General features: G+C 46.6%; 2 long non-coding RNA genes and 1 pseudogene across 2 annotated transcripts; 2 read left to right on the top strand and 1 right to left on the bottom strand.

Annotated features, from left to right (window-relative positions):
• The first annotated feature begins 1,590 nt into the window (after positions 1 to 1,590).
• On the top strand, positions 1,591 to 39,929 carry LOC105061900 (uncharacterized). The gene is made up of 5 exons (XR_834649.3): positions 1,591 to 6,239; positions 12,795 to 12,895; positions 15,376 to 15,554; positions 16,245 to 16,383; positions 24,851 to 39,929. It is a non-coding gene; the product is annotated as an uncharacterized LOC105061900 (long non-coding RNA).
• A 13,363-nt stretch (positions 39,930 to 53,292) lies between these two features.
• Positions 53,293 to 91,513, bottom strand: LOC105061920 (small ribosomal subunit protein eS24 pseudogene; annotated as a pseudogene).
• An 8,127-nt stretch (positions 91,514 to 99,640) lies between these two features.
• LOC141577368 (uncharacterized) lies at positions 99,641 to 102,023 on the top strand. The gene is made up of 3 exons (XR_012506245.1): positions 99,641 to 100,070; positions 100,226 to 100,355; positions 101,896 to 102,023. It is a non-coding gene; the product is annotated as an uncharacterized LOC141577368 (long non-coding RNA).
• Positions 102,024 to 122,774: the final 20,751 nt, after the last annotated feature.

The following is a 122,774-nucleotide window of genomic DNA, read 5'->3' as shown; positions in this document are numbered from 1 at the left end:
CTTGTGCCAATGGATTCTTTCTCAGGAATTCCCTTAGGAGCTGAATTCTGCTCCAGGGTTGGTGCAGGACAACAATACAGAGAGCCTGAGGAGAGGCAGGTGCTGGAGGATGCTTGGCTTCCAAGGTGACAACATTTACAATCATAAGGAAAGGAGTCAGGGTCAGGGAAGTTTCCTTAAAGGCTGTTCAGTTGTAAATTCAGTGTGCTCTGAGAACTACCTACCTTCCTGGCAATTGTGAAGAACTTTACGATGCCCATTCTCATGGAACAGATGATATGATGGAAAAAACAAAAAAGCAAACACCCAGCTTGAATCCATACACAGTGACCTCAAACCAGTAATGTCAGGGCCACCAACTTCTGACCAGGGAAATCAGAAAAGGCTTTGAGAGCTTTGAGAGATGACATAGGTGGAGAAGGGTAAGGTCGTGCATGATGGTATAGAAGAGCACATCGGTGTTTCAGGGAGTGGGGCTGAGTAAGATCACAAGACTCATGACAAGAATGGGGCTTCTACCGGGGGAGTCTTGAAAACACCACACGGAGATGGGATTTTGTTACCCAGGTAGACACTGAAGGGATTTGAGGACAGAGGTGACATAATCCAACCAAATGGGACAACCAGTGAAGGACAGATTGGAGGAGTAATACAAGAGGAGCTCAGAGAGCAGCTGAGAAGTCTCTGTAGTCGCCTAGGTGAGAGGATCAAGGCCTGAGTACAGGGCCTCCTTCTCAGCTAGACAGGCTGGGTTTAATTGTCCTCATGGATGTGCCTAGGGAAGAATTCTTGACACCTAGTAGTCAATCCTAAGAGCCCGGCTTGTGGATCCAAAGGCAAAATCTGACTTTGGTTGTTCCCCTTAACCCTGCTTTCTCCATTCCCAACACATCCATCAAAGAAATGAATCAAAGAAGCCTCAGTAAAGCAGGTGATTGGCAGGTTGAAAATGATGCTGAGAGAGGGCGTGGTTGGCCCGCCAGTGTGGGAGCTGGGTGCTGGGGGAGAAGGACTGATGCGAATCCACGTGTGAGATTCAGCTGCTTATTGATCCAGCCCATTTGCACGTGAACCTCATCATCAGCTCCTGCTTAAGCCCTCGCTTCCCCGGTAATTGACTCTCGCATATTGATTAAGATGTTGATGTGTCCCAGGATTTCTCGGTGGTGATGCCGGCTCGCCTCCCGGCAGGCAGGGCTGGCAAAGTTCTCACTGTACGGCTGTCACCGAGCGCTCTTTAATGGATAAAGCTGTCATCTGAGAGCTGGAATGTCTTGCAGGCACAAAGACGAAATTAACTGTTCAATAATGTATGGGACATGGAAAAACTTTACCCAACAACTTGAATTGATTGCTGTAAGTGTTTTGACTGCACTAGCCTGCTTTGCATAAAGTCAGCGAGTTTGGCTAGCCTGATTTTCACACACAGACATTTCTCGGCCTCTTTAGGAATAAAAATTGAGAGACCATGGTGGCTGCCAGGAATGGGCTGTATGGAGGGGAAAGGGGTGGGCGGGGTGGGGAGCAGGTGGGCACTGCTGACACTCACCCCTTGGGATTCTTAAGTGATCCCAGGTCTTTAAAGCAATGTGTTCCTGGCAGTTCTCGCTGTGGAATCGTGCTGGAAGTGATCATCTCGGGTGAGGTGGGTGAATCACTGGGTATGGAATTCCTGGAGTTCTGTGACCTCACACTGCTTGGGGCTCTCCTACTCAATTCCAGGGGAAGGCTGAGGCTTCCTGCAGAGAGAGGCTGTCTGAAGGACCCATGGGTGGGGAGACGGCAACTGGGTCACACATTTAACACCAGTCCGATAAACAATTTCTGTATCACTTAAATCAGACCTTGGTTACTATTTAGGATTCTTGGTTAAACACATGCTCTGGAACTATCCTGCGGCTACTAGAACCCCCTGTGCGTTTCTCCACTGGTCTGCTTCTGTTCTATCCTGGAAAAGGGGAAAAATATCGAGGTGGCAAACCTAGACCCTCCATCTTTTCTGCCAAGCTCAGCCTTTTAAAAACATAACAAGATCCTTTGAACATAGCTCTGTTTTATCACAGGATCTTTATTGAAGTTTTAATCAACACAGGCAGCTGACAAAATAGGAGATTGCAGATTCGTTTCTACATTATGTATCCTCCTTGTGAGTCTGGGGGAGAAAATGATAACATTAAAAGAAGAGAAAATAAACAGCCTCGTTTAAAAAACAAATGACTCCCACCAAACCAAGGAAATCCTCTTGCCCCCAGAGGAAGGCCGGCCGTGTGGCGTGCTGACTGCCGCCCCGGAGTTTGGAGCCTCTTGGAGATCATTACCATAAAACAAATAAGCATCTCGTTTTTGTCACCCACTATGAGTGAACTCAGAACCTTCGGCCCACGTCCAAAGATTCCTTCTCCACAGGCCCAGCCAGCGCTGAATCAGGCGAACAGCTCTGTGTCCAAATCCAGATCCTTTTCTAGGTCTGGCCACTGCTTCTTGGCCGTGGCCTCCTCTGGTCATCACTGCCTTCATCTCCCTCACTTGTTTCCTTTCTTTCCTTACCCAAGGATGGGACCAAGACCCAGTCTGAGCTTCTTCACTTGGTGTGTAAGGGAGGAATTACTGGATGAGGGATGAATGCTTCTCTCTTTCCAGCCCCATCTAGGTCCCTTTCAGAAGCCCAGTTACAGTCTTGTTTTCCAAGAAGGACAAATTCTGAGCCTGCCTAGCGATTTTATTTCAAAAGTGGTGCATGGGAACTATTGAAGAGAGGGACCCTGGCAACTGCAGCCCAACTGGCAAGACTCCTGCTTGTCTGGCCAGTGCCACCTCTTTTCACTGAGACAGGAGGTCAGTGCAAAAGCCAAGGGAATCAAGCCCTCATCTCAGGCAGGGCCAAGTGGTGTTACAGTGGAGAGTTGGGCTCTTCAGTTGTTTAGACTTGGATTTGCATCTCAATTCTCCTGTATACAATGCGTAGGCTCATTCAGTATGCGTTGACTGAATGAATGAGTGAGGAAGAGGCGGATGGTGAGGATGTGGTGCCGGTGGGGCTGCAGGGAAGGCAGGAATGCCCAGTAGCAGAAAGGTCAGCTGGATTATGGCCCCTTAGGAAGGTTTCTTGAAACAATACCTTAACTGGGTTACAAAATAATAGATGCATACCAACTGGTAGAGAAGACTCAAGGTAGAACTAAGCAAGATGTGATAAGAAGATTGGCCCAAGGGTCCTCAGGGATTCTGGAGAGTTGGATGGGGTGATGTCAAAGAGTCTTGAATGCCAGATGGGGCCTGGGAGTGAGCATTGGATTCTTGAATAGGAGAGTGGAAGAATCTGTCCTTTGGGAATGATTATTTGGCCACAATGGAACGATGATGAATGAGCCACAAGGGGCCAGGACACATGATCTGTCTAGTACCACCTGATGTGGACTAACAAGGGCCAGAGCTCAGGCTCCAGGTGTCAAGATAAAGAAATGATACAATATTGGCAGATCCTCAGGGAGGCATTCAAATCAGAGTTTCTAAGTCAAAATAAAGACTTTCCAGGAAGCTTTCCTGGAAGCTCTATTTCTGTGCATCTTATCACTTTGCGACCAGGTGCAGAGAACTGGATCGCTGAGCCAAGACCTCTTCCCATCATCCTTCCCTCTTTCTTGCTTCCTCAGATATCCATCTCATGTGCGCTCTGGCAGGTAGTGGGCATCCAAAGATGCAAGGCTCCAAGTCCCTCTTCCCAGATCTTCTCAGACCTCAGCAGACAGACAAATGGATACACAGACATGCCCAAGTGCTGAGGAGGCCAATGAGGGGACAATGGGACTAAAGCACAGTTCACAGAGGTTCATACCTTTGAGGTGGTCAATTGCACTGCACACAGGGACTTGGCCTCTGCAGAAAAGTAAAAGAGATGTTCCAAACCTTATTCATTGCAACAGGATGAAAGAAGGCTTGGGGGAAAGTGGGGTTAATACACAAGACATGACTGAGTCTGACCAGGCACTCTGTTTGGTAGAAAAGCCAGGCTGGTCCAGCCACAGTACCACGTGTGTGGGCTCAGGCTTTTGAGAGTCAACACCGCTGGATGGGGGTGGAGGATTCTTGGAAAGACTTCACAATTATTCTGGTCACCTTTAGCTTCTAGACTTCCTGAAGTACAGAGAGTACTTGCCCCTTAGCCGTGGGGAAGAGCAGTAAATTAGGTCAGAAATGCAATTTATCTCCATAGGTAACTAGGGGGAATTGTCCCAGAGCCTGGGTGACCACTAGCCAACTCCCCAAATCTGTCTCAAGGCAATCACAGTAAGTGATTTGTAATGGTGGGAATGGAAATGATTTATTCTGAGAACCCTGTCGGTATTGCTGTTAAATCATTTGTATTTTGTTATGGGACATGAGTGGGCTAGCCGTTCCCCAAACTACATTCCTTAGCTTGGGGCCCCCATGCCATTTCCACAACTGGTTATTTCAGGTGACAATTAACAGGAAATGATGGTAACAGCCTCAGGGTGGCCACTGTTCTGAAGGATGCTGCGTTTTAAGTTTCAATTACTTATAGTCTCTGATCTAGGTCAGAGGAAAAGGAAATGAGCTTCTTCTGTGGTTGTCAGAGAAAATCAGTTTCTTCTTCCCTCCTTCCCATTCTTGGTTTGGTCAATTTTGAGGAAGTTCAACTAAGAGTTAAACCAATGGTTCTCTGGGGTCTCATCTGTAAGAAACACATCTATTTCTCCCACAATCCAAACTCTAAAAGGCAAAGTAGGGGACTGAAAGAATAAAAAGCAAATAATAAAACCAAAAGAAATAACGTTCCTTTGGCCTTTTCCCTGGGAGGTGGGAACCCTGTGTTATTGAGGGTGCTCCAGGCAGAGTCCCCAGGTGGAAACGCAGCATCCCAGCATTTCCTGCCCCAGTGGACGACAGGCTCATTCATTCTCCTATGAGGAACTGTGCTTCAGGTCCACAGAACAGGATGTGCTGGTTTCCAGGGCTAGGTAGCAAACCAGGGTCCAGCCCAGACAGGCTGAATGTGCGGGGCTTCTGCTGTCTGCGGCCGCTGTAGCTGGCCTGGTGCTTTTCTGCTGCCTCTGCTAAGACGGCGAGCAGTGTCTGTTTGAAGTCTGGTCTTTGGGAAGGAGACCCAAGAGAACACGAGCTGGGCTTGTCTGGATATCAAAGTCCAAATTAAAAATTTATTCCAGTGTTTGAAAAATTCCCAGCCCAAACCTTCATATGGATTGAAAAAATACAGACTCCCTTGTTTCTGCAGTGTCTCCAATTGAGGACTAGAGGATTTATTCTGAAAAAAAAAAATAAAAGCAGGGTCAAATAGTTCCATAAGTGGACCCAGGTCAGCCAGTTTCTTAGCTAAATCTGTAAGGAAAGTTATCTGTTTAACCACTTAGGGCAACTGGGAAGCACTTGCTTTAGTTGTCATTTTTGGATCTTCTTCTTCTTCTTTTTTTTAACCCTTTTCCTATTGCATGTCAGATCACCTGGCTCCTCACTGCTGGAGCTGGAAGGTGAAGAATAAGTAAGAGCTTCTCCTACTCAAACCCCCCTCCCCACTTCACCTCATGGGACAGAAAAGTGGAGATGAAGGCTTTCTGAAAAAGCTGTGAGTTTGAGGACTAAAATGGTAGCCAAGCAAAGACTCTAATAGTAACTATGAAATTATAGAAAACAAGAACGTAAAAAATTGCTAGGAAAAACAGGAAAAAAAAAAGAATGAGTAAACATTTAAATAATATATTTAAAACAAGGACATCAACAAAATTTATAAAAGAAGTCAAACTAACCTAATAGGGGGCATTGTTAGTGAAATACTGAAACAGAAGTGGAGAATGAGAAATGAGCACCAAGGGCAAAACACCTAGAGGAAGCATCACGATCAGTCTATCAAGTTCAGGTTGAAAGCCAAGGGCAGAATAGAGGAAAACGCTAGAACCATGTCAACAGAAAGGAGTGGAGACAGCGCCGGAGCTACAAAACAACATAAAGCACCTGCAAAAGATGAATGCTAGGATGGGAATGAGTTTACACAGGTCCTCCAGTCCAGGGTTTTTGCTGTTGTTGTTTTGATGAGCTTTATACTGTGAATTGTAACTTACATGCCTCTCATTAGTACACAGTTTGATGATTTGCAGAGCAGACACACCCATTTGGTTCTGGTCCTGGAACACTGCCATTACCCGCAAAGCTGCTGTCTTACTCCTGCTCTCTGAGTGTGACCTGTCTTCAAACATCCATCATTGGTGAGCCATGCCTGCTTGTGAAAGTCACATAGAATCTTACAATATTTCTTTCTTTTTTATTTCTTCTTCTTTCATTTGATTTGAATAAGACCAATTTGTCAACCTTTTGTTTTAGGGCTAGAGTGAATTTTATGTCTTGTTCAACTTTACCTTCACCAAAATGATGAATCTATTCTCATGCAGTACATTCTATAAGCTTTATTGTTTAACTTTTTACATTTAAGCCTATGATCTATATTTTATGTAGATTTTCAGATTCATTAATATAAAATTATTTATAATATCCACTAATATTTTTAATGTCCATATGGTGTATAATTGGTAATTTATGCTAACTTTTTATTTTGTTTAGTCTTTCCTGAGATTTCTTTATTAACCTTTCTCTAAAGGATACAGACAAATACATAGAAACCCATTATACAATAAAGGATTAAGAGAATGCCAGCTGAAAAGTATATAATGAGTTTGTGGTTTAAAGCATGAGGAAAAATTATAATTGATTGGAAAACTCAAGAGAGATTTATGAAATGGAGGTCTTCAAGGTAATCCTTGAAGGAAAGGCAGAATTTGGGCAATGTAAAGAAGCATTTGGGCATTGCTGGCAATGGGAAACTTGGAAATAGTCATTTGGATAAAGTACAGCCAAGAATTGGGGAAGGTGGGAAGATCCAGACTATCACGAGACTTGAGTCATAGACAATGAGAAGGCAGTGAATGTTTTCAATATGCTGTTATCTTGAATATTGGGTAAATGTGATGAATGATGTTGAGAAAAGACGCCAAGTTTTCCAGCCTGGTGATTGGGAGGATGGTGACATTTCCAGAAAAAAAAAGAAGGCAGGAGAAAGAGCATCTCAGGGCTTAGACATGTGGATTCATGGGTACCAGCATAAAGCTGAAGGCTGAAGCCAAGACTGAATGAGTTATCAGAGAAGCAGCTCTAGGAGGTGATCAGGCTGAGTCTGGAGCCGTTGACTAGCTCCCTTTTAAAAGGAAGAGGACAGTGGAACCAGTGAGCGTGGGAGAGAGAAGGGAGTACAGAGCCGTGGAAGCCAAGAAAGCAGGGTTTCCAGCTGGAGAGAGGTCACTACGTTGGCCTCTACAGAGGGGCTGAGTGATGAGGACTGAGAAAGCTACTGGTCCTAGCATCCAGTGGGAAATCACTGCTGATCTTCGTGGTATTTCAGGAGATTGTGAATGTTTGGGGTCGATGGGAAGAGAAGAGGGAGCTTCATTAGAACCAACCCGCTTTGCCTACCTGTGAACTCCCTCTTTCTTCCGTTCAGCAATTATTTACTGGCTCCTTCCATTTGTCAGACACCATGATAGGTACTCATCGTATGGTGGTGAACAGAAGAGACAAGATTCCTCTCCTACTGACCTTACATCTAGAAGGGGTGCTGAACACCCAACAAATATAAAGACACAGTTTAAAAAAAAAAACCATGACTAGTGGTCGGGGCAAAAGAATAGAGATTATGAGAGAGAATAAGAGGAGCTTGGTTTAGAAAGCAGGGAGCATCAGGGAAGGCTTTCCCATGCATGGCATGGAGGGGCCTGCATGCATGTGACAGTACTGAAGTGACCTTGAGAGCCTCATTCAGGGGCATGTCAGTTACAGAACATCACAACACCCCCTCTTCATATAAGGCCCAGTCCTCACTCCCCAGCATATGCCTGTCTTCAAGAGACAGAGATCAAAGAGGAAAATTTGTAGTTTGACGCAGATTTTTCTTCAGAGACACGTGGGATATGAATCTACCAGTGTTAAGTGATCATGTTGGGAGACTACGAGGGCTAACACAATTCATTGTAATTATCATTTATAATGTATACTCATAATCATATTGCTTCTAGAATACCTTTATTGTCTTTCACTTTTGAAGTGCTTGCATTTCCCAGCAGACTTGGGAAGGGGCTTTTATTAGGCCCATCAATCCAAACCTTTTAAGGTGAGGGTGTTGCTACCTCAGAAGCCAAAGAGGCACTTGCTAGCCTGGAAAGAAAGCACTAAATAGTCATTAGCTCCTTCACTCTGTTTACCAGCCCGCCTGTCATTAACACTCTGCTCTGTTTGTCCATCGTTGTCTCTCAGAATGTGTTCTCAAGTGGTCGCACACGCACAGGGCTTGTTCCACGCCAGAGCTGAGTTCCTGGGGAAAAGATACCTAAATTAAATTTGGTTTATTCAGTTTCATTTGAAATTAAGTCTGGGTTTAAAAGGAAGCCCCACTCAAACCTTTTTAAAGCAAGTATCCATCATCAGCACTAACTGGTCTCAGAAATCCTGATTCGGGGGATTTTATCACCGCGGTTACTCCATACTCAGGATGCTTTCTCCTCACCTCCTGTGCTCCCTTCACAGGAGCGAGGATGCTGCAAGCAGCCTGCTCTCCCCACCCCTACATCGAGCCCTCTCTCTCTCCCATGTCTGGCCCTCCTCTTCCTGCCTCAGCCTCATCTCACTTGTCCCCTGGGCTCTTGGGTCTTGTCTCCCTTAGGAACCTCTCTGTAGAAGCCCTTGTCCCTGGTCGGGCGGCTGGCCCATGCATCTTGACCTGTCAGTGTTAAGACCCGTTGGAGCCCACAGGGACGGCTCACCAGTGACCAGGGGCAGAGCAGCTGTATCAACTCAGCTTGGGGAAGCTCAAGTATCCAGTGATCTTGGCTGTGTGGAGTTTGAAATTAAGCCCAACATATTACTCACGGCAAAGCCAGGGGCAGCCAAGTTAAATAGAGCGCTCCCCAAAACATTCACGACTGAGTGGAGAAGGAAGCTCCAACCTGAAGAGAGGCTGTTTTATGCCTGCTTTTATTTTTTTAAACCACACGCTTTCCACAAGTGAGATGGGAAAAGTAGGATATTTATTACTTGAAGAACAATATTTATTACTTTAAAAAGCAAAAATGCTTGGGCCTGTGACCATATGCCATGTCCCTGTAACTCCGTAAGCTTGGCCACAATTGTAATGAGATCTCCTTTTGTCTAGAAACTGTGCTAAGGCGTGTTCCAAACATGTTCTCATTCAGTCTTGATAACTCTATGACGTGGGTACTGTTGCTACCCCACTTTGGCCTTGTGGAAGTACGGGCAGACTGCTCTTAACTGACGGAGCTGGAATTGGAACCCTGGCAGTCTGCTGCCATTTTGGTAGCTGTCTGCAAAAAGATGCAGGTACCCGGAGCTTCCACGAAGAGAACACCTCTAGAGAAAGCCAGAATGCCACCCCGCGAGTCTGTGAGTGGTTTGTATTTGAGGGAAGTTGGAAGGCTCGAGTTCAATAAACCAAGCAGGGCTTGAACCTGCAGATTATTTTCCAACCAGAGGGAGTTCATTAAGTTGGAGGAAGAAAGAGGATCATTTAATGGACATAGAAAATGTTTTTATTTTGACCGATTTTTTTCCCCTAGCAGAACAGTCCAATCTTTCCAGGCCATAGTTCAGGCCTTCTGCCGGCCTTCCTACCTGGGATTGTTTCAAGAGGCCTGGGTCCCCTACTGGCCAGACCTTGCCCCTTTGCTGGATCAGGGCACATGCACAGCCCTTTGTAGGCAGTCGTCCACATAGACGTGTTTATTCGAGCACTGAGAATCTCGCTTCTCAAAAAGCCCCGGGAATTAGATTGTTTGTTTTCCACGCTGAAAGTTTTCATTTGAAAAATAACCCTCTTTGTTTAGCTAATGAAAAGGAGGGGCTGCTGCTCTCTTCTCAGGCTGGGTAAGAATTCCATGGGCAGTAATTCTGTTGCTCAGTGGAAAATGTTTCGGTGTCTTGATGTTGTTTTGCAGACTGGCCCCTGCCTGGCCCTCGCTGCAAGGACCACACATACACACATGTGCATGCTCGCCCCTACACAGTGCAACACTTCTCACCCTTCCCTGTTGGGGGCTGGGGAGGGCCGCATCCTCTTTCCTGCACCTGCAGAACAAAAACGAGGTGGGTCCGTGGCTGACACCCCGCCAGAGGCATCCCTGCCTGTTTGGGAACAGAACGCTCTCCCGGGCCGAGCTCTCAACCCCAGAGACTGGGTGGGCCACAGAGGAAGGAAATTGGACTCTAAACGTCTCTTGTTTCTGTGCATCTCCATGTCAAGCAATCCTCTCACACCACAGAGGGGGTGGTCTGTAACATTCCCTCCTCATTAGGTTAGTCTGAAATGGCGATAAACACAGTGCTGTCATCGTTGGCCTTACAGCATGGCCGGCATGGTGCTGAGTGGTCTGGATTGTGCAAACCCTAGCAAAACGTGGCCCTAGAGGCAACTTAGTGGAGGGAGAGAACACGTGGATGCTCAGACCAAACAGATCTTCTCTGTCACTGAGCATCTCAGTCCACGGGCAAGTGGGTGGCAGCTGAGCCACTCTGAGCCTGTGCCCTCAACTGTGGACGAGGGGAGTTATTTATCTCCCGGGAATGTGCAGTGCCATGGATGGTGTTCGTCACATTTTGAATGTCCAAGGAACTTTGATCTTCTTCCCTCTTTTGTTCTCTGAAAACGGCCCACATCCTGTCTAGCTGGGGAGACAAACCCCATTCCTGCAAAATAAGCTGCAAACAACTGAGCTCTGTCCCAGCAGAGGTGAGCACAGAGCAGGGTGCCCTTGCCAAGGTCCCTGGCAGAGTCAGCAGGAGCTGTTGAGGGGGTGCTGAATACACTCTGGACTTGAGGATCTGTCACCACCAGTGGGACTGTTCAGTCTGTTATCCAGGGAATCTGAAGAATACCTTCTGTCCAGATCCTGGTATAGGAAAGATACATCTGCCCTGAGAGACGTGGCTGAAACGCAGTTCTGCTTAAAGGCGAGCAAAAGAAATGGGCAAGATGACTGCTATGTAAAAATTGAAATTTAGAAGTCCCATATGCATAAAATATAAAGAGACAGCATGGGGTAAATGAATAGATTTGAAAGGAGATGTAGTATGAAACCAGTGTATTAGTCAGACCGCTTTGGGTTTTAAATGATGGAAACCCTCTTCTAACATTACCTTAAACAAATAAATAAAGAAGGAATTTATTGGTTCATATTACTAAGACGTTCTGGGTTAGACCTTCAGCTGGGGCTGAATACACAGTTGTGTCAGGGCAAGCTCATTTGTTCTCTCTCGCTCTCTCTCACCATCTCTTCATTTTGTCTGATAGTCTCATTCTCTCCTCTTTGTGATTAACTTCTTACTCTCACCTTAGCAGTGCTGCAGAGAAATTCTCTTTCTCAACATCTGTATATATCAAAGCCAGGGAAGACTCTAAGTGACCCAGCCCTGAACCTGTCATTGGCTAGAAAATAAGGTACTATATCTTGCAAAAGTCAACCAAAATGTTTGTGGAGTGCCTGCTCTGTGCTAGGCACTCATCTAGCCACTGGGGACCTAGCAGTGAGTGGGAGAGACAATGCTCTCCCCCCAGGGAGCTGACAGTCTTGGAAGAGGCCAGCATTTGAGCTGAATGCTGCTGCCTCCTGCTGCTCTGCATCCGGAACCAAACAGAAGGAGAGAGTCCTCTCTCTTCACAAAGAAGCTAATTCCTTTGCAAAATTAACAGAAAGTCACCAAGTACAATTATATGTGCTGAAGGCTCTCACATATCAGACAAGCATCCATGTCTCTCCACATTCCGACCAGCAGGGCAGCCTCAGTAGAAATGGTGCCTCCTGGAGGTGTGCAGCAGGCAGTACCGCCAGTCAGAATGGCTTAGCTTCTGAGGACACATCATGGCTTTGGGGTTTCCTGCAGAAAACTCTCACAGGGAGATACATATATATTTAAGAGGAAAAAATATATATTTCGGGGGGAGGGGAATATACATATATAATATATGGGGAAATAAATATAAATAAAAAATATCATTACTCTCTGATCAGAAGAAGGTGTGATGCTCTATAATCAACAGCAGGAAATGGAATCAACCCCATACCCTCTTGGAGTGCCTTGTAAAGGGTACTGTGGTTTTAGGTTGGGGAGAAAAAAAATGGCTTCTCAAAATGTCTGTGTGTGGAGAAACCAGTAGATTTGTGTTTCTTGATGACTTAGATGTGTGATGGGGTAGGAGGGGGGACTCACCAAATGTGATTTATTCAATATGTATTGAGTACCTACTATGTGCCGATCCCTGGATATATGACCACAAATAACCCAGCATCTCTGCTTCATGGATAAAATGACAAGCACAGGGACCTCCGTCTGAACTGACCACACTCTTGTGGGTACGTGTCTAAGGGAGAGATGCCACACACACACTATCATGTGTCTGAGACACACGGTGGGTGTTAGTGCTTATGGTGGAAATGGATAGTTTTCCCCTCACCTCAGAGTGGCTGTCTGGAGCCCCAGCAAGGAAGCTTGGCTGGAAGCCGGGAGGTTTGGGAGAAAGGTGAAGGCAGGCTTTCATGTCAGGCCTCGGAGCCATCTAAGGCCACCGCTTGTAAGCACGCTTAACCTCTGCAGGCCCTGAGCGCTGTGTGACAAGTCTCCCCAGGGCCTGTGGACAATCATTATTTTATTATGCTTCTTACTGTCAGGTCCTCCGGAATCCTCATGGACTGCTCTTATGATTTCAGGTTGTCCCAAAAGAGAACTCGAGAATCAGTGATGAGCACAGCGGGAGAGGGAGCCGGCTGCCTATCTCAAAAGGGCACATCACCATAATCACGGCTACACGGTGAGCATATGCAGAAGGAATGAACAGGGGGGTGTGAGTCAGGAGCAGCCAAGAGGACACAGAAACCAGGGGTCCCCTCCTTGCAAGCCTCCCCCTTCCACCACCAAACAGTGCCCCTGTCTTCCCCCTGACCCTGCAGGGCCCCCCTCCCCCAATAGCCACCTTTGCTGTGATTCCACTAAGTTCACCCTGGGTCTCCCCTGGGCTGGCCGTTGCCTTCATATTTCATGCGGAATGTGCAGCTTCCCAGGAGCCTGAGGCATGCCCTGCATTCTGATGCCTCGGCGGCTCTGACACCAGCCAGCTCCAGAGCATGTCTAATGAGGAGGCCGACACGGAGGCGGAGGAGTCAGCCGGGCTGCGGCGCAGGCCGCGCACTTGGAGTGGGGCGGCAGGAGGGCAGGGGGCGGGCGAGGAGGGCGGCCACTCTTCCATCACCAGATCCTGCAAACCCGAGCCCATTTAAATGACACCAGGAATTGGATCAGAGCCTCGTGAGGAGCAATTCAGAGCGGGGAACATGCTGGGGAAAAGCATAAAGTTAAAAGAGAAAGGAGAGACTGCAGAGACAGAGGAGGTGGACGCTCTGCCCTCGCACGTTTCAGTAGGCAGGGCGACTGCCCCTTTCCATGTTCCTTCCAATGTCGGGCTTCTTCAGGCTTCGTTAGAGACCACTTCATTATCTAAAAGATCCTGCTGAACAGAAGTTTTTTCTTTCTCTAAAGCCTCATCTACCTTAATTTCCCGCATTACTCCTCATTTTGACTGGCTCTATCAGGATAAATAGACCCTGGCTTCCCCTGGGATTTAGGGCGTTTACACTTGGGGGCAGAGCCAGTGCCTTCCCTGAGGCTTTTCTTCTTCTCTTTACAATCTCCAGCTTTTTGCCAGACTCTTCTGTCCTAGCAGTGTCTTTGTCAGTGCCTGGAAGGGTGGCACTCTGCCAGCTGGACTCTGAGGACCCGCTTTCTCAGCCCAAGACTCTCCTTCTCCGCCATGTCAGCTCACTTGAGGGCACACCAGGTGTGCAGAGCTTGGCTCATGTTGACCACAGAGTCTGCCAGTCCTCCTCGGTCTCCATCACACAGATTTGCTCTTATACCTGGACTCCTCCATCCAGTAAGATGCTATTCGATTCCCTTTCCAGAGCATCAGTGAAACAGCCCTGGCCAGAGAGATCCTTTTGGCACGTTGCTGAAAACTTCCTGTCCAAGTCAGAGGCAACGTCACCTATTTGTGGGTTGTTTCGTTACTTTCCAGTTACCATTACAACAAACCCCTTTCTAATCTTCGTATCAAATCCATCACAGAATGAAGGTAGAGTACTTTGAAGCCACCTCCTTTGCTAATCCTGAAGCTGAAATGTTAGAAGATATCCCGTTTGTTTGGCAAGCTCAGTTTTTCATAAACACACTGTGTTAACTTCTCATCATTCTGTTGTCTTGCTCACTGAGCCTTTCTCTCTTAAGATTTGTTCCATTTTCTTGCAAAATATTGAAATTCCCAGTTCTGTATTTTCCCTGGATTATTTCCAAGGAGATAATGCTTTCCTATTTTGGAAATTGGTCCCACATGTCTTCTTTGAATACTTCTGATAAATCCCCCTCATCATGATTCACAGTTCTCAGTCCTTTAATAAGTGGGCTTTTTAAGCAATTGTTTCGATCAGTTTTCTAATTTGGGCTTTGGGGAGGGCGATTCCTTCCAATCTACTGATCCGTACTCTTTCCAAGGGCAACCTTTCCTGGATAGGCTTCCTTGGTTGACATCAAAGAACTAAAGTAGGGCCAAAAGAAATCTGAAAGTGGAAATAGGGTAAAACAAGTGGCAGGCTTAGGAAGAGAAAAAATAGCTAACTCTGTTTTCCCAAATTCTTTGGGAATTCCCCAAATATGAGAAAGGGGAAGTAGGAGGGGGTTCAGAATGGAAAACACTGAGGAGCAGGGAGGAGAAAGAGACAACGTAGGATAAGGGGACATGAAATGCCTCGGTGTGTGAAACTGAGGGAACCTGCCAGCCCAAGCAACATCCGTGGGGTGAGTTCAGGCCCTAATCCTTCCAGGACAAGTTCTGGAATCTCTGGAAAGTGGTGGAATCCCTGGTGTATTTGACATGCAGCGTGGGGCACTGTTTCTCAGCCTCTCGTCTCTGTTACAATATTGATATTCAGGAATCAGCATGTAGTATTCAATAGTAATTGTTTCTATTTCTCATTTAGTTTTAAACTAACAATTAGCAATTTAAAAAGAGGAAATCTCAATTTTAAAGATACTAATCAGTCAGCAGAATATCTCACATGTGCACTAAAATGTACACGTAGTAAACAAAAAAATTATACCTCAGAGTGTGCACTCCATTTCACTGTCTTGAATTGTTAAAACAAAAACTCTGAGAGGTCACATAAAATAACAGAATTGTGTTGTTTCGTACTTACCATCTTGTACTGTTGCTGTTTTTTTTCATCTACTGTTTGAATGCAGGGATATGTTTCATCATAGGAGTTGAAGACATAAACTACACACAGTGTGAATTCAAAATAGTCCTAATTCCAAGAATTTACTCCCAAAAGGAACATGAATATGTGTCTGCCTGTATTGGAGACTGTATGGATGAAAATTTCTGAATTGGCTCCCATGTAAAATACAAAAATTATTAAATGGTAAGTAATAAAAATGTGTTTATACATTTTATATATATATGACTAAAACTCAACAGTAACTTAGACCAACAAAAAGATTTTTGGGGGGTGGGAGGAGGAATATTTTATATTGGCACTTTTTAGAATCACTGTGCATGGTGAAAATAAAAGGCTGGCCGACATCACACCTGTAGTCAGGGCGTTCTGCTCCCGCTACCCTCGGGCCACTGCTGGACCATCACGGGGGTGCTAAGTAGGAGCGCGTACTCAGGCATGCCCAGAAGTGCGCTTCCTGCAAGCAAGGAAGAATCAGGGTCTGAAATAAGGGTCTATGTTGTTTGAGGGGAGAAATTACGTATGGTTATTATTCCATTTCACACATTTAGGCTTTATCTCTTCAGTGCTGTGAATATCTTCAGGGTGCTGTCATCAAGAGTCACTGGAAGGCCCAGAGCCTGTACTGCCTCCCTCCTCTAAATGCTCCCTGGATGTAGCACACGGCCTGGTTCACTGTAAATGTTCTCTGTAAATGTCCACTGATAGAGAGATTTCTCTAATCAATATCTTCACCAGTTTAAAAGCAACTCATCCTCTCTGCTGTGTGAACTCATGAATCACACCCTTCTCCTCTTGCATTTATTACCTACACCAGTGGGCTTGTTTTCCCTACCACGGTTATGTAAGAGTCTTGACTCTCTGCAAACCTCTTAGCTCACCTTCACTGCCTTGGAAGACCAACACTGGGGAAGGAAGAAAGAAGACAGGAAGTGGGAAGAAAACCTCCAAAGACTTCAGTGCATTGGCTCCACCTGTGATCACGCAGATGCAGGTTCTTAGACCTGCAGGCCTGGTGAGGTTCTTGCTATCTTTACAAAACGGAAGAGACACATCCACAGAGGTGTCCCAGGGCCCAGGTGGGAGTGCGGAAGAGGTGGGGTCGGGGGAGGCTGGAAGACGCAGTCCTCTGGAAACTTTGCAGGCCCTTGTCTGCCTTCCTTGAGGGGAGATTCAGCTCTGTGAGTTGGAGCAGCTCCCCCTGCCCACCTCCAGACCCCGCAGTTTAGTTCTTCATTAAAAGAAGGTCCATAGAGGGGCTTAAACACAAAACTCCCCGTAATGGTGAATATTCGGAATTACTTTCCACCTGATACTGCTTCATTTAATTGGACTAAAGCAGCCTCCCCTGGCTCCAGACTCCCTTGAAATCCTGCCCAAATTTGCCTGGCTCCTGCGTGGGCCTGGGTAAATATGAGGCAGGTGCGCCGAGGGGCTGCGAGCTGGGATCCCATGAACTGTAATGGTTGCTGCATGACTGATTCCCCAACTCCTCCTCCCTCCCGCTAAATCCCATGACCCTCCCTGCTTATGCAAAGAACAGGCTCCCCGGTGCCGTCTTATGAAGAAGTGGTAGAGCAATTTCATTTAATATTGCTAGTGCTTCCATTAACCTGACTATATTGCTCTCCATCCTCAATTTAAGACTCCCTCTTTCTCTTGATTATCGCTGTATTTCAGAGCACCTGAATGTCCTCCCCAGACCCCTAAGCCAGCCTGGAATAAGTTGATGATCGAAGCTCTGGTTCCTTGAGGTTTCTGGCTGTAGAGTAGTGCAGCCTTGCCGGGCCCCACCCGCAGTCTTAGAAACCAGCCGGGGGTCTCCATTTTGCTCAGAATGGGGCTCCCTCTAGTGGCTCTGATGGTCCCTGTATTCACTCTCTGGCCTCTATTTCCCTCCCTTCCTTCCTTTTTTTTCATTCATCACTTTTTTCTTTTTATCATTAAGATTTGTGGGATAAGAAAATATTTTTGAGTTTTGTTGGAGGTGGGTAGGTAGAAGTGTTTTACGAACTATTTTGATTCTATATGCTTGATTGGTTGATTGATTGGATTGTTAATATAATAAGTATGTATGAAGTGCCTACCATGTGCCAGGCACATAAGTAGGTAGGTGCTGGGGATGAATTGTGAGCCAAACTGCTAAATGTTCTGTTTTCATGATGCTTAAATTGTAGCAGAAAGAGAGAGAGATAAAAAGTTAAAAAAAAAGTTATAGCAGATGATGATAAATAGTATGAAGAAAGATAAATCAGGGAAAGGGGCCAGAGAGTGATGGGGAGCCCCCCATAAGTGCTCTTGTGTATATACATGCTCCTTTGAATGACAGAGGCCTCTCTCCATCTAAATTCTGCAATAAGGGTGATGATGGGGGTGAGCTAAGAACACTCTTCCTGGGGAGAGTAGAGCTGGCAGCGCACTGGAGCAGACTGTCCCCTGCCCATGGCTTGCATCCCTGCCATGGCTTGCAGGAAGCTGCCCAGGAAGGAGCACAACCCCAGGCTTTCCCCGGAGTGCAGCCCTGGGAGCATGAAGCACTGATATGACTACAGGAAGCAAAAGGGTGGCGCACTCTGCTCCATCCTGTCCCTGCATCAGAACCCTCATTCCATCACCACTCACCTGCCAAGCTCCAGGTAAAGGCCGTTGCCCCCACCCCTTGCATCCTCTGGGCAGCCTAGGATTGAATGAAGGTTGGCTTCTTGAACCTGTGATAATTGGGATGAAGCCTGCTGCTGGATTCCTCCAGGCCCCTAGTGCCTTCAGGGAGTGGTCCATTGCCTGGCTGAAGGAGAGCATAGTTCTCTGGCCTCAGCAGAGAATAGGAACCATGGAGTCATATGCTCGGAGGAGAGGATGATCCTCTAAGAAAAAGAGGCTAAGACAAGGGGGAGAAGAATTATATTCCTTCCATGAAGATGGGGTTCTAGGCCTCAGTAGACAGCTAAGGGGGGATAGAGGGAAAGCTTTAGAGTTGGTCAGACTTGGGTTTGGATCCTGCACCCACAGGTCTCTAGCTGTCTGGTTTTGGATCATTTACTAACCTTCTCTGAGCCATAATGTCCTCGCTGGTAGATTGGGCCAATTACACCTATTCACAGGCATCTATATTAAAAGAAAAATATAAATGGACAATTCTGGGCATGGGAAAAGAGGCTGGCACTGAGTTGATGACCATAAGTGTCATTTTCTGGGATTTTTTTTTTTTTTTTGAGAATAGAAAAGGCTTTTGTTAGGGGTACGCTGCCATAGACAACAGCAGGCCGCCCAGACGAGAGGTGCCTGTTGAGCCTCATTTCCTGGGATTTTACTTAAGTATTAAGATGTCCTTATTTTTTGAAGACTGAGGAATTTTAGGGGTGAAATAGCATACCTATAATTTACTTTTAAATTTCAAAAAAAAATATTGTGAAGTAAATATGGTACCTTTTCCTCTTTGGAGAACCTCTAGCCAGCACAACACTTACCCATATGTATTCAAAACCTAGGTAATATCATTCATTGTCTTGGTTTAAAAAACCATCAACTTGCCAACAACACTCTATTTATATCTTCCAAGCCAGACCTCTCGTAGGAACTTCAGACTCGAATATTCAACTGCCAATTTGACATCTAAAAGCCAGCGTGTCCCAAATGGAATGCTTGATTCCCCATCCCAGTCCGACCCTAACATCCTGTTCCCTGCCCCAGCCCCACCCCACGTTTTCCATCTCTGTAAAGAGCACCACCTTTCACCCAGATGCTTGAGCCAGAAACCTTCAAGATAGTCCTGATCCCTCTCCTCCCTCACTCCTCACAGCCAATCCATCAGCATTCCCTGCTGATCTGACCCTAAAGATTTCCCTGATCCACCCCCTTCCCACCACCTCCACTGCCACTTTTATCTGGACCACAACAACAGCCTATGAAATTAATCTCCCTTGTCATCCATTCCCTGTGTAGCCAGCACCATCTTTTTAAAGCACAAACCACATCACGTCACTTGCCTGCTTAAAACTATCAGTAACTTCCCTGGCATGTCCAGTTAAATCCAAACACCTCCCCTCAGCCCATAAGACCAGGCATGGTTCTTGTCTCCTTTCCCGCCTTCCTCACCCTCCTCCCCTTCTCCATCCCTCTGTCTTCCTCACTGCACTGCAGACAATGCAGCCTCCTCTCCATTTCTCTGACAAGCCAGCCTCCTTCCCCTTCTGGGCTTTCCACTAGGCTGTTTCCTCCAGCTTGAATTCTCTACCCCCTCTTCTTCCCACATCCTTTCCTTCTTAGCCTTCAGGTCTCAACCTACATTTTACTTCTCTGAGTACCCTTCCGTGATACCCCGCATCTCAAATAGGCCCCTCAGTCATTCTCATAGTGCACTGATCTGTTAACCTTCAGAGAGGCAAGAATCATCTATTTACCTGTGGATAGCCAATGTTTCCCATAGAGCTCATGAAATATTTAGCCTATAAATGAATGAACCAATTAAAAAGTCCACTGCCCTTATTCCAAATCCCCATCTCTGGGCCCCATACCCTGATTCTCAGCCACAGGTACCAGGCCATTACTTTTGCCAGCCCCCTTGTGGCCACAGAGGCCCCTCTTGGTGAGACCCACAAGCTTCCATCTCTGCCCGTCACTGCACCAACCTTCCAGTTGCTCCACCAGCATCCCAGTGCCGTTGAAAGGCAGGTGGCTGATCTGGGGCATGAAGGATACCTTTGTTCCAACACAAGGTTCTGCCTACTTGTGCCTGTATGAATCGTACGTGTTTCATACGCCATCTCTTAACTCTCTTGCAACAACAGCTGCCTCTAGGTTGCCCATCCAACAATTCTTGTGAAATAGGACGGTGCCAATGTTGACAGCAGACCGCAGGCCATTCCTTACTTGTGTTGGGCCCCGTGAGAGGCCTTCTCCTTGCACTTTTGGAGGTAGTCTCCTGCTGTTGCTGAGGTCAGCATTCAGACCAGCTTTGAACGTGGAAGTCTCGCCCATCCCAGGGCGACTCTGGCTTTCTTATCAGACTCTGCCCTAATGGGAAGTGAATGCTGCAATCGTGGGGCACACTCAGAGGTCACAATTACGTAAGGATTATTAATGAAGCAACAATGTCAAAATTGTGTGAAATCAAACTCAGATTTAAGTACTTAAAATAAACAGATATAAAGTAACAGATGTCCCGTTTTGTTCTCAGATGATTTCATCCCTTGTTAAAAATAAATGTCTGGCTTGAAATGGAGAAAAAAAATAAAAGGGAACTTTACTTCCATGTTAAAAATTAATTGAATCCAGAGTTTGGTAAAGCAACTAAGTGGTGTGGGTTTTTTTCTTAAGGCAAAGACGTACTTGTGTTGATTTTTATTTCAGCGAGTAATAAATTCACTGCACAGCCCCAACTTTGATAGACCAAACTCACGTCCTTTGAAACCCAAAGGGAAAATTTCTCCATAGTTATTATGTAGATAAGAATGGGGCCCTGTGTATCCATCTGAGGAGAATTTAGTTCCATGCTGAACCCCGGTGGAGGCAATAGCAGAGTCTTCGAAATTCGCAGGTCCTGATTGTCATTCTTGCACCATCAGAATCCCATTGAGGTGATCTTGCCTTGGAATTTCAGTGTGGAATTCCCAGAGAAGACTCCTACTGAAATTAGTAATGGGAAAGGCAAATTAGGTCATCTTGTCCGTCCCCCTGCCAGCTTCCTACACTGTGGTTAATTTTCTCCTCCTTTGATCAGATACATTTTAAATGTTTCAAGAGATGGAAATTGCACCAGTTGGCTCCCTCTAGAGTTCCACAGTCTACTGAAGCTACGGGCCTCGATTTTCTGCCTATGAGACTCGGTGGGAATTTTTCCAGGAGTGGAAGGCTATTTGTGGGCTGGGGGCTGCCTTTACCTCCCCCAAATGTGTCCTCATTGTTCTGGTTAAGGCCCAATTCAGAGGGATTAGAAAGCCAGAGGAATGTTCATCTGTCCAAAATCACAAAATGGCCCCGGAAACATTCAAAGGAAATAATTTATTTGTAGATTCTGAGTATAAACACCAGGGGATTGATATTGATGCCCTTGAATAAAAGATGGAGCAGCTCATAGTCCTGATGCTGGCTCTCTGTGCGAGAGAGTTACATGTAGCAAACGTTTATTGGCAGGGATAAATAATCCAGATAAGAAACCACATGTTTTTCAAGCAGAAAATACATATGTTACCAAGCTGTTCTTCACTTTGAAAAGTCAAAATACTTTGTATTTTTGAATCAATTAAAATGTCATTGCCCTTATCTCAAATCCCCATCTCTGAACCCCACACCTGAAAAAAAAACCCAACATTAGATTAGCAGTGAAGAGTAAAGGATGAGATAGTGGTGATGGTTGCACAACATCGTCAGTCTGCTTAATGGCACTGAATTGTATGTTTGAAAATGGCTGAAATGGTTTAAAAGAAAAAAAGAGGAGGATAAAAAAAAAATGAAGCCATTCTAACCGTGTCAGAGGTAAGCAGGGGACACTATATGCAGTGGGTAGGGTGGATACCCATGGTGGAAAGGGTGGCGTCTGGTTTTGCTCACACTTGCTTCACTTCTTTGCGCTTTACTCTGAAGCTTCTCTATAGACAGAGGGTGGGACAGGACGTCCCCTAGTCTCCCCAGCCCCACACGTGCCCGTTTTGTGGCAGACCCTGGTGTTGCCAACTCCCCATTCATTCTCCTTTCCTTCTGACTAACAGAAAATGAATTCAGATTTTGAGTGTTGCTTTGCTCAACCGTTAAATAAAAACTGAAAGCTCCCTTCCCACCTTCCTTGCAGTTGGAGGCTGGCTGTGTGACTCGATTCTGACCAATGAGATGTAGGCAGCATCCTGGGGAGGTACCACCTTGCCTCTGTGCCCTTTTGTCTTTCTCCTTCTACCTTTTGCTCCTCTATGGTTGTGAAGCCTGAAGGAGCAGCAGCAAAGATGATATAGGGATGATGCAGAAAGAGCGAAGGCAGGTGGTGACATTACAGAGCTGGCATACCAGGCCTTATAGGGGCAGAAGATGCTCCCTTCTTTACAGGTTCTTTTGACTAGTCTTATAATTAAATTGATGTAAAGTAGATCAACAGGAGAAAAACAAATTTAATTTCATATGTACAGGTGTCCCAAAGATATAAGACTCAAGGACAAGTTGGGCAGTCGAGCTTTTGTGCTGTTGGAATGGGAGAGGGGCCGAGGCTTCAAAGGGGAGGAGGGCGAGTCGCAGGACAGTGAGAAGAGCTAATGTGGGGTAGTTAGAAGTTTGCTGTGCCATGCAGATAGGTCTTTCAGATAAAAACATTGTCTGTGGTAATCATCCTTTTTTTGGTTTCGGCCCCTATCTAAACTCTTTTAGGTAGTAAAGGGAGAGGTAAACATTTTTCCTGAGTCTGCTAGGTCTTGATTGCCTTCAGTTCAGAATAATCCACGTGCCAAAGTGGCGTATTTTGGTGTGGCATGTTCTCCTCCCTTTCACCCTGAACAGGAAAATCAGCACTCTCTCTCTCTCTCTCTCTCTCTCTGTGTGTGTGTGTGTGTGTGTGTGTGTGTGTGTGTGTGTGTGTGTGTGTTACCATCAAATGCCTTCTTAACTGACATAAGCTCTATGTTATGTCATTTGAAATTCCGCATTACTCATTCTGTTGAATGAAGTGCTGAAGCCCAGTGTTAAAATACAAATACTCTCTGAGAGGGGAACATTTTCGGTTATAACAAGCCATTGACATCTTGCTCCAAGTGAGTTCATCAAAATAGCTATCTGGTCCAATAGCAGGGACCTAACGGAATAGGCGAGGGTTTTGCTGGGAGAGAGGGGACTTTGTCCCCACTGAGTCACTACAGTGACGGAGTCCTGGGGTCTGTGGGTTGCGGGTCTTGGGGAAGATGGACAGTGCTTGAGGAAAGATGGAGAATAATTGGAAAGGATGTGGAAAAGATGAAGTTTGTCCTGGAATTCATTTCTTGTGGAGGGTGCTTCAACCCTGAGCAACAACAGAAGTCGTTGGGGGTCCACAGAAACTGGTCTCAGACATTTAGAAGGGAGAAGGGAAAGCTGCGTAAAAATTACCCTGAGAGTTTAGGCTTTAACAAGAGATGCCACTGATCACAGTTTCTTTGCCTGGGGAATGTGCTTCCCACCTCTGTTGCCACTTCGTCACATCTCCCCCCTCTTTAAGAGCCTACTCAACGCCCAGAGCCTGTGTGGACCGCTTCCCTTCCCCAGGCCCTGGCAGCACTCCCATGGGTCCCAGCTCTTCCCTCCCAGGTGGATATGGCCAGGGTCTCCGCCTCTCCTGGTTGAATGTCCCCTGTGGCCAGCCTGGCTCTTACTTGTCTTAGTATCTCTTGCAGCGCTTCATGCCTCCTGGCTTCTTTTTAAGCTAACATTTGTTGAGCGCTCACAGTAAGCCAGGCACCATTCTAAGCCGTTTACAGGAACCCACTCCACAAGTCCTCGGTCCTCTGGTTCATCTCCACCTGCAGCCAGGGGTCAGGCCCTCAGTGTTGGGCCTGGCAGAGAAGGGGCCCCTTCTGCTGTGTAGTAACCCTGGGCCTGTTAATCCTACCCTCTCCTCTTCCCTCAAACCCTCACTCAAATTAACCTCCTTGCTCTCCTGCCAACAGCGCCGTGCCCTTAGCTACTCTGCTGCTAAAAGATAGACCATCCCTATAAAGCTTTTAATGGAGGAAACTACTTCATCACGAGGCTTAGGGCAAGGGGTAAGAAAACAAGAGTCCTGGAGAAAGGGCATTCTAAAGAAGAGTGCCCACCGAAATCAGTCCCACAGCACGGGGGAGGAAGAAACCCTCGCTGAGCCCCTAGATCACCTCAGGATGACAACCTGATGGGGGAAGCAGGGCTGCTCTTGAGGTGCAGAGTTAGACACGTGGATTTAGGCATCAGATAGCCCTGGTTTATGTCCCTGCTTTGCCACCACTTAGCCATGTGAGCGTGGCACTTAGTGTCTCTTAGCCTCAGTTTCCTCATCAGTAAAGCAGGAGTATAATTCTAAAAGCTCACATCTCGTATGTTTCTATGAGAATTCCATGAGGCAATCCATATATGAAGCACTTTGGGTGGTTCATCAGGGGAGATTTAATACCAGAGATTACTAAGGTTTTGGACTGGCTATTGGAGCAAAACTGGGGAGGCAGTGTTACTCAGAGAGAGATTAGTAACCACAGGAAGACCCTACCCACTGGGACAGGACAAGCAAAAAGGAAGGTGGGGTGACTCATGCTGACAAACACTGTCTCATGAGGCCACCAACGTGCCACTGCTGTCCCTGCTGCTGGAGCCAGCACTGCTGCCACGATGAGGAAGCCAGGAGTTTGTGCCCTCGCGGAGGCTGCTGGAGCCCAACAGACCAGTTATAGTGGCCTCTGGCCACCTTCCATCACCTGCTGCTGCTGCCCCCTGGACCAGAGATTTAAGTAATTTAGTTAAAATATTGATATAATGACTTCTCTCTTGTCCCTGTTTCTCAGGATTCTGTGTTTCCCAATGACGGAACCTAACTCAAGCTGGCAAGGAAGTCTGGGAAATGTCATTTCCAGCCTTCCCAACCCCGGATACAGAGGAGAAAACAGAAGAGTGAGGATGGACCTAAGAACCAAGTCAGAAATCAACAACATGAGCAGTTGCATAATTTAAGCACTTTATTATGTTGATCATCATCATCATTCTTGTTGTTACTACTTCTGCAGCCAACAAGCAGTGGGACCTCAGTCAAGTTATTTCACCTCTCCAGGCTTTCATTTCTTTATCTTTAAAGTGAAAGGTTTGGACTGGCTAAGTCCTCAGTCCCTCCCAACAAATAATTTTCTTCTTCCCCTCATTAATCCCATCAACAAACACTTGCTGAGCCCCAAGTGTAAGCTGTCACGTACGGAAAATCAGCAAGATCAGGTTTGTACGAAAGGTCACTGTCTAGTGACAGAGACAAATGAGTAATTGTGCTCCTTAGTAAATGTGAGCTCATCCAGCGAGAGTGAAACGAACTGACTCCCAGTCCAGTGCTCTTTCCTGTTCCAGAAAATTCCATAGTCAGGGAGAATTTCTCCTTCTGGCTCTGGGTGTGCACATAACAGATGGTCCCTTTCTCCAATAAGCTCTGTCTCCCATTGTCCATCATCTACCTCCTCCCCTATCTGGGCCTCAATATCAACTTGTCAAGGATGTAGCAGGGAGGTGAGCTGCAGAGTGGGTCGTCAGCGTGGGGCCCTGGCCGACAGCTGCAGGGCACTCAGGATAATAAGGGATGTAAAAATATGAGTGCTCTGGGTCTCCATGATTTCCCTGTTTGCCCAATCTGTCATCATGCTACCCACGGATTTCCCACTATTGCTCATGACCCTAATGTGGAGTGGGAGACCCTGTGTATTCCATTTCTTACTGCTGCTCACTCTGATTGCATTTCAAATATTGCCGTGGAAACGTCAATTCCCCAAGCCAAGAAGACCTCCGTTTCCCAGAAGCTACTTCTACAAACTCTAGAATATAGATGAGCTTGGCCCAATCACATGCTGCATCTCGACCCAGCGGATTTGCAGCACACCTGCATTGGAGGTAAATCGATTGGTGCTTCTTAATCCCGGCAAGTACCAGGCAGGTTCTCCCCTACTCATTGAAGCTTAGTAGTAACATGCCTTTCACTGTAAAGAGAATTTTTTGTCCTCTCACTTGGGACTAAAGGTCAAAGTTTAAATCTATATTTAATGCCATTTTCTGAAAACTGGATTTGTGATTCCCTTTATGTTGGTATTACATATCTTAAGGGATTTCAAGGGGAGAAATCTGGGAAGCCCAGTTTCTGAGAATGACCTTTACTTTAAATGTGTAAATAGGATGGAGCTTGTGTTTTCTGCTTTTTAAACCTTCTAATTGTGTTTCCAAAGATGGTTCTGGAAACCATGGGCTGTGCTGAGTGGTTACACAGAAGCCACTTTGAAAAGAAGAGACTGATTTTTGTCTTATACAGATGAAAGGCTGAAGGTTAATGGCCCGTGCTCTGCTGGCCTGCCAGGGACAGTTTCTTGTGAAGCTTTGTACCTTGAGCTACGGTGATCCCACATTAGAATATGCAAATAGTACGGCCTTTAACTGCCTCGGAAAAAGGAAAGTTCAAATTTACTTAATTCCATTTTTCCTCTGAATTTTATAAAACATTATTGAAGTGGTATCAGAATATCATTCAGAATGTCAGTTTTAGAATATTTCAAATATTTACCTAAAGGTTTTTTAAGCGGCTGCTTTTACTGTCTGAATGTGGCACTAAAGACAGTTATAAAATTGACTTTCCTTGCACCTCATAGGCTCAAAGTTGCATGTTTAAAAGGTAGTGATAGGGATTTTTCAGTTTGCCAAGAGTCTCCAAGCATGATCGGATAGATTGATGATAGATAGGTAGATAGATAGGAAGAAATAATTGCAATATTTAATAAAGATCCCATGATAAGCTTCTTTTTAAAAAAGATTGATCCTCATGCTATTACCACATAATCTCCAACACTCAGACTCCAAAAATTTTGCGTTTGTTATTTTGAAACCAGATATGAATTGTCCTCCACGGTCGTCTGGGGTCAGGTCACCCAAGATGGCTGTTCTCTTGCTCTCTGTACATCCCCTGCTCTGTCAGTGCCCGCTTCACCTGGCTCACCTGACTGACCTCCCCCCCAGCTAGTGATTTGTTCTACCTCTGAGATCAGAACATCTCCACCTGTTAGCTTATCAGAGGGGCGGGGAGGGGCGTGCCCCTCTGTGGTCTCCCTGGTAACTGATGAGCCAAACCTGCGCTAACCCCCCCCCCCCCCCCCCAGCGAGGACTGCCGCCATGTTCTGCCCGCTGTCTGCCTGCGGGCACGGTGCGGTATCCTCCAGAGCCTTGCTTCAGACATGTAAGCTTCCCCGTCCATTAAAAACCATTCACGTCTGTCTCGGACACCGGGCCCTGTTTCCGGTCCAGGAGCTGGGCAAGCACGGGGCTCGCACGCCTGGGCTGTGCAGCCAAAACTTGGTGGAGCAGCCAGGAGACGAGGAAACTCCGGTGAGCACGAGAGGTGGGGAAGGAAGGACGCGGGATGGAAAGTTCGGGAGTGAGTGGGGGGCGTCCACCAACATGTGGGGCCCAAAAGTTTCAGGGGTGACCCCCAAAAGTAGCAGAGGTAGTCTTGGGGCGGCCTCCACTAGTATGTGGGGCCCTGTGGTGGCTGTCCTTGATGAACAGGGGCCGCCAAGGCAGCACAGAGGCCTCACGGACACCCCGCGGCTGTTGCGGACATGCTGGCCTCCATGCCTGGGAGGAAGAAGCGGCCGCGGCGGCCGGCTGGCCCGCGCTTTTTACGTTACGCCAGGCGTCGGCTGAGCTACCGCTGAGGCGGGGATTACTTAAATGCTGGTTCTTGTTCCTCTGTGAGTGAGGCATTGTGAATGTGACTGACTGGTACCTATTATTGTCTGTTGCTGCTATTCGTTTAAACTGAATTGGCTATTTAGGAACTGGGGGAAAAAAATCCTTGTCTTGACTGTCTTGACATTCTAAAACTGGTTTTTGCGTACGCGGTTAGAGGAAGTTAGCTTTCTAGAAGGAATTGATATTTCTCTTCGTGTGCGTTTGAGATGTAAATGATCTACATGGGCTCTCAGGAACTGTAATCCGCGAGAGTGAAAGGGGGGGGGAGGCCTTTTAAACTCTAGCAGGAAAACTGTGAGATCTGTGTCCATGTAGGTATATGTATGTCTGTGTGTGCCTTAGAAATATGATGTGTCTCTGCCTCCAAATGTCACAGCCAAGATTGGTTTGTGGATGAACTCTGTTTAATTGGCATAAAAGAAATTAAGTGCGTACGTAAATTCTCGGAATTCAGTCTTGAAGCTGGGCAAGCACAGGACTCGCAGGCCTGCAGGGTGCAGCCCAACAGTCGTATTGAAAGGGTGGCTTTGGAATTAGATTTTTCATTATTCAGCAGTGTAATAAAATCTGGCCCAAAGAGGTTCGCTCTCTGGGTCCTTCCAGACTGTTCTGCCCTCACACCCCACTGTCACTCCTACCACGGACTTGCCAGCCCATCTCTTGCCAGCTTACTCTGTACAACACCTACCCACGATGCCCTGTCAGGAGCTGCTTTTCCACACAGGAGGCCCAGGCAAGGGCATAACTTGCCCATGTTCAGTTGAAAAGTGGCAGGACCGGGTTTCAACCCCTGGCCTTTCTGACCCAGAACCCATAGTTTCCCCTTGATTCTATTCTGTTCCCAAATGAAGTTCACTGGGCTCTCTCTGAAAAAAAACAAAACAAAACAAACACTTTTATTTTAAGAGAGCCATTTCTTGTAGCATTTATTTTTTTACTTTGATCTATACCTATCCCTCGGGTGCCTCCTCCCAGCCCCCTGCTTCCTCCATCAGAAAGCAAACTCACAGACAGGTTATGGCAGAATTGGGCTGGTGTTATAGCCACTTTCACAACCAGATCAGATGTCTTTGTGGTCAGCGCTAAGCTAGCCAGATGAACCAAAGCTGACCATGTCTGGGGCAGACTGGTTCGCAGTTTACAGCCACAGGGAACTTACATTTTCTGAGACGCATCTGAATATTCACTTTATGATTGCCCCACACTTTCCCCTCCCTCCTGTGGTCATTGCTGCCTTAACTGTCCCCCTCCTGCCAGCAGCCAGCAACCCCTTAGGGATGCAGCCATCCATTCTCCCTCCTCCATCCCTGCATCATTTTCTCCACTGGTCTTTGTTTCTCCACTCCTGCAACCAGGCTCCTCCTATTGTCTCCCCACCTTCTGTCACTTTGGCCCCAGAAAGCTGTCACTGAAACCACTGTTGACCCTCTCCTTTCCAGAATGGCAGCTCCTCTCCGCCCTGCATCCTTTATTTAACTGCGGCTGCCTTAGGCGAAGCTGATTAAACTCGCTTCCGCAGTTCCTCTGCTTCTTCCCCGGGGCTTTGTGCTACCTTTGGCTTTCTTCTTACCTCTCCTGTGATCTTTTATCTTGTGTTCTCCCAGCTCCCTTCAATTCTCTCTCTGCACTTTGTTTCTATCTGACCCCCTCTATCCCTTCACTTTTAACTGTAGCAGACTCCAGGGAATGTCTTTAAAAAAAAAAAAAAAGACCTGAAACACTATGGTCCCTCTCTTCCCTGCCATATCTCTCCCAACTCCTCCTTTCTCTTTTAAGGCAAGTTGCCACCATGTCAAACTAAAATAGAGTTTTATTGTTTTTGCCTGAGGCCCTTTTCTCTCTCATTCCCAAGTGCTAATCTCCAAGCCTAAAGTACCCTTAAGGTTTCTCAGATTGAGACCCTGTTTTCCTCTTTCCCGAAGAATCTCCAGAAGTCATTCTTCCACTTCCTTCTCGGCAGAAGTGTGTTCGTTCAGGGTCTGTCTCATACACGCTGGCTAATGAAATTCTTGACTTGCATGATGTAGCCCAAGACAAAACCAGGATGGCCATCTTAGATGGCTTGTATAATTGTAGACACATGAGAAGTGCCTTGTTCAGTGGCAGGCATGTAATAAATATTGATGCCACATAGAACTAGGTAGGACTGTGGTCTCTGGAGTCAGGCAGATAAGGGTTCAAATCCTGCGAGATGCCTTAAAACCCCATTCCCTCTTCTGTGAAAGATAAGTAAGAGTACCCGTCTTACATGTTTGATGTAAGTGACATGATGTGCACAAAAGTTGAGCCAATAGTCTGGTACAAAATATTCAAAAACAATAGTTGTTACTAAACAGTATATAATAGACAAGGAACAAATTCCACGTGACAGGATTGTAGCTGCTTACAGCTTAATTTCTGACTCTAATTAAAAATAAATCTGATTATTTCTAGGTTTAATTGACCGGAAGTGGTTCCCATTATTTCGTAGGCCAATTGCTAATTCTTGCCTGTAATAACACATTTTGGGTCTGAACAGTTCACTGTGAATCAGGCAGTCTCCCAGCTGTGTCTAAAAATCCCTAAATTCACCTCTTCACTCTCTATTGGCATCCATTGTCTAAGAGCTTTGAGGTACCTAGGGATCTCTTTGGGGGACACATTTACGCCTTCAAAAAGAATTCTTTTTGACCTACTTGACCCCCAGCCCAGCTCTACAAATTAAATGTTGCTTAAGGGCAATCACAGAAAGGCAGGGACACAATTCTTCCACAGAGGTTGTACTTTTGCAACTCTTTTAATTAAATTGGCCAGTAAATTCAATAAGCATTTTAAAGAAGGATCAATTCAATCAAAGCAAAAACAAGGAGTTCAGTATAGCCACAGATTTTGGCCCCCCCCCCCTTTTTTTGGTTATTTGTGGATAAACCAGAATTGCAACTGAGACAAAATGGTTGAATATGGAGTCCGTCAGCTTACTTTCAAGCACTTTCAAATAAGTTGCCTTGACCAAAGGGCTAAGAAGTCGGCATTTCACTACCTTCTCAACAGATGATAATTTTTTTCGTCAGCCCTGTAAAGTCAAAGTCTGAAGCCACAGTGTTAGCCATTGTTCCCCTAAGAAGAAAAGGGAGCCTGGTGCTGCTGCCAGAGCCAAGAACCTCGGAGCTCTTGGTTCTGTTGTAAGATCAGTGCTCTGTGAAGATGTTTGGTTTCCTGTCCCTCAACTTCGGCATCTATGAAATAGCAGTGAGTGGTGTCTAGAATGGCCAGAGACTCACAGGCAGAAACAGGCATCAGTGAGGCTGTTACGTCAAGTAATTCGGTGAGACTCTTGGATAAAGAATGACCAGGGGTTACATACATGCCTTCCCACCTCCAGAGTTAACAAATCTGTTATGTTAATGCATACTAAAAATTAAAGAATAGCGGGAAGTCCAAAGTTTATTTGCAGAAAGGACTTGAAGTACAGCCAGTTTAGAAGTGTCCCTCTGAGCTTCTGGCCTCATCCTACTTGCTTGTCTAACTCAGGCACTAGCCTCAGTGTGTGATGGGGGCCCTGGGCCTGCAGTCTTGGGGTCACTCACTCCATGCTGCCCCCTCCTCCGATTTGTGCCATGGCCTCCAATCGTATTTCACAGTAAAAGATCACAAGGCTGACTTTTTGCTACTCAGTCTCAAACATGCCCTAATGTTAACACTTAGAAGTTACAAAAGGATGTCATTTCTATTCAGTGCTATTCCACTATGCATATAAGTGGGTCATTTATGTTGCAAGAATACATACACACACATCGTGCCTCCCCCCACACTCCCTGACTCCATAAAACCACTTTCTTTTGAATGAGGGAATAAGATGCCTCCAAAAGTATTTTGGGGTTTTTTTTTCCTTCATTGACATTTTTGTGAAGAAAGTTATGTCCTATGTGCCCTACCCCCAGATGATCTCATCCAGTGAGCTGTCCTGTAGAGACAGCCCTTCCCAGACACCCTCCCACACCTCACCCCATCCCATCTGAAAAAATGAAGGTACATGTTCTTGACTTAGGGGAATGAAAAAGGTTCAAGCAGCCCCCTTTCGCTCAGAGAAGGCACCTGGCCTTCCAGCTTCCCAAACCTCATCCATACTCTCCTGAATGTTTTTCTCTGTCCTATTTCTGAAAAGAGCCAATTTGGAACATGTGTGACACTGGTCTCCAGGGAGTAGCCTGCTCTCACTAGTGAACCCAACTAGGGGGGAAGCCAGACAAGGTCACGTCCCCCCGACCCCCTTAGTATAACCAAGCCAGCAGTCAGTTTGGAATGTCTGAGGAAGGAGGCTCTGGCAGCCGATCTAATTGCACAACCCCACAACTCCTCCGGGCCGTGAGTCACCCGCCCCCCCGTGAGCCCACAGCACTGTGATGCAGCCCTTGTCAGACCCCGGTCCCGCTGCTGACATGCCTGCCTAGCCCATTTCCCTCTGCGTCCAGGCAGGCAGCATTGCACTTTTCTCTGTGTCCCTCTGTGCCTAGCACCATGCCTGACACTTTGGAAGCCCTCACTAATTGTCAGATGAATGAACACAGATAAAATACCAACTGACAATTAACCCACTTCAAAGGATGGAGAACTCTATTTCTGGAAACTGTATTGAAGTAATTGGTTCACAGATTAAATCACTAAAGTGCTTACTGAACAAATGAGTTTAGTGACTTTCTTGGCATACTTCATAAACAAGTGACACATCTTTGACCAGTGACCAGAAATGTGAGTTTACCCATCAGTGTTGATTGAGACCCATCTACATGCCCAGGACTGATCAACAGATGGGAGAGGGGAAGAGGGAAAGGGAGACCCTGGCCCTGTCCTCAAGCATCTTAATCCTGACGAAGAGGGGCAGATTCAGAAAACACTTTGCAGAATCCTTCTGACATCCCAAGCTGGCCCCAGGGCCCTGGACGAGCTGGCTGGGATTTAGACATTGCTCAGCCAGCCAGATTGGTTCCAGTCACAATGTCTCAAGAGCACATCATGTCACAACGTGCTGTGGTCACATCGCTAAAACATCCAGACGGGCATTCAGCCATGATGAAGCCAAACCAGTGTCTGGGGAGATGAGTGGTTCTGGTGTCATCCCAAGTCTGAAAGCAGAAAAGGCAAGGGGAGAACTTCACTGGACACACCAACTGGAAAAGAGAGGGAGACTGGCCACACTCTTCCCTCTGAGCTGTGGCCATTTCCTCTTATCTGTCTAGATTTCCTAACCTTCTCTTTTTAAGGAAATGTGGCTAACTTTTTTTTGTTGTTGTTAACTCAATACCTATTTCTCACTCCCTTTTCTTTCACATCCTTCCACTCTAGCAGCTAGAAAAGCTAACTATGATTTCTCTCAGCCTGCCTAGTAAGGAAGGATGGCCGTTTGATCTCTGTGGGCAAGAGTTGAAATTCTGCTAGGGGCTTCTGAGAATGTTTTGCTTTCCTGGCACCACTCCTCTCCAACCCCCACTTTCTGTCTTGAATATAGACAGTGATGCCTCACGTTGGGCAGTCTTCTTGTGGACGTGAGAGAAAGATCAAGATAAAAACAGAGAAATGAGTCCTGACATCACTGAGCCACCAAAACAATCCTCTGACTTCTTGAGGAAAAAAATCCACTTTTGTGGATTAGGCCACTGTTTTGTTTAAGCCACTGTTAGGTTTTCTGTTACTTGCAGCTAAACATATTCCTAAATTTAAACATATTTAAATTTGTTTTTTCAACTTTCCATGAGGAATAATCAACAAAACACCAAAAGCAAACAACAAATAGGAGAGAGGAAAATGGTAGGAGAGAGGAAAGTGGTAGCAGAGAGGCTGGTATCTCTGGGACCCACAAAGGCATTTGTGGAAGAAGAGCCCATGGTGGCTGGCTGTGGACACACATGGGGACCCTTGTCTTGTTTCTCAAATAATACACCTTGGAAGCTTTGAAAATAATGTTTTTAATAATAAAATCTCAATCAGCCGACTAACTATCCTCAAGGATCTAGGTAAAACTCTCTAGTAATTGGCCAAGCTCACATCGTTGATGACTAGTTTGGACCAATGCTTTCAGGTATTAGAAAGCTCTTCCACATACATCGTCTGGTATGAGCACAACGACCTTCATCAGCTCCATGGATACAAATGGGCAGAGGTGTGCCTGCTCTGTTATTAGTCACTGCATGTGAAATATATGCTGGTTCTATGCTTGTAAACACAGTAGTCATTATTGTGTGCTGGTCCAAAGTACCATTACTCATAATAGCCGAAAAGCAGAAACAACCCAAGTGTCCATCAACTAATGAATGGATTTTAAAAATGTAATTTTCATACCATGGGATTTTTGGCCATAAAAAAGATTTAAGAATTGATACATACTACCTCATGGATAAACTTTGAAAAACCATGCCCATTGAAAGAAACCAGACACAAAAGATGTAATATATGTCTCCATTTATTCTATTTTTAGGTTCCATTTATGTGAAACTTCCAGAATCCATAGAGACAGGAGGTAGATTAAGGGTTACCAGGAACAGGACAAAGAGAAGATTGGGAAGTAATGCTCCTAGGTACAGGGTTTCTTTCCGAGGTAGTAAAATTAGATAGTGATGATTGTTGTACAAGTCTGGGACTACACTAAAAATCACTGAGTTGCACACTTTAAAGGGGTGATTTTATGGTATATAAATTATATCTCAATAAAACTGTCATCATCTATATCTATATCTTTATATATGAAAGCTCAGACCCTGGAGCCCAGCTTCTTGGGTTTAAATTCCAACTCTGCTAAATACTGGCTGTGTGATTTTGACTAAGTTCCTTAACTATTCTGTGCTTCACTTTCCTCATAATAAGACTCCTGTCTCTTAGGACCATTGTGGGGATTAAATCAGTTAAAGTATATAAATTGCTTAGAGTCATGCCTTACACATAGAAGGTACTATGTATTTTTATAATAATTGTTATTATATATTTTAATAAGTATTATTATTATATATTTTAATAAGTATTATTATTATAAGTATTATTATTAAAACCTGAGTTTCTTATTTGGTACAAGGACCATTAATTATACCAAGTTGTAGATAAATTTAAATAATAGATAATTTTTTTGTGTAGATTTGGTTGCCCTTTCTTTATCCATTTGCTGCTTAAATGGGCATCTGTTATGGACTTGGTTGCTTGTAGATACAAAGTTAGTAATTTGAAGCACAAATAAATATCCCTTAGGTCTTACCAGCTGATGATTTTACACACACACACACACACAAAAGCTATGATTTTGAACCCCACATATGTTCAAGTGAATTTCAAAGTGTTCCTCCTTTTTCTTCTGGAAGTCCCAACAAGGAGCTTGCATGAGCCCACAGGCTGTCAATCAATTTCCATGGGCACCAGGTGCCCACGTCTTTTTTCCCTCGCACTCTGGCTCTCGCAGATGCTGCCCTGAGACAGTGAGCACCCCCAGTGCCATTTCCCACCTAGGCTGCTGTCTCCAGTGTGCTTAGAGCAGGAAGGCAACCCACGCAGAAGAGAGAACAGAGACCTCCTCAGCCACGCTGTACCCCCAGAACACAGAGCAGCAGGTCCATGCCGAGAATTTCACAGACCTTCTCAGGAGGACAGTTCTGTACTTTGGCTTGCCTCCCTCTGGTCCTGAGTTCAAACCCGTCCACCATATCATACTCAAAATGGTTGTTTCTACCATTTTAGCCAGTATCTTCCTTTCTCTCCTGCCTCCTTCCCCTGTTAGTTGCCAAAAAAAGACGTTTCCCATGCAATTAAAAGAAGGATCACAGATACAAGTAGCTGGTGAAGAGTAGGGCTGTCTTCACTGGCAGCATCCAGGAGCTGGGACCCAGTTTGGCCAGCAAAGTGCTCCATCCCAGTGCTGGCAGAGAACCACCACCTGAACACGTCATGAGGGCGAGAGGCAATAAGGCAGTCTTTTAAAGGCTCAGGCCACACTGATTCATTCGCTTGATCACTTGATCACTTACCTGGTACCTGGCCTTGGGCTAGTGCCAGGGGTACCTCAGTACGTAAACACAGAATCTAGCCCCAGTCACAATTGCCGATGAAGTGAAACTTGGATGAATATGAACACGCTTTCTTTCCCAGTGAAACCTCATTGATGTGCTATCTCATTTGGATGAATAGGACACATTCCCAGCCTGGACCCTCCAACTGCCTCCATGGAGAATAGAAAGATAAACATTCTTTTATTTGCAGTTGACATGGTTTTATTTTCATGAACTAGGAGGGGCCTTAATAGACAACAGGCCCTGCTCTCCAATTACTGCCAAAAAGACGAGCTACAGAGCTTCGTTTCCGAAACCACATCTCTGAATATTTGACTCAGAGTTCACAGTCCCATACAGCAGTTACTTTTTGGTCTATAACATAACGACATATTTGATACCTTCTAACCTAAACCTCCAGGATAGCACACTAAGAACCTAGGCCCTCGGTGCTCATTTCATAGAATTCCCCTAGGATAAAGAAAAATCCTCCAAGGGCAGGCTGCATAACTCATCTGAAAAACAAATTTAAAAAAAATTGGGGGAAGAATTTCAGCAAGAGTGATTGGAACAAAAATGGAAAATTCTTATTAACCCTCCATTAGCCAGAAAATTCTTGGCCTCTAAGCATTCTGATTAATCAGAAGTTTTATTGTACTCTCAAGGACTCACAGTAACCCACTGGAAGTATTGTCCAGCAAGTCCTTAATGGGGGCAGCTTCAGCATTTGATGATGTGTACTTCCATCTCCAGGCACATACTTCAAAGAATTAAACATGGGGGCTCCAACAGATACTTGTATGTAAACACATGAAAAGATGCTCAACATCATTAATCATTAGGAAAATCAAAACTGCAATGAGGTACCACTTTATAAGTATTAAAAAAATTGAAAATAACAAGTGTTGTTGAAGACTGAAACCCTTGTGCACAATTGATAGGAATATAGACTAGTGCAACTGCTATGGGAAACAGTATTGTGGTTCCTCAAAAAAATGAGAACTAGAACTACATGCTATCCAGCAGTTCCAGTTCTGGATATGTATCCAAAATAATTGAAATTAGGGTCCAGAAGAGATACTTATATACCCATTTTCATAACATCATCATTCACAGTAGCCAAAAGGTAGAAGTAATTTAAATGTGCCTGGACGGATGAGTGGATAAAGACAATGTGGAATATACACATGGTGCAATATTATTCAGCCTTAAAAAAGAAATAGGGTTCTGGTACATTCCCCAAGATAAAGGAACCTTGAAGACATTTGTGCTAAGTGAAATAATCCAGACATGAAAGGACAAATACTGCATGATTCTGTCTGTATGAGGTACCTGAAGTAGTCAAAGTACAGAGAGAAAGTAAGCTGGAGGCTGGTGGGAAAGGGAAGTTATTGTGGAGTTATCGTTTAAGGAGTATAGAGTTTCACTTGAGGAAAATGAAAAATTCAGGAACTGGATAGTGGTGATGTTCCACAATGATGTGACTGTACCTAATGTCATTGAATTTTGCACCTAAAAAGAGATTTTATGTTATTTATAGTTTGCTACAGTTTAAAAAATTAAAAAAAAAAATGAATGAATGGGTGTTACTTAGCATGCCCCTGGCATGCATGCGTATGAGTGGTCACGGGCCATTTGTTCTCTTCAGAATCTTAAGACCTCCCCCCCCCCCCCCCGGCCTGTTCGTCCCGTAGCAGGATCCTCAGCCCTGGCCCCATGTGGTCTCTAGTCCCACCATTGCTGTATCCACAAAAATAATATTTCATCCTCACCATCAGTACTATTGAGGACTGCATATTGAACAGGAACAATTTCAGAAGGTTCCAGCTGGCCTTCCTCAAAAGGTAAAGAGAATCCAACATTTTTAAAGTCTCTCTAATCTTTTGTTGTTTCAAGTGAATGCTTCCTCTGAAGGACTATATCAGCATTTCTGGGATCTATTAAGAAGAGCAGAGTGAATGTTACAGAACCAGCCAACTTAAAAAGAGAAGAAAATATTGCTGACTTACAGAACCCCCTACCTCCTCTATACCTAAGGAACTATATCTTCAAGCCATAATAAATGCAAACTTGGAAAGGCTCACAAACCCGCCTGCCTCTTCAGCTAATGACAGCCTCAATTATGGGGCCTAATCCTGCATTCCTGACACTCCCCTTATCCCTGCATAACTTCCAGAGGAGTCAAAGGGCCCTCAGCCCGGGCCCTGGCAGGGAGACATTAGTTATGCAGGAGCAGTGCCTGGGGCGTGCTGGCAAATTTAAGGGTCTGTTCATATAATGACACACACTTGGAAGCCTTAAATCCTCGTGCTTTGACTCTTCACCTTATGCTGAAATAAAAAGCCACAGTAACTCCATTAAAAAATATAGAATTGCTCCACAGGAAATGAACACTAGTTTGCTTCCAATTTACATCGGATTTAGGTTTCTTCCTCCCCGCCCCCTTTTGACTTTTAATGTTAGTGTCCAGCTTTATGGAAAATATTTTCTTTAAGGAAGGGAATAAACACAAGCCTCGTGCTGGGTCTTTGCCTTTTATTTACTAAACTGGGCAAAACAGCTTTGATTTGCTGGCTCTCACCCTCCCCAGTAAATCAGCGGGAGTTCCTTGCACAAACACCCACCGGCTATTCCCTTATGTCCCCCTATGAGGACACCGAATGACCTCTGGCTTATTGAGAAGTGGCCTTGTTTCATATAAACTAATCATCCATCCAGCTATATCAATAACGAGACTATAACTCATTTTCATCCTAGGCACACGCTGCACATTATCAGTCTCCTAATTAATCCCAGGCAATTCAGGGGGCAGGGATTATTACTTCCAATTTTCCTCACTGCTCCTCGTTCCTGGAGACTCGGCAAACAGGGGGTCACGCTCTGTGTCCCGCAGGCACGGCCCTGAGTCCCAGCCCAGAGCCCACCCCACCCCAGACAGGCTCCCTCCCTGCGGCCTGGGGAAGCCCTGGGAACTAGCACACCCCTGCTGATCTCGGAGGCAGTGGGGCTGCCTTGGGGGAGAAAGAACCTGGGGTCAGCAAACATCTGGCGAGCCTGTTTAATGGACAGAGTCAACAGCTGCTCCCCTCCCCGCCCCACCCGACTGCCCCAGTCAGAAAATAAACTCAGAGCCTTGGTGCATTGAGCAGAGCTGGGCCTGTGCTCAGAGCAGCTGAGACCCTTCACTGTTTGCCCCAAGCCCTCCTCACAGCCATCTTCATGCCTCCTACACCCCACCACCCGCCACCCCCGGCCAGGCTGCTAGCTGTTCAAAGTGGTGACCTTGGGCTGAAGGTTCAAACCTCTCCATCTTCTCTCTCCACCTCCCAGAGGCAAAATCAGAATCCTTTTGATGACAGAGTCTCCAAAGGAGATTCTTAGGTTCGCTGAAAATGGAGTTTCCCTCCCTTCTCCTCCTCCTTGGTTTCTCAGAGTCTGAGTCACAAAGCAAAGTGTTTAACCATCAGCATGAGCATCTATAAACATCTTTGAGGGAGGACCAGCTCCCTTGACTCCTGGGACCCTTGGGCACTAGAAAACCTTCCCATGTTGCATTTGAAAGAGCTTAGGGTCTGGAGATCTGTGTTCAAGTCCCAGCTCTTCCATTAATCTGATGGTTACTTAACCTCCCCAAGCCTTGGTTTTCTTATCTTTCAAGTGGGGGTAATAACGCCTCTTCCCTTTGAAAGGTGGTTGTGAAACCACAACCCTTCTCAATCCCCTTTATAAGCTTCTCTTCTAATTAGTCGGTGATGTAGAAGTTCCTTGGCGCAGGGGCCCTGCCCCTACTCCTTCTTCTCTCCCCCTGGGCAGTGTTCTCTACCACAAGTGTGACTGTGTCAGCACTCCATCCAGTGGGCTTTGGATCCCTGTTGAGGGTTCTGTGCCTCACCTACAGGTGTTAGGAGGAGGAGGACTGCCATCAGGCTGATTGCATGTCAAGGAAGGAGACAAGCCTGGGGTTTGTATCACCCCACAAATATAGGTCCTTCATGCAGTGGGCAGGGAAGCTGTGGCGGGTAACAGATCCTCCAGAGTGCCCCCTGGGGATCAGGCTGATGCCTCCCCACTGCTGGGGCTTGCCCGAGATGGTCCTCTTGCTTGGCTTCCCTTCCTTCACCAGGCTCCCAGGGAGCACAGCCTGGACTGATAAATTGCATACAACCCCTCACTTCAAGGTCTGTTTCTAGGGGCTCTTCTCATAATAATACCCATGGTTTCACTTATACCTCCCGCCAGGCTTGTCTGGGCTCCAGACAGGGATCTGAATCTCTCCTTGACATCTCTTGACTTTCTCAAAGGTGGTCTCAAAGTCAGCATACCCAAAGTCACAGTCTTCCCATATCCCCAAGCTCAAATGCCTTCCAGAGTTCCCTAGCTCATGAATTTTACCCCCTCAACCCCCATCCACTTCACAAGGGAGAATCTTAGGACTCTCTCAACATTCTTCCTTCTCTTTCAACTGACGGTCCCCTCCACACACACACCCCACCCCTCTTCCCACTCCATTCAAGCTCCTGTTGATTTCATCTCCTAAACGTATCTGAAATCTATAAAACTCTCCCACATCAACTTCTACCGTCACCCTGCCTAAGCCATCATTGACTCGTTTCAGGATACCTGGAGTATCTTCTAACAGGTTTATATACCTCCCTTCCAGTTTCCAGCTTTAGTGATGATGCCAAAGCACTAATCTAATTGTGTCACTTCCCTACACGAAACTCTTCAGTAGAGCTTCATCGATGTTAAGTACAAAACTCCTTACAGGGGTGACCAGGCCCTTTACGATGCAAGCCCTCCCCCTGTCTTCACTCCAGCCGCTGGCATTTGCCTCGTTTGTTTTGTGTGCCCAGACAGCTCTTCCCTCCCCTCTTCACCTTGTCATTTCCAACCAGGCCTTCCACTCAGCTCAAGCACTGCTTTCTCGAGGTAACTCAATCTGATCTCCCTGCCTAGGACAAAGGCCCCATTTCAGGTACTTGCAGCACCGCGTACCTCTTCTCCTTAATACTCACTGTGCTGTAAGGAGAAGCAGTCAAGTGATCACAGACATGCATCTGCGTGATCGTGTCTCAGTGGCTCAAGCCCAGGTTCTGTGAGGCCAGTGGCTGCATGGAGCTTTTCACCTCTTTACCCTCATCAGCACACAGCAGACATTCAATGAACCTCGTCGTGACTAAAGTTAGAAGCTCCAGAACCAAGTGAGGAGGATTTCAGGAAGGGTGTTTCCTGCCATACAAGCAGGACAGTGATTGTCTGTCACTGCTCTTCCTGTGTGACCTGGGAAAGCTGAGGATCATGCTATAAAATAGGGAGCTGTTCTCTCTTAAGAGAGGGAGACATGGAACAGGTTGTAGGTATCAGTTGTAAAACGTCAAGCTGGTATTACCTCCTTTCTGAAAACAAAGATACAAATAAATTGTAAAATTTTAATCACTTAACTTCCTGTGTTTTAATTTCTCCAGTTAAAAGGCCTTAAGGTGTGACTGTATGGCACCCATAATAGCCAAGCTCTCGGTTTTAAATGCATGATGTCATTTTAACCTCACAGCAACTCCACAAGATGTGAACAGCCCCATTTTGCAGATGAGAAAACTGAGAAGCTAAGAATCTTACCCAAGATCACACAGCTAGTGAGCAGATGGGCTGGGCTTTCAGTGCAGGCCTGAGTCCAAAGCCATCTCCGTGCCCTGTCTGGCCCCACCTAAGACCCCTCCTGCACTCTCCAGCAAACATCTGAAGGTGCACTTACTGAAAAAAATATTCATCCATGAATGTCTAGTGTTCCTATCTGAAGTATGATCGCTTCTGCTTTATTTCTGGGTGAAGATCACCAAAAAGGCTTTATCTCCTGATCCAGCAGACACCGTGTGATATTTTGAAATAGTGTGATTCATAGGAGAGACCATGAGCTTGTGAAGGACAAGGACCAAATAATACTTATTTTGGTGATGCCCTGAAACTAGTAGTCTTTCTATAAGTGTTTGTGAAATGAAATCTGACTCTGTCTCATCAGACTCCTGTGTTAAGACAAAGCGTTAGAAGTTTCTGGTTCCATTTAGTTTCCTCTCTCAGCATTCGGATCATTTTCCGAGACCAAGAGCTTGACTAGTTTTGTGAAAATGAAACTGTACCTTTGGAAACATAAGAATGAAGTTTTTCTCTTCAGTTGTTGAATGACCCAATCTCAATTATTACAGTTTGGGAATGGGATGGAGTAAATTTCAAATAAAGCTTTTGAACAGGGAAGCAAATTCATACAGTTTCATTTTTCACCCCAGAGCCTGGACATGTTTACACAGAACCTGGACAGTCCAAGGTAATCAACACATCTGAAGCCAGTTCTTTGTCTGGGACCTTGAGGCCGGCCTTAAGCAGTGACCACTGCCTCAGAACCCCTGTGGTGAGAGAGGCAGGCCCTACATTCAGAAAGAAGGGACATGCCATTCCTGCCCCTCTTGGAATCTGTTTATATTTCCGTAAGCGTAGGCTTTGTTCTTATTTCTTGGTCACCGGGCTTGTCTTGCTGAAGTCTGCCTTGATTTGACAATTTCTTATATTCTTCTCAGATTTAGGAACTGGGGAGAAAGTAAAATTCTCAGCCTTGGACAAAACTCTTGATAATACCACTCAGGGCCAGCACCTTGGTGACTCTGTACAGTTTATACAATGCTTTTATACATTAGCTTTGGGGCTGAGGCTGGCTTCCCTCTTTCTGGAATGTTCTTTCCCAGGAATTTTCTCCTCTTAATTCAGATCTCAACTCAGTGTCATCTTCCCTGCCCGCCTCAATGGGCAGGCCTTTACACAGCTGTGTATTCCCCCCTCCCCCTTCAAACTCTCATCACTCTCTGAAATGATCTTGTTTATTTTTCTGTTTCCTTGCTGGCTACCTCTCTCCCCAGACTAGAATGTCAGTCCTGCAAGGGCAGGGACCTGTCTTATTACTCCTGACTCCCTGGTACCAAAAATAGTGCCTGACGCATTAAAAACATTCAGTGTTTTTTGTTGTATCGGTGGAGAAGCAAGTAATTTCATGTGAGCATCGTGGTCCTGTAAGGTAGTTCTTATCTTCATTTTAGAGATGAGGTACCTACATCTTCATGAGATTAAGTGATTAGCCTGAGGTCATACAGCCAGTCTGTGGCAGAATCATAACTGGAACCCAGGTTTTCTGCCTCTGTTCTGGAGTCTTCTTATGGGATGGAAAGTGAATTTTTACCCCAAATTGGGTCATGGTGGGTACCAACAGGGATCACTGCCAACATTTTGGTGTGCAAAAGGCCTGATAAAACCCTGACTGTATTCCCTGTATCAGAGATGAAAAAGCATCAACACGATGAGCTTACAGGCAAAACCCAAGACTGCTTTCAATGCCAGCTCCTGGGTGGGTCGCCGCCCCCTTGCTCTGACACGCCGCAGACCCTCTCCCATCCCTCCCTTCCCTGGCCTTGGCCCTCACTGGCCCCTCGGTCCCTCCTTCCAAGAGGCTCTGGCCTGGCTCTAGACTTTCTGCAATTTTTCTGACATCCTGATTTCTTGATCACCTGTGCTGACACGATCCTGATTTCCTCCAATATGTCTTTTTTCCACTCCTGGGAAATTTATGTCTGTTCTGACATATGTCCCCATCTTCCTTTGTGAAAAGAGAGGCAGAAAGGGGAGAGAAAAAAACGCCTTTTAATATTTTTTAGCAATGTCTTCATGTTCCATCAATAAATTACCTCTGCCAGCTTTTAGAGGCCCCATTGGCTCTTGTACTGACCTCTTGTTCCTCCTGTACTTGAAAAATGCCTTATTATTTATCTTAGCCTCTCTCGCAATCTTCTTTTCATTCTTCACCTTAGCTTTCCTTATCATGTTTTTGCACTTTCTTAACTTGGTACTATAATTTCTCCAGCTGAGTTGCTGTTTGATTTTTTTTTTTCACACTGTCTTGCTTTCCCAGTTTTGATTACTTCCCCTACCACTACCACGTCCTTTTTAGAGCTATTTGGCCTGTTTTCTGTGCTGCATGTTGCTAGGAAGCACGTATTTTCCTTGGGCCGTTTCTATGCATTTCTCTCTGATTACACTCTTCCATCCACAGCTGTGCTTTCCAGTCTCTCAGTGCCCTTGGATTTTCTCGGTGGGAGCTGACAACTTTTATTCCCTCTGGATTCCCTGCACATCCTTCTGAGAGGGTCCTGATTCTGCTTGGCCTTGGAATAGGCAGTTCCCCCAGACATTGGGCTTCAGGTCAAGAGGAAGCTAAGTACCTCGATGAACACATCGCCCAAGCTTCCTCCATGTCCAACTGCCTGTGGATACAAGACTTTACAGTGAGTGGTACCCCATGCACGCTGGCAGGACCTCAATGCCCTGCAAGGATCTTGCCCGGGTAGTTGGATGGATCCTATGGGCTCAATGACAAGACCAGTCAGATGTGAATGGTACCCTCTGGGCTCCTTGGCCTAAGTCCACCTTCTGGATGCCTTTCTGTTGTGGGCACTGCTGCCACCTCTGCTAGGTATGGTCACATTGACTGGTGTCACCACCTAGCTGCTACCAGACTCCTACACTGCCATGGTCAAGACTGCAGCTCTCCATATCTCAAAGCCACGCTGTATTTGGGTGGAAGACTTCTTTCCTTCCACATTTGCCCTGTCCACAGGTGCCCAGATGGTGTTGCCTGAGTCTTGCAGAGCTTTCAGTGAGGCTGAAAGTGAGTGAGGAGTGTTTCGTTTTTACTTCCAGTTCTCCTTCACTAGTTCTCAGACAGGGCTAGATACACTTGGACCCTGTCTGCCTCTTTGACATTGAGTCAACAGATATCTGTCCATCCCATCATTCAGTAGAATGAGGCCTCCTGCAAGTGGTTCCTTAGTTCCACTTGCATGGGACTTAGGGTGAACACACCCAGGTACATCTGTCCCACAGTGGTCGCCACTTAAGATCCCACAGCTAGACATGGATTTGAACACAAGTAGGGCCCAGATCTGACATCTGCCATAGTCCAGTAGAATCTCTGTTCTCGGTTGTCAGCAGCGTCCCAGATATGCTGCTCTCCCACCATGAAAAGCTGCAGGCAGCAGATGATTTAGTGAATGAAAAAGAATGGTGATGGCTGTTACAACAATCAGTACAATCCAAGTTTATTCAGCCTAACATGTGCCAGATGCTATGCTATCTTCTAGAATTAAAATAGTAAACATGATTAAAGTTTTTACCATTGTTTTCAAATTTAAGTTCTGGTGAAGGAAAGATCCACATGAACATAAAATTTGATCATACTGTTTTTGGTGTTAAGATAAAGGTTTGCACTGGGGGCAGTGGGGAGCAGAGAGGAGGAGCCGGTCGTCCATCCTGGATGTTTATGGCAGGCTTCCTACATTCCCAGAGTGTTCACAAGAGTAAGTTCACCATAGTAAATACACCAAGCATCGCCTCCCCATCCACCCCGACTCACACCTCAGAAGAGTGACACTGTAAACCACCCGCATTACCCCCTCTGGCTCCCAGGCACCAATCCACCAGTCAGACATCAATGACCTATGCTGGGCCAGTGGGGTTCTCTGTCACGGGAATTTGGAGTGAGAACCCTGAGAGATGGAGTCAGGTGTACCCTCAGGATGATGGGTACTTGACTTGAAAGGTCAACTTGAAGTTGATGGCAGCCCAAACCAGATCCACTAATGAGGCAAAGGAATGGGATTGTAAAGACATGAGTAAATGGAGAGAGAGGGGAACCTCAGGAAGATAGAGGAGCGGAGCAGATGCACAGAGCAGGGCAGATGAAAGTCCTTGTGCCCATCTGATAAATTAACATCAGTCCATGGTTTCCTGGTTCCAGGCCTCACAGAGCCCAACAGTACTTCTTTCCTCTTATTTTTCTGAAAGATTATCTGTTGTACTTCTTTAGTAACATTCCTCTTAACTTCAGCTAGTTTAACTGGATTTCTTTGCAACAAGAGCCTTAACTAATACAACCTTCCAGTTAACCAGCTATAGCCTTTTGGTGCAATTTTTCTGATACAAACACCTGCCTGGTCTTCATTATCCGGGTTAAATGTTGCCTCCTCTCTGAAGCTTTTCCTGACAGCTCCCGCCCTGGTGATCCTTCAAAACTCTGCTCGTAACCATTATATTGTCCTGTGATTTATCTGTTTATAAACACTCCACACCTCAGACCACGAGGTCCTCAAAGACAGAACCGTGTCTTAGTGCCTGGTACCCAGAAGGTGTTCAGTCGGTTTGAGGAGTTGCCTCAGTGGCTCTGAGTTGGTTCTGGAAACGGCCTGCCAGGGGGCACTCCACGTTATCTGCCACTCAATCTTCTGGGCACTCGAGGGGTCTGAGTTTCTGCTGACTTGGTTAGCTTCACCCTTCATTCTCAGTTCCATCTTCCCCCAGTCCTCCCTGGTGTCCAGGATTGCTTGCTTGCTGGGTCTGTCCCACTCTGTGCAAACTCTCCTACCTTTGGATCGGTGACAATTCCAAGGCAACCCCTCCTGGGGCAGAGCACATGCTGTTTCCCAGGGTTCGAGAAGTCTGTGCTGAGTTTTGGCTCCTCTTAGTGGCTCTGCGCGGTTGCCTGCGGCCTGAGCTACCTGTGTGTTGGCGCCTGACTGCATCCCCCACCTGATCCAGCCATCTGTTTATTTTGGCTGCATCCCCTTCTTTATGCTCTCGCTTCTGAGAGGTGGTGAGTATGAGCTACTTGCTTTAATCAGCCAGAGCCCCTCACTGCCTTGTCCGTGGTGGAAACATTGTCTCCAGACCAGCAGCAGCTTTCTCACATGGGAGAGAACATGAGTGCTCATTTGCTCGGGAAGGGCAACAACAACAAAGCGCACTTGCTCTGCTTGGACCATTTTTCCTCTATGGATTGCAGTGCCCCCCAGCACAGCCGCCTGGTTTCCCTGCCAGCTGCCAGCTCTGTGTCCAAGCCACTGTTTCACCCCCTGTCAGCCTGGGGCAAGTAGGGCAATGGAAGAACTTCACAGCCTTGGGGAGGTTATTTGCTTTACTTTTGTTCTCATTTGTACAGTGTTTTACAAGAAGGGCTTCAGCATCAGCACCTGATGCTCTAACCTCAGTACTGAGAGGTGTGGGATTGCCCTGGGGATTGGGTGGTTTAAATACACTGGGGTTGCGACCCTTTGGCCCTTGAAAGTTTCAATTCTCTGACCTCTGCTCTCAGGCAAAAAGAGAAAAAAGCTACCCAGGCTCAGTTTAGCCTTAAGAATTTCAAAATGGACTCCTTGGCCTCCCTCTGAACCCGGCCTCTCGTGCTGTTGATAGGCATGGCTTTCATAGATTCTGTGACAGTCACGTGCCTTAGTCTGGAACTGGAGTCAGCACTTTGGCTAAAATAGCGCCTGCGGGTGTCCCATGCTCAGGCTGTTTCTGGTCTCCATGGTGGATGTGGGACATCCACTCAGGATGGGCTCGTCTTCAAAAGGGCTCCTCCTTGCTTGAGATGAAAGAAACAGCACTTCTATTTCAGGCAGTGTCCTTTAAGCCTGTTGCCGTGGGACAGATGTGGAATTCTCATTGCAGACATGCCGTTCCATGTCTTCCATGGAAGACAGCCTCCAGCCAAGACAAGAGCAGTGGGGTGATTAGCACGTGAGACGATGGCCTTGTCCTGATGCTCTTCCTCTCCATGGCTTGCTTCTCTCAGTAGATTTCAGCACGTCAAAATATTAATTAAGGAGATACTTTAATCTGGGGACACAGTGATACCTATTTAAACCTGCTTATCAATGAACACAGAAGTTGTTTGCATCTGATCATGAATTACACTCCTCCTACCCCCAAGCTATTCTTCTAAAATGAAAACCTGCTTTGGTGATTTGGGGCCACTTAAATGATGTGTAATAGAAGAGAAAGGGCCCTGGACCGGGAGCCAGGTGCCTCCATTTCTAACGCTAGATTCGTTACTAATGATGCCACTTTCTGCAGACTGTTTCTCAGTAGTGACCTCAGTGAGAACAGAAAATGCTGACATCGTAAGTGCCAAAATCCATAGGCTGATTTTCATTCCTCACCCTACTTGATTACTCCATGGTACTCTTGACTGCTCTGTCCTTCTCAAGACTGTGTCTGCTCTTGGCTCCTGGGACCTGCCTCTGTGTCTCCTTCTCCTACCGCTCTCCCAACCCTTCGAGCTCCCTTCTCAAACCCGTCCTGCCCCCCACTGCTGCCTGTCCATTGCCTGCTAGTGTTCCCCAGAGTTTTCCCTTGGTCCTCTTCTCATCACACATCCATTTCCTAAGTGATTCCATTCACTCCCAAATATCCAGCCACCATCTCTTAGCTGATAACTGCCATCTCTCTACTTCAGACCTCTCTCAGCCTCTCTCCTGAAAGCCAGCCTGCCTTTCTGACTACCCAGAGGATGCCCGTCCAGTTGTATGTCAAGCCCCTCAAACTCAGCCTGCCCGAACCAAGCTCATTGTCTTCTTGTGTATGTCCTGTCCATCCGCCGAAACCTGAATCCTTGCAGCCTACTCCGTCTTCTGTGTTTCAGTTGATCTCAGAAGCTAAATGATCTTTCATGCTTCGTTCTCCCTAACAAGATGCTGCTGCCAAGTTTACCTGAGTAATGTTCCTACACTTTCACCTTGTCCTTGGGGTCTGTCACCTGCATCATTAAAATAGTACCTGAAGTAGTTAAGAATAGATGTAGCCGTCGTAACAGAAAGTGAAACTTGCTGTGGCTTACTCAAGCAGAGGGTTTTTTTCATGCAGTAAGAAATCCAGATAGAGAAGATCTGGAACCAATATGGCAGCCCTATGATGCCTCCAAGGCATGTGCCCCAGGCCTGCCCCTCCGTTTCCTTCTCTCTTTCCATTCATCCATCCTTGACAGGTGGCCACTGTCTTGTAGGCTCATCACAGCTCATGCTTACTAAATGATTGGTTCTCTTCCACATCTACATTCCAGGCAAGAAGAAAGGGGGAAGGGCAAAAGGCAAATGCCACCTGAGTTTGTTCCCTTTCAAAGACCTGTCCTGGAAGCTCCCCCCAGTGAGCTGACTTGACTTCCCACTGGCCAAAGTGTTATGTGACCACTCTGCAAGGAATTCTGGGAATGGCAATGGGAGTTTTGTTTGTTTTTTAAGCAGGGCACATTACCTCCTTGAATAAAATTGGGGGTGATTCTGTTGGTAAGGAAGAAAAAGGAACCGATGCTGCCTCAGCAGACAACTGTCTGCAACAGCCTGGTCTTGGTCTTCCAGCTTCACCCACTACTCTACCCTCTGTATCCCCCAGAAGAAATCTGGCAATTTTGTCCCCCTGTTTTAAATATCCCTTTTGAATCTTCACTGGCTGTAGAATAAGGAACACATACCTGAGCCCACAGTCTGGGTCCTGTTTTAACTATGCTCCTTCCTTGTCATTGCCCCCCTGCCCAGAATATATGCCTAAGATCCCACAGAACCCCAAAATACCATGCCTCTACACATGCTGTTCCCACTGCCCAATCGCCCTTCCCATTACTGAACATTTATTCAGCCTTCATTGCTGGGGAGGGAGTAGGCATATATCTGCCCCTCCACTCAAGTTTCTTCCTTAACCCTTAGAAAGGTGATTTCTCACGTCTCTGAGTCCCTCGTCCCCACGCCATACAGCTCATGATCCTTGTGCACAGACAGGGCTGTGCTGATCAGTGCTTAACAATTGGCTCTCTGGGAATGCGGTGGCTGGGGAAGGGAAGCTCTGGTCTCTAGATGTGATGTAAATACTCCATGACCAAATTGAAGCTACTTACGTGATGTAACTGAACTTGGAGTTGGAAAGAGGCATGGTTGGCTCTGGAGAGCCATTTTGAGTACAACGGCAGGAGACCCCAGTAGGGAAGAAGGATGTATGATCAGGTCTAAGCACCAAAACCACACACAAAGCTTAGCAGCAACATCTCTGAACCAACACTCTCCCTTCAAAATAGATCTCTCCTTTCCCTGAGTTCACACTGCTCTTTGATGATTCTTCTCCCACAGCAGTGTTTTTGAAAATCTTATTTTCAGTGACAGAGTGCACTTTTTCACAGTGTGCATTCCCTCAATCATTAACTCCACAAAAGAGGAACTGAGGGCCTTCCATTCCATGACTCCCCGTGGAATTCCTGCTTCCTTGAAGAGGCTGCGACACCTCAGGGTGCCACCAGGAGGCACTCTTCAGCATCAGGTACAGACAAGGAACCTGAACAGCAGATGGCACATAATGGGACTAAATGCCCATGTGTTAAATGAATAAAGGAGAGAAAGAACTAATGTTTTGTCTACCTGGAGCCCCACCCCTCCTTCCTGGTATACCTCGCCTTCTCCTACTTATCATATGGGGTCCAGTTCCTCGGAAGCCCTTCTTGCACCACCTAACCCCCATCCTACCGCCAAAGGTGGGTTACGTGCCTCTTACGTGGGCTCTCATCAGCCTCTGTCATCAGTAGACTGGATCACCCTATATACCTGCATTTCAGCTTTGACAGCACTGCCTGTGGACCACGAGCTTCCTGAGAGCAGGGGTCCCGGTCCACAGAGCCTGCTGCAAAGGAAGGATTTAGTAACTGCTTGCAAAATGGGGACTGATCAGAATGTGTAGTCATTTCAAACATTCCCTGGGGAGATTTAGTTTAATTTCTTTTGCCTTTGTAATTCTGCTCTTGCTGTTACTATTGTTTTTCCTACCAAATCTCCACTTTCAATATGATAGCACCAAAAGGAAAAAAAAAAAGCGAGGGGAGAGAAAAGAGTTCAGTGAATTGCAGATTACAGCTGGTTATCATTATTTAAATTTTGGCTTTATCTTTGTGGGCAACTGAAGCCTATGATTTAAGCTATCTCTAGCTGAGCAAGAAGGTCGGGTGCCCGCCCGACCACTCTTATTTCCAGAGTGCACTTTGCTGTGTCAATACACATTACTTGTCACATTGCAAAGAGTCTGAGGAGAAGTTTGATCTCCGATGTTAGATTGTTGTCATGTGTCAAATCACACAGCCCAAGGGGAATGAGTACAATGCACAGGAAAAGCAGACGCTGAGCCATGGTCCAAGTGCCTGAAAGATAAACAGCATCCTGTAGACCAGGGAAAGAAAGGTCAGAGAATAATCTGAAGCCTCAGACACTGGGAGGTTTACTTTCATTTTCTTGCCACTCTGAGCCTTGCATTTTACCAGCATGGGCAGATACGCATTTTTCATCCAACTGACTTCCCAGCTGATTCTCCCACAAGAGGGGGACTAGTTTGAGCAGGTCGTCCCGTCATTGGTAGGCAGGATGGCAGTTGGGACACCCTCACATTGAAGCTGACGAAGCAAGGCAGGCATGGTGACACTACCAGCTCCGACCCACCATCTTGCTCGAAATGAAAGCTCAAGGAAAATGTGCAAATACAGCTAGACTCGGGGAAGAAAAATCTACTTCAGGGAGCATGAGCTATCCAAGCAGGAAGGCTGGGATAATTGTTTGCTGGTGATGGTTTTTTGTGCGGTTTGTTTGTTTTCTTTCTTTCTTTCTTTCTTTTTTTAAACTACTATGGCAAAGAAAAAAAAAATCAAACAAAAACAAGAAAAAAAAAATGGGTACTAGTTGTTCCATATTAAAGAAGGAACGGGCCCAAGTCAGTCTCCCCATTTCAAGACGCCCACGCTCTTGAAATAGTTTCCTAGAAAGGCAGAGATGATTTAACTGGGTGTAGCTTAGCGCACTCACAGGGCGCTTTTACGACACCTTCCAAATCCTCGATGGCTGATCGCGTGGTGTGACAGCAGCACACCACATTCATTGCACCAGACAAGGATTAGGGGAGTAAAATTAGTCATGTATGTAAATTGTAATCACGTTGGACGGTCGTATGTGCTCATTTAGGCATTTTAACAGTGTGTGATGCTGTCCTCTCCGCAGGACTAATAAGCATTAGCCGTAATGAGGTCAGTCAGTCAGCCAGGCATTCTCAGGGGATTTAATTGGGACATGGGTCTCTGCTGAAGTGAAAATTAATAACTTTTGTCAATGTTCTGGTGAAATGTTCTGTCTTATTAAACTATGAGGGTCAATTAGAAAGCATTATGTAATAAAGTCCCCAGCAGCAGAACTCAAATTGAGTTATACCACAGTCATTATTCCAGGGCGAATGCATTTGAAAATGGAAAACCAGAGCGCCATATGGAGGATTCGGGTCAGATTTACAAGCATCGCATGTTAAGGCTTCAACAAGAAGGAAACAATTAAACATAATACTGAAATAAATCAGCGCACAGAGCATGCTGTGCCGGGCCTGGAGCCTGGGGCTGGTGCAGCCCTGGAGCTGTGACACCGCGAAATGGCAGCAGAGTCTCAGGGCTTGTTCAGGCTGCATCAGGCAGCGCCGTCCCCACAGAGCTCTCCGCATGCTTGCTTCAAATCTGGGGCACACCTGGAAGGCTTGGGCTTGCACACTGCCTCCTATAAATAACTCTTTATTGTGTGCCTATTAAGACAAGAGATTGCTTTTATTAAACTGCAAGTCACTGTGATACAGCAAATTAAAGAATTTTAAAGTGTACCAAACAGCCACCGATTGTCCCCATTAGGTCACATTTTACTGTGTGTGTGTGTGTATACTTTCTTATTTATAATGAATCATGAGTCCCTCAGGAAGGAGTTCCAGAAGGTTCTGGTCCAGTGGGTTCCCTGGGCCCCCTCAGAACCTGGTTGCTGCCACAGCCCTGGATTTACTTTTCACTGGCTCCAGAAACCCCTTCCCCCAAATGATGGAGCCAGTCAGCGTCCAGGACGCTTCTTGCTTCAGCCAATCTGATTATTTCCTCTTTGCTCCTAACATTGATGATGTTCCTCATTAAAAGCAAATCGTAACAGTGCCCCTTTCTTGGTTCCAGACCATCACAGAACACAGACTGTTGCCTTCTCCCTCATCTCCATGGCCAATGCTGTGGTCTGAGCCCCTGTCACCTCCCACCAGAGCCTCTTTCCACTCCAGCCCCTTCCCACCCATTTTCTCCACACCAATCATGGTACTTTTTTTAAAAACACAGACATGGTCAAGCCACTCCCCAGTTTAAAAACCATTTAACACCTTCCCCTTTTGCATATAGGATAAGATCTAAAACCCTTACCTCGGCCCACCGAACCCCTCCCAGATGTGTCCAGGGCTCACCTGGCCCTGTGCTTCCTGTCACACCACTCCTGCAGGTTCTGGAACGCGTGAAGTTCTTGTGCTACTCAGGGTCTTTGCACATGCGGTGCCCTTAGTCTGGGATTTTCTTCCTCCTAACTGTGGTGTCTGGTTCCTCCCAAACTTAAATATCCACCCTGTGAGAGGCCTTTCTGGTCCATTTTATCTAAAGTAGATCCCTCCAGAAGTCTGTATCCTCACCCGCTGTGTTCCCAGTATAGAACTTTTAAATTTATAGTTTATAAATTTAAAAACTTACTTTGGACTATTCCTTTTTTCTTTGATACCTCCTGAGTCTAAGTTCTGTGATGGCAAAGACCAGATCTGTTTGTTTTTTTAATAAGTTCTTACTTTATTAATCCTCTCGTGAAAAATCTACACCATCACTCCAGATACAGCCACTGCAGAATCTACTCCTTCTTTTTGCCAGCATCACACTGGGCCTTGCAGTCCCTGTGACTCTCTGCATTCTATTCTTCCATTCCTTTCGCTGTTGGAGTCTTTTTCTTTTCATACAGGCCATGTCTTGCAAGCTTGTGTTTGGGCTCATTTTTCTTCACATTGTCCAAAGAATCGTAAATCGTGCCAAAGCCAGTTGTTTTGCCACCGCCAAAATGAGTTCTGAATCCAAGTACAAAGATGGCATCTGGTGTGGTCTTGTACATTTTGGCTAGTTTTTCCTGAATTTCTGTCTTAGGTACTGTTGCTTTCCCAGGCTGAAGGACATCAATGACTGCTTGTTTTTGCTGAAGTAGTGGGTGGGTCATGAACTTCGTGGTCTAGATAGTTAGTGCCGTTCCTGACGGCTGAGTATCTTTAAGCAGCCAGGGAGGAAAAGAGCAGACCAGACCTGTTTTACTTCCCACTGCGTCTTCAGCAGTAGGGGCAAGTGACAGGTGCTCACTATGTGTTAAGTGAGTGAGTAACTCATTGAATTAAAGGGTTTCCTTGGAGGGAAACCTGAAGGTTTTCCAAATCCTTTATTTTATAGAAACAGTGTTTCTGAGGATGGTGAAATAATATGCACAAAGGAACTATTGTGAGAGTTGGGACCAGTACCTGGTTTACCCTCAAAATGTGTCTTACTTTCTTCTACCAGATCACCCAGTCCTATGAAACACACCTTGTCTTTATCCCTGTTTGAATAAACACTACTAGAAATCCTATGGTGAAAGCATGTTTAAAGCCAATTTAAAAACTAAAGGCGCTCCATCAATAAGAGAATAGATGATTGGATTCTGGTATATTCATATAATGGAATGAGAATGAATGAACCAACACTTTTGGCCTAAAAATGGTTGAATCACAAACATAATGTTGAATAAAAACATCAAGTTACAAAATAACATTATGATAGCACTTACATAGAGTTCAGAAAATAAGCAAAACTAAATAGCATGTGGTTAGTGGATATATGGTTAAACTGTAAAGAAAAAAGTAGGAGTAAGAAGTCTTTTTTTTTTTTTTCATGGTAAAAGCAACATTCAGATGGTGGTTACTTGCCAAGTGTTAGAGGGAAGTGGGAAGGGAAGGAACAGAGAGAAGGAAGAGCATGGGGATGGAATGGGGGGTGATAACGTTCTTATCTTGAGTTGGGTAGCAGTTTCATGATTACCCGTTTATTTCTTATATTTAACAATTTATACACTTGTATGTATAAAACTTGGTAATGAAAAAAAAAAGTAAGACTGGCATAATTTCAGTTTGCCTGAACATACCAGTCTTAGAAAGACAGTGTGCTTCCCCCTTCTTCAGGAGTGCCCCAGAGTGCCCCCTCCAGCCAGCCCGGCCCACTTAACATCTGCAGCCTAGAGGCCCTGGGGCCTGTTCCTGAGTCCGGTCAACACTGTGCAAAAGCATGCTATAATTGTGCAGACTGTTCGGAAAGAGATGCCTACCCAGTGTGGTAGAGCCTTGAGCAAAAATAACCTCCTTGCTTGCCCTTCCACTTAACAAACTGTTCTTTGCTGTCCTCCGGGCTTTTGCACCTTTGATATCCCCTTATTACAAGGCAGACACCCCTGGAAGCGGCCACATCAAACCCCACACTCTAATGATCTTCATTAATACTGGGCGCTGAATGGGTGAGACTCAGGGGAGGGGTGTGGCCAGGGAGAATTCGGTGAGAGAGCACCAAGGGCAAGCCAGGCCACCATCGCCTTTGGTCCAAGCAGCCTGTGCCTGGTTTTTCTGAACAACCGCATTGATTTCACACTCTTCACTTCTGATTGGAGCCCTGGACTTATTACTGGCACAGAATGCCCCAAAATAGCCAGTCAGCATGCCCCGGTGACATTGCCACATGCTGAGATCAGCCTCCTTGAGCAATTCTTCTTTCTAATGTTAGTGGCAGGGAAGGGGTTCCCACCATAAGGGTTTCTGGTTCATTTGTGTTACTGGGTCTCCCAGGGCCACACTTCTGTCTTGAGAGAGAGTTTTGGCATTGGGCTCCTTCTGACATGTCAGGCTGAAAAGTGATTTTGAGCCAAGAGTTCTGTTGCTTCATTTTGGTTATTTATGAGAAGCTGGTATTTTCTGCTAATGAAGACAATGGGAAATTTCAAAACCTAAAAATTACTGAGCTATTGGGGTAATGATGGGAAAATAGAAATTGCAGAGTATTTCTCAACAGTTTGAGTAACTTGCCTTCCATGTTTTTTCCCAGGAGTAATTAGAAAGATAAATGCCACTTGCCTTGTGGAATCTTTTTGCTGAAAAGCATGAAGCTATTCCAGGGAGATTTTGGACAGAGGGTCCCCATCACCACACACTCCTATAGAAAAATTCAGTCTGCCTGCACTTCCTCCATTGGCAAGTGAACGAAAGAAAGAATAAATGAATGAGAAAGCCACTCAGCTACACACGCTGACCACCACAGATAGTCATGCCTTACTGTCCTAGTTGGAGGCCTGATCGTTTCTTTATCTAAAAAATGTGGGGATTTTTCTCTGATTATAAAACTAACATGTGCTCATTATAAAATACTTGGAAAATACAGAAAAGTATAAAAAAAGAAATACAAACATCCATAATCCTATTAACAGAAATATCTTATTAACATTGAGGCTTATATCACACTAGTGTTTTTCTGAGCATGTAAATATTCCATGGCTCAGATCGTGCTATGTATATGGTTGATATCTGTGTTAGATAGAATTCTAAGATGACACCCACACACACACCCAGGCCCTACATCCTTGATTAATCTCTTCCTCCTTGAGGATGTGCGGGAGGGACCTGTGAATATGAGGGGGTATCTCTCCCACGATGAGGTTATGTTACAGTGGACTTGAAGAAAAGATTATCCTAGGCAAGTCTGATCCAATCATGGGAACTTTAAAAGAGACTGGGCTTTTCCTGGAGACAGGGATTTGAAGCATGAGAGGGATTTGAAATGAAGGAGATTCTCTGTTGAAGGCTTTAAAGACAGAGAAGACGGTGGGAGGAGGAATGCTGGCCTGCTCCGGAAGTTAAGAGCAGTCCCCACTGGCATCCAATAAGGATACAGGGACCTTAGTCCTACAACCACATGGAACTGGATTCTGCCAACAAATTGAATGAGCTTGAAAGAAGACCCCCATTCCAGATGAGAACTCAGCCTGGCTGACACATTAATTTCAATCTTATGAGACCTTGAACCTTCAGAACCACAAAATAATACACAGGTGTGGTTTTAAGGGGCTGTGTTTGTAGTAATTTGCTCTGCAGCAAAAGAAAAATAACAGAATATTCTACTTTTTCATTCACATTGCAACTGAAACCTTTTTTCCTATTATTGTAAACTAAAATGTTCATTTCTCCATCTAATGTGTCTGGATAGTAACTGATGTTAACCAGCCTATATTATTGAGCCATTATAGGTGTTAAAGATTTGTTTTTTAAAAATTAAGTGTTGTCTTCTTGTTTTGTGTTTGTTTTGTTTTTGTCACATGAAAGGAAAATGAAACGTCTGTTTCCCAATATGTGCTGCGCTGTACTGCATCCAAGAAAGAGAAGAGAGAGACAGAGGGAAACAAGGTATGTCTAAAGGGTTCTCTTTGCTGCCAGATGGAAAGTAGACTTCAGGGGAGAGCAGGACCCTTTGTGTTTTTAAAGGTGGAGGCCCTGAAGCTCCGTAGGCCACATCATCCAAGGGGAGGGCTGGAGGCTGGGAGCCACAGAGGTTGAGGAAAGACTGCCTCCTCCCTGGTTAATGGTTCCCTAAGACTGAGAAGAGAAATAAGGGTTGGGCTATGGTCCCATCTGAGCCGGGTACTCTGGGTGACCTCAGAGCGGGTCTGCTGCATGACTGTCTATAGGACTGAGGAGGCTCTGCCAGGTCCTCAGTCCAGCTTAAGGTGGAGGAATTGAGAGCTCTTCTTAACACGCTTGGCCAGTATTGGCTTCAGCCAGATTTAATTTCACTTTGAAAAATAAAGAAAATAGCATTGCTGTTTTGAAATGTGGGGCATTGCTGCCTGTTATATAAACAGTACTGTGATAAGTAGTCCTATGGAGATATATATCTGTATTTATTACTTTATATATATATTTTAATTGAAGTGTAGTCAGTTTACAATGTTGTGTCTGTTTCTGGTGTACAGCACAGTGCTTCAGTCATACATGAACATCCATATATTCGTATTCATATTTTTTTCACCGTAAGTTACAACAAGATATCAAATATAGTTCCTTGCGCTATACAGTGTGAACTTATATCTGTTCTATGTGTATCTGCAAATCTCAAACTCCCAGTTTAATCTCCTCCCAACCCCTTCCCCGCCCCTGGTAACCATAAGTTTGTTCTCTATGTCTGAGTCTTTTTCTGTTTTGCAAGTTATTTTCATTTGTCTTTTTTTTTTTTTAGATTCCACATATAAGTGATATCATATGGTATTTTTTTCTCTTTCTGGCTTATTTCACTTAGAATGACACTCTCCAGGTCCATCCATGTTGCTGCAAATGTCATTATTTTATTCTTTTTTATAGCTGAATAGTTTTCCATTGTATAAATATACCACAACCTCTTTATCCAGTCCTCTGTCAAGGAACACTTAGGTTGTTTCCATGTCTTGGCTATTGTAAATAGTGCTGCTATGAACATTGGGGTGCATGTATCTTTTTTAATTAAGGTTCCTTCTGCATATATGCCCAGGAGTGGGATTGCTGGATCATATGGTAAGTCTGTTTTTAGACTTTTGAGGAATCCCCATACTGTTTTCCATAATGGCTGCACCAAACTTCATTCCCACCAGCAGTGTAGGAGGGTTCCCTTTTCTCCACAGCCTCTCCAGCATTTATCGTTTGTGGACTTCAGAATGATGGCCATTCTGACTGGTGTGAGGTGATACCTCATTGTAGTTTTGATTTGCATTTCTCTGATAATTAGTGATATTGAGCATTTTTTCATATGCCTGTTAGCCATTTGTATGTCTTCACTGGAGAATTGCTTGTTTAGGTCTTCTGCCCATTTTTGGATTGAGTTTTTTTTTTATTGTTGTTAAGTTGTATGAGCTGTTTATGTATTCTGGAAATTAAGCCTTTGTCAGTCTCATTTTTTGCAAATATTTTCTCCCGTTTAAATGGATGGATTTCCAAAAATAAGTCAAAGGATATAAGCATTTTAAGGTCCTTTATACAAATTGTCAAATTAGCAGGTTTTTAGGTTTCTCAAGTTAAAGTATATAGAAGACACTAGATGCATAATAAATTCTCCCTTCAGTCTCTGCCCCCAGCCTCCCCAATTTACCAGCTGCAACAGATCCAAGGCCCACTTGAGCAAGCCTCGGCATTGTGTACTTCCTCCTGGGGAAAGGCTGTGTGCAGCCTGGACAGGCACAGCCTGATACACACCCACCTCCACCAGTGACTGGCTATGTGACCTTGCAGTGTATTTCCTGGGGCTGCCATAACAAAGTACCACAACTGGATGGCATAAACAACATACATTTATTGTCTCACAGTTCTGGAAGCTAGACTTTCAAGATCAAGAGTCAGCACGGTTAGTCCTTTCTGGAGCTGTAAGGGAAGAATGTGTCCAGGCCTCTCTTCTAGCTTCTGGTGGTTTACTGGCAATCACTGGCTTTCCTTGCCTTGTAAATAACTGTCTTCTCCCTGTGCCTCCATGTGGTCTTCCCTCCAGTCCAAATTCCCCTTTTTATAGGGACACCAGTCCTGCTGACCTCAGCTTAAGCATCTGCAAAGACCCTATTTCCATATAAGTCACATTCACAGGTACTGAGGGTTAGGATTTCAACATATTTTGAGGGGAACACAATTTGACCCATAACACTTTGGAGAGTCATGTACACTCTCTAAGGCTCTGTTCTTGATCAATAAAACAGGAATGATACCGGCCTCCGTACTGTGAGGATTCCGTTTACATAATAAATGGGAGGGTGGGTAGGTGATGGAGCACTTGCCCAGTGGCTGGGACTTGGTCGTTGCTAGCTACATATTGGCTAAGGTGTCAGGTTGCTCCTGCTGTTGCAGTGCACTCTCGTGGGTGTGGGGAAACCCGTGCTCTGCTGGGTGGAGATGTGTGTTTACGCAACCACTCCAGAGCCCGAGAGAGAAGGTGCCACCTTAGTTTTCAAGTGTCTGGTCCAGTCTTTACAGTCTCATTGTTAGCCAGCCATGGACTTCACCTCTCCCACAAAGCCAACTTTGGAGATTGGCGCCTGCCTTCTGCAGCTAGTTTGCTGTTTGAAAAGTGCCAGGGCCCTGTGCCAAAGCTGACCCCATGAGCGCAGCTTTCCCTGCACAACAAGGCTTCAGAAGGTGGGCCTGGCATCAACCAGAGTAAGAGAGGCCCTTGTGACAACACACATACACACACACACAAACACACACATACACACACATACACATCACACACAAGCCAGAGAGCAGAGACCCCAATCAGTACTTAAAGCAACTTTTAAAGGGAATAAAAATTGCTCAATCTCTTTGATGATACTCAAAGAGTCTTTTTTAATAAATGAGAAGGCCCATTCGCAATTCTGAACACATCTGGTGTCACCAGCTCTTTTCTTTCCCCCCTGCTAAACCATCTTAATTCCATAATTTAGAAGGTCTTAAGACAGAAGGCTCTCACTGCAGCATAATTGGGCATCCTGAACACTCCAAGTTGGATTTGATGCTATGCTTCAACCCAGAACTTTTCAGAGTCAGAGAGGAAAGGTTTGGGGAGGAGGCGATGGTGAGGCATGGATAGTGGCCTGCCTGCTCAGGCAGCCTTTGACGAGAGAGCTAAGCTGCCTGCAGAAAAATGTTTGCTATTCATTTTGCCCTGACACTCCAGGAGAGGAGCACAATTTCTTTTGTGATTGGAGGTACTGTAATCTACAGGAAAATCGATGAGGGCTGACAATAGAATCACCCAACTGATCTGCAGACCAGAGACACCAGATCACAGCAGGCTGCAGCTGTCTAGTCAGCCAGCACTGCCTGCTGCTGCCTCTGGGAGAACACGGTTTTGGAAAGCTCACACCCTGGGGTGCTCCTGACTCCACTAGGCTGTCAGCCTGGCCTGCTGGGCTGCTAGGAGTTGAGTGACGAAGCACTCAGGGGGATGGTGTTGGGGGCCAGGGGGCCACAGCATGCCTGGAGGGTTCCTGAGAGGAGGGAGACAGAGACAGAGACAGAGGTGGAGACAGAGAGAGAGATCCTGACATTGTAACAAAGAGATGGGAAGATGCACGCACACACACGCACATACACAGACCTCAGTTTTAAATGACCTAGATAAGCCTGTATGACCACTACTTTTTAAATTAAAAGAATTCAGACTAGGTACCTCCATCCCCAAACATGCATTACTCTATAATCATCAGGGGGAAAAATATAAAAATAAGTAAATCAGAAACTTCCCAAAAAGTAACTCTTGCCACCCCAGGCACATCTGCACATCTGCTGGGCCCCTCTCCTGGCCTGATTCAGCTGACCTCAGCACCCACAGCCACGGCGGCAGCAGCAGCCAAGCTAGCAGGTGTCACCGCAATATGGCTGCGAATCGCTTCCTCCGATTTGGAGACATAAATCAGAATAATATGTGCATGCTGTCCCCTCCCCATTCGTCCCCTCTACCTGTACCACAGCCACTGACAGCCTTCTGGCCCCTGCATGTTTGCTGTAAGACATTACCAACAGTCCCCATTTGGGGCTGGGGGACTTTCCTGGAATCTGTGTAGTTAAAACACCCATATAGTCTATTGGGACAAACATGTGGAAAACTACATTTGGAGAAGTAATGGCTTAAAGTCCAGAACACATAGAGAGGGCCCTGGGAAGGCAGGCCGGTGGTGTCCATTGGTACCCATGGCAAATTCCCAGGATCAGGAGAAAGCTGGGTGGCCCAGAGTGGGACAAGTTGCTGGTGAAACTCACAGACCTCTGGTGACCCCTCCCTCCAGGCTGTAGCCAAACCACATCTTCCACAGACGCTGCCCCCCACCTCTCCTGTCTCTGGTATTCTGTCCCCTGCCCCAAACTTCCTGGCTAAGGCTTCCTACTTCATCTGCTATGTTCTTAGCAGAAACTTTGAAAGTCAAAGAGGTGGTGGCCGTAAGCTCGGTCTATTCCAAGATTTGGAGGGCAATTCTAGGCCTGAAATTGGCTCCCTTTCCTTCCTTTCCCTCGGCACAGTCCCTGCTCTGCAAGGAGCTGACAAGGGCTCTGGACAGCAGGACAGCAGGATCCAATAAATCTGAGGCCTGTCTAGGTGCTTCATTTATCAAGAGGCCTAATTTACCCAGGCCCTTTAGACTAATTGCAGATTTGCAAAAACTGCTGAGAGTGTAGAACCGAGTATTGTGAGTGTCCCTTGCCATATTTCTGCTAATGTGTTTCATCTGGAGTACATAAAGAGGCAGGGATGCTGATTTTAGACACAGCACTTTGGGGCTAATCCAGCTAAATGATTAGCCCTGAAATTCTGCAGTGATGTCATTTTCCCTACAGTGCTCTGCCAGTCGGCTTGTTTGCTTTATAGTGAGAAATATGTACTTGCAGACCCAAGCTAGCTGTCTCGGCATCGCGGGGAAATCTGCCCTCCGTGGTTTATTTGGGGCAACAACACCAGCCTACTTGTCAATCTCTGGGTCTCTTCTCTGGATGACAAGGATTACCAGCAAGACAGCAATCATAGGAAAATATCACTTCTTTGAGGGACTCTTGGATAAACTTAGCTGTCCTCCACCGCCCCAGGCACACTGGTGGGCAGGTTCTGCTAAGCAGCGAAGCCATCTGGGGTTCTGAGCTTGGAGCGAGACAGGTGTGGTTGAGGGGTATGGGTCTCAGCTCTGCCCCCAGCTATGTGCTGGCACAGACCAGTTCCACAGCCTCTCTGAGCCTCAGGTTACTCCACTACAAAACAGACATGAACACCTGCCTAACCTCATGTCCCGGCATAGCTAGTAAGCTCAAAGGAGAGAACAGGTATGTGAGGGCTACCCGGGGGTAGCCCTGATGGCAGTGATGAGCATGGAGCTTTGGAGTGAGGCAGTTCAAGTTCAAACTCAGTCACTCCTGAGCTCTGAGACCCTGGTTACTCATCTCTAGTGAGCTTTAGGCTCCTCCTGCTTTTGACACGAGACTGTCAGAGTGGCCTCACACAGTGACTGGACTTAGCATCCACTGCCCTGGATCCAGCTCTGTTCCATACATTAGAGTTGCTCAGTGAAAATTGCTCTGACTTGGGTTTTTACATTTCCCCAATATTGGGCCCATGCATTTATTTCAGAAAGAACTGGGCTCTGATTTTTTTTTTTTTTTACACCCTAGAGAGTTATTTTCCCAGTAAGTGCAAACCAGTCTGCATTTGGTATATTCTCAGAGTTGAAAAATAAAAGTTCTGAAGGTTGATCAGACTTTCTGGATTTCCTTGATATGTAATTGGAGGAAGGGTAGAAATACCCTCTTACACATGTAGCCAAAGCCTTTGCAAATTCCAAAGTGCATACCTACTTCGTATTTGTAACAAACATTTATAGGGTGCTTAGTATGTGCCAGCCAGGCACTGTAATAGAAGCATTTTTTTTAATGAAGGAACTGGGGATTGAACCCAGGACCTCGTACATGCTGAGCACGCACACTACCAGTGAGCTATACCCGCCCCCGTAATAGAAGCATTTTATATACCCCTGCCTACTTCAGGCTTAACCGCAGATCTCCCAGGCAAGTTCTATTATTATGTCCATTTTACTGATGAAAAAAACTCTTGTAAGATTAAAAACTTTACCCAAAATTGCACAGCGGGTAAGGGGCAGAGAAGAAACTCAAACCCTTTGGCCAGCTGCACCAAAACTGGTGCCAGAACATCACACAGGGGCAAAAGCACAGAGAGGGAAACCTGCAAACACAAGCTACAGCCCAGCAGTGGTCTACTGAATGCCGGTTACGACGCTGGGTACTGTCAACACGGTATCTCTAATTTTCCCGACAAGGCTGCAAAGTGGGAAGCAATATTGACCCCATGTCACAGATAAAGAAAGTAACGCTTGTGTAATTCCCCGTGTTACTCAGCTTGAAATTGGAGGAGCTGGGAGCGGAAGCCCAGACCAGCTGCCTCTAGAGGCCGCCTCTTAATCTCTGTGCTACGCTGGGAGGAGGATGAGCCCTTAAAATGGGCTCGTAAAGCAGACGCCCATGACGGAATTGCTGGGCCCGTAATCTTTAGAAGCTGGCTCGGGTTCCGTTGTGAGCATGATCTTCACAACCAGGCCAGAATAAATGAGGCTATGTCTCCAGCACCTTCACAAGGCCCTGTGCTTGCCTAAAAACTCTACTGCATGATCCTTTAGCCTAGAGAATTGTTAACTAGCAGCCCAGGAGAAGCTGAGGGTGAAGCACTCCTCTGTGTTCTGAGAGGCTGGGTGTTAAGGCATCTTATTAATTGGCCTGCCTGGTGGGAATGTTTGTCCTGATGGATCAAAGCTTGAAGTCGAGACGCAGCACCCAAAGCCATGGACGCAACATTTGTCTTGCATCTCCCATCTCTGATTAAGAAGCCAGGGGCACGGGCCAAACTGCATGATGGATTCCTCACACATCATCCCATAAATTTACCCCCGAGGGCCAGGCGCCTTGGGTCCCGCCTGTGTCAGCATGCTAACGCACAGCCTCAGAACCATAACGTAGTGTTCTAGGGGGAGGCTGAAATTAATGAAATTCAGGCTGACATTTTGAGCACGCACACACATAGCTCAAGATTATCCCACAAGTATATTTCTCATGGAGAGAGTAGTTTTTCCATATTAAAAGATGGCATTAACCTTCAATAGTCCATCACTGGCTTTAATCCTTTCCACCTGTAAATATTTCAGATAAAACTATCACATTGGCTGTGCCTGTGTCTTACCAATGTGGCTTATGTCTGGACCGGGGGAAGATGATAGGTTGAACTTTTTCACTTGTAAATATCCATCAAAACGAGAGTCAGTGGGTGGTGGTAGAAGCAGCATGGACTTTGGAGTCTGCAAGGCCTAGATTCAAATGCCAGCTTCATTTACTAGCCCAGGACTTCAGGAAAGTTGCTTGGCAGTTCACCCCCTACAGGTGTGGAGTTTCTGCCCTGCAAAAAAATAAAGTGCTTTGTGTAATTAATCTGCCCAGAGAGGGCTGCCTTTTTGTAATCCATCTACCTGAAGAGGGTGGTTTTAATACTTACACCACCGTGAGCATGACTACAGCCCTTGCTGCCTGGCTTCTCCAAGGCTCATCAGTCTCTTCCGTAAAATCAAGAGAGCATACCTTCTCTTCCAAGTCCTGAGCTTGAGAGATGCTGTGTATCCACCCAGCCCCATACCCCTACCATGGAGAGGAGGCCCCACGCTTCCACAGTCGCTAGAACCAGGATTACAAGATGGCAGCCTGTGGGCAAGAGCCATTCCATACATGGGGTTTATTTGGCTCACTCAGGGTTTTAAAAATGTTTGAGCCCAAGCCTTTACAAACCATGATAATCAGGAGGTGAAAAACCCTTCAAAGTCTTTTTGAATTAGAGTTCCTTCCGGATATATGCCCAGGAGTAACTGACTATACTTCAATTAAAAAAAAAAAAAAAAAAAAAAAACTTTCAAAATCAAGAGATTTTTCTTATAAAACTGAATTACTATGGTGTACACTAGAAACTAACATAACATTGTAAATCAATTATACTTCAATTTTAAAAAGAAAAAAAACTACTTCTCGTTCCTCTTGACAAATCGGAACGTCTGGGTACATGGATGGTATCCCCAGAGAGCAGGAATCTCCAAGACCTCCTGCAGACAGACAGGCTCACTGCGGGTCCCACGGTCCCTGGCTCTCAGCCTGCCCATGTGCCCACATGAGCCCCTGCCCTCCTGCATCTTCACCGCGGGCCCCTGAAGCCACTGCAGTGTAAGACTTCCAGGCCGGTACCTGTGAGTGTGTTCAAGAGACAGAACCTCAGGCCCCAGGCCAGACCTCCTGAATCAGGATCTACATTTTAACAAGATCTCCGAGGGATCACTCTGCACGTTAGGGTCTGCAAAGCCCTGGGCTAGGATGGGGGTGGCAATCTGTGGCCCAGGTCCAGCCAGTTGCCTGTTTTGTCAATTAAGTTTTCTTGGAACACAGCCACGCCCATTTGCTTATGTGTCGTCTGAGTCTATGTCAAGTAGTTGCAACATGCCTCAAAGCCTGCGATGTTTACTTTCTGGCTCTTTATAAAAAAAGACTGCCAACTTCTGCTCTAGAAGAATGCTTTAAAAGAATACTGTAGGTTCAAACTGGACACGACAAGTGCTATAGACACCACAAAAGGAATCAGTACTCAGGACCACTTCTTCAAGCGAACTGCTAGTTTAACCTTCTCCAGTTTCTTTTGATTGGGGGTTCTTGGTTCTCCGTCCTTAGAGAGCCTGCAAAGCCACATCCCTGATGCTAGCAGGGGAGCCTCTTCTGTTTGGATGCCCCACTTCTTTGTCTCTCTCTCAGCCCTCCACGCATTTTATTCCCCTTTTTATCCCTTCCCTTGGGTTTTCCTCTTTTCTTGCTTGCTACTCCTTCAGCTAGGTCAAGTTTTTCTCTGTATGATTTAGGCAAGTAGAACCCTGGGCCAGGCAGGATTGGGAGGTTGGGCAGGGCTCTCAGTGCAGAACCCATGAGATAGGCCTTTTTCGCTGGGCCCAGACTCATGGCGCTCCTTCTACACCAGAACTTTGCTAAAAGAGCATCTGTCCCCTTTCGTTATCCCAGCCTTGTGTGTACAGACCCCAGGAGATGAAAAGGGCAAAGGAGAGAGTCATTCTATAACCCGAGGAAAGCATCCGGCCCACGGGAGGCCCTCACTGATGATACCTGGTGGGGCCTCCCACCTAAGGCACCTTTTTAATTGAAAAAGTAATTCTTTACTGAGCCGGAGGTAGAAAATGCTGCAAAATGCTACAAAGCGAAGTCATTTTTGAGCCCCCAAAAACCATCTAGAGCTACACACAATTTCCATATGCGGGGATGATGAATTTTTAACTGACCAGTCAACAAAGACTCTTCATCTTCAAAGTGGAATTCAGCATTTCAGACAGTGTGCCAGCCAGCAAGGTGTTTGCCACATAGGTGGTCCACAGTGATTGGAAACTTCAGGGGGGTCCTGGGGGCTTGCACAGGGGATCTGGAGTATCAGGCCGGATGTGGACGAGGAGACTGGAAGCCTCAGAGGCCAAGGGCCATGGTCCAAGTTGTTAGTGTCTCAGCTGGGGGTGGGCCCCACTCCTGCCTTTCCATCCCCACCACCACCGTGCTGCCTCTTTTGTCTAGTCAAATGTGATCCCATCAGATGACTTTCCGAGATCACCATGAAAATCCTTCGTATTATTGAACCAGTGAAGGGTTTCCTGGCCCATTCTGGAGCTCATAACCATCTCTGTCAGGAAATGATCCTTAGGCAGAACTGAAATCCCTCTTGCCATACTCTCTGCTTTCTGTTTGTTCTGTCTTCTCTAAGGAAGCCTCAGTTGCCATTCTCCCTTTAATAATCTTTTTGTCTCAGAGGATGGCTCCCCTCCCCAACAGCCATCCCTTCTCCAAGTTAATAATTGCACTTCCTTTCATCTTTTCCCATCAGTCTTGTTTTCCAATCCTTAAAAATCACTACCCTGAAACCATTTCCAAATTCCCCACATTCCTGCAAACCTCCTTCCTATCTTGAAAATTATATAAAAACGTATCGAGTAAACATAGGACTAGGATGGCATGTAGGTATTAAACACTTATCACATTACAGACGTGGCCAGGATTTCTTCTGAAGGAAGTGTTCCAAAGTAGTGAAAGTCGGGATCTAGAGCTGGCATTTTCTCATTTACTTGTTGTTTTGGAGTTAGCAGATGAAAGAGATGGTTGACAAAGACCTACTAAGAAATACTAATGGTAAAAGCCATCATGATAGCAATCATATTGAATGTTCATGATGTACCAGGCTCTGAACTAAGGTTTCACTCAGTCCTCATAATAACCTTTGAGGAAAGCACCATTACTATGTCTGTATTCCAAACAAGGAGAGGGAAGCACAGAGAGACTGAGCCACAGGCTCAAAGCCCCCCACAGTAATAACAGATGATCTCACACAGATGTCCCCGTCTTGCTAGAGAATACAGAATTTCCCCTGGATGCAAGCGAGACTTTGAGAAGCCTGTTCAGGGAAGGGGCAATCCTTTTATTCCCCACTGGCCCCTTAGCACCTAGCAACGTGTCTGGCACACAGTGGGCGCTCAGCAAATGTACATGGAAGGAGTGGATCAGCAACTTTATTGTCAGCTTTGAGCATGCTGTCAGGGCTTAGTGGACACCTGTAACTGAGATCCAGGTGATGACACCTGCTCACAAGAACATCACTATGAATTAAGAATGTCACTGTGAATTAGGAACATCACTATGAGTTTCCCTGGCTGAGCAGCAGAACCACCCAGAGTGTAGTAAAGGTGCAGCTTCTCTGGGCTCCTCCTGGACCTCCTGCACCAGAGTCTTCTGGGGGCAGCCTGGGAGCCTGTACTTGTTCTTTAACCTCTCTAGGCGATCATCATGCAGAACTGACTGGGGATTCCTTCCCCCAGCTTTGTGCCCAAGGATGGGGAACTTTACAGACCATACTCATACATGCAGCCTCCTTATATGGGCTCCTGCCCTCTGGCTGCTGATTGGGTCCAGCCATGACGAGGAATCAAGATGTAGGAGGAGAGTGAAGGGGAGATATTCATACCCCAGCTCCCTTGCCACCAAGCTACAGGGGACCACGACAGCCTCCTCTCCCAAAGGCTAAGCTCATCAGATAGCCTCTATCAGCCAGTCATGGCTCCCTCCCTCACCCCATTAGCCCTTCTCCTTCTCTGCTGTTACTAGCCTGGGTGCTGCCTCAGCACCCCTTTGAGCTTCCTCTTACCCTGAAAATAGTCCCATAATTAACCACTTTTCAATCTCTCACTTAAATGTGCTATCTGCTTCCTGCTGGGACCCTGACTGGCACTCTGTCTGTGAAGTTCCACACACTTGTGTACCCATGTGTGTGCATGAAAACACACACACACACACACACACGAGGTGTGGTATAAAACGGGCCACCATGGGTTCCTTTCTAGGGAGTTTGCTAATAGGACCATGCTAAGCCCTTTATCCAGCTGCTCAGACTCAGAGGCTGACAGTTGACAAGCGCTTCCTGGGCTCCAACCAGCAGTGGCAGTACACATCTACCCAATTTTGTTCCAAGTAAGAGGAGAAATCCTAATACTATCTTTTGGAGTACTGACTTGTACCATCACAAGGCTGACTTGAAAAACTCTATTGAGATGAAAGCCATTCTCCTCTGGGGTTTCCATGTCTAAGTTATTGAAAAGCCACTCTGCTCCAGGTACCTCGGTTCACTCACTCCCTGCCCCTTGGAAGGCTGGGGCAGCGGGTGAAAGAAACAGATGGGCTTTATGGGAATGAGGATGGGGAGACAGGCCAGAGTTCCCTCCAGGAGGTGAAACTCAGGCTTCAGTCACTTTCCCCAAAACCTCAAAGTGAAAACTACTCACAGCCCCAGGCTTTGCCTGTTCTCTGCCCAAGCTCAGTAAATCATCCAGTCCGCATACCACCCAGACCAGCATCTGCTGAAACAGGCGCAGGCCCTGAAGGTACCCAGGCTGAGAAAGCTCCCTCCAACCCAGTCTAGAGTTTGCGAACCTTGGCCAACCTTTCCCGAGTGCTTGGCCCAACACGCAGGTCTGGGCCAGGTTTAGGGTTTCAGAGTGGCAGTTTCTAAGCCGTCTCATTATTACTGATGACCAAGGTTTGCCGAGAGCAATAGCGTTTTATAGCCCACTGAGCAGAGGGCCCGGGAACTGTGGGGGATCTCCTTCCTCTGAGATTGTATGAGGCACCGATCACAAAGTGGGTGGAGGCCACATGCTTAGCTAAAGCTGCTCTAAGTGAAGCTTGCAAAAAGCAAAGAGCCCGCTTGTAAGCCCCACGAGGCAGCCCAAAGATGAGCTGCGGTATCCAGGTGTGGCCCCTGACCTTGTCTGTGGTCCTCTTGACTGTAGGGAAGGTGCTGGACACTGCAACTGCGGGGTATCTGAGGGCAGGTTTGGTTCCTCTGGACATTATCAGAGGCCCTTAGGATTACTGTTGCTCCTAATCAGATGCTGTTTCTACTCATTCCCTGGGCCATCTTGGTCAGATGGAGGCCTGAACTTCCATTCTCTACCAAAGCCAATTTCCTGTCACCATTCACCCTGCTTTCCCGGGTCAACAGAAGTCCTGAGAGAAATTAGACTTTGAGTTTCAGGGAACAGAAGGAATCACATTTTTTGAAGGGCCAGACAGTTTTCGCATTTAATCTTCATAGCCATCCTAGGAGGTTGCAGCGATAATTATTCTCATTCTCATAGCTAAGAAGACTGGCCCTCAGGTTTTAGGCCAAGTCACACAGCTAGGAAGGAGAGGCCAGGTTTGTCTGACCCTTGGATGCCTTTTCAGTGCTTTTTGGGCCCTTATGTTTTATCTGTGGATCACCTTTTCCATCCTTGCCCGTTTCTTTCCACTGGACCATTTTTTCTGGAGCCAGGTGGGCTCAGATCTGGTTCCACTGCTGCTGCACCATCACAGCCCTGACCAAACTCTACTCCCACTGAGGACCGTAGCTCTTCCCACCCCAAAGGAAAGGTATTTTTTGCCTGGAGCAGAAAGCCTCAGCATGAAGTATGGACCAGCCTTGCTCTGTTGGCTTCATGGCAAGTCCTAGTGGGAAGCAGTAGGGGTCTGGGTTTCCCCCAGTGCTGTTCTTGGGAACTGCTTATGCAATGTTTGGTAGTGCACAAGCTCCTCTGACAGAATCCAGCACAGGTCCTCTCCAGTTGGCAGTGGAGCACGAGTCTTCACAATGGACCTCAGAACTCTGGTGACAGGGTTAGTGGATGTCTCCCAGAGGAAGACGACTAAGGAAGCAGGGACCAGGTGACTTCCTGTACCCACTCCCTGTATGAGATTGTCTGTTCCTTGAAAAGTCAAACAGGGCTCAGTTAGGTGGGTCAGCCTGCAGGTTTCCCCTACCCAGCCTTTGTGCCGCTTGATGCTTCCCTGTGCCTCAGATTTGAAAGTGAAACTGAGCTTGAAGATGAAGCTCATGCCTTCTGGCTTTACCTTTCTCTCCCTGCCTCTCCCTCTTTCCAGCGCTGTTTACCTCTGGACAATGTTTAGAGATGGGACTCTGGAGCCACATGTCTGTCACTTATCAGCTGTGTGATGTAGGGCAAGTTACTTAAAGTCTCTGTTCTCGGTTCCCTTACCTGAAAAATAGTAATATTAATAGTATCTATCTTAGAGGACTGTTGTGAGTCATTAGACATAAAGCACTCAAAGTCAAGCATATGATAAGCCCTTTGTAATTATAATAATAGTAATGTTACTATTAGTATTATGCATCCTCACACATTGTTGTGAACTCTGGTGTCCCAGGTGCTGGGGAGAGCCAGATGAATTAGCAGCTGTCCTTGCCCTCAAGAAGCACACAGTCTAAGAGGGAAGGCAGAGAAGTGAGCACACAAGTGCAGTAAAGCATTCCAAGTGCCATGGAAGCCTCGGTACAGAGTACTGTGGAGAACCACCCAGGGGGAGTGGTTATTCTAAGTACCTCCCTTGCTCACTGCTTTATCCCCTGCCTCAGTCTGGGCTCAGTGCTCTATTGTGCTGAAAACGAAGTCAGGAGCAGAGCCTGAAGAGAGCTTGCTGGAGAGGGGAGCTGGAACTGATTTTCCGGGGAAGCAAGGAGGGGGGAAGTGAGATTCAACCATGAGCAGATGTGCCCTATCATGTGGCAGCCTGGAACATTCTGACGACTCCAAGTTCAGTGTGGCTGACCCCCAAGGAGAGACCCCCGAGGAGGCTGACTGGGGTGGAGGTGGGGGTGTGAGTAACCAGGTAGAAGTAAGAAAACCAGTTAGTAAACTTAGTGGTAATCCTGAAGGAGAGCTAATAAGACCCAAACGAAAGCAGGCCAGTGAGGAGAGCTGGCTGGGGGCACTGTTGAGGAGGTTACCCTGACAGTACGTTGGGGGTGCAGTCAGCCGAGGGGGTGCAAGGAGGCTGGCCTTGATATCCCAGGGTTCCAGGGGACATGCAGATGAGAACTACTGGGACCCTCAGCTACATACATGGGTGAAAAGTTTTTGCTCAGCTAGAGCAGCGCTGTTTATCCTCCTAGTAACTTTGCAAGACACTTTGTTCTTTTATCAGGTGTTTTCTCTGAGGAAAAGAAGTCATTTCATTCTGTATTTGGAAATGGGAATGCATGTGCACAATCAGGGTTCCCTGAACGCTCTCTTGCTCCAGGGCTGCGTCTCACTGTCAGACCCCAGGCGCCCCCTGCTGGAGGTGGCGAAAACATGCATGGCTGCAGACCCAGCAGTGTAGTGGGTCATACGTGACTCCGAAATCTCAGAACCTGTGCTATGGTAAACGTCATCTCTGCTGTGAGAAGTAGCTCAGGATTTCAAAACAAATTGTGCTTTCACAGCATCACTGTTGGTCTGCTGCGGGAGGCGAAGGGGACGTGGCTTGGTGGCCTGTTTGAAGTCACCCACCTGTGAGCTCCTCCACCCCAGAGCAACAGCACTGATGCCAGGAGACACCTACAGAGCAGGCAGCCTATGTGGAGAGCACACTTGAGCTCCAGTGCAAGGGGAAACATCTCGTTCTCAGAGTAGCAGATGCCTCTTCTTTCCGTTGTTTGTTTTAAATGTTAAAAGTCTCCCCTCAAAAAAATGAGTGAAAGCACATCCCAGTGTGTCATCATCTATCATCACCAGTGAACCAGCAGGGGAGAGTACTGGGTATTAGCAGCTTTGTTTTGTCTACTTTCATTTGGTTATAAATTTTTAATTCAAAAAGCAATTCACCATTACAACAATTTTAAATAATCCGTCAAATTGTTCTGGGCACTGCTATCATTGGGATATTTTTAAAGTAAATTTATTACTGACAGCCATTACATTGTGTTGCTAGTACTCTGATCACATTCCATCCATTCAGTATGCTTTTCTGAAATGTCCTTCAACAAGTGCATACTGTCAGTGATGCCTGTCTTCTTGTTCTAATACGTTAAAATACACTCACATTTGTTAAAAGTAACAATAATGAGGCTGTTAGACAGCCAGGTTTACCTTGGTTTATGGGATACATATATTCCTAAAAAGTTGCACCTAAATGGCACTTTTGGTAAATTGTCTCATACTTTATGTTCTTTTTAGGAAAAAAAAAAAAAAAACAAAAACAAAAAACCTCAGTACTAAACTCTTTTTATATAGAAATTGAGATTCCCATGCCAAGTTTGTTTAAACTGAAATATACCTAAGAATCATTTTTTAAATTAGGTCAACAGTGAATGCACATGCATTCATTTATGCCTTTATTCAACATGTATTTATTGAGTACCTACTGTGTGCCAGGCACTGCTCTCAGAAGCTGGAAATTGAAGAGTAGAGAAGCCAATGTCCCTTTCCTTGTGGAGATGCTATTCCAGTGGGACAGTCAGACTAGCCAAGTAAATAAATGCATAGTATAATTTCAGGTAGTGCAAAATGCTATGAAGACAAATAATGCAGGAAAAAAGAGAGAGTGGTGGTGGAGAAGACATCTTAGTTGTTGCATTCATTTTCCATTGCTGCCTAATAAATTATCACAAGCTTCGTGGCTTAAAGCAGCACAAATGTATTATCTCACATTTTCCATAGTCAGGAATCAAGGCATGGATTAGCTGAGTTCTCTGCTTAGGTCTCACAAGATTGTAGGCAAAGGGTCAGCCAGGGCTGGGTTGCATCTGAGCTTGAGGGTCCTCTTCCAAGCTCATGTGTTTGTTGGCAGAATTTAATTCCTTGCAGCTGTAGAAATCATGAAGGCAAAAGGAGAAAGTCTGTTACTGCTTGTTCCTCCTCTAAGGACTCATCTGATTAAGTTAGCAACACCCAGGATAACCTCCACTTTGAATAACTCAAAGTCAAGAGATAAGTAAGCTAATCAGGGCAGATAGATCCCACTAAATCACAGGTTCCACCAGCACAAGGACATTACACCAGGGGGTGGGGATCGTGGAGAGCATCTTAGAATTTTGCTTACTACAGAGTAGTCAGGAAAGAACTTTCCAAAGTGGTTACATTTGAACAAAGACCTGGAAAAAAATAATAAGAGATTGAGTTATGTAAAGGTCTGGGACAAAATCTTATAAGCATGTGCAAAGGCCCTGTGGCAGGAAAGGGGGGGTATATTCAAGGAATTCAAGGAAGCCAATGGAGTTGGAGGTTAGTGAATGAGGGGAATCGTGGTATGAGGTGCAATTAGAGAGGGAGACAGGCCACATATCATGGAGAGCCTTGCAGGTTGTGGTAAGGTGTCTGGAGGGCTCTGGCTTGGAAGTGGCATGATCTGATTTATATTTTAAAGCTCTCTCTGACTTCTTTATGAAGAAGGAATTGTAGGGAATTATAGAATGGGAAAAGAGAGACTATTTATAAGACTATGGCTGAAATCCAAGCACAATGAAGGTGGTTTGCAGCTATTGAATTGGAGAAAATGAATTCAACATGGGTTTTGAAGGTAGAGTCAATTAGATGTACTTAAAATGTAATGATTTAAAAGCATACACTCTGGATCCAAACGTCCTGGGTTCAGATTCTTGTTCTGCCACATACTAGCCATGGGCACTCAGACAAACTATTCGATTTCTTTGTGCCTTACTGTCCTAATCTGAAAAGTGGGACTTAAACAGCATGTACCTCATGGGTTGTTTTATTTTTTATTGAACACAGTTGATTTACAATGTTGTGTTAGTTTCAGGTGTACAGCAAAGTGATTCAGTTATACATATACATATATATATACACATGTATTTATATACTTTTCAGATTCTTTTCTATTATAGGTTATTATAAGGTATTGAATATGGTTCCCTGTGCTATACAGTAGGTCTTTTTTCTTTACCTGTTTTATATATAGAAGCACCTATCTGTTGATCCCAAACTCCTGATTTATTCTTGACCCCCATTTCCTCTTTGGTAATCATAGTTTTTTTTCTATGTCTATGAGTGTATTTCTGATTTATAAATAAGTTCATTTGTATCCTTTTTTAAGATTCCACATATAAGTGTTATCATATGATTTTTGTCTTTGACTCACTTAATATGATAATCTCTAGGTCCATCCATGTTGCGGCAAATGGCATTATTTCATTCTTTTTTATGGCCGAGTAATATTCCATTGTATATATACACCATATCTTTATCCAGTCATTGTCAATGGACATTTAGATTGCAGCGCTGCTTATAATTGCCAAGACATGGAAGCAATCTCATGGGTTTTTGTAAGCATCCAGTGAGATAATCCTGAGCATGCAATAACTGATGCATAAGTATCATTTATGTATATGTAAATGGTGACTTATTACATTTACTGTTGATGGATTGGACATACGATTTGAGGGAAAAGGAGAAATCAAGGACGTTTTCCAGGTCTTTGGCCTCAGTAACTGGGGGGATAGTGGAATGGGGAAGACTGCAGGATGCGCCGGTGTCAGCATTCCTCATATTCCAGTGATGGTAATACAGCTACATGATGCGTGCAGTTGCTACTGACTAGCTGTGAGAACTTGGTTAAGTAACTTGACCTCCATGAATCTCAGTTTCCTCATTTCAAAAAATAAACAGAGTTAGTAAAAGCGTGAGACAGCTGCAGGACTGTCACTGGGAAGCTGCTAAGTAGAAAGTGCTTTGGCTCCCACTGTCTCTCAGGCTAGCTGGGATTCTAGCTACCACCTGACCAAAAGCAGAAGTCATCAACTCTCACGGGGGTAGAATGAAGCAGCCCTCATGTCCTGATCACCTGGGGACACTGCAGGCAGTGCTGGCACCTCTCCAAATGTGTAGAAACTCACACACTTACACACTGTAGGAAACAGGAAATCTTTCCTGGGCCTGAAGGCTCAAGAATGCACTTACCCTCCCTCCTTGAGATAAAACGTTCCTTTCTCCTTACTAGCGCTGTGATCAAGTAGTCCTCACAGAACAGAATCCAGGAGGATCCTGGATTTACTGTCTAGATGGCTCCCACTGTCCCTTCAAGATCTCAGCATCCTGAAACCAGCTGCCCAGGGAACACCTGTCTGATCCACACTAAGTCAGGGCTTCTCACTGTATGTTCTCAGAGGTCCCTGTAATGTGTCTTCATGGTCACAGGTCATCACTACTGCTTAGATTAAGGTCTTTTTCCCCTCCTCAACTGTAGACTTTGTGGGGACAAAGACAATCTCAGTTTCGCTCACCACAGATGTCACCAGCATGTCATGTAGACAGTCAGCTCATGCAGCTTTGCATCCATGACTCAGCACCAACCATTTGCCAGGACCTGTGCAAGGCACTGGGAATATTGTGACTTGCAAGACAGACTCCTTGTCTTTAAAGGGTCTGCAGGCCGTGCAATTGTTAGTACTCCCGCCAGTGGTCAGCTGGGAGGGGGTACTGGTAGAAAGGCATGTGTCGGCTGTACATTTAGCTCAGACGTTTGAGAGGTACGGGGGAAGTATAAGGAGTATTCTAGACGCTGAACGAATCCTTTGTAACAATGCTGAAAATAAGCACTATTTGTGAAGAAAACTGAGGTTCCAGGAGGTTAACTAATACCGTCAAGTTCACACAGTCACAACATGGTATGACTATGACTTGAATCTGGGCCAGAAAGAGAGGCGTGGCGCAGGTGCACAGAATGCAGCCTGTGCAGGCCCAGGTCCCCGAGCCCGGGAGGACCCCATACTGGGTTTAATGCTGTCCTGTCACCATTTTGAGATTCATCATAATTTTATATTTGAACTTGGGTGTGTAAGTAAAGTCTGACGGAGCAGTAGAACAGGGGCCTGAGGAGATGTGCACAAACTATCTGCCTCCTCATTTACATGTGGCATTGGGGAGGCCCTGTCGCACAGAATTTTGGTGGCCCTGATGTGTGTGGGTCAGTGAGGCTCAAAACTGAGTACGAGGTAAGTGTGTTACGTGTACGGCTGAGTAAGCGGGGTGCTGACAATCCTGAGAGGCTCCGTCGTTTCCCTCTGAACCAGAACTTGCTTCTAACGCAGAAAGGGGTAATAGCATTCTATGAAACAAACGATCAATGAACCCTATCATATCCTTTTGTACTCTTGTTACTTCCCCTTATTAGCCAACCACTTATGCTGAAAATGATGCCGGAGAAGGAAAGGGAGAGAGAGGTCAACCCACACTTGCTTTTCTGCTCAGTCCCCTCACTCAGCAGTGGGCCAGATACAGAGCGTTGCTGGAATGCAGGCAGATCAAGTGAAACGAAATAGTTGAGTTCGTTTTGTGTAATGTCTCCACTGTTCTTGCAACAATGAATTACATGTGTGAGCTACGAAATAGAAACTGTGTAATTCTGATGATTCCTCATGAGTTAAATGCTCTTATGTTTACATTTAAAATTCCACAAAGTCGAATGGTAAAAGGGATGCTAATAATTTAAGATTTTAATTTCTCTTTATGTGGATTGATGTTAAATAGCAAATATAAAACACCAGGGTAAGTCAAGAGAGAGACCAGAGAGGAAAAGAAAAAGCTTCGTGTTTTAGTGCCTTCGATGGCATTTTTTTCTGTGCTTTTTTGAACAAGAGACCCTGCATTTTCACTTGGCACTGGGCCCCCCAAATGTAGGTGGTCTTGGAAGGGACATTCTATAGCTGGTGCTGTTCAGTGCTACGCTGTGCCACATCCCCAAGACAGGTCCCATTCTTGTAACCATTGTATGTACCTTGATGACAAGGGCTATGTCAGCCACCATATGCTGTGTCCTGTGTCTGTCATGTACTCCTCTGGTCATGACATTGAGTTGCAATTTCTAGCCTCAGTTTCCTCAGAAGCAGGGCAGGGACAAAGGGAATCCTTCACCAGGCATCTGTGAGAATGAAATGAACACGCTGGGTAATTGTTATATATCTACGCTCTTGAAGGAGCTGTGAATCTTATCACACACACACTTCCATGGAAGGCAAGGCTCACTGCAGCCCAGGTAGAACCAGTCATGGGAGGAGCTGGTGGGCAGAGCTGGTGGTTGATTGATCAGCAGCGACCAGCTGATGTCGACTGGAAGCCTCTCGTGGAGGCTGCATCGTATCCACAGAGTTTAGTTGAGGAGAAGTGGCTTCCTGTCACATCCAGAGAATGAGGGTGAGCATGTTTCCCAGAAGGTTTGGGAAGACTGAGAAGACTACCAGATACTAAGCACCACTGAGTCAAAGTCTTCCATCTAAAAACCTAATGGTGACTCCACAGTCAGACTCACCAGTTGAAAAAGTTCATGTGAACTTCGGGGGTTTGTTGCAAAACATGTAATCAGGCCAGGTTTCGGGTTCCATAACAAAATTCTTCCCAGCCTGGTGACTGCAAGCCAGGCTGACATTTGTGAGTGCATTTCCATGGAAAAAGAAGGTGCTGCTTAATTGCATTAGGAGAATTGTACCACGCTCCATGGGAGAATGTTGACATGCTTTGACAAGCATGAGGAAAATGTACTCTTCTCTGCACCATGTCCATTTTCTTTGGGGTCATGGCCATTACCGTAGAGATGACATGCAAAGAAGAACTAGAATTTATTCCCCCGATGAAAGCCAAGTTGGCTATCCTTTCTTTGTAATGATCACAGCAACCACCCACCACGATGCTACCAAACTATCCTACTTCCTTCCAGTCACGAGGACTGTGATTCTGTTCTGCATGGTGCCCTTGTAACTTCAGAGTTCCCTGGGTGGGGGGCAGGGTGCTAGCAAGGGGGGAATTGAGGGTTGTAGAGAGAGCAAACAGGTAGATGTAACACTTACTGCTGATTCAGTGTTGTTTATTCACCAGAAAAATAGAAAATCAATGTGGAAGAAAATCCTTCAAAGGCAGTTTTTTTAAAGTACGTATGACTCTGGGGAAAGTGTTTTAGGAAGGAAGCCGAAAATTATGGACGTTTCAAACAGGAAAATTGTATGAATGGACGTTTCTTAAAAGGGAAGTGTGTGACTATGCTTCTTGAAAGCGCAGAATCATATTTCTGTAACAGGGGTAATATTTTGCAAATATTACACTTCGAACTTTTTGGTTTTCTCTTAAATCACCTTCGCCTGCAGTCTTCCAACCTCCAAGGCTGAGGCACGGGGCTTCTGGCCCCAGGGATACTGCCTAGAACAAAGAGACCATTGATCAGTTTGAATCTCAGAGCTGACTTTCTTGACCTCTTAAGCAAGAAAATCATCCTCAAAGCCAAGCATTGTTGAGAAGGCAAGGGATTTTCTAAATTCCTTTAGCTTCCATTAGTATCTTGAGAGCCATGCCTGGTAGAATAGATCCTAAAGAGATTTACTCTCTGTGCCGTCAGGGTGGGGTATGGAGGGGTGGGAAACTGGAGGCTTTGAGCCTGAGGGGTTGGATGAAGAAGGCAAAGAGGGCAGGCAGACAAGGGAAACCAGCTGGGTCCTGGACTCTCCTCTTGAGTCCTAAGACATGGAACCAGGAGGCATGGTAGAAAGACTGAGGAAAGGCTGAGAACATCAGGAGACCTGTGACTCACTTCTTGTCACACTTCTCTGAGGATTCCAGGGGGTGGCTTCCAGACTCAAGAAGTCCCTGGAGTCTATGTTGGTCACCTCCAACATGATACAAGAACATGGGACACAGTGGAAGCAGAAGGGCACCAGTCCTGGGAGCCCCAGACAGTACTCTATATTCCTTGTGTCCTTGGGCTGGCCCACAGAGGGTCCAGGGTATAGCAATGAGAAGGTGGGAGGGATGAAAACAATGATCATTATGAAGAGGCTATAATAGCCCATGAGACCTGGAAGGATGGCCAGGAATGGGTGCCATTACTGTCACCTCAAAGGACAGGTGGACGGTTATCCCAGGTCAGGGAGCTGACCAGCCCTGCCACTTTGCAGCAAAGACCAGCAAAGATCCCAAGGATCCCATCTGGTCCCCTTTCTCCTCTCCCACCAAAAAGCACAGAAACCTCTTTTGCCACCCTTTTGGGATGGAGAAAGGGCTTTTGCATGCAGAGAACCATAAGTCTAAAAGGGAAAATTTAAACAGACCCCAGAAAGGAATTGAATTTCTAATAAATAAAATATTTAAATGAAAATGAGAACATTTAAATTGGAAGAGACTCAGATATTGTTAATTGGCATGTGGGGGGAGGTGTCAGAGGAAGATCAGACCAGCTTTAGGAAGGACAGAAACTATTTGATACTGCACATCGGAGTGGAGTGTGAGTTTGCAACCCTGCTACATCTTTATTCCTCCCTGCTTCTTACCATTCTATTGAGCGTACACATGTCATCTTCCTTCAAGTCAAAGCAAATTTGGTGTTTGGAAGTGTCCTCTGGGAAGCCTAGGGGCACGAGAAACTTTCTTTAATGTCCCAAAAAGGCAATAGCAATTTGAAGTTTGCAAGATATTCTCTTGAGAAGTCCTCAATGCTCGCATCACTTGAATTAAAATCAAAAGCCGCTGGGAAGACTTGCTGAGTGCCCCTGTGCTCCGTGTAAAAGTGGAGGTCAGCATTCTTTGGGGTCGGGGGGTGGGGAAGAGGTTGTTGGAAGGAAGTGGGAGACGTGGAATGAAAAATCATAAGAGCTTATCTCCCTGTAAGAGTCTTAGTTGAACCCACAATATGTTGAAACCAACTAGACAGAGTCACATCCGCATAGGAAAGCAAGATTAAATTTTGTGATGTGAGGTAGCTAGTGACAGTTAGAGAGCAGAGCTCCATTCCCGTAAACATCTCTGCCCCCTCCACCCCTGGGGCTGCGCAGGGCAGTGCTTATGTGGCTGTGTGCATATATATGTGTGTGGCCCACGCAGAGCCCAAGAGCCCTTTTGAGGATGCCTAAAAGCTAACGTTCAAGAGCAAACCAAATCTGGGGGACAAAGTCAAGAAAATGGTTGCACATGTCAGGTCTTCTCCAAGGTGCTTAACTGTTACTGAATGCCTACGTTATTGTCATAGGCTGTTTCATTAAGGTACCCATACTGAGAAGTTGCTCTCCCCTGTCTCTGCCAGCCTTCATTGATTTTCAGCAAAGTTTCTGAAAATCATGGCCAGGACGTGGAGAAGCCTGACTTCTTACAAAACACAAAGCATCAGAAAAACTCTACTAAACATTATAGACAGACTTGAGCGTGAAAGATTACAGCATGACATGGTCTGTTTTATTGCCAAACATCATGTTCAACAGCATGGGAACATTTAGAATGATGGTTCTCCTACCTTTTACTCACATGCCACCAAATTCCAACCGGTGTGTAAAACTGACTTGTTAAAACAGGAACGGATGCATTCTGTTCCTGTGATGTCTGTCAGGTGGAGGTGAGCAGTGCCAGCCATGCAAGAGTGTGGAGTGGGGTCCACTTGCCTGGGAGAAAGTGAACGACGTGAGGCATGACAAGAAGCCAGTGCTCGGGGCAGGCTGGTGTTGGCTGGGACGTGGGAGAACTTTCCTCAGGAGTGTGTAACAGTGTGTGATAGAGATGGTCAACAGTGAAATAACCCTGGGTGTAACTTAATCCCATCATTTGAGCACTACCAAATGTCACAGATTCACAGAGCACAGACTCAAAGAGGGGAGAGAGTTCTGGTTCACTGAAATACATTCTTGAGGAAGGAATTCATGTGTTCCACGTACGTTGTTGTCATTGGCTGACGTACGTTCATGCGATGGTTAATTTATGTGTCCACTTGACTGTGCCACAATGTGCCCAGGTTAAATGTTGTTTCTGAGCGTGTTTGTGAGAGTGTTTCTGGAAGAGATTAGTGTTGGAATTAGTGGAGGCTGTCACCTTCCCCAGTGTGGGTGGGGATCAGCCAGTCCATTGAGAGTCTGAATAGAACAAAAGGTGGACGAAAGAAGAATCTGCCCCTTCTTCCTCCTGCTGCCTGCCTGTTTGGGCCTGGATATAAGTCTTCTCCCGCCCTTGGACTGGATTTACACCTTGCAGTGACCCTTCTTCTCAGGCCTTCTGACCCAGACTGACTGACACCACCCTCTTCCCTGGGTTCTCAGCCTGCAGATGGCTGATCAGCCTCCATAAACGTGTGAGCCAATTCCTTGTAGTAAATCTCCTCTCATATTTATATGTAGGTAGCCACTAGGATATCCATATGTAACTATAGATATAAAGATACACATCGTATTGGTTCTGTTTCTCTGGAGAACCCTGACTAATACAATTAACTCATCAACTCCCATCTTTGTGTAAGAAAGGGTATCAGAAATCATTCAGTTCAATCCATTCACGTTTCCATACACATTAATCATATGTCCTATGGACTGTGCTAAATTAAGATATAATCCTGTCATCAGTGTGCTCTCATTTAAGATGACATTGCCTGTTTTATGTCATAGAATCATAGATTCTCCAGTTGGAAGGGACTAAAACACCACATCTGACACCCAACAGTTGATAATAGGGCTCCAACCAAAATGTTCCCATCAAGTGGTCCTTCAGCACGTGCTACTCAAACACTTCCAGTGACCAGGAACTCACTACTTCCTAAGGCAGCCCATTCTAGCTTTGAAATTATGGTTAGGAATTACTAAATTAGTCTTGGGAATTCTTATGCTTTGGACATTAGCTAATTTTAGCTAATTTAACACTGGACATTAGCTAATTTTTTTTTTACTGTTCTTTGCAAAATATTATATGTGTACATACAAATGTCCACACTCAAATACAGAGTCAGCTACTGCAGTGCTTCTCAAATTCACGGGACTAATTAGGAGTGGATTGCACTCTTGTGTGTTCCCATACACTTAAGCACACATACGCACACATATTGTTACTCCACTTCTTAAATTGTCATCAAGAATGGTTTATTTATTCAACCATTGGCTGCCCTTTTCTTTGGAAATTATTAACAGACTGAAAAGAGTTACATGTTTTTTTTTTCAAGCTCACCAGTTTGCCTTGGGGCAGAAAAAAAATGTGGGTGCAATTTATCATTTTGCCAAACTAAGTAAGCCTTGATGAGGTGAGCACCCATCAGTTGCTTAAGTAAGTTAATAATAGGAATGTCAACATGGACACCACTCATCTGTTGTCTGGATTTCAGTGGACACAGCCAGTTCTCAGAGTCCTGCCTTGGCATGTACCCATGTCATCAATGCACTTGATTCTAGCCACATGCAGACTTTCCAAGAGTTGCACTGTGGAACAAATGATTCCAGGTCTCAGTGGCATTTTTAAAAGATTAAATACTGCCCTTCTTACCATATTTCCCTGTTGCAAGCACCCTGACTGGAAGACATCTCATCATGTTAATATCACATGTTAGTGGGCACTGATACATTTGATGGATGTGTCAGCTGGAAGAGGTCCCAATTTCAGAAAGGCTAAGGGGGTGGGAACATCCGTTAGAGTTAAAGAGATACAGTTTACTTTCCTGAGCATCAGCAAAACAGAACGCAAGAAATTTCTGCAGCTGAACCACTGGAAAGGGGAATTGAGTTTATGTTTGTTTGATGTTTTGCGTCATCACTTACTCCACCCCCTCCAGCTGTTCTTCCAGCCACCCTGTTCTCATGAACGTTATGCTTTCACCACTGTTAGCATCTTCTCCTGGCACGTTGACTTCTTTGGTTTTGATGTTTGGCAGTGGTGCCGAGTTTATTCCAGCCAGTGGAAACACCAGGGCCAGCTCTAATCTGAAGGTGTATCATTTGGGTTTCTTTAAGCTCCTAGGCTGGCACATCCAGAAAACCAGTTGCATCAGGAGAGATACAGCCCATGAATTATGGACACAAGTAGCATTGGGGAAGATTGACCTTCACACAGACAGATGAATAAGTGATAACAGTGAGACAAATAAGAACTTGTAGATAAATAAGTGATAATCTCAAGAAAACTTTTCTTCTCCCTACATCAGCAGCCTGAAAACTTGGGCGTTCTTTCTTTCTTTCCTAAGAGAGCTCTCGAGAACTCCAGAGCAGACCCACAGTTTACTCCAGTAGATGGTCCAGCAAAGCTGAGACGACACCCCCTTCCCCAAGCTGCTCTGGGGACAGTGGCAGAGCCTGTGGGGAGTGATGAGCACGTTTTCTCTCGGTATGAAAAAGCCGTAGGTTGAGGCTGGGAATGGGGATGGGGGGTTTCCCTTTTGCCTGGAATAAGCTTTGCAAGACATTTGCTTAAATCCTGAGACAAAATTAAGAGCGAGTCAGACGCTCTCCAGGTCACTATTTTTGCCAATTCCCTGGCAGTCCCTTGCCCAGCTTTGTTCAGCTAATTAATCCCCCCAGACACTTGCATTCACCACATGCAAATTATCACAGAAGGGAGCTTTTTTTCTCCCCCTTCTACTGTTTTTTTCAAACATTCACTTGAATTATACTGTTCTGACATCAGCTTCCAGCCCCACTGAGGGGTTTCCAACAGCCTAATAACAAACAGATTAGAGGCCAGAAGAGCATGTATTCCTCAAGTCCTCCTCTGCGTCCAGCTGCGAGGCTGCGCGGCGGTTCCAGGCAGAGGCGAGCCCGGGCTGCGGCTCCAACTCTGATGTTAAAATGGAAACTCGGTGTGAAGGCCTCGGGGGGATTTGAGAACACTAACTTTGTTGCCCATCAGAAATGGATAATATTCCCCGTTCTGTTCCTGCTGGTATCAGTTCCAAGTTGGAAAGCGGCCTCCTCTCCTAATTCAAGCCGGGGCCAGAGTGGAGCAAGCCTTCTCGGATATTATAAGCCAGTGTGAGCTCAAAAAAGAATTCACCGCTCAAGGCCAAATAGCTTCAAAGCTAATAATCCTCCAGAGTCGGTGTGAGAGTGCTACAACTGTCAATGTCAACTTGCACCAGGCGTGGTGAGAGCGAAACTTCAATCATGACATCATGGAGGAGAGGGCAGGGGGCAGCGCTGCAGAGGGAAGTGCCGGGGCCCCTCAGATCTTTGAAACCTGCAAGGATTTATCTGGACTAACGTGTCTCCATGCAGTCATTGCAGTCTTAGGCTACTCTGATTAAGGATTTAACGTATTCAAAGGGTTTCAGCAACAGCAAGATGACACGTTTTCAGGAGCTCTTTTGGACTCCATTATCTTCCCCTCTCTTCTTCTGCCGGGGGCCCCCTCCTCCCTGTCACGTCTCCTCCAGGGCCTCTAGCATTATTATACTTCCTCAAACAAGAGACTGGCCCGACTTGGGGTCCGCACTGGCCCGCATCTCCCCTCCTGCTTTGTTCATACCTGGGTTTGATTGTCAAACAGGCCTGGCCGCATGAATACACTTGAGTGTCGGGATGCCGACCCCAGCCGACTTGAGCAAATTCCTCCAGGAGTCCCCTGAGTCCTGCATAACTTCCCTGGCCAGACCTTAGTGGAAGGAACGCAGGTTCCTGTTAGAATATACCCAGAGATATATACGGTCATGGTCACAGTTCAAAAGAATCAACTTCCCAGAATCCTAGGGAAGGGAGGAAGTAAAGCTCAGGAGAGGAGTGGAAGGTTAAGAAGGAATCTTTCTCCCCACCCCTAGAGTCCATGAGGATAGGCAGTTCAGCTGTGCGTTGATTGCTGGCCATAAATGGAGCATCAATCTACCAGGCACCATGGTAACTGCAAGAAAGAGGGTGCTTAAGAACGCTCAGCAGGGAAGGAAAACTGCCCTGAGGATGTTGGCAGGAGAAGGAACTTGAGTACTTTGCAGCTGCAGGTATGTTTAGCGCCCCCTTCTAGAGGGCCTTGTGGTCTGGTTTACCAGGTAGTGATGGGTCCATTGTTGGAGGTTCTGGTTTGCAAGGACAAGACACAGACTCCAAATCAGACAGAACCGCATGCCAGTCTGGGCTTGACTTGCTGTGCACCCTTGACGAGAAACTTGACCTCTCTGAACCTTGGTCCTGATCTGAAAAATGGGGATAAAACCTCAGAGAATCAGGGTTATATGAAGATTACATAAAACAATGCAAGTAAATCCCTTAGCAAAGTGTCTGGCCCTAGTAAATGTTCCATAAACGTTAGCTGCTATCATTATTATCATCATCATCCAAATAGCAGTTTTGCCTACGTCTAAAGGAATTAAAAATAGAGGAACTTGAGAGAAGCATAAAAACACTTCTGAGGAAAGAAACAGAAATACCTATAGATTAAACTACACATTGCTTTCCATGACAGTTAATGTCAGTCTACATCCAGACTGAACATTCCAAATGTGGTCTGCAGGCATATCTCTGGAATGCTGATGGAGTCCTGCTGAGGAATGCCCCTGAAGAGCTGGGGATGTCTTCTCGGATTAGTCATTATCTATCCTGGTCCTAACTCTAGATCTTTTCCCTTTGTTTCAAACGTTCGTATCAACCTCATTAAAGCACAATGTTACACATAACAAAATATGCACAACAAAATACGCACATTTTTTCTGAGTTTGGGCAAATGTGTTTACTCATGTAGCCGCCATGACAGTCAGTTACAGGCACAGCCTGCTTTATTGTGCTTCAAAGATACTACGTTTTTAACAACAAATTGAAGATTTGTGGCAACCCTGCCTAGAGCAAGTCTATGGGCGCCATTTGCAAAGAGCATTTGCTCACTTCATGTCTCTGTGTCACATTTTGGTAATTCTCGCAATATGTCAGACTTTTTCATTATTATTCTATTTGTTATGGTGCTCTGTGATCAGCCATCTTTGATTTACTGCCCCAGCTTGCTGAAGGCTAAGATGATGCTTAGCGTTTTTTAACAATAAAATATTTCTTAATTAAGATATGTCAGTTGTTTTTTAAAATGTAATGCACATTTGATAGACTACAGTATAGGGTAAACATAACTTTTATATGGGAAACCAAAAAATTCATGTGATTCACTTAATTGTGATGTTATTTTGGTGGTCTGGAGCTGATGTCACAGTATCTCTGAGGTATGCCTGTAACGAGCATTACCCACACACCAGAAATTTCCCTTGTCCCTACCTAGTCAGTACTCATCCCCAGCCCCAGCCCCAGGCAACCTCGTTCTACTTTCTGTCACTATAGATTAGATTTGCCTGTTCTTGGTCTTCAGATAAATGGAATCAAGCCATGTATATTCTTTTGTGTCTGGCTTCTGTTGCTCGGCATAATGTTTTTAAGATTTGTTATTTTGTTGCATTCTTGTTTTGGTACTTTATTCGTTTTCCACTTCCGAGTAGAGGAAAGAAATAAAATGGAAAGAAAGAAAAGAAAGAAAATCACGTTGTGTGGATGTACCACATGTTGTTTAGCCATTCAACCTGTTGATGAGCGTTTGGATTGTTTCCATTTGGGGATTATTGTAAAGAAAGCTGCTATGAACATTCACTTCATGTGTTTTCATTTCTGCTGGAAAAATATGTAGAAGTGTCATTTATTTTTATTTTAAAAGAAACTTCCAAGCAGTTCTCCAGGGTGGTCGTACCACATGACACCCCCAAGAGTGAGGTATCAAGGGAGGGGGCCTGGGAGGGGTTTGTCCTCACTGAGGAGGAATATCTTATCACTGACATTGTTTAGAATTGCTGATGCATGGTGATAATAAGAATCAGGCCGACTTTTAGTGGTTTTGCTCTTGTTTTTAAATTCTGTACAGGCCATGCACCCCCTTATTCCCTGCCCTGTGCAGACTGTTTGCACTGCCCACCCTTGGTACCCTACTGCTGCCCAGCAGTTGGTATGGTCTGTTGTTTTCATCTTAGCCACCTTAGTGCGTGAGTTTTGGTATCTTACTGTGGTTCAAATTAGCCTTTTCTTGATGGCTGATGAACTTGAATTTTTTGGCTGCTCATGTATCTTCTTTTGTGAGATACTTGTTCGGATCTTCTGCCTACTTTTAATTGGGTGATTTGTTTTCTTATTGTGCCATAAGAGTTCTTTATATATCTTGGATGTAAGTCCTTGGCTAGGTACATGTGTGGCAAATATTTTCGCCCAGCATGTGTGGCTCCTTAAACTTTCCTTTCTGTATCATCTTGCTCATCCTGATCCTGCCGGCCTTGATGGATACCAGATTTCTGCCTCAACCAAGTACATTTCTATTCTGCTTAACCAAGCAGTCCACCAAGTACATTTCTCTTGCAAAGACAAGAGTTCCCCGATGCTACTAACTGAAGAGGGTGCTCTTCTCTGTTCCTTCCTGTGTGTTTCTTGCTGCTACCGTTACTGGCAGTGCCCATTTACAGACCCTGCTTTGATCAGGAAGCTCTGCCTCCTGGCCAGCGCACTGCTGGGAATACTTGCCACCATCCCCTCTTCCCCACCCTGCCCTCTTCCACCAGAGTGCCTCAGGTGGGCTTTTCCAGTGTCTTGCTCCTGAAAGTCCCACCCTCACCCACCACCCCATGTTATGACAAGGCCTTGTGCTGGGCTTAGTCTTCCTGAGCACTCTCTGCTGGTTTCCTGTCTTCACAGCTCCCACCCCATCCATGCGTGGTGTTTACCTGTCTGCATCTTCACACCCATGCACGAAACCCAGAACCTACTTGGGCTGTATTGAAACAACCATACTCCCTTCCCAAAAGAGCCATCAGGGGCACGTCAGAGTCTTCCCAAGGAGTGAGGCTGTGAGGAGGCACAGTTATAGAGGTGTGATTCTGTCTGTAATGGGCTGCTGCCTGGCAAAAGAAAGGACAGTGGGTGGGAGGCAGGAGAGACCCAGACCTGTAAAGACTGGTCCATATGCCACTGCAGGATAACGTCAGTATCTCACTTATGGGTAGATTGAGAGCATTAAAAGAGATGCTACATAAAAGGCACTTAGTATGGTGTCTGGCACCAAATAATTGCTCAATAACTGTTAGCTATTAGATCAGGATCCCTTTTATCTGACACAGTACGGACTGGTATTGGTCAGTTAATGGAAAAAGTTGGTTGAAAAGGAAAATCAGAGAAAATTATCCTACGCACCTTCAACATTTTATTTTAACTTAAAACATATAAATGTCCATCCATTCTCTGTTCTTTGATGTGAGTCCAGCGCCTTGCCTTTGAGTATGGGTCCATGGATGGGCGTGTCCAGCCAGCTTTCCCGATTAAACCACACCCAGTAATGCAACATCTACCGTTTCCAGTTTCCGTTTCTTTAAAGTGGGATGAGAGCTTACGCTTGCCAAGTACTCTGAGTGAGGAATCATTATAGATGTGTGTGTTTCCTGCCCCCCACCCATCTTTCATGTTAGCTTGCCTACACCTAACTCATCAGCAATACTTCCTAGCAACTCAGCATCGTTTGATCTTCCCAAAGTATTTAACTTCGTTTGCATAGGAATGATGACTTTTTCATTTCACTCTCGTTATATCATCTCTTTGCAGAACATTTCATTAAATTACTTAATTGCAATAGGGCATTTACAAAGTCAGGCAAAGCAAGCATAAGACAGATTTGGGGAAAAGGACCCACTGACTCTCAGCAAGCGTGCTTTCACCTGGTGCTGGTGGGAGCAGAAGTGCACACTGGAGAAGGGCTGGTGTACTGGGAGAGAATATCCTAGAGGTGCTATGGAATGACAACTAGCCAGGGTCATTCCTGGTGACATAGGCATCAGTAAATATATTTTAGGAAGGGGCTGAAGAGCAGCTGTAGCAGATTGGTTGAGCAGAAGCAGTTGAGAGAAGGTCTGTGTCACTTGGACCTGTATGCTATTTGTTGTCAAACTTTGTCTGGACCTTTGAGATTATAGTGTCCCCTCATCCAAAGAGGATGCATTCCAAGACCTCAAGTGGATGCCCAAAACCACCAATAGTACCCAACCCCATGTATACTGTTTTTTCCTATACACTCATACCTATGATAATGTTTCATTTATAAACTGGCACAGTAAGAGATTAACAATAACTAAAAATAGGATAATTAGAACAATATACTGTAATAAAAGTTAGGTAAATCTCTCTCTCTCTCAAAATATTGTACAAATTTAATACCTTTTCCATCTTAACTAAGCACTTATCACACCCTTTTGCTGTAACTTTTGCAGTTTGAAGTGCAACAGCAAAACTAGCAAATTTCTTTTTTCTTCTTTACAATTTCACAGATAGAAGATTTGTTCTTATCATAGATCTTAGCAACCTCAGCATATGATTTTGTTTTCTTTCCCTATTAAGTCAAGAACTTTCACCTTTTCACTTAAAGGAAGTACCTTATGGCTTCTCTTTGGCATATCCAAATTGCCAGCATCACTACTCATGTGCTTTGGGACCATCAGTAAGAAAAGTAAGGGCTACTTGAACACCAGCACTGTGATATCACAATAGTTGGTATGACAACCAAGGAGGCTAGTAAGTGGCTCACGGGCAGGATGCACTAGGCACAAGGATGACTCGCATCCCAGGCAGAACGAAGGAGGAGGGCAAGAGATTTCGTCATGGGACTCAGAACAGTGCACAATTTAAAACTTATAAACTGTTTATTTTGGGAATGTACCATTTAATGTTTTTGGACCAGGGTTGACTGCAGGTAACTGAAAGCCTGGAGAGCAGACCTGTGGATGGGGACTGCTGTACTTCCTAAACCTCTGGGAGTTAGAAGACCTGGGTTCTAGTCCTGGTTCTACAGATACTTATACACCCTGTGGCCTTGGCAACAACCCTCACCCCCATTTCCTGGGAAGAAAGTTTAATGCTCAGGGTGCTGAGTGATTCTGCTCACATCACCCTTGAGGACCTCATGAAGGTGTGTGGGAAATGCTGTGCCAAGTTATGAAACATCTCAGTCTGAGCAGTGTCTCCTGTCATTCCACCAGTTGCCGTCACCCCGAGGCCAAAGGTCAGGCCATGCCACATCTGGGGGCTTTCAAATTCCAGACACCAGTCTCTTAGGAGAGGAAAGGGCATAGGCATGCTCTTCTATCAGCTCCTCTCAGCATCTCGCGTTCACCTTCCCTCCTGCCCTTTCCCTGCTGCCAGAGCAGTGCTTACCAGGCGGAGCCCCCACCGGCCCCGTACCTCTCAGGCAGTTGCTGCCATGCTGCACGGCCCTCTACCAGGTCGATACTCCTGTTCCCCTCAAACACAGTTAGCCATAGGCAGATCCATGCCCGTTCTCTCTGCACCTCTTTGGAGGATAAAGGTGTCATTTGGAACGTGGGGAAGGAACCAGTGTTAAAGACTTCTCCCCACCAAGCGCGTGCATAGCCTATGGGAAGAGCCAGGAGCATCTGATGAGAGTTTATACTCAGAGAAGCCCTTTGGGGTTAGTGGGGTTAGCAGCCCTCTAAGTAGGGTGCTTTTGAGGGTCCCAAGGATGTCTTCTGCCCTACCCAAGGCTCTTCGTCAGCTCCCAGAGGCAAGAGACCCCACACACACATAGCCATTTGTCTCTGAGACCATGGACTCCACGAGGGGAACATAGTATGTTCTCTCCTCATTTTCCCTGTGATCTGAATATCCTAGAGTTTTTCAGCAGGGCTATTGTTGGGCTGGAAAAGGAGAGCTTGAGGACATGGGACACAGAGAAGAAAGGGAGGTAGTGTTTGTGGGAGAAAAAAGAACAGAGAAAGGAAGAGGTCCTAGAGAGGCTGCCTAGGACAAGAATGGAAGAAAAGCCTGCAGGTGAGCCCAGCGCCTCTGCATGAGTGCTGTCTAATAAAACAGCTCACAGATGCAGAAGACAGAACCAAACAACCACTCTCTGAGTGTATGTATGGGGTGTGTGTGTGTGTGTGTGTGTGATCCCACAAAAACCCTAAAATCGTTTAACATTTTCAGGTTTTTTTCCAGGATGAATATATTGACATTTTGTGAATTTTTTCTCCCTATCTAAACCCAGCCCTGATTTTTCTCTCTCCATCTGTGTTCCTTTGGCAGAAACTTGTACCAAAAGAATGAAGGAGTAAAGGGTCATTCTGGGAAGTAACGGGATGCAGGCCAAGCTGGGAGCACTCCACGGCCGCAGTCCACGTCTGCTGAAGGGGCCCAGCCACCAGCCTCCCTGTGCAACAGTCATGATGGAGGAGTGGAGACTGAGCTTCAGGTCCACCTCCCACGTGCTTGCTTTTATGTCAGGTTCATGGCAGCTCTGCTTTGGGATTTTTGTGCAGTTTTTGTTTCATTTTTGTAAACCTTCAGCCTTACCGTCCATACCGCATGCTCCGTGCAAGGGCTTCCTGAAGCTGGAATTTTCACCCTGGTTGTCCCCACACATTGTGGAGACCAGGGGATAAATCCTGCATGTTTGCTTTTAACCACTGAATGCCTGGGTAGACCCTGAAGAGGGTTCTATGTGACCTTCAGAGAGCTGACACTGGCTGTTCCACCCTGATGTGGCCCTTCTGGAAGGAACCTGTCTCCCCGGTTGGGCAGAGCTGGCTCTGACCTGAGTTCTTCTGTAGGGTCCTCTCTGGCAGGTGGAGTGGAGGCTGCTTCTCCAAGTCAGCTTGCAGGAGAGGAAAGAGCATGGCCTGTGGAATCCCAGTTCTGCCCTCTCCGTGATCTTGAGCAAATCATTTAATTTCTCTGAGCCCCACACTAAAATGCATTTTAGACTTGACAGCAGGATTAAAAGAGATCTGAGAACAGTTCCTGGCAGACACCAGAGGTGGCAGCCCTTTACCTTACCTGCTCTGGCCTCCATGTCCTCGGCCCTGGAGAGTTCCTGGGGCCAATGGATGAGGTTAGAGCAGAATGGGTCAGGGGCGGGGGCGGGGGTGGGGGCGCCTGAGACAGCGTTTAGCAGAAGATTTCGAGCTTTCTGTGTTCTACTCCCCCGCCCTCCTCCTGCTGCTCCCAGGAGCCCTCTGTGAAGCAGGGGTAGCCCACAGCACAGTTTTTATGACTCTAAGTGATCCACAGAGCAGCCCTTGGCTGCCCGTCACCACTGGAAAGGCCAAGTTGTACTAATAGGAAGTGATGGTTGATCCCATTTAGTAGTAAGTGTCCGGGAAAGCAGGATTTAAAGGAGGCTCATGTTCCTACAGCACCTCTCCTGGGAGCTCAGGCGCAGGGATGAGAAACGTGGACTCAAATGCAGCAGAGCCTTGCGATTTGGGGAAGAGGAGAGGTGGGGCTGGTGTGTCCTGCACTGGCCCTGCCAGTCACCAAGGCTTGTGCTATTTTTTGTAAACCCTTTATTCAGACTGAACAGTGGGAGAGAAGGGGATATATTTGGGAACAAAGGTAAGTGCTCTTGGGCTGGCAAAGCCTTCCCAGAGGGGCAGAGATGGCGGAGAGCAGGCATACAGGTTCTCCGGGCTGCTACCCTGGGGTCACTCAAACAGTTTTGAGTCTTAGCAGTGTGATGCCTGGACCGATGAGCTGTTCTGCAGTTTCCCCAATAGTTCAGGGAGCACAAAATTAAGCAGAGTCACCATCACTTTGTTGGCTCAAATAGATGGTTGTGTTGTTCATTATTTCTTGGGACCCATCAAGGCCCTTTTGCCACAGCTCAGAGATTTGGTGTTATTGTCCACAAATAACAGGGGAAGATCGCCGACTTGCTCCAGGATCCCTGTGCATCCCTTGAAGGAGAGCCCTGCTGATGCAGCCCCAGAGACAAACCTCCCTACCAGGTGGATACCAGGGCATTACTCAAGGCAAGCTTAACTCTCTTTCCACCCACTGCCCCCTTCCCAGATAAGCTGGTAAGAATCACTTGGTTTTTTAAGGAGCCCTAGGGCCCAGATCAGTAACTCTTGCCCATTGACAAGTTGGGCAAAGCAGAGCTAAAAGAGAAGGGAAGGCTGCTTCCACTGGGGCATAGCACAATCCCTGGCTGTAAGGATCATTTAGCCTAGCTGGATGTCTTAGTCCATTGGGCTAACAGAATACCATGGGCTGGGTGACTTATAAACAACAGAAATTTATTAGAGTCCTGGAGACTGGGAGGTCTAAGAGCAAGGCTCCAGCAGATTTAAAGTCTAGTGAAGGCTCATTTCCTGGATTCACAGAGCTGTCCTCTCACTATATCCTTATGTGGTGGAGGGGGTGAGAGAGCTCTCTGCAGTCCCTTTCAAAAGGGCACTAATTCCATCTGGAGGGCTCCACCCCATGACCTAATCACTTCCCAAAGTCCTCACCTCCTAATACCATCATATTGGGCATTGGGTCTTCAACATATGAATTTGGGAGGAGCACGGTCCATTGCACTGAGCATAGCAGGTATACTAATAGCTGTTATGTGTCAGAACACACAGAAGGCAGGTACCTGTTACTGTGATATACAGCCATGGTGGAGGGTCATAACATGGTAGAGACAGGAGGGACTACAGTAGAAAAGCATGGATTCAGAAAGGTCCCATGCCTCACAGCAGATTTGTGGTAGGGATGAGAAAAGTTATCTGGGGTCCTTGCACCCAGCTCAGTGATGTTTCTACCCTGTCTGCCACCCCATGGCTCCACGTAGAAAAGAGTTAACAAGGAAGACAGCACAGAGTGATAGAAAGGCCTGAGCTTTGAAGCCAGGGATTTCTGGATTTGAATCCTTCTCCTGACTCCTCAGGACAGCACAGGCTCAACCGTGAAGTGGTGACGGAGAGTCACAGACTGATGGAGAAGCTTCATTAAAAAGGACCCACTGAAAGAATTTGGGAATATCTGTATTCCCTGAGCCTCGGTTTCTGCATCTGTGAAATGGGAACAGCAGGGTTCCCCTCAGTTGTGCCTGCGGGGCGGAATCCATGAGAGAAGACACAGACAGCACCTTGCAGCATGCATGTCCTGCAGAGAGCAACGATTCTGCAGACTTACTGTTCACCCAGCTGTCAATTAAAGAAAAAGCCACATCTTGCAGAAAATCAGGTTAAAAGCAGGTCTGAGAGGAGAGACTGTCAGAGCCCTGAGGAGAAAGATCTCCAGGAGATGAAGGATGACCTTGCTGAGGGGCTCACCAGGGAGGAGTCAGCCAGGTGAGTGGCTGGCATTTAGCTGAGCCGGGCATTCTCGGCCTCGCTCCCTGGCCCCCTCGGCCTGGGAAGAGTGCCCTGCATGTCGGCTGCCAGCGCTCCGAGGCGCCGCATAATTACTTAGCAGTTTACTAGCATTGGAGACACCCAGGGTACACTTGAGCCATCAATTAGCTTCTGCTCACGGCCCCCCTGTGAGGCCCAGTGGTATCAGGACTCCCATTTTTCAGCCAAGGAAACTAAGGTGTAAACAGGTTAAGCAACCAGCCCAAGGTCACACCTTGAGTCAAGCGGTCACGAGGCGCCGAGGCCGCATCCTTGCTGGCTCCCCGGCCTGTCCTTAGCCCACTGGCCCATGCTGCTGCCCATAAAATCTATCATTTATATCTCGTCAGAAAGCCAGCTAGGGCACCCGGGACACTAGAAGCTGTACAGAAAGGCCATTCAGCTGATTTCCAAGGCACTGCAGGGTTTTTAAGGAAAGGTTTAACCCCTTGCTTTGAGAGGTCGATCGGGGGCGACAGGACCTGAGTTAGCAGTTTCTTCACTGAGCAGCCCGGGCTGCCTCCTGCACCACGGCTGGCTTCAACGGCCTGGGTTTGCCCTTCCTCTGCCTGCTCCGGGAGACACACAGGCCAGCACCACCTGGGGACCGCAAAGAGCATCTTGTAGGCGACGCCAAGATGGTGAGTACAAAGCTCAAGCCTCACTTCAGCTGGCCTGTAGTTCCAGAATTTTCCATTGGTTCCCACTGATGGGGGAAAGAAAGGTGGTCTGAGGTTGAAAGGCTTCCACAGGTGTGCTGGCCTGAGGTGGTGGGACTCGGGGAGTTCTCTGTGGCCTGATGGTCCTCCTGGCCACGTAGAGCCACTCCTGGTCGTGTACCTGATCCCACCCAGATGCCTCCCTGACTTGTTCGTGTTCCAGACCTCCTCTCTCTCAAGAGCACCATTCTAGCCCGTGTCCTGTTCTTTCCAGGCCCTTCTAGGTCACCAGCCACACATTCTTGGTTCCTCCCTCTCCCTCAGCAGCCCTTCCCTAAATGGAGTCACTCATCTCCCTAAAACATCTCACAAATATTTCTGGAATTTCTACCCACTGTAGGCTCACCTAGACCATTGTAATAATGTCCTCATTAGACATATTTCGTGGCAGCCCCTCCCTTTAAATCTGTCATCACACAGCAACCAGAATGCCCCATCCTAAATTGCTTCTTCTCCTTAAAACCTTTCATCCTTATTCCCTGGGGATGGAGCCCAAGCTCCTTAGTACAGTGTCCAAGATCCCAGCACCCTTTCCCGCCTCTCCCCACCTTACCTCCCTCCCTCTAGCGGTGCTGGTCCACTCACAGCAAACACCATACTCGTCCCCAATCTGGGCCTTAGCACTTCTGGGATGCCTCTGCCCCCTGCCCTCACTGGCCGAGTCTGTCCATCCTCTATGGCGCCGCTCAGGCTGGGAGGCCCCCCGGAACTCTCAGGCAGGACTGAGTGGCTGTCCTAGTCCCCCACCCATACTGGAATGGCCTACTTGTGGGTCTCTTTCCCCGTTCCTTAGGGTGGCCACTGGGCTTTCCTCCCACCGTGTCCAGAGCTTGGTGCCTTGTACATGGCCAGGAGGCACTTAGTAACTGTTTATTAAACTAAAATCAACTGCATAATCTGATTCTAGCAGTGTTTTCAAAGGCTGATAATTAGCACATGAGAAGAGTAATGAATTCCAACTTGACCACCATACCCTCAAAATGAACTTGGGTCTAACCGGCTTTAAATTTTCTGTTGAAATAGCGGACATGTCACACAACCTCTCTGAACTTCAGTTTCCTTGCTGGTAAATCAAAGGGTTTGAACTAGATCAGTGGTTTTCAAACTGTGCAGGGAAGTCCAGATGAGGGACCTTTGGTCCTGCTATTGTGACGAGGGAAGGTCCAGCAAATAAGGTGCCAGTCTCCCCAACATACAGCCTTCTTCAATCAGGCTTCTACAAAGGTATCATTTGAATGAAAGATCTTGCAACTAAAGAAAGTTAAGAAAATGACCTAACCTTTGGCAGTGCCAAATAGGGCGTTTTGGCTAGAAACAGGGTTCTTTTAATGTGTCTCCAGTCATACCCTTTTGGCCTCAAAAAGTGAGGCTCCTTGAATATAGGCAGGGTGATGTTAAGCCAGGCATCTTTCAGCCCAGCAAGAAGCATCTCCTTTTTTTGTAACTTCTGAGAATCTCCTGGGACCTCAGGCATCGAAGGCTACTTTCGAGCAGAAAAGTTAAGGCTGTCAGCTGAGTGTCCAGGCTGGTGAGGCAGCTGATTGCAGAGCAGTCACTGTGAGGAGGGAGGACGGGCAGGAACTATGCGGCACTAAGAGGAGTTGGGTCAGACCCCACTCCAACGTCCAGCTGCACCAGCCACAGCCTCGCAGGGGGCTGGTCGGAAGGGGACATGAAAAGACGCCAGAGCCACCCCATTGGTCCAGAACACAACCCAAGCCATTTTCAGGCACTCACAGGCACGAGTCCCTTTTTCCAGGTTCAAACTGGGTGTGTTCAGGGGGGCAGTGAGTGATGTGGGGAGCAGCACAGCCTCTTCCTGGAAGGGGCACCCAAAGCCCCGCCTCTTGGGCACTAGTCCCGGCCTTCCCGCACCCTCCTGGCCACGTCCGCTGCACACCCAGGGCCAACCACACAACCTCACACTCATTTCCTGGGTCTTGAAGGGCGTAGTCTGGGAAGTCTGAGGTGTTTGGATTTAAACCCCCACTCAGCCACTCTGCTAACTCTGAGATTTTTGTTAGGCAAGTGAATGACTTTGAGCCTCAGTTTTATACCCTGCAAAATGGAGATATGTTATTTAAACTGTCTGTAATTTAGTTTTCTCCTATATGAAAGTAGGAATAAAACCAAAACCAATATCCTTGGGTTGTAAGGATGAAATGAGACACCGCGTGGGAAGAAAGCACTGAGGACAAGCCTGACCTCAGTTAACTAGGTCATCAGGACGACGGGCTCTCTCCTCACTGCCGTCAGCAGCGGTGTGTCGACAGCTTCTCCTGGCGACTCCCAGGGCTCAGCCCAGTGCTGGCCGCCTGCAGAGCTGTCTGTCCTGACTCTCCATCCTCCCCTTTTCTCTATCCCTACTGCCCACTCTGTGCCCCATCGGTGCCCAGGTTTGGGATGTCCCCCTGCAGGTATTTGCAGGCTTTCTGGAGCAGCCCTCTCCAAAGACCACCTTGAGGACCCTGAGATTGGAGCAGTGCTGGGCTGAGGACCAGACTGCAACCCAAACCCAAGGTCAATCTGAGTAGCCACCTGGGGGGAGCCAGGCCACCTCCCAAGGCAGCCCACAGAGACAGCCAGATCTCTACACTCCGAAAGCCTCTGCATTCAAGAGGCCTGAACTCCTGTGGCCTCTGTCCTGAGGGCTGCACCCCTAGGGCAGCCTCTGGAGGCTTCTTCGTGGGCCCTGCCTCCAGCCCCAGGTAAAACCATTCCTCTGAAAGCACAGAGAAGGAGATAGGACAACTGAACCTTCAGAACTTACCCTGTCACACACATCTATTAGCAACGAAAAACGCAGAAGAGGACATACTGTGTAATGTTTTCCCAAACCCAAGGAAATGGGAGCAAAGTGTTGGTAGGGAGAAATAGGCTGGTTTGGTGGGATGAGATTGTGAGTTAGAGTATCTTGATTTCCTCTGACGAGGAAAGATGCCACATAGAAAATCAAACATTTCAAAGAGCTTCCCCTAACTCTCAAGGAAGTTTCTCGACTTGGGGTCTCCAACTCATCACAAAGGGGCTGCCACGTGCCCTACACTCATTCCGGAGAACAAGAAACCGTGTGGCCTGGAGATGGTGTCTTCCCAAGACAGGGCCCTCGCCCTCCTGACCAGGCCCCTGAGCCAAGTCCTGACCTGCCTTTGAGGATTCTCTGGGAATAAAGTAAGTGGAGGTGGGGCAGGGCACCTGGAGTCTGCTTGCTGAGGGGGAGGGGGTCCTGGTGTCAACCAGAAGCCCAGTTCTGGGGCCCGAATCACCACCAGGATTTACAGAGCATCCAAGGCTACTTTGGGCAGAAAAGTTCATGCTGTCTGCTGAGCATCTGGGCCGGTGAGGCTGCTGACCGCGGAGAGCAGCACGGTGAGGAGGGAAGGAGGGCAGAGGCTGTGTGTGGGGCGCCCGGTGAGGATGCTCTGAGCTGCCCTCCAGAAGATTCCTGAGCCCTTTCCTTTGCTTCCTGAAGTTCCTGGTGGATCAGGGGAGGCCTTGGGCTGGACTTATGGTCTAGTTGCTACATCCTGGCCCATCCTGACTGTGGCCTCCCAGCTGGCAGCTCGGGTGGCCGGAGCCCTGGGTACCACTCAGGGGCAGCACTCACAGAGCCTCCAGATGCTGCTGGGTTTACACAGACCCTGAGCCCGGCCTTTCCCAGGTCCTCCTCTGGAAACACACCTGTCATCTTTACTAAGCTTTTCCATGAACCAGGTGACATGCAAAGATCATGCAATGCAGAGCTGTCACCTTTATTTTATTTGGTTTGTTTATAGTCCAAAGACTGAGGAAGGACGGCAGTGGGGGAAGGGGGTGGTTGCAGAGCTCCTGACAGAAGGAGCCAGACTGCTTAGGCCTAGCGGGTACGGACTCAGAGCCTAGGGGTGGCAGCCTTGACCAGGGCAAGACCACTTCCCTTCTTGAGCTTTTGGTATATTAAAAAAAAAGAACGAAACAGGACTTTAGATGAGATCCAGCACGTTCAGGGTGGTATGGCCGTAGATCAAAATAGGAATTCAAAAACTGCTGTATTTTAACATTTACTTAGAAAAAATTAACACGACACATGCACACAAATACAGTGCAGTATAATTTTCAATGCAATTACAGGATTTATTTTTAAAATTCCATATAGATTGATAGGGCACTATATTCAGCATAATACAGTAAATCGGAGGCAACTCTAAAATAGCGTCATGAACGTTTCTTCCAGCTCTGCCAGTAGCGCACTCTGGTTGCATAAACAATTTTGTACATAAAAATCCAGGTCTGGAGCTGAAGCCCTCTCTGATTAGGCCCCGCTGTGGGGAGAGGATGTTGGCTGATGGGGACAGTTAGGACACAGTGGCAGGTTAGAAGGTCACCTGGCAGGGTCAGCTTCCCCATCCCTACCCTCTCAGAAATCCCCCCACACCACTCAGCACAATACTGCTGCATGTCTGTCTCCACCATTGTCCTGCTGTGTGATTTGGACAAGTTGCTTGCCCTCTCTGTGCTCTGGGTTTCCTCAACTGGAAATAATGATAATCTCTTACTGTATATCATCCTATTAGGGTCGTTGTGAGCATCAGATGACGTAATACAGAGGAATGCCTCGAGGCACACCTGGCAGTAGTTACTATTACTAGATTCACTTGTTAGTGGGCATGCAGGCTTATTATTGGCAAGTCTCACTTTGTTTCGAGAAAATTAAGGATTTTAAGGTGAATTTTTTGACTTTTGAAATATTTACTGTTTTTTAAGCACAGATTAAGCACAGGTTAAGCAAAATATGTCTGTCTGCTGCTGGACCAGTCCACATGTGGTCGACTGCCTTAGGTGTCACACCGGCCTCCCCGGGGCTGGGATCAGGAACCCACACAGCTCCCGCCTGCCTCACATCGATGTGTGCTTGGAGGAGAAAGGACTCCAGTGGGGGAGGAGGGTGGTCGAGGAGAGAGGGAAAAATGGAAAGCCCGTGCATCCGGATGGCGATTTCTCCCACTCGAAGTGTTGATCAGCCAGCCCGAGTGATGTATTGAGTTCGTTTCTGCAGGTAATTGTTTAAATGTTATAGCAGCTTTAACATGTCGTCCGTTAAAATGTATTGGTGAGGCAGCCATTCCAAACTTGTAATGTGGGTAATATTTAGATGATTTACTAGGTGAGGCGCAGTTTCTGATTCAATCAGAGTTGCATTTGATTCAATAGGTGATGCATCTAATCCGACTGGGAGCCCATCGAATCCAGAGGTGATGTGTTTGATTCACGGGCTGATGTACCTGATTTAGAAGGTGATGGATCTAGTCCATGCTGCAGGATTCCAATTCCCCCACGCCAGGTATTTGCTTCAGTGTGTGATGTATGAGTTTTAATAATAAGACACGCTTTGGGGATGGTGAGGGCACTAGCTCCTCCCGCTGCCTGACACGTCTCCGGCTGTGGCCCACTTCCTACAGAGCTCACCTCAGCCTAGAGGACCTGAGGGGCCAGGTGGGGGCCAAACCCAATTCCCCAAGTGAGACCTGAGCCTCCACGTGCCCCATCACTATCATTCTTCTAAGATCCGTAGATGGTCTTTCGTCTCTCTAAGTGTCCAGAGGTCCAGAGACAGGGCCATTGTGCTTAGAACCTGGTTCCTTGCTTGTGAGGGACTTTCAGGGACACCCCCGTCAATTAAGAGCCACTCACCTGTGGAGGGTTGGCTCTAGGCAGCTGGCAGTTCCTTGAGCCTCACCCGACCCATTATGAGGTCCCGGTGCAGGGTTTCCTGGGTCACACCAAGAGCTTTTAATCAACATTTGAGAGATTAGATTTTCATGTCCCAATTTGGGAGATAGGAAAGGGTTCTCCTGAACTACTTTTCTGACCCTCTCCCATCACCCTTCCCTCCTGTGGTGTGACTGGCAACTCCCTCCCTCTTGGGAGAGATGCTCCTGTTTCTGCCCTCCCCTCTGCCCAGAATGCTCTTCTCCCTCTTCCTCCATGTGGCCGCAAGGTGTACGCCCTGCCCAGAGTCACTGCCTCCTGTCACCTCCCTGACAGAAGCCACCCCTGCCCCGTATCTCAGCTCAGCCCCAGAAAAGCACCCTCCTCATAGTTTTCCGATTCTCTGGCCACGTCTACGTGGTAACTCTTGTCACATAAGTTGTTCGGGGGCAAGGAGGTCTCTTCTGCACCCTGCTGGCCCCAGCACCTGCTCAGCACCTGGCAGATGGCAGACATGCAACCTCAGAGGAGGAGGTAAAGTGAGTCATTAATAATAATAGCTCACATGTATTGAGCTCCAGGTATATTCTAATCGTTCTGTGTATAAGCTCCTGACTCTTTTCAGCTCATCATCTCTTTATCTCCTTTAATCCTCGCAACACACCATACATGGTAAAACCTAGCGTATTACCTCCATGTGTGCAGATAGGGAAACTGAGGCTTAGGAAGATTAAGTAATTTCCATGGGGTTCACATTAGCAGAATTTGATTTAAATCTAGGTCTCTCAGACCCCAAAGCCAAGCTCTTAACTGTCACATCATGATCCGGCCTCCCAGGACCAGACAGATTGCTCTGTCCTGGCCCAGGACAGGGAAGCTGGGATCCTGGAGAGGACCTTGGGGAGACAGAACCATGACACAAGGTAGAACAACCTGATTGGTAAGCCGAGGCACAGAGGGAGGGGCATTAGAAGTGAAAGTAATTAGGGAAGGCTTCCTGGAGGAGGAGTTTGCTGTCACCCTGGAGGAAAAGAAGCAGAGAAATGGGTCTGTCAGATGTGCTGATGCCCATTCTCAGCTGCTCTAGACCCAGCGCTCAGTTCCCAGGCTGCCTCCAAGCGCAGGGGAATCAATGAAGCTGAGTCTGAGGCAACTATTCTTTCGTTTGCCAGGAGCTCTGTGTGGTCAGAAGCTGGACCTGGGGTGGCCCTGCATTCAGGAGTAAGCAGTGATCCTCTCCACACCCAAGAGAGACTAGTCAACTCACCATCTTCCAGAAGGGAGAGATGCTACATTAAGCCCCAGTTTAGGTGAGTCCTCGATATTCTGTGGCCATGGGAATTAACCAGATCCTGCTTCTCTTGCTCCTCCTCCAGCGTTTAATCCACAATTTCTCCCTCACTTGTTCCTGTCAGTCTTGCATCCCCTGAGCCCTGGTCCCCCTTCAGGATGGGGTCCATTATAAGATGCTGTCATCATCCAGCGAGTGGGATTTTTAGAAGACAGCCTTGCTGAGTTTAACCTGCCCCTTCCCAGGCCTCTATCAGGATGGGTCGGAGAATGCCTTGGGCATGAGGCATTGGAGACAGGGGTCTGCTTCAAAGTGAGCTGGACCACCTCTCTGTCCTAGGTCCACACAGCCTGTCCCCCTGAAGTGGCTCTTCAGGGTGAGGCCCAGGAATCTGCATTGTAATAAGCCTTCCACTGAAGTTTGGTCATGACTGTGTTAGACCAGATGTGGGGAGGGGGGACCTCGGGGCTGGGTCCTGGCATCTGAGGTCTCAGGCCACCCCCTAGTTCTCTGCTATTTCCACAGCTCCATTTCCTGAGCTCTCTGCCTCTGTCCTCTTCACCCTAAATCCCAAAAAGGCAAATGTGACTGGTTCAGGGCAGCCTATGTGTCAATCCCCTGGGTGAGGGGATGCAGCAGACACCACAGGCTGCGGTCAGGGGCCAAGGGTCAGCACTCAGAACGTGTGCAAGCCAGAGTGGTCAGGGAGGACACAGTGGACATCTTTGCCTCAGAAGCAAGGCTTTCCTGGCTACTTGCTGTGTGCAAAAGACTGCCACCTTCTCCATCCCATCTGATCCCCTCAGCCCTGAATTCTGTCCTCGTTTTACGGTGAAAACATTGAGGCTTGGAGAGGTTAGTGGGCTTACCCAGGGTCACCTTATCTCCAGTATTGAAGTGTGAAGGAGGGGAGTGATAAGCACCAGCCCCAAGGCTGCCCGCCCTCTCTTTCTGTGTCTCTGTGTCTCTCATCTCTGCCTCTGTCTCTATCTCTCTCTCCTGGTGGGCTGTCAGGCACCGTGACAGGCTGGTGTGGGAGAGACTTGGATCGAGTACATCTCTCTGTCGTCCGAGCTCACCACCCAGGCAGAGGCCAGCTCCAGCAGAAGGTTGGTGTTGGGCCAGACAGGCTGACTCCTAGGAGGCTCTGTGCAGAACAGCTGCCGGTTCCACTTCTGCTGCTCCTGGAGGCCACCGTGGCCCTGACTGCACACATTTTCCCAGGCTGCAGCCGCAAGTGGGGGGTCCTCAGACCCAGACAAAGGAATAGCTCAGCCTTGCAAATGGCTTTGAAAATGGGGCCATGGGGATTCCACTTGGCTGACACACTCTGCCCTGGCCCAGGCCCCATCCCCTAGAGGCGTCCCCCAGCCCCTGCCGGCCAGCTGTGTCTCCTACCACCACCCACTCCAGAGGCCTGACCACACGGACGCAGTGGCTCAGCCCAGAATTCCCCATCACACCCCTTCCCACACAGGGAGGGGCAGGAGGCAGGGACAGTGGCAGCAGGGATTGCAGGGCCTGACTCACTGCCAGCATCACACATCCATCGGTCCCAGCACTGTGTGAGCTGAGCAGGACCCTCACATGCGACTTGCCTGTCACTCCCATCTCGGATGAGACCTCAGGTCTGAGACAGAAGATGTGACTACGCCTACATGCTAATGAAGGGTGTCGGACCATCTATGCAGAACTTGCCAAGGGGTGACCACAAAAGCCCAGCAGTCTTCCAGTGGGGTGTCCCTGGGGACACGTGGAGATGTTTACAAGAATACAAAGGCACAGACAGCTTTGAAGACATCAATTTCCAGCCCTTCTGTTTTAGGCATTCTTTCCTAAAACCGATGTGTCTGAACATACACTAGTGGTTTCCAGGTTTCCCACAAAACAAAGAAAGGCCTTGCGCGTCCTGAATCTGGCTATGGTGTGTCTCCTTGGGATGTAAAATCCTCGGGGCACCAAACACTGGACTGCAAGAAAGATTCCAGTAAAATTCCAAGCCAGGGGTGGCCCATACAAACTCTGTGCCTCCCTGCCTACCACCTGTCCACCTTGAGATAAAAAAGCAGATGTTTCCAGGACATATTAACTTATATATTTGAACTAAAAAGTGAAATCGGAATTTTCCTTTTTTACAAATAGTTCTGATCTAGCTGTTTGGTTTTTGCCAACTTACATTGCATGGTGGCTGTTTTCCGTAAGTTAAATAACCCAGACCTGCAACTTCAAGGTTTTGATGAAAAAAATATTTAAAGCACGTATATCATGTTCAGCACACCAGAAATCTCACCCTTTGTAACTATTTAAACCTGCGATGAAACATTTTAGATGTCAGTCTTAAATGCTTAAAAGTAAAAGCATTTAAAATGCTTAAAAATGCTTGAAAGGCTACACAGTTTTGCAAAATCCTTTTAGGAGACAGTCAAACAAAAAAGTTTGAAGGCCATTCCCTGAGTCCACCACTGCGCCCTTCCCTGCGGCACAGAAGAACATTGCCGAGTAGAGACTGTTGGGGAGAATTTCCTTAGAACGAGAGTGTCGTCTGTAAGTTTGCTGTGATCGCCTTGATCCTCAGGGAGGAAGAGAGGACTTCCCCCAACTCCAGGCACACAAGGGGACTTCGAGAGGATCATGCATATGGACCGGTGTGTTTCCCACGAGGAGAGGGTGACCTCACCCTTCTGGCCAGATGCTTACTGAGCCACAGAATTCTGAGTTGTAGTGATTACTAATAGGAGCCTCTCAGGAAGGGAGCCTTCAAGAGAGCCTGACATGGAACTCAGGAGTGGGAGCCACTTCTCTGATGACTGAAGCTCCTCTGGAGAGGCCCGAGGGTGAGCAGCTGGATAAGCACAGCCTGATGCAGGAGACGGAAGGTGACAGTGGGAACAACTGTGTGTCCACCAAAGGCAGAGAAAGGACAAGGGTGCAGGCCAGGAAGACAGGAAGGTTTTATTTTTGTCTCGGAAAGGTCTCCAGCCAAATGGGCTTCCTGCCAGGGCCAAGGCAGCCCCAGGGGAAAGAGGCTGCAGGTGGCCCATCAAATACAGAGCTTGACAGGGGCAGGTCATAAGCTGTCAGCTAGAGATTGTGTCTCCCCAGCCACATAAAGGCACAGCAGGGGACCCCAAGAGGACCCACAAAGGCTCATCACAAGAAATGAGCCAGTGTTTGTGCAGGTGCCAAAATGCGGGGTCCCAAGTGCCAGATTACGATAGTCCAGCATGAAGGACCTTCCTGCCCTCTGTCACGCCTCTTCCTCTGCTCCACCCCTGAGGAGCCAGAAGCTGCACAGTTGGGAGAAAAGGAGGTGGAAGGGAAAATAGTGCAGCTAACCACAGCCCGTTCCCCTGAGTCAGGGCGGAGCTGGGAGCAGGGAGAGGCTTTAAAGTGGGTGAGAAAGTGAAGCTCTGGGATTAGACTGGACTGGACTTCTTAGTGCACATTTTGATGTATGTTAACATTTGATGATATCAGAAAGTGCTGAAATCTACCAAAGCTGGGATATTACCCAGGCTAGAGGAAGGACAGGCAATGGGTGAAACTGTCCAGAGTCCTGTTTTATTTGTTGCTTTCTCCACTACCTTCCCATAGAGTCAGACCCTACAAGGCAGTCAGAGGGAGGCAGTCAGGGCCTCGCGCTTGTGGTTGGGCTCCAGAGAAAAACACTGATGGAGAAAAAGCCCTGTGGGTGACGTCAGCCAGAGGAGCAGGGTGGAAGGGCAGTGCTAGAGGAAGGTGATGGTGTGTGCGGCAGGGAGGGAGCTGAGAGTTGTGGGTCTGAAGGGCTCCAGGTGCTGGGAGCCTCTGTCCTCAGACACTGCTGGGAAATGCTGGCCCCCAGGGCCAGCCTGCATTGTACTCAAGTGGTCTGATTGCTGCCCCAGTGGCATGGTTTTTCTCTTGTTGGTCCTGTAAGAAAGGAGATCCTCAGGAAGGACAGAATCGCTATGTGGGAGTGAAAATGCTCACCAGCCCAGAAAACCTCCCCATGGGCACAGTGGGAGAAAGTGGATCTGTGCCTTCAGTCCTTGACAGCTTGCAATTACCCTTTCTCCATAAAGCCTGTCCCTCAGCCCATGCACTGGGACATCTGTCCCCACCCTGGTGCCTCATAGGCACTGCCGACCAACAAGCCAACTGTATCAGTCAGCTTGGGCTGCCCTAACCAGATACCGCGGACGAGTGGCTGAAATAACAGGAGTTTATTTTCTTACAGCTCTGAAGGTTGCAAGTCCAAGATCAGGGTGCCAGCGGGTTGGTTTCTGATGAGACCTCTCTTTCTGGCTTTCTCAGTGTGTGCTCACATGGTCTCTTCTCTGTGCTCGTGTGGGGAGAGAGAGCGAGGTCTCTGATGTCTTCTTATAAGGACACCAGTCCGTCAGATTAGATGCCACCCTTGTGACCTTGTTTAACCTCAGTTACCTCCCTAAAGGGCCAACCTCCAAATATACTCACACTGGGGTTTGGGGCTTCAACATAAGAATCCAGGGGGACTCAGTCCACAATAACAGCCTTCTCTTGGTTCCCAGGGCAGTAACTCCCCAAAGAGTTCCTTACCCACGAAGGGAGGGTGATAGGACGGAGCATCAGGAGTCCACCTTGAGGGCAGAGCTCTGGGCTTCTGCGAGGTCTTACTGGCCCCTTCTCAATCCTCTCGGACTCCCATGGGAAGCAGCTGCTGCCTCCAGAATTTCCTCATCTCCTTTCAGTCTTCAGATACCTTCCCAAGGCCTAGTCTGAAGTTCACACCTCTGCTCTGGTGCCCAGTACCAGGAATGGCCTCACCATTCTGGGCAAGACCCTCAACTCTCCCTCGAGAGCAGTGCTGCTCCTTTTGGGCTCCATACAACAGTCATATGTCAATGGGACACTGGGCCATGACAGTCAGATGATAAATGACAAAATTCAGTAATGGTTGGTGGCAGGCGTGGGTCAGAGAGAGATGGGATGATGGAGGGGCCAGGGAGGGGCAGGGGACAGAGATTTCCAATACTCTTCTTTGATCTTGCTTTGGAGCTGGAGATCTTGGGTTTCCCTTTGTTTGAATCTCTCCCCAGGCATTGCAGGGAGTGGCTATGTAATGTTGTCACCTTAACAGATGTATGACATATAGTTGTTTTCTGTATACTGGCATCTCCAGTGCAGTTCGAGCATATAAGACAGAAGGATAAGTTGTTAGGGCTAAAAAGAGCACCAAGGAAAGACTGAAAGTTGTTTCCCACCCTTAAGGAAGCCGATTGCCTAGAGGAGAGTCAGATACATGTTAACTGACCCTATCACCACGTATTAAGTGCCCTGATCAAGGGACCAGTTCATTCTGCCTTGGGAAGGGGGCAAAGAGGATTTTCTACTTTTTTGGATGAAGAAAGTGAGGCCTGGAGAGCCAAGCTTGAAAAGCTTTTTTAGTTGTTTTCGTATTTTGTTTGTTTGCCTAGCATCAGTGGCAAAGCCCAAGAGAGAGGCCCCAGCACTCCAGACGCTCTTGCCAGTGTTCCATCTGTCTGTGCAGAGTCTAGTCTGCACAGTGGGCTGCCTCCCACCCTTTGACAGCCCTGACACTCAGCACCCCCGGAGAAGATGCTGGTAGGGGCTCTCCTGAGCCCTGGGCTGAGCCTCTGGAGCAGTACCAGGCAACCAGTGCCCTCCCTGTCCTGGGGCCACCTGGGCAGTGTGGCAGGCATCCAGGAAGAGGGCAAGGAGTCCACCTGGTCTGGTCTCCTGGCCACAGGAAGTGATGCCTCCTGGGCTCATGTCAGCAGCTGTTGCTTGCTCGGTGCAGTTCAGATAAACAGGCGGATGTCCTCAAGGCGACCTCCCTGACTCAGAGAGTTTGGGAACTGAGGTATTCACTCCCTGGAGGGCAGGGAGGAGGCAAGGACAGGACTTGAACTGCTGACTCACCCTTCTCACTATCTCTCTGTTCCCGTTCTTGAGGAGTCGGGAAAGAGCTGGGAAATGAAGGAGCTCTCTGCAAAGGAGGAGTTTCAGGACATGCTCTCATCCTTCCCTCCCCTGTCTCTTTCAAGATGGCACCAGATCTGGGCAACTTTTTCACATTCGTGAGACAGCAGTCCTTACAAGGCCCCTGGGGGTAGAGCAGACAGGAGGAGGGGAAAGATGACCCTGTGGGATACCAGAGGGAGCCAGAGCCAGGTAGAGAGGTTGCCACAGATATTTTCTGGATGACATATAAATTATAAGCAGACAAGATGGGGATAACAGCAGAAAACCAACCCTAGTGAACAACAGAGCTTGAAGGGACATTAGACATCATACAGTCCTAGGCCACCACCAGGGCTGGTTTCATGGGCAGGTGACCTATGCAGTCACACAGGGCCCCACCCTTAAAAGGGTCCTGCTCTTGGTTTAATGTGCTGCCTCCACCATCTTGAAATTTGTAATAATTTTTTTAACAAGAGGTCCACATTTTCATTGGGCGTTGGGCCCTGCAAATTACATAGCCAGGCCTGTCCATGGCCTTCCAGATGGAAAAGGGAGCCTGGACAGGGGTAACAGCCACTCGAGGTCACAGTGGTTTTGTTTGTTATAAAACCAGGATGAAACCCCCTGTCCAGGGTTTTCCCACCACACCCTGAACCTCACTCTGCCGTCAGTCTCTGTTTAGGGCAATGACTTCTGACTCTGGCTCAGCGCCGGGGGTCTGTGCTCTGCAGCCTTGTCTGCTCCAGGGGGGCCGCGGCAGCCCACGTGGGGCTTGACGGTGGTCAACAGCCCCTGGTTATAGGTAACGGAAAATGCAGGCAATGATGTTGGAATCTCAGTTCGACTCTTCCTGCCTCTGAAGCTCTCTCAGACCATTTCTGAAAATAGTATCTATTTTTAGCAATAACACAAAAATTAGAGAAAATCTGTGTCAGGAACCCAGGAACCCAAGGTGTCAGCTTGTACTAGGTCTTCAGTAGTCACCCTTGGTAGTCCTCATTCTTAGCCTTCCCTTCACCTTCAGACCCTCACAGCTCCTCAGCGCTGCCTCTGAGTGGCAGGTGGGTTAAGAGGACTCATTTTAGAACAGAGCTGTGAAGGCTTAAGCTGCAGGTCTACCATTTCCTCTCTGGGTAACCTTGGGTCGTTTCCTTTATCTTACCAAACCTCAGTTTTCTCATATATGAAGTTGGAAAAATAATGACACTCAGTTTAGGGGTTATTGGGAGGATTAAGTGAGATGACATGGAACAAGCATTTAGCATTTAGGGTAGATTAAGTGCTTGATAAAGTATACTGTTGGTGATTTTTCTATAGCTCTGCTTTTCCTGATCTCGGAAGACCCCCTGCCTTAATCCTTGAAGCTGCCCTCTTGTACCCTACTAGTCGGATTATCATCTGGGGGCCCGCAGGGCTGACCTCACCACAGAACTTAGAAATGCAGACTCTCGGGCCCCACCCCAGGCCTACGGAATCAGAATCTGCACTTTAAGAAGATTCCCAGGTGATTCATGCAGGCATTCACTTTGGAGAAGCAGTGTGATTTCCAGTGCATACAGCTGGCCTCTCCTGCCCTGCCCCTGGGGAGATGAGTCACTCCTCAGTCCCAGCCAGAACTGTTCTTAAAAAGGCAGAGCCCAAGGCTTCTGTGGTGGATTTGACCTGAGTCCTTACCGCTTCTTGGAGGCTTGCAATGTGGCTGGGGGATTAGGTGAGGAAGGCAGGGGTGGGAAGGGCACGTTGAAGTGGGAATGAGTGAGACTCCACAATGATCCGAGCAGGAGGTTAGGAGCCTCCATTAGGCCAGGGCAAAGAGTGTGGGGAGAGGTGGCTGAGGGATGGAGCTGTGTCCATCTAGAATTCAGCAGACTTAGTGACCAGATATTACAGGAGAAGGAAGGCTCAGGGGCAACTCTGAGGTCCTAGATGGAGATGATGAATGGTAGTGCATTGACAAAGACAGGAGGAGGAGAAGGAGCCGATGATCAAGAGAAAGGCGTGCTTTCCATCGTGGACATTGATTTTGATGTGCAGGTGGGATATTTGCTACTGGTTTCCAGTGAGAAGAGCTGGCTTCTCATGGCACTTAATTTCCATCCCTTTGCAGTACTCATTGCTCTGTGGAGTGTCACAGGGCTCCGAGGTGAAAAGGCTGTGGGTTCCTATCCTGACGCTCCCACTTTGAAGCTGTGTGCCATGGACAAGTTAATAAACCTCTCTGTGCCTCAGTTTTTACGTTTGTAAAATTACCTCTCTCAGACAGTTGCAGAGAGGATTAAATGAAGTCCTATTTCTGATATGTCTCAAACCATGCCTGGTCCCTCATAAACACTCAGTAAATACTATCCATTATTATAACAGCCTGTTTCTTTGAAATTGTGAGGTCCTTGGGGACAGGGGCCTGAAATGAAATCATCTTTGTGTTGCATAACACTTAACACAAAGCAGGTATACAATATGGTCCACAGAAACCATAACATATGCTGTTCATTAAAGGTGGCCCAGTGGGCCGGCGTGGTATCTGTACACAGATGAATATAGATGTCCTATCCCTTTACAAATGCTCGTCCCTTCCCTGCCCCCTTTTTTCTAATCACAGCTTAATGACTTGTAGTTAATGAGAATCTGTGCTCATTCTTTTCTCAGCTCAAGCTCATCTGTGGGTGACTCTGATAACTGAGCTGACAGCTGGATAAATCCACCCTCCCCATAGGGTGGTACTGTCCCTCTGAGCAGGGGTGGCCTGTCCTCTAAAGATTCTCTTTCATTTGACAAAGATTCTCTTTGTGTCTATTGACAATGACAACAATCTGCCATTTCTTGAGGTCAGGCCCCAAAGTTAACTTTGAGGAGGGCCTAGATTGAGCCTCACTCTCGAGCTCACAGTCTTGGCAGGGAGGAAGACAAGAAGACGAGAGATTGTCATAGAGTGTGATCTATGTGACAAGAGAGGTAACACCGGCTGCTGGGGGCTCAGAGGAGGAAGAGGCACCTCAGCCTGCTCTCTTGAGAGTGGCTCCTTCCATGAGAGGACCAAAACAAAACAGCAGCCCTGAATGAATGCCAGTTCTCCCCTAACACTGTTCACCTCTTCTCTTTCACTGTCACACTGGGCTTGGTGACAATAGTCAGAATCAAGGCTGGAGCCAAGGAGGGCAGTGGCCAGGCATACATGCAAGAAGGAACTTAAGACCAGGCTCTCGTCTAAGTCAGAATGGCTGAGGGCCCTTTCCCTTGAAGCAGAGCTTGAGAGATGGATTGAGTGCAGCTGATTTATCAAGAGGGTGGTCTCAGGTGAAGTCTAGCCTTTGCCTGATCCTCGGGGTCAGGGGATATAGAAATGTTGCCCAAGGGAGTCACTTGCTTGGTCCGCAGCTGAGAAAGCAGGCAGCTCTGAGCTGTCACCAGCCCACTGTCACAGCAGCTGGGTGGGCACACTGGCTCAGTAAAGGGGATCCGGGTGGGCCATCAAAGATGCCAGGCAGAGGCAGGTACAAGTCAAAGGTACCCACATTGGGTCTGCTTTCCCCCAAGATCACTTTGGTGTATCTGTACCTGATTAGAGGATGCACTTTGTGAACTGGGGTGCGCTGATGGGCTCCTGGAAGAACCTCAGTCAGTCTGTGCTGGTGACCGACCCACAAATGCTGCTGTCTCCGTCATCCTGCTTGTGCATCCAGAATATGCCTAAGAACCAAGACTTTGGGTAGTAGGGACAAGCTGGTTTTCCCCACACAGTAAACACCCTGGGTGTCTGGGGAGGGTTATACATCGTGACCCACAAATTACCAGCCACCAACTCAGGCATAAAAGGAGGAGAAGGCCAATTGTCCTCACCCGCCAAGGCAGCCTGGCCTCTTCTGGCAATTGTGAGTCATCCAGTATTCCTTCAATCAATCCCTTTTCTGCTTAACTTGTCCAGAATCAGTTTCTGTTGTTCGCATCTAAGAATCCTGATGGATACAGACAGGGAAGCTGCTCCCAATTTTCACATTCTAAGTAGTGATACGCAAAAACAATTACACATTTTGTGCATTTGGCAGATTAGTTCCTTGAGACTAAGTCCTAGAAGCAGAATTGCTAGGTCAAAAGCTCTGCCAAAAACCGAGTCTTTGGGTTCCTGTTGCCAAACTGGTTGGGGGTCTCTGGCATTGCTAAGAGAAGGGGGAGTTGGACCAAATGGGCTGGGCATTAGGCTTGGCACTGTATATACACCAGCTCTAAGAGCTGCTGCACCTCTCAAGCTGGGTGGCATCATAACCATCTCACAGATGAGGAACTAATGGCAGAGAATGGTATGACTTGTTCCAAGTCACAGCGCTGGTATGTAGTAAAGCTGCTTGAGATTTGAACTCAGATATGTAGGAAGTTCTATTTGCTCCTGTAGATCTAATCACCACTCTCTTTCCCTGGGAGACTCAGTTAACGGCCCACATCATGGCTCCCTGCCTTTAGCTCCTGTTAGGTTTACCCCTTGGGAGGCCCAAGCAGGAGATGAGAGAACAGAGAAGGGTGATGTCACAGTATTGATTCCAGCTTCCTCCCTGTAGGTTGCCCTCACTGACTGAGTCCCCCCACCAAAGGCCAACCTTACTCTCTCTGGCTTGGGGAACAGCTCTCTCCACTAGCCTCCTTCATGTACCATCCATTAAGGGCTTCCCTTGACCCTGGGGACCACTTTGTAGATGGTACCCAATGGCATCAATGGTGCCATCTCTTTCCTGTTCAGTTACTGACAATAGACCAGGTCTGTCCAGAGCCAAAGCACACATTTTCCCATCACATCACATTACACACACGTACCTTTCATACACCAGCCCCAGCAACTCCAGCTCCTATGCACATACATGCATCCCGTGATGGGCACTCACAGGTCCCACCAATCAGCTTCTTGGAGGATGGAACATACTCAAAAGAGCATTGGAATGAGAGTCAAGACAGCTGGCCTGCTGTGTGGCCCGGGGCAAGTCCCTCAGCAGTCCAACTCTCTCAACTTCAGTCTCCTCACCTGAAAAATGAGGCACTAGACTAGAAAGTGTCAAAGGTCAGGTATCCCAGGAGAAAGAAAACAGCAAGTGTATACAGCAGGTATTAAATTTACATGTGCACTTCCCACGCACCCATAAACTAGTGGGTGCAGTTCTGTGAGCAGAGAAACAGCAGCCTCCTTGCCAGCCAGAGTGCTGGGACCTTTTATTCATATGTATTTAGAACCTTTGCTGTTTGTACTTGGCCAGCTTTGGATGGCAAAACAGTCTATTCTCTGTGGAAATTCTGACTTATTTTTCCAGCTGGTCTGCCAGTTGCCAAGAAATGTCATCTGAATATCATCATTTAATCGAAGATTAGTCCACGCCTGTGACATAGGCTGTAACTATTACCTTCTTTGATTCTTTACATAAGCACACATTTTCTTCACAGATTAGACCTTTCCTCTAGTCGAGGTAAATGCTGCCTAGTCTTTGACCAAATGGCCCAGAGCATAGTGAAGTAACCCTCTGAGATTGTGACCGTCTGTATCCGCATGTGTGTGTACACGTATATGTGAGTGAGTAGGAGGGTGTGTGAGTGTGAGTGAGGAAATTACCTTTGAAGTCATTTCTTACAGGGATCCAGAGAGAGGGCCTTCCTTGATCATTGGTCATATCAACATGGCCTCCTACCATAGCAGCTGATTTCCAGTGTTTGTTTTCAGATAAGAGCATGTGTGAGGTGAAACCCAGCCAAGCCTACTGGGAGGTATGGGGATGGACCAGACAGTATTTGCAACCCAGTCATATTGCAGATCTCTTGGGTAAAGCAGAGGAGGAGAGGGCAGAAAGAGCACGAGTTCAAGCTGTAAATGTTGGCTTGGGTGTTGGAAAACGCTAAACTGCATGACCCTCGAAGACCCCTACTTAGCCCTGGAATGTTTCCAACTTTCTTAAGTTCCATGTGACATCTAAGCCAGCTTCTTACTTACTGCTTTCAGGGCTTCATAGGACAATTTTCTCACTGGCCTTGGTTTAGCCAGCTGAGGTGATAACATTTTATTTTGGTTTGCTTATCAGGTTGCTCCCAATGAAGCAGGGCCTCAACCTACCCTCAGAACAGAGCTCATTATGGGATCAGGATTTGCTCCCTCATTCATGAAGGCCTTTTAGATTCTCCCTTATTTTCAAGCCTGTTGGCCTCTGTCTGGTCCAAGGGCCACACTATGGCCAAACATCTGAGACCACCACTGCCAAATCATTGGCTAAATGATTATCTTCCAGAAAAACAGAGTCCAGGGACAAGACCTTGGGCCTATAGGGCAACATGACCCCTCTCCTATACACTGTGGTTGGGGTAAGAGGTCATTGGCTTCATTTGTAAGAGCTGGGATGACAGCAACACTGAACCTAACAACCAGAAATTCTCAAGGCTTACTTACGCCCCTCTCCATTTCCTTTCCCTAAACTTGTTCTCTTTCCAAAGCCAGTCCACGGACATGTCAACTCAAAGGCGAAGAGGAACATAACCAACAAGACAGTCATGTCCCTACCTCCAGTACTTTGCCACATGCTTGGTGTATCACAGGTACCAAAATATGCTTCTTGAAATAATGAGTGAGTGGGTGAGTGAGTGGGTGCATGGGGTGGGTGCATAGATGGAGGTAGTTGCAAAGATAAATCCTCAAGAAAATCTTCTTGGAAAGGGTAGAGTTGGGAAAAGTCTTTCACCTGCATTTGTTACACTTTTATAGCCATAAATGTTTCCCATTCTATTGAGTGATCCCACCTTCAAATCAAATTATAAACCTCCTTTGAGCTTCGTGTGAGTGCTCGAATGAGAGTTGAAGGAGAAGGAGAAGCAAATGGGGAAGACTGGCCAAGGCGAAGGTCAGACCTCAATCCCCACGTGAGCTGTGTGTCTATTTCAGTTCTTTCCCCAGGCTGCTCGGCCCATCCCTCACCCTGTGCTCCCACAGGTGATGATAGGGGACGATGACTAGATGGAGAAGATAACCAGAAGCCCAACCAGATTTTTCCTTTTTTTTTTTTTTTTGGTCTTGTCTAAGTATAGAGTGACTCATAAGAACTCCAGACAAGGATGACGATGGCAGGGGAGTCTAGCAGTTCAGGGGAGGTTTGGGGGAAGGAAAGGGGACCCTTGAGGTTGGGAGAGAATGGGAAACATGTTTTGTAAGATTTCCAAGATTTTTGGGGGCTGTTGTTAAGGACTTTTTCGTAAGACCTGTTATCCTGCTGGGGTTTACATCAGTATTTGATCTAAGCCCCAACAGGACGACTACATCTGCTACTAAGCTGTGTTGTAAATGTCTTTAATTTTTATACTTCATCTGAAGGGAGCTGTTAAAGTGAGTTTACAGGGTGATGGCTCTTTGAATAAAGGCCATCAATACTGGAGCAGAGCTCTGTATGACACTTAATTTTCGCTCTAATAAGCCCTCCTAAAACATTACAAGATTTAGGAGGTTTTTTTTTTTTTTTTTTTTTTTTTTTCCCCTTTAACTTCCCTTCCCTCTTTGCATTCTTTCTCTCCCCTCAATCTTGTGTGCTCTCCTTTCTTGCTTTTCTTAAAGGACATATTTAAAGAGAATATTTCTGCCCAGATGACACCACTTCTCTTTTCACCGCCAGCCAGATGTGCTCTTGACTTCTGAACAGGAGAAATGTTTCTTTGAAGTTTTACAAAGACGTTGCTTTTATTTAGAATTTTTTCCCCTTTTCTTTCTCTCCCTCACGTTTAACTGCTTGGGAAGCCCCAGGAGGGGTTTTCACATGGGTCTCTTTTCTTTTCTCGGGGCATAAAAGGCCTGGGATCAGAAGCAGTCGGTTCCCAAAGAGCCATCTATTTTCTGCCCCAATGATTCCAGGTATTTTCTGGTGGAGCTGCTACTGTCCCCAAGAGCAAAAAGAAAATGGCACTGTATTTACCCTGGAAGTACACTTATGAGATGAACAGAACAGTTCTGTCGGGCATGCAGGGGTGGAAAGCACCCCCATCCTGTTTCTGAACTTCTCCCCACCATAAGGTTGGGCAAAGAGAGGTCTTTTCTCTGCCGGCTATGCTGCAGTCATGGTGGCTCAGCTGCTCTTGAGTTGCCCTGAAATTTTGTTAAAACAAAGATCAGTCATGGGAGTTCAGGGGACACATCGGAAGAAGATAGATTGGCCCCCAAGAAATAGACCAGAAGGCCCCCTAAAAGCAAGAAGAGAGCCTTTTTTTGTCTTAATCTCCTTCACAGAACCACAGCTCGGCATGCTCCTGGGCTGATTAGTGCTTTTTGGGGGTTTGGGAAAGAGCTAGAGCAGTGTTAGAAAGCTGGAAGTTTCACTCGGAGAACAAGCTAGTCTTTAACATGACATGTTAGTGCAAAGGATTTGGAGTATGGAATCCTAATTAAGTTCCCACTGTGTGCTGACTGCCTGTGTCTCTCCCCAGTTGAATGTAACTTCCAAAAAAGTGGCATCCCCTTAAAAGAATGCCTGGGACTTGATGAGCACGTGGGAAATATTTGTTGCCTCCGTGAATGTGTCTGTTTGACAATGGCAGTGATTCTTCTGGAGGGAAAGGCATTCTAGGCTTAGGAAGAAGATTTTTAGTCTAGAATTTTCTCAGAAGAAATAGTTACTGGGGATTGTTGAAAGACTTCGTACTCCATCAAAATATTTGTATTTCTGAGGTTGCTTAGAAGTATTTCTGAGGTTGCTTAGAAAGATAAATAGATTTAGAATCGGGGGTTTTGGCTTTGTTTTATATGAAAATGTATTCATCAAAACCCAGGGGTAGGGGTGTGTGTGTATGTGTGTGTACATACATGCACACAAACTGGTTTTTGTTTGTCTTACATGAAGTGTATTCACTCCTACAGATGGTCACAGTCAGGCGATCCTTTGATTAACTCCTAAAGACTGAAATAGAAGCCGTCATGTTCAAGGTATACCACCACTCACGTGCCTGAAATCATACTACTCCTACAAGGTGACGGATGAATTACAAAAATTATTCTCCAGTCTCTCCTCCTACCAGTTTACCTCTATGTTCTTCAGGGCAGCTCAGGTATATGATTTCTTACTAAGTGTTTAAAACTGTTATTTTGAAAGAATTCTGACTCCATAGCTTTAGATCTCCAGATGCTGTATTTTAATAAGAATACAAGGGCATCCTGATGCAAGGAATCTGCAGATCACATTCTGAGAAACACTGAGGTATACAAACGCGTGAGTTTGTGTTTGTGAGCGCTTTTACTATCCGAGTGAAGTGCCTTGGTAGTTTGGGTCATTGGCATGGATCCTTTCCAGGGATGGCAAATACTTTTTACTTCACTTGTCAACACCAATACATTTGCAGGGGCTGTCCAGAGGGCTGTTTTAAGTAGGTCTCTGGGGCCACATCTGGACTGCACAGGAAAAGTCCTGTGATTGATGGATGATGCCTGCTGTAGGACCGAGAGGGGAACGTGGCGGCCTGTGTGCCAGGTGTTGACCATCACTGCCAGTCCCTTGTTTTGGAGATGCTGAACCAGGGCTTGGAGATGGAGATCAAAGGATCATCTGAGTCTTAATCCAGCCTGCAAGCCGACATCACCCATCACCCATCACCCATTGACGTCCTCAGGTGACTTTGTGGCAAAAGAAAATAAAATCAAGATGTGTAGTAAAAGGCACAGCAAAACAAGAAGCTACCAGTCGTTGGCGTGAACATTTGTTGTTTACACCCATAGCCTCCATTGTCCGTTGATTTTCCTTTCAGGAATGTACCCCTCTCTGTTCTGTTCCCATTCAATGTGGGATGACCACACGCCCTGTTTCAGGGCGGGCTCTGACTGACTTAGGCCAAGCAGCATAGTCCATTCCTCAGGAACAGGAGTAGAGCCTCCCAGGGCTTGTGGGAGCTTGAGGGAGACCCTCTGCCTTCCCCTCAGGAGAGGTATGAGCGTGTGAATTTGGAAATTGCTGGAATAATTTTGTTACCACAAGAGAAGAAACTGCAGCTGCAGAGGGGGCCACTCTGAGTTGTTTGAGGATGAAGCCAGTGCCATCAAAGGTAAACCAGCAAGAAAGAGAAAAGCTGGGTCCTGGGTGACATCACCTGGGCCATTGGATCAAGTCTGACCTAGTGTCAGTCTTACAAGTAGACTGTTGAGTTACGTACACAATGCATTTTCTTCATTGTCTAACAAGTTTTTTTAGTCATTCACCACCAAATGAATCGTAACTACCTGTTCTTTGAAGGCAAAATGGAAATTCAGGCCCCAGCATATGCCAGAGACAACTGTGGCCCAGACTTGAGGCTCAGCTTGGAGTCCATCGGTGCCCTGTGTACACATGACTTCACTTTGGTCCTTCGGTGTTTCTGTTGCCAATACACTGGAGTGAGCCTTTCATTTAGGGAGGAAAGGGAGCAGAGAGGAGTCAGTCCCACTGGGCGGTTTGCACTGGGCTGCCAGCCTTGAGCTTTCAGCACTTGGACCTCACCTGGGACGCTGAGCAGTGACACCTGAGCTTTCATTAGTTACACTGGTACAGGCCTTGGAGAGTAAAAATCGCTGAACATCGGTGTTTTGATTCTTTTGACCTTAGGAGCATGTTATTACATACATAAAATAAAAAATCAATAGCCACTGAATTATCCACGGTCAAAGTGGTTAGTTCACATATCAGCATAGAGATATCCAGCAATTACTTTCATGGGATTGAATTTAAATTTATGTATTTTAACAGATCCTGTTGTAGGGCTTTCATAACTAGAATATTTTATTAGTCACCCTTTTTTTCTACAATCCCAGCTAAAAAGGAAGAATTTATTTCTACTCAACCTTTTACTTGTCAGTATGGGGTTTATTCAAAATCACATTTACAGAAAACAGTCTGAATGAAAAACCAGTCAAGAACATAAAGACACAGGCCTCTGTGGTGGGTTGTTTTTTCTTTTCTTCCCTCCATTGGTTGTCATTTTTCTTCTAAATTAAAGGTGAAATTGATGAGAATTAGACTGTCTGCAAGTGTGAAAAGCAATCGTTTAAATAATAATATTCAAATAGATCATTTGGTATCATGTAAATGTCAAGTGAGGGTCATTTTTCAAAATAACACCTTTGTTCAAGTGGGTCAAACACACGGACACACTGTGTCGTGCTGTGGTGGGCAGAGGCCCTCCCTCTTACTTTCTGCTGGTCCTTGAGCAGAAGGGCGACACCTCTCATTAGGACATACTCTGCTGTGTGGGTGTGTGCTTGTGTGCGTGTGCACTCGTGCACGAGTGTGGGAGATGAGGGTGGAGGAAGGAGTCAGCACAAGAAGGAGACCTTTCACCTCTCCTTAAAATGATACTGTTAACCTCTTCAATTTAGGGGGAAAAAATGTTGTCAAGATTCAGAGAAAACAAACAAAAAAGTCCCAAACACAAAACAATTTCTTTCCTCCCTCTTAGAATTTGGTCTTAGGTCTTTAAACCACCCTCTGCTCTTTTCCGTCTCTCCACCGAAATCATGCTGTCTGGTTTTCTACCTTATGAAATATTATCGACCAGCTTGAAATGAAAATGGGTTGTAAATTAATGCATGCAACGCATTTTCCCATCGGACGGTTGGGGCTGGAAAGCCACAGCTTTTAGAATGTTAAATATTTATGGTTATCATTTCAACCAAAATATGAACTTGCACAAAGAAGAACATGATGCAGATCATATTGAAAATGTTTGCCTCGCTTACAGGGTCACAGAGAAATTTCGGAAAACTGGGGCTGGTATGGATGTGCACCTCGGAGACAAGCCTATAAAGGCTCCTGAAAGAGAGAGGCAGGACCCTGCAGCAGATGACTGGGGAGAGCTGCCAGTCTCCCAGAGGAGCGTTTCCCGTGCTTCCGAGTTGAGAAATGAGTGGCTGGTTTAGATGACCCGCTTTCCCACCCTCACATCTGGCTGAGCTCTTCAGGCTCTCAACTGTCCTCCCCTACTCCCCGCCTCCATCATGGAAATGAAAGTCGCGCATCAAGTATTCTTCTGATAGTCATCGCTCTGGATCATTTGTTGCAGACAATAATTGTTTTATCTTTGTTATTATTGTTGGAATTTAAAATCCCTAAGCCTAAATATTTGAGATTTGTTGTTAACTACAAATCTCTCGGCAATTACAGATTTCTGAGGGCTGGAGATATTTTTGAATGTAGAATACTGTTGGAGATGAAATTGAATTCTCTTTTGGACTTCATCCCCATAAGGAGGTGAATTTACCTCCCTGATCTTGGAAAGAAACACAGAATAACCTAGGTAAGTTTCTGTACTAAACACCTACTATTAAGGATTCAAGGTTGAACTACAGGTGGGTCATAAATTTACTCTGAGCTTTCTAGCAACCACCAGGAGGAGGGAAACATGAAAGGCCTTGGGATTTAGTGTCTGAAAGGAAAAAGAAACCAGTTGTTCAGGAAGCAGCATAGCCATTCTTGGTACTGAGACCAATCAAATAGCTCTCCTGAGGGTCCTTCTGAAGTCATAAACTCCATCTTCTGCAGCATCACTGATTACAGCAGTAAGCTTCAGAGATTGTTTCTTACGAAAAGAGGAGGCCAAGTCTTTGGTCAAGGGCATACCACTGTGGCTAAATGGGCTTCCCAAGAAGCTTTCATGGTCTGTCTGTAGGTTAGGATCAGGGAATTAGGCTTAGTCTTTCTGAACATGACAGTCTATCACACTTGCTCTTCTACAAAGTATAATGCAGTCGGACAGATAGAACTTGACTAAGTTCTCCAATAACAGTGTTTTGAAGGTTGGGACTTTCTGCCATGAGGACACACATTGCCTTTCAGGGCATGTTGTCTGCAGACTGGCCTTGTAGCCCTCACCAGGACAGCAGATGTGGTTCTGTGGAGGTCCCATTATTGATCAGTGGATTAAATTGGACTGACTGTTACGATGAGAAGATTATTTCCTTGTTAGCTAAACCTCAAAGGACTTTTTCTTCCTCCTCTCATGCAACAAAAGGACTTTTGCAAGGATAGATCTGGGAATTGAGATGCATCTATTGTTTGTCTGCCAGAGCCCTTCCCTTCTTCTGGGATACAGTCCACCCCGTTTAGTAAGCTGTTTCTCCTTCTCTCTCAAATCCTGTGCTTGTAGTGGGGGTCAAAAACCATAGTGCTCTATCCCTTTGGCCACAACTGATGTTTCTAGGTGTGGTACCTGATCCAAACAGGGCCAGTCAGAATTTTTCCCTGGTATGTTTCCAACTGTAGCTAGAGAAGGAGTTTCAGGTCCTCTTTGGTGATAATGTTATTAGAGGGGCCTAGGGAGCTGTCAGCAGCCACATTCTCGGGCAGCCAATCTGCATAGGAGGTGATGAAAGATGGAGAGAGGCGAAGACAAGGGACAGAGTAGTTGTCCTGGCAGCATCATGTCCCCCGGTCTCCAGACATCTTTCACACCTTTTATAATTCCTCTGTTGCCAGTTAAAGTTGACTTTCCACCACTTTGCCACTGTTATTTCTTGACTAGTCCGTACACCTACATTTCTTCCAAAATCTTTCCCCGAGTTTGCATAAACACAAGCAATTAGACTGTCCTGCAGCTCCCCTGGGAGTGGGTCACACACGTTCCCCAGAGAGGGCCTGTTTGGTTAGGAGTAAGTTTGTGTTCGCATAGCTTATTCTCAAAAATTATACAAATAATAAAATGGACAAGAGGGTGAATTCCAGGCTTCTGAGCATCAGCTAGAGCCTCACATTTACCATTTCCAGCCCCAAACTGACATCCAGCCCAGCTTTACTGTGTCACACACAGAATCACAACACTCCCTGACCTTAAAATATTTCTAGCAAGTGTTTAATCACGGCTGTTTTGACAGTTTATATGATTTAGAGCCAGTTCTATCTGGAACAACAGTCAAACTGGTGTTTTCATAGTCATTGTAAATTGAGACGGTCTCCCCTTAAGAACCATCTCTCTCCAACTTCAGTTACGAAGTAAGAACGAGAGTCCAGATTTTTGTGTTAGGTCATGTGGAAATTAATGCATTAACTGATCTGTAATCCAAGCAAACACATTTTTAACTTGCTTCGATGGGAGTTAGTAACTGGGCACTGGATCTGGGTCCTAATGTACCATATTTCATTGATTCTAAAATGCTGTTTTTCCAGTATTTTACCATCCCTGATAACAGAATATAATTGACACTCAGTGGGGTACTGTAGTTGGCATTATTTTTTCTTTCTTAATGATACATAAAATGATAGGAAATCTTACAAACAATGATGGTTTTTATTTAGTAAAATATGGTCTTTAACCAGGAGAGCATGTTTTCTTTGCCATGGTATTTTCAAATATTACTTCCTTTTCTCCCCACACAAACTCTGTGATGGAGGACAACTTCAGAGAGGTCCGGGTGTGAGTCTCAAGCCCCCCTGCTGTTACTGGCCGAGTCCTGCTTAGAACTCTGCACTCTGGAATCCCACGTGGGGTTCTGTGCATTGCATCCAACTCAGCAGTTCCAGATGAGCAGCACATATAACCAGAGCTCTCTAGCTACCCTCAAATATATTTGGTTTCACTGTTTCCAGGCATTTCCAATAAAATTGGTATGGGGGTGGGGGAGAGTAGAATAATTGACATCGTGAAGGAGTCAGTCTCTGTACCTCAGAATGACCTGATGTTTAGTAAGAATTTGGGGCATTTACCCCCCATCAGGACCCAACATCACTCCTCTTTCAGAGTCCTTTGTTGAATGTCAGGACCAGAAAAGAGACTGGTGAGTCTCAGTCTATCATGGATGCTGCTACTTGGTCCAAATTTCTTTCCCATTGACTCTGCATCCTTCACACAAAACAGCCCAGA

This window comes from Camelus bactrianus, chromosome 4 (genome assembly GCF_048773025.1).
Source record: "Camelus bactrianus isolate YW-2024 breed Bactrian camel chromosome 4, ASM4877302v1, whole genome shotgun sequence".
In the NCBI taxonomy this organism is placed as follows: domain Eukaryota; kingdom Metazoa; phylum Chordata; class Mammalia; order Artiodactyla; family Camelidae; genus Camelus; species Camelus bactrianus.
Note: the sequence above shows the minus strand (reverse complement) of the source record. Positions and strands in the feature narration are given on the sequence as shown.